The sequence below is a fragment of the Agelaius tricolor genome, unplaced genomic scaffold (genome assembly GCF_023055355.1).
Source record: "Agelaius tricolor isolate 1412-34295 unplaced genomic scaffold, bAgeTri1.0.p SCAF_1, whole genome shotgun sequence".
Lineage (NCBI taxonomy): Eukaryota > Metazoa > Chordata > Aves > Passeriformes > Icteridae > Agelaius > Agelaius tricolor.
In genome coordinates, this window is record NW_027269261.1 from 59,219,824 (window position 1) to 59,347,333 (window position 127,510).

The window sequence follows — 127,510 nt, forward strand, 5'->3', positions numbered from 1 at the left end:
AGAATATACTGAAATCCAAAGCTATAGCTCCCACAGCAGCTATAACTCAGTCACGGTATTTGGACATACATTGTGGGGTATAGACATAGCAATGCAAAACACTAAAGCTACCTCTGGTTATGGTTGGCTGGGGGAACCATAACTCTGAGTTTCCTGACTTTTGTGTTAAGATCTCAACCATAAATATTGCTTTAATGTAACTTTGTGCAGTGGGTTTACATTGGCATTGGGAGATGCTCATACGGAAACAGCAGAGAGTTAGTGTGGATGCTTATTAAATGAGTAATGCCTTTAGAATAATTGCTGGGGTGAAATCATGGTCCCAGTGAAGTCAAGAGACACAGGGTTTTAACTCAAAAACATCTTATTCAGGGAAGAAATCAGCAAATAAATGTCGCAGTGGTTTTGATCTTTATTAAAAAGGAAAGAATTTCAGAGCAGTTCCCTCTCTCCAAATCAGGGCTCTAAAGGAATAATCCGTTTATTCTAAAGAGCGATACGAGTCTCAAGTAGCATATGGCTGGGGGGCACATTGCCTCCATAGAAAAAAACTTAGAGGTTATTTGTTTTGTTTGGTTTTGTTTTCCACATTAAATATCCCAAAGTGACTATTTTTTCATAATTATTTGCCAGCTAAAAAGAATGTCTTACTTATTCTGACATTTATCAGTTTATGGCAGTAGAGTTAATGATCTCAGAGATTACCCAGCAGTTGAAAAAGGTCACAACTGAAAAATTTTCAGCAGAAAAGTTTCAGCTAATCTATGTAATTCAGTTGCTAATTTTTGAGTGCTTATTTTGAAGGAGAGCATGCAATACCATTATTTTGCCTGCTAGGATGCTAGAGAATATTTTTTCCTAGAGGATTGGTTTTTAGCTTATCATTAGTTACTTGAACGAACCAGCTTATTTCATTATGGGAAGAAAAAAAAAAAAAAGGAGAGACATGGGCTAGTCACAAGAGGAAAAAAAAAGTATCTTTTAGTGTGTAACCAGCCAGAGGAATTCTCCTTTTGTGCCAAACTGCCTTGTGTTTTCAGCTGGGAAAGACACTCCACAAACCGATAGCAGATGGTGGAGCTGAAAATAGGTGCTTTACATGTTTGATTCAGAGCCAGCATTTTGTTGTCTAGTTGTCTCACAATTTTGCTCTGTGTTATGTTGTGCAATCACATGTGACACACTGAAACCAGCCTTACTATCCCAGTGTTTTCTGAAACAGGATTCTTGATGCCATGGGCAAGAACTTGATGTGTTTACTGTTCTTGGAAAGGCTTCCTCCATTGGAAGCCACCCTTTGAGGAAAATTTCAGCCAACTTATCCTTATGGGAAGGGCCAGTGGTTCCACTAGAAGAAATCTCTGCTCAAAGACTCTCTGGGGAAGAAATCCAGATTCCTTGGCAAAGGCTGGTGTAGAGAGGGAGTCTGTGGAGAGAAAGAAAGGGTGGTCTCTGCAAAGTGGTTTTGAGCCATCCAAATACAATGCCACCAGCTTGCTTGCAAAATAATATTTTCCAGCTCCCTGCCAAAAAATGTCATGTGGCAGCACAGTATTTTTAGCTGCATGAGTTGAGTTCTCTCTCTCTTTACTGAAGCAAGGCTCTTAGATTGCTTTGCCATGAGCATGAAATGGTGTGTGTTGGTGAGGACTGAAGTCTGATTATTGAGTGACAAAATCTCAGACTTAGTGCCTAATAACCCTATTTAAGGATGAAGGGTTTTATTCATTAATTTCAAATCTACCCCCTTCCATGCTGGTCAGGCAATTGCTCAATTAGAATTCCTCATCTGAGGAAAGAAAAGGAAGTGGGGAAAAAAGGGCAGAAGAAAAAGATCACTGCATGTCGATCTGTGATAACCTTCTTCCATGAGACTGTTTCTATAATGCTGCAGTTGCCTCTTTCTCAATTTTTCAGAATGTTCCTTGCATGGAAAAAAAGCAAAACAAAAAATCCAAAACCATGATAGAGACAAAAACATGAAAACAGGCCTCCAAGATTTCCAGATAGAAGCTAATAAATACAGGTCATTAGCTTCATGTTTTTTTCCAATTTAGGCCTAGTGGCCTTGTCTTACCTAGGAGCCTCTTTCCTCAGTGACGTTTTACTGAAGCAGGATCTCTCCATATTCTGCTTTCCAAACTTTCTGCAGTCAGTGGATGCCATTCCCATAATTTCACATATAATGGCTCTACCAACCCACATTAAATATACCCCCCCTTTATTGTTGAAATCTGTGTTATAAATGTAAAAGTATGAAGTTGAGACCCTAACACAAGTCAGGATAACAAGCCTGACCACAGTGCTTCAAATGTCTTCCATGAGTTACTTTTGTAAGTACGCTTGTAACCTCTAATCTAAAAATCAGTGAGAAAAATATCCATCAGCTCCAATATTATCAAATGTTGGGACAACATGACACAAAAAAGTTCTTGTATTCAGTGCATCAGATTCAGTAATCAGTGCCACCACTAGCTCAGTCCTCATACAACTCGTGCTTCATTTTTCCTAGCTACTTAATACGACTAGTTAGAGGAGTAGCTGGCTGGCATGTCCCTTTTGTGCCACATGTACATTAAAAAATGTAAATATTTTGTTGTGATTAATATTTCCAGTGAAAATATTAACAAAAATATGTCAGGAAACTATGGCAACTCAAAGCAACTGTGGAGGTTCCCCCAAAACAGTTAGTAGGAGCACATGTGCACTGGCAAACATGCTTAAAAGGATAAGCAAAACATATTTCATGAATTTTGCTTTGAAGAACAAATATATTCATGGCCATTTTACTCCCAAAATAGGGGAAATGATGCCTGCTGCAATGCAATATAATATTCTCTAGAAACAAAGACCTGCTATGTTTTCTTAACTGCATATTAAAATAGCAAAGAAGTCTAAGCAACAAGATATGGTGATTTAAATTTCCCAACTGAAATTTTTTGCATGTGTATCTTTGGTACATGCTTTGGCTAATTAAAGAAATAGAACCAAATGAACCTTAACATAAACCCTTAAGAATATTACAATTGCAAAAATTGACAGGAAAGCAACCTTGTTTAAAACACTGAAGTATTCTGTGACATAGGCATTTATAAGAGGTTTTTACTTTGCATTTGACACAGCTTTGTGTTTGTAATTTGCTATACAGTTTTAATTCTGCGTTTTGTAGTACTTAAGGTCTGGGTATAGGTTTTGTTTAATTTTTAAAATGTTCTGCTTATTTTTTGATCTCTGATAGAATGTTTAAAAAAATTAGGGAAGTTTTAAAGACTTGTTTAAAATATTTGTCAGATTTTTTGCTTAGCAAATTACAAACTTCTTGCACAAATGTTAAAGAAAATGCATAACTTACCTACACACAAAAACATAAGTCCCTCTATATAGTTCCAAATGGATTTTCCTTGAGATTTGCATCCAAAGTGCCCATCAGCTTCAGAGACAACTGGAATCTTATGGCACTATCACCCCTTCCTGCTACCAGTTTCTTCCTGACATGCCCTAAATGAAGAAGCAGGACCAGCTCAGTCCCTTGGGGCCTCCTTGGAGGACCCCTTGGAGCTCCCAGGTAGCTCATCCTCCACTCCTGGAAAGGAGCTCAGAGTCCCTGTGTGAGAGGGGCCCTTTCTGGGGGCCTTCTTCAAAGAGCTCTTCAGGCCTAGTCTGTTGGGCTCCAAAGACTTAAAATCAAGAACCAAGATATGCAAATTATTGAATATGTTAAAAGCTAGGCCTTCCATGGCCATGTGAAAGCAGATCTTTCTCGCAGCATGAATCTTCTTGCAGTCACCAGCTTCACTTTAATGGGAGTGCATTTAGCAATTACAATTTAGTCCTTTTCTAATATTTGCATTGACATATTAATAATATGTCCAATACCTGTAGACAAAGAACTGATACAGGTCTGTGCAAACTACTGAAATCAATAGAGCTGCCTTAGACCTAGACAGGTTTATGTGGAAAAGAAATCTTGTCCGTACTTCATACAAGGAATCTTTGTTGCTGAAAACTGTGCCATAATTTCAGGTTTGTTTGGTTTTTCAGCTTTCTTACTGGGGCAAGTGCAACATCCTGACCTCTTTCTTTCTTTTGGAGGCTTTGTGCATGATAGAGAAGTATTTGGCAGAGGTCTGCTTTCTTTCTTTTTACTGTTTTAAGATCAATGATCTTTCTCTAGGGTACTTTTGGATGCTGAAGCAAATGTGATTTGTAAATGCAACTTTTTTTTTCTTTTTTAAGGATATTTACAAGTTCAATCACAGTTAGGTTTTTATTTAAGAGGATCATTATCAAATGCTGAGCCAGAATGGCAAATGCCATTTGGCTCAATTTACAGGATAGGAGGTACCCTATCCTGTAAAAAAAAGAGAATTTGCATTCTATAAAAATGCGGCATAAAACCCCCTGCTGCTTCAAGCAAAACAAAACATGCATCTGATGAAGGAAAAAAATACAGTTAACATATTGTCAAGAACAGTATTTTTCTCTTAGCACAGAGCTAGTAGTGTTCACAGACATGCCTTCTCTCCTGTTTGCTCCACTAGTAAAAAATGGGAAATTTCAATAATATCCCAGAGGTCATCCAAAATTTGAAAGCCAAACCATTGCTGTAAAGAAAAATGAGAGATATCATTGTTTTGGAGATGTGGTGGTTGAGCTATGGTTCATGATACAGTTCAGCTACACTGCACATGGAAAAAAACTTCAGATAATTTATTTTTATTTCTCTGCCATGCACAAGTTTGTAAATTCACAAGCTAGAGTTTGAGAAAAGTGTGAAAAGGATTCAGACTGTTTCCTACAGTGTGCAAATCAGGACCAAAAATTTTAATCCTTGCAAAATCCGAGGGAATGGTTTAACAGGCTTCAACAGCTCTCTAAGACAGGTGGTACCAACACTCCGAAAATGTAGCTCATTTTGGAGCAGTTTCTGGTGGATGCAATCAAAGTCCCAGGTATGCACAAAACCCTTTTTAATGGACAACATAGAAAGCTTGGCTTCTCTGCAAGCAACATCACTGCTTGAGTCTGAGTTGGGATCTCAGCTCAGGCTTATCCTGACTACGTGGTGGGTGGCCTTGGGCAAAACTCATGCACTTGAACAGCAAGAAGCACAGTACAAAGCAAATCAAGAACTGTTTCTTTTGTTCAAAATCACAAAAGAAAAATGTTAACAGTGCTAATCTGTCCCTAGAATTTTAAAGTATTTTAGAAACTATGATTTCAAGCACCCTTAGGTTCCAGTCAGCGCTCAGAATCAGTGGGCAATATCAGTCCAAGATAATCACTGGCAAAAAAGACCACAGGACACTCAGGGAGAAGAACTAGATCTCTACCTTCTGTTGCCTCCAGAAGAGTTTCAAAGCAAAAAGCATCCAAGACAGAGCAACAGGCAAGCTCAATGGGTGTCTGATCTTCCCCACCACAGGTACGGTGGATATTCCACCAGAAGGCTGGAAGCAACCTCCAGCAGGCAGCGCCAGTGGTGAGAATACCAGCAAATATGTAGCTGTGACAAGAAAATTCTAATTTTTATTTTCTAGTATTTGAGCTATCTCTTCAAAGAAACTTTCATACCCTCTGGTGTGAAGGAATGAAATGAAATTCTGGTAGGCAGATTCTAAACCCAGGAGGGAAGCATGGGGTGACTGTCAATTCAGACCTAAGGAGACAGTGATGAAGAAATTTTACAATCTTTTACAAAGATTCTCTTCATTGTTTTAAGGAGATTGCAGGAAAGTCAGAACCAGCTGAGCCAAATGCAATTCCCAAACTTGTTGAATTTCAACTGCTGCTGTTAATGACATCCAGGATAGAAAAAAAAAGTCTTATAACTCATTATGTACTTGTTTTCACCCTATTATCTTCCTCCAATATATGTGTTACTATAATTCATTATCTTCACATTTATATTTGTATTTTCATTTGCCTCCTCCACAGAGTACACCAAGAAACAGATCTATTTCTCCAAAATGTAAGGATATGAGAATGCAAAAGCATTGATTCAGACTAATACCTACCTTTCCACTCATATACAAAAGGAGGAAACTGAACATCTTGTTCTCCTGGTGCTTCCTGCGAGATCACATCATCCACGATGTCAAAGTCTGGAAACTTCATGTAATCAAACATTCATAATGTAACAGTTTCCTTTTACAGTAACACAAAAAAATTGGTGAAAGAGCAAAACACAGCTATGATGAGGTCTGGTTTTCAGCATTTAAACCGGTGTTCATGGCTCTTGGGAAAGAAGGAAAACTTTGCTTGTGACATTTTGCAAAGGTTGTAATATTAAATCAACTCTGCTAGTTTTGTCTGAGAGCTGGCATGGATTTACTCAGATAACTTCATCCAAGTTGCTTTTTGGCCAAGGAGATCTTAAAGTTAAAAACCAGATAATCTAGTAAAACAAAATAAAAGGCCTAATTAGTGATGGTAGCTCTGGCCTCATAAGAAAATAATGTGATGGATTTGGAACACAGATGAGAGCAATAGCTCCACAGAAGTGTTATTCCAGCCACAGAAGGTCTTAAATACACCTTTTAAAATGTATAATATAATGCCAGATGGTTGAGCCACATCTGAGATTTTCAGGGCATTCGGTATGCGATCAAAGTTAAGCAATCACTGAAAGAGAATAAAATTGCTAAGAACCTGCCATTACAGTTAATGTGTGCACTGAAAAAATTGATTCTTGATCTTGTTCAGTAAAACTCTTGGTGGGTGGCATTTCTGTGAAATAGGTGTTAACTGGATTTGCTCAGTTTCAGGTCATGTTTTTCAACTGAAAATGTAGTTCTTTCTAGTACTTTAACAAAATAAAATTAATATAAAGCAATAGTTTGTCTAACTAATAGCCAGACTTCTGTATTCTCTTGTTATAGTCAAAATTACATTCAGCCCCTAATCTGAGTGTGGATAATTTCACTCATGAACATGACTGGCTGGACCACTCTGCAGCATCTGATCAACTGGAAGGTCTCAGAACACATCTCAAGTTAGTCCCTGCACAGCACAGATAACCTGGTGCAGCTGCTGCCTCCCCTCTCATCACTTCTGGTTAAAAAGTATGTGGTATGAGAAAGTTGTTTTAGCTCTGTTTCTACCAGGCTCTATATTATCCAGGGTTATGGTCCTTCCTGTCTGCCCTCCTCAGGCTGCAGTTGACATTTTCATTGCACAAAGTAATTAATTGGCCATTATAAAAAGGGACCATCAGAGCCCTCGTTTCAAGGCCAGATGTTGGGACAAACAGTTAGGAAAGGGGAGACCTCTAGTGACTTGATCTGACTGATGAACACTATCACTAGTGGTGAAATTATTTCATTACAAACACAACAGCTTCAATGGGAGCAATTAAAAGTGATCCCAATCAAAATGCCATTGAGGTTTAGAATTTGGAGAATTTGTCAAGGTGAAGGGAAATTCATGTTTACATATACTCCACTGCCAGCTGAGGGCTAGGATGGAGGGGATTCTCCTTGCTTTTGCTGTCCTTAAGTCCCAGTGACCAGCTAACACCCTCAAGGCAGAGGGAGATATATGATCCACACACAGCAGAGGGGACAAAAGCCCTTGAGAAGAGAAGTCTCTTCAGAAAGACCACATTTCACTCATTCTTTCCTGGTGGAGCCCCAGCCCCACACACTGTGCAGTGAGGCTGCTCTCACCACACACCATCACTTTGCTTTGCCAGATCCAGCAGGTTTATCTACTGATAAACAATTCTCCTGCTTTTCACAACCTTCTGCAAGCAGGAGAGTGAACCAAGAGCACCATGCTGCAGCTCCTTCAGCCACACTCCTGACGGCTCTGGGTCTTGGTCCAGGCAGCTGTGTGCTGCCTTCTCTGCCCACCTTGAGATGCCCTTCTACAGTCCAGTGGTCCAAGGATGCAGGTCACTCTGCATCTATATAATTTGCAGATTTCCCTCGAGATTTTTCTTCCTTGGGGCATTGCAACATGTTTAATGAAGTCTGCAAACTTGCCAGCTTCCCAAGCCTCTCTAATTAGGAACTTGTGATATGACAAGTTTCTTAACAATAGTATTTACTTTTCCTGAGACATAGCAAGGGAAGATTATGTTTCTCTCCCTGCAGAAACAAGTAGCATGATGGGTGAAACTTCAGGAAATATTATACTGGCTGGTTGCTCAAGTTTTAATATAAAACTTACTTGCATCTGAACTGGACCTGACTTTTTCAGCAACCTGAATTCCTATGAGGATATTTTCATTTTTATCCTTTGATGAAATTAGGCTTTAAAATATTTCAACTCTTTTGTTATGCTAGTAGAAAAACATCAATCAAATTCACGCAGCTTCTTTTGACATCACACAAGATGTAAGAGGGGAACCCTCTCACCCACTGATGCCATTTCCTCCAACAGAACGAAAAAATCCAGATCAATTCAACTAGCTTGTCAGGCACAGAGGTAAATGTGCACACAAAGAGAAGAGGACAGGCACCAAGATGAGGAGAAAAGCACCCTCCAGGATGATACCAGAAATCCACCACTCCTTCTTCTGCCCCCAGCCAGAGCATGGTGCTGCCTTGGGGTGCTATGGCCTGCCTTGGTGGCCCTTCCCTCAGCAGCTGAAATTTGGGACAAAGTGATGTTTTCTTTGAACTGAGAGAAACAACTCTCTTTCCTTAAGAAAAGAAAAATGAAACCCAGCAGTGTTTGGGGATTTCCTGAGCTGGAACGAATCAATCTTCAGCATCCAGTCCCAGATATGGCAATAAACAGTCACTGCATCTGAACCACAGCTCTCCAGTGAAGTCTAGGAGTAACATAGAGCTGCTGCCTGCTTACCAAACTGGGAGTCTCCACCAGTACCTAGGCAATTAGCAATGCTCTGACAGTCACCTCTGCTATAGGACTTCAAGCATTTGAGTGTCGCCTTTACTGTACTACTAAGCTGCAGTATGACTAACAACACTTTACAACACTATTTTAAGCTCTATTTTAAGCTCTATCAAAGTAGTAACCCTAAAGGAATAAAACCCAACCAAGCAACAAACTTCACAAAGTTTGTCACATTTCTCAAACCTAAACAAAAACATATTCTTCAGATGATTTTATTTTACACCTTTTACACATTTTTAAAATCAGAAGGCACTGAGATGGTTTCTCTTACATTATTCTGGGGGTGAAGAAATATACCCCAAACAAGTTTTTAGATAGATAGATAGATAGATAGATAGATAGATAAATAGATAAGATAGGAATTGCAGAGCTCCTAACACTTTTCAATACACTATAATGAATCACCAGCCAAGCCAGTTTAGTCATGCAACAATACTTGGTTTCTCTCCTCTGCAGCACCTCATGTCAAGGAAGGATTATAGCAACAGCAATTTGTTTCAGATTTACTCTGTCAGATGAGCTGTTGATGGCTTCAGACCACCCTAATCTGGGAGAGAAAATGAAGCTCTCTGTTGACAGAAGAGCCACTGGAGATTTTCTTGAGGCACTTCATTGTTTATGTAAGACCATTAAGGAGGCTGGGGTGATATGAGTTCAAACTCTTTTTCAAAAACAAAACCGAAACAACTTTAGATTTATGATTCTGTCTCAGTTCTCCTCATGAGATATGATATTCTTCTTAACTCGGATTAAACACCAATTGTGACTACTACAAAATATTTGGTTTCTTCTCATAGAACACTAAACAGTAGCTTAGCTTTGGGAGCTGTAAATAAATGAACTGCATTTTGAAACAAACTCCAGAGTTTACATCATCTTAACTATAAATTGTAAATTAGGTGCAATGGAAGTTACAGTAGATCTTTATATGCTGCTTAGAGGTAAAACTTTCAAAGACATCTAAGGAATTTAAATATCCAGTTTCTATTAATTTGAGTAGAAAAGTATACTCAGCTCCCTCAGGTAGTTTCAAAACCTTCATCTTAAAAGACCATGTTGTAAACCCTAGACTATTAGATCCTTGGAGAGATTCCCACTGAATTTAGGAGAGTTAGATCATGCTCTTATTGCCTTTCCAGAACATGGTTCTCCTCCTTGGGCAGGCATCAGGGTCTGCAGCACTGTGACAGGGTCCCAAATGCCTCCCTTCAATCCCCTAATTGGTCACCGGAACTTTTTCTTCCTAGAAAGAGAGTGAAACAGGTTACTGTAGTGCACAAGCAAACTTAGAAAGACTCCAGCACCTACCTACAGGGTCTGTAAATTTCCAGATTTTCTGGATTGATGAAGCCAGCAGATACTGTAGTCTCTTCACATACCTGGAGAGTCAAAAACAGGAGATTTTGCCAGATACCTTCAATTCTGGAAGAGAGACCCAGGGGAGGGCATTACATTATTTTATACTGAGGTCAACAAGACTGCCAAACTGCTTACATCAATGGCAAAATTCCTATTGTCTGCCATGGTGCTGGATTGTCCCCAGGCAGCATATCTGAGTGCTGTGGGGAGCTGCAAACCCCCAGGCACCAAAGGCACCCTCTCATGGGGGCTGTGACCCCTCATAAACTCTGACCAGCGCAGGGAAGGCACCTCCCCACCCCGAGCTGTGCTGACACACTGTAGATGTGCCAACTCAGGACCTTCACTCCAGGAACAAGCCCGGGCTGAGAAATGTGTTCAATACCTACAGTGTCATTTGAGGGAACTTGTTAATTCTCCATCTTTGCAGGAATGGGCTCTTTTCCACAGTACTCATTGGAAGCAGAAGTTAAACTCAGGCTTCATTTGTACATGAGATTTAAGTTTGCTTTTTCTCCATAGGAACAATGCTATTTTAGAGTTCAGATGGCATAATGCTGAATATTGCAAAAATGAGAAAATAACCACAGGTAGTTTTAAACCAAACACAAAATTATATTAGTTGCACTTGAATTTAAAGCCAAATTTTTGATTAGGGCTCCATTTATTGGCAATTCTGGGAAAAGGTTTCAGTATAATCCCCAGTTAATGAAACCTTTGCTAGTGAATATCCTTTGTCAACACTGCATTTAATGTGAGAAGTGCTTATACCTGCTAGATCATCAAAACCTGAAAAGCTAATAGACTCAACTGGAATGTAAAAAACAGGGAGGATTTTCATAAAACTTTAATAAAGGGGTTTGGCCTAGAATGGTGTAGGGTGATTCCTTTAAAAACAACTCTACTATTATTATTATCCAGTTTCCAAATACTTTTTTGCCATGAAAATTGACAGACAGCTATGCTAAATATATATACATATATATATATATATATATATATATATATATATATATATATACACAGTAAAGTATTTCTTGGAAATGTTGCACAAGTAAAACAAAAAAATTCAGTTGTAAAATCCCTAGAAACCTAGCCAAGCTGGGCCTGCACTTTAGATCCTTTAGGTCTAGTTCATCACTTACAGAGCCACACAGTTTATTTGGATCTTGGGCCAAGATCCAAATAGACTGGCCCAAGAGAAATCAATCTTGACCACTGCTAGCAAGCAGCCAGGGGAGATGCTGGTTTAGTTCATTGAAGTGCTGGACTCATCTGCTGCAGGTTTCTTTCCATTTCAGTGCTGGAATCCATAAAGTTAGAGGGTTTTGAGAAAATGGTAAAAAAGCAGGCCCCAAAAAGCCAGCAAGGACAGAGAAATCCCAAGATAGCAGAAAGAGTTTTAGGCTGCAGCTTAGACATGAGAAATAGAACAATAAGCCTATGTGGTTTGTCCTTTTTGGTTGCAACAAATTTGCTTAATGTATATTTTAGAAGGCTAACATGAACAAGCCATTGTGTTAGAAAATAGGCCACTATTGTTTTAACCAAAGCTACGTGTGCTCCATGTAATTGGGTAGAAGTAATGTCAATATGCTTTTGCTCTATGTGTGATTGGCTGAAACTCGGAAAGATTTTGCTTTATGCTGTGTTGTAACATCACGTTTCTTTGGCATTCTGTTTAAATCAGTGAGCTGTTCACATCGACTGTCTCCATTGTTAAGTGTTGAGACTGATGTTGAAATAAAGCAGCTCAAGACACTGATTTTCGAATGTTCCGTCCTGTTCGAGTCTGTAAATAGTTGCCAGTGGTATTCAGGACATACAGTGACTGACAGGAGCATGACAGAGAGTTGATCTAATCTGCTCTCCATCCAGCATATCCACCCTCTTCTGCTGCAGGGGCAGTTGGGGTTTACCTGGGTGGGGATATCTGTTTCAGAGGCATTTTAGAAAAACTGTCTTTCATGAAAGAGCTGTAGGATGGTGTTTTCCTACATATTTTTAAGAGATTCCTGAGGACAAAGGTGAAGTTGTTGGTCCTGTTTTTATGTCATTCAGAAATGTTTAGGGGCTATCTCTTGCTGATAGTGTTAGAGGAAAGGTGTTTCCACTTTAAGAAATTTCACAACTGCTACATAGTTCTTCTTCCCACAACTTGAAAAACTGCAATTTTGTAGTCAGCCCCAACACTGCTTTGTTTCCTCTAGTCTGATGAAATTATTCTTGCACCACAGTGTCAGTGCTGCTGCTTATCCACCTGAAATTTAGGTACTCCCTTTTCCTGCATGAGTCTTGACATGAAGCCACAAGGTCCAGGAATCCAACAGTGAGAGAGACTTTTAAAGAATTTTTCCCACTGCATGTAGCATGTGCTGAGACAGGACTTTGGAAATTCACTTAATGCTTCCATGAACACAAGTAATGTGTGAACGTGCCTGTGGCTGTGTACTTCCCTATGAAACCTTAGAACTAGGATTAAAGTGACTTTCAGGTCAAGCTGGATGATTGCACTAAAAAAGAAGCACTTTATTTTTCCTTTAAAATTTTAAAATCTTCATTTCAACCATGTTGACTTTGTGTTCACAGAAATAGGAATGCTCATGGAAACAGTATTAAAAATATTTTTAGATACTCAGGAAAAGCAAATTTTGAAGGCCTACAAAAAATATTTGCAGTGGAAATCTCATTCCTCTCATTCAGTCAGGAAACAGAAATACACTATATGCATTGCAAAGCCATTACATCTGTTTGAAGTGTGCCAAGAACTACTCATAAATTAACTACAGACATAGAATACTGTAAATAAGTTTGATGACAAACTAATCAAAATATTCTCAATGGCAACTCAAATTTAAAAAAAAAGTAAAAGTGAAAACACTTGTTAGAAAACAAAGTATCACAGACTGCATCTCTAACTTGACTGCCCAGTTAGCAGAACAACTGTGGTACTTTCTGTCAAGCATATCCCTTGAAAAGCTGACTGGTAGGAAAAATTTTTGCTTTATGTTTCTTCCCTTTTGCTTGCCACATTTCTGCTTACTTGACTTTCTCATGATGATGCTGCCTGAGTCACATCTATGGGGCTGCACAGTGAAAATCCTAGGAAAACAAGGGAACTGCCCTTCACCAAGGACATATCCTGGGTACACTTCTACACCAGCGCATAGATTTTTTCCCGATTTCTTGCAAAAACCCCCTCTCAAATTTATGTTTGAAGTCCCCATTTTTAAAAACACCTATGGCCATGTGTAATTTTTTTCTTTGAAATGTGCCTTAATGTGGTGCAGACCTGTGACTGACATTAAGCATGCTGTAAGCTTGCTTTTCCATAGAAATTCTTTCCTGAATTTGAGCTTAAGCACCCCGTTACCAGACAGAAAAACAAATTCATAACCTCTTCTGTTCCTATTTTATTAAAGTTATAATCATCACAGTGCCATACTGTTTAATACCGTACAGCTAATCATATCCTAAAAAAAACATATTTGATTGGTATCAAATGTTAGGAGAGTAGAAGCCAAGGTTATGATACCTGCATTTGGGATTTGACATGAGTATAACATCACCCTTGTCTTCTTTCTTTCAGCAATGGGTAGAAGAAATGTGAGCAAAACAATGGATTTCAGTGACAGATGATGTGCTCATCAAACTTCATACACATTCCTTGAAATATGGGCTCATCCAAACCCACACCAAAGCCTGCTAAATGTCAGTGAATTAGGAGTTCGAATTCCTCTCCAGAAGCATCACTTTCTTGGTTGGTGAGGAGAAAGAACCATTGCATCAGCTAACAGACCTAAAAAGGAAAATCAGTATCTATCTAAATTGTTCTGGAATCGCAAAGTGCAAAATTTTTCTCAGTATCTATCTAAATTGTTCTGAAATCCCAAAGTGCAAAGTTTTTCTTTCTTTCCTATGTAAGAAAATTTTTCTGTGAAGCAATAGGGTTATTTAAAGTTAAGCAATAAAGCCTTAAAGTTTAGCAATAGTGTAAACCTCAATTTTAAGTTGTGTTCTGGTGAATAAACTGGTTACCAAACTAAAACCCAGAAGCTGTCTTAAAATAAGTTTACATTTCACAAATAGGGTTGATCAAACATAAAAAAATAGTTTTCAAAGTAAGGAATGCTGTAAGAAAAATTGTGAGGAAAACATAAAACCTGGAAGTGCTTCTTATAAATCATTTATTATATTATAAGGAAAAGGCCCAAGACTCTATTGTACAACCAAGGATGACAACAACAAGGCTTCAAATGCATTTTTGACCCCATAGCAAAGAGGAAAACCACAGAAATAGAGTCACAAGTAACAAGTCCAAGAGAGAGATACAAGAAGCCTTATACACTGAAGTTCAGAAAAGTGATAAAGCCAAAAATCTTCACCTGATTTGGCTAGCAATAAAAAACAAAACAAAACCAAAAAACCACAAAAAATCATAATAAGCACAAAAGCCAACATAATGTAGAATGAGATGACAGAGCTTAGAAAGCAAAATAAAGAATTTTCTTCCATATTTTAAAAAGATGTTATTCTTTCCAATGCAATTGTAAGTCTGAACACAACTCTGAGGGGTCCTTGGAGACACAGCATGAGGGTTCAGGCTGATTTTATAGCAAAAGGGGTGAATAAGGGGGTGAAGCACTATGATGGCAATTGAAAAATCAGTGAGAGTGTTAGTGAGCCACCAAGGCAAGAGCTACAAAGGAATAGGGAGCAGAAGACAGTGCCAAACTGTGACCGTGTCTCACCAGGACAACAGGCTAGTGTGGGCTTATGTGCTCATGTGCCCTCAGCACTGGAAATGTTTATGACATTTTGAAAATTAAGAAATATAATAGTCACGAGTATAACATAAATAAATTTAAATATAACAGACTCCTCCTGCTCCCAGCCAACACAAACTATGAAAAGAAAAACTCAGGGACAGTCTGCCTGTGGAAAAACAGATTATAAACACTTAGACAAAATAGAAGGTAAGGGATTTCGCCATTCTGGGGAGTATCTTGAGGCTTAACCCCTTACACCAGGAAAAGCTTTTTGCTATTGGTTCAAAGCAATCATTCTCTGGACTGTTGTTCAGAAGCCCATCACAGATGACCAAGTGAAGGAAAGCACCCCTGCAGACAACCCAGAAAACTGCTGCTCAATGCTTGACCCAGGAGGGCCTTTCCTAAGCCCTCAGTTTATAAGCCCTGAGAGCTGACCAGTATTCCTCCTGCTCTTGTGATATTCCCTCCATTAGCATCTGTCTCACCATTTTGTGCTCTGTGTGCAAAGTCTCCACAGACCTTGGTGTATGCTGGCATTGCACCAGTGCTTCAGGAGCACAACCTGTGACCACGGTCTCTGGATGCTGTCTTAAGATTGGAAAGTAAACTCTGCAGGTGTAGAATTGTTATCACCATGTTTAGCCAAGGAACATAAAGAACAAAATCAGTATAACTCAAATACTGGCTATTTCAGAGGAAAAGAAAACATAAATTATAAGAATTTAAAAGATCTGCCATGCCTGCAAAAGAAAGAAATTACATAAAAGATGCACAGCATTATACCATTGGATCAGAAAGTGAAACTCCAAGAGTTAAAACTGGAGAAAAAATACACCTTAAGAGGTTGAGATATTACTGTAAAAATTATTTTCTATGGAAATAAAATTGCCTTCAGTACTATGTTCAGTTTTCATTGGACAAAATTATTTCTACATACACAGTAACAAACAATGTTGTACTGTCAAAAAAAAAAACAGATGATGCTGAATTTTCCTCCTCAGGATTTCTTAAATGAAAACAGCTACATCTTTTTCCTTTTACATATAACATTATATGAACCTCACCCTCCTTTTAATGTACTAATTATTCAGAAATATTGTCTAAAGAGTCCAGATATATTTTCAGCATTTAAGTTGCCATGTTAATCACTCTCATTGATTATGAAAAAAGAAATTTCTTTGTCTCTACTTCTATTTGAGGGAAATATTTTGAATTTAGTTAAAAAAAACAAATAATATTTATTCTTTTATAAGAAATAATTATTCTTGGTTACCTAAACAGTCCACCACATCTTTTATCATTATATCCGGGAAACTTGCAAAAATCACTAACATTTATATTCATACTCTTAAGGCACAGTTTGGCCCAAGGAAAGGAGCAAAAGGCCTGTCTTAGGACATCATTCAGACATATGTTTATTTTAAGTTCTATTTTCTATAATCAGAATTGCTTTCATCACAGAGAAGTTAAAAGGAGACATCTCAATAACTGCAGTCACAACAGATCACAGAAAGCAGGGCACAGGAAAATACATTGAATCGTGTGTTTTCTGACTTGAATACCGACTTTTGATTCCTCTGAATTGCATTTGCATAGTGCACACCTCAAAGCATTTAAGCCATTATTAAGCTCTTTTTAAAATCTAGTTTTGTTGTTTCGTGTGAAAAATTTCCCCATTAGACTAGACAGTGTTAAGCTTGCTGGTGAGCACAGGACTAGCACAGGGCATAAATCCTTTCCAGGCTCTGAAACACTCTGAAAGGGCTACACATCTGCACTGCAAGCTGTGTATCTCAGAATTTCCTTGTATCTGAGCATTTTTAAATTTGCTGGCTTGTTAAAAAGAAAACAAATAAAAAACACAACAAAACTCCCCCAAAGCCCCACAAACAACAACCCTTTATTACTTTGAAAAAATGAAAGCTTTTACTAGTAAAATACCTTCTTGCAGTGCTCAAGTCCTTGAGTTCAAGTCCAACAACCTGAACTAACACTCAAAGCAAAGAATATTCTTGCAAATGCCCAAAGAAGAGGTTTGTGTCTGGCTGAAAAGAACCTATTTATTAGAGTGAAACCTTAGCCAGATTTGTTTTCTTCTCCAGCAAGGACAAGAAAAAATTAATTCTGACATTCCTTTTTCCCAGTGTATAAAAGTGTGTAAATAAGTTCTCATCTCTTTATTTTGCAGAAGCACAAATAATTCTTCATTGGTGAGTTTCCCATTTATGTTCAGAATTGTACAGAAGCCTGTACGCGTTCATGCCAGAAGAGGGATAATTTTATGCAGTCGGCAGGAGGGGACATGGCTGGCACTCAGAAGTTATTCTTTACTACTTCATGTCATTTTTTGGGGGCGGGAGAAGAGCTCTCTTCTGAGCTGGCATAGAATGGTGGAGGGAGCAGCCAGGTATTGTCAGGGGTTTCCTGTGTGAATCATTCTTCTCTTTCTTGTACCCTCTGTCATTAGTATTGTTGCTGCTACTGTTTGTTTGTTTTCTTATCTCATTGCTGTTTCCAGTAAATTGTTCTTATCCCAGCCAGTGATCTTCAGGTTTTGTTCCTCCAATTCTTCTCTCCATCCTGCTGCAGGAGAAGGAAAGAGCACATGGTTTGGGGAGAATCAGTGGGAGCACAGTACTGGGAGTACCATTCCCAAATCACAACATGGTTCCATTCTGTTTCATGCAGCTATTACAATATTACAATATTGAATCAGGTCACTGTTCACTAATTATCAGTTCAGAAACACCATGAAATACTGCTCAGTTCTTCTAAAATCAAACTATCTGGCCTGATAAAATTAAAATAAAAAAGAAACAGAAACAAACCCTGGAAAGTATCTTTGTGAAACTTGCAGGGTTTCAAGGAGACATCACAAGAAAATTATTTTCTTTCTATTGCAGATTTTTTGAAAATAAAAAACTGGAGAGCTTCTAATCTAGAAGTACATTTCAACAAAGATGACTCCACATTACAAAAATAAATCTATTAAAATATTGATCAAAAATATATAAATAATTGCTACATAAAATTTCATCTCTGTGAAGTAGGGATTTTCAAAAGAAAATAACTTGCATTCGAAATATTTTTTACCTAGCTGAAATAGAAGGTAAAAATGAAGACATGCTGCACTACAGCTGCTTGCTTGTTAGGAGCCAGACTCCCTGCACACTTTAGTCCCATCAGGTAGTACCTGAATTCCTTAAGTAATCCCACAGAATCCAATAGGAAACCTCAAGGAGTAAGGTACAACTCTTCTGATTAACAGTGGCAGAATCCGACCTTAAGGTCATTTTAATAAGCATACTGGTTACTTGCCATTTCCTAAGTATCCCTTTTCATAACACATTCCATAAAAATAAGTTCTAGAAAGATATGGTTTCTCCTGCTCCAGTATTCCAGATATTTGGAAACCCTGAAGAGAACAAAACATGGCCTGCTTGTAGCAGACACATAAGTGATAATGTCATAACCTGGATCAGGTACCCACAATGAAGGACACCCACAGGGAGTTAAAGTCCCTGTCCCACAAGTTAAAGACCCACAAGTCCCAAACACACCCATTCCCCTTCAGTATCTTTGTAGGTGTGTCTAAGCACAGATGTTGAAATGTGAAGTTGCTCCTGGTTATCAAACTCCTCTTTGCCCAGTGTTATGAGCAAGTTTATATTCTGAGAAAAAGACAGACAAAAATATCAAGCTGTTCCTTAAGTACCAATTTAAAGTTCTGCCATATCAACAAAAAGTATCTTCTAAAGTGCAGAAATATCTTATGCAAATTGAATTTGTTGGTAGTATTTGAAAAGTAGAAAATAAAAATGGGATTTTTTCTCCCTCTGCATTATCATCTAGTTATAGTCTTTGTACAATAAGAAAATAGCACATGGCTTATGCATAGACCTGTCTAGTATAGAAAAAATGGAAAATATGCAAACCAACTCATGCTGTCACAGAAAAAATACTTCAGGTCTTGAGTGCAAACTGCAATATCCTATAGAGATTAATATAAGCATGCCAGGTTTATGGTTATTCATTATTGCACTTCTGGGAAAATAGAACAATATATCTTGATAGTTTTAAATACATATTAGATCCTCTGAGTCTCTTCTGATTATTTAGCCCATATTTCTGTCACTGTATTTCAAAATGACCTTAGAGGGAGCATTCTGAATTTGTGAAGTTAGGAGAAAAATTGGCAAAAATAACTTTAAAAGGTTACTTAAATGCTGACTGAAGCAGTCTCTCATCAGGAGACCAGGCAGAAAAGGGAAAGCAGGAGCAGGAGACAGCAAGCAATAACTTTGAACTGACCCTCAAGCCTCAGCTACCAAATGATGCTCTCAGGATCTCAGAGACTGCATTTCCCATAATGGGAAATAAATGTCCATTGTATTCTGCTCAAATGAACAATTTGCTTTGGTCACAAGACTCAGAAGCTAAATATTTCTAGCAAACACAGGTACTTACAAAGTCTTCTTTTAAAGTCTGTTCTTATTTTGGCCTTGGGAGGGCAAAAGCAACTCGGCCCACCCCATTTAAAGTGTAAACAGATCTCTCAGTAGGTACAGAGGAAAGTGAAAATTAATTAGCCAGCTTTTCTTTTGTCTTACAAAGTTGGTGGGGAGGAGGAAAGGTCTGGAGAAACAAAACTCCCCTTGCATAAGATCCTTTAGGAATATACCTGAATAAGAAAAGATGCCAGATTACTTCAGAGATGTAGTCTGTGCACAAACACTGAACAGAATTAGAGAGCAATTCATGTTAACTAAGATAATTTTTAATGTATTTCAGAGGAGCATGTCATGGCCTGGCCTAAAACATGGAATAGGCATTATCCTGGTAGTCATGGAAACCATTGCTGAGGAGGTCAGAGTTTCAGCATGTGAGGAAGGAAATGAGTATATAAGATGAATTTTGCAATGAGAAATACAGTATTAGGTAGAACAGAGATTGGTGGTTCAGGGGATGATGAGGAATCCCCCACCAACACAGGTGGTTTCCCAGCACTTTGTCCTCTTGCACTGTTTGGGCACAATGGGGTGACTCAGGGTAGCCTAGAGTTGTTCCCTTCTACAGACCCTGTTCTCGTCACTGGTGAAACCCTCTGGCATGCAGTCACCTCTGAACACCTGAGCCTGGGATGCCTGCAGATGCACCTGTGGAGAAAAGTGAGGTACAGCCTGGTAACAGCAGCAGTGAAAAGCTAAACATTTCTTACCTATTGCCTTTTGAACTCACCCCAGCTAAATGATCTTCCCTGGATCTTGAGGAAGATTTATATGTGATAGCTAAAAAACTGATGATTATTTTGTTTACCACATGCAGCAGCTTGCAGGGTTATAACCAGCATCCCTGGACTCCAGTTCTCTGGGGATTTTTGCTGCTTTTACAGCCCTGGAGCTGTCCCCTTTCAGAAGGCAGGACTCCCAAGAACTGCATGTTTTATTCACAACATTGACATTGATAGAGCAGTCCACCATCAATTTCCTCCTTCATGTAAGCAAGCTCATTAACCACAACAGCTTTATTTTTGTAATTCAGAAACTCTACTGAAAAAAAACCAAAACACCCCCCCAACACAAGACCTATATTAAGTAGAAGTTCACACTTTGAACTCAGCTGGTTTTACATAGGTGTGTCCAAGGTGAAACTGTGACCCCAACATTACCATAAGCTTCAACAAAACCTTGAGGTGGGACCTGCCAGTAACAAGAGGGGGCTGAGAAGAATAGAACTCAGTGAGAGATCTGGTGAAAATCTCCCTGCAGCATCAACATCATCCTTGGTAGCTCCTACAGACAACCATGTGTTCAGGTCTCCATCAACAAACACTCCAATTTTCTGAACTCTTGGTGTGCTAGCCACCAAAAAAAAGAAGAGGAAGAAGAGGAAAAGAAAGAGGAACAAGGAGAAGAAGAAAGAAGAAGGAGAAGGAGAAGGAGAAGGAGAAGAAGAAGAAGAAGAAGAAGAAGAAGAAGAAGAAGAAGAAGAAGAAGAAGAAGAAGAAGAAGGGAAAAGGAAGAAAAGAAGGAAAGCAATGCTGGGTTTAAATTTCTTAGCATTTCAGCCTGGAAATTGCACAGAGACTAATGAATCGGCCCAGGCCCCCCTCCATCCTCAGCTAGATCTGCATCCAGCATTCCTCTCTATGTTTACAGTTGGGAAGAAATTGAATTAACTACATAGTATTATTTTAGCATAAACGAACAGGAAGACTGCACCAAAATTGATGACCCAGTGGGTGTTGCCCCTCCCTGACTGTACTGTATATGCAGAGCTTTCTAGACTCAAATTTATTGGTTTGTCAGAAACCTTAGTTATTTTCATCAAGTTGAGTTTTACATTAAACATTCCTCAACTTAATTGGAACCATGCGGACACATTTGGGCAGCATCCATACTCCTGTTCAAATAAAAGGGGTACTTTGTTACAAATTCAGCATACTTCGCTGTTAAATTATATTTTTCTAGCAATTACAATTAAATATGAAGTTCACACTTAATAGTAGACCTTGTAATCATGTGGGAGCTGTTCTCCTTCCATGATCATCATGCGTGAGTGGGAGAAGGGAGAGCCCTGTAGCCTAATTTTAATAATGAAATAAACAGTTGTGCTGGTGAGTAATTCAGGGATTTTAAGACAGAGCATAGGCAGGATGGAAATAGTTTAAGAAGCTTATTTAACCCTCTCACCTGCTACTTCTAGCTCACTCAGGAATTCCCACCAACCAATTTCAGACAGAGAGGAACAGCACCAAGAGATATGGGAAGGGGCCAGGGGGTAATATCATGCCTGGTTTTTCTTGCTTTTAGTCTCCTTGTGAAAGTTGTTGAGGACAGCAAAATGAAGTTTGCACAAAGATTTTAAGGTTCTCCTTTTTCAACCAATTGGTTTCTGAATTTAATAACAACAATTTTGTAAAAATGCTCTGCTTTTCTGGCATTTGTCTTGAAAAAGAGGTAATGTTGTTCAGAAAATTGAGACATTTTAAATTTCATTTGTGGTTTTATATTTTCATGTTTGTTCCTGTAAAAAACAGGGTCTTTCTATTATAAAAACAGAGTGTAAAATATTCCAACAATTACATGTTATGGTGGTATTTCTACTATCTTGAGACATGTTACTACTGACATCTCATGGAATTACAGAATACAAACAATAGTGAAAAATACAAAATATAAACCTTACAGGAAAACTTTCTCATTTCTAATTTTTTTTTCTGAAAACAAAGCTTTGAATTGGGATTGGTACATGAGGAAAACATGAAAGATAGAGGGGTCTAGGCTGAGAAGACACTAGGATGAAATCTGCTTTACTAAAACAAAAAAACCCTAAGATTAACCTAAAGAAATTATGTCTGCCCAGCTCAATCTAATTTCCTAGTCTTTGCCCTTAAAATCTCTTGCTGTCTTGCAAATTAACTTAATTTCCACCCTGTCCATTATAGGCAACTATAATGTCCTCCATGAGGTTGATTCTGCCTTGTCACCCATCAGTGACAAGCCAAGGCATTCCCTGCTTTCTCTCTGCTAAGCTAAGTTCAATATGTTTGAAAGAAATCTCCAGGTATGCCCAGCTCAGAAAAAAAGTAAATTATGAGACTGATGCTCTGTCAGCAGTTCAGACAAGCTGCCCAGCCAGTGATGGCAGCACCCTGCATTTGTGGACATACATTTGTGGCCAGTTGGGGATGTGCATTATCCTAGTTTTGTCTGGGAAAGAGTTAGCTTTTAAAATTAAAAATTAATTTTTTTAGATTTACTTTTTTTTGTAGCTGGCACAGGGATGTGTTATGGACTTAGCATGAGAATAATGTTGATAATACACTCATATTTTTATTTTTTTCTAAGTACTGTTTCTACTAAGTCAAGGATTTCCAGCTTCCTATGCTCTGTCAGTAAAAATGCTGGAGGGGCACAAGAAGGTGGCACAAGAGGTGGCACAAGACAGGACAGCTAACCCCGACTATCCAAAGGGGTATCCCATACCATATGGCCTCATGTTTGGCACATAAACTGAGAGGAAAGCTGGGTAGGGGCTGCTGCTCAGGGCCTGGCTGGGCATCTATTGGTGAGCAGTAAGAAACTGCACTGTGCATCACTTGCTTTGTATATTTTTTTAATTTTTTTTTATTATTTTCTTCATTTTTCTCTTATTAAACTGTCTTTATCTCAACCCACAAATTTTCTCACTGTTACTCTCCCCCATTCTGCTTGTGGGGGGCTGAGTGAGCAGCTGAGGGATGTCTAGCCGTCATCTGGGTTTAAACCACAAGATGCATATGTGACATGGGCCATGGAGACAGGATTTTTGTCCCCAGACATGTCTTCCACACTGAGCATGCTGCAGAAATCTGCACCAAGCATCTGCTGGCTGAGGCACAGAATTTAAAGGAGTGATTTCCTTCTTCATCCTGCACATGTATCCTGTTTGTGCCTGCCCACCATTGTTGTTCCTGCATAAAGCACACCTGGAGAAGCCAGTTCCAGGCAGGAATGTCTTGGTTGTCTAGTATGGGTAAATTAAATAACTCAGAGCTACTGAAAGCACTATCCTACAGTGCTATCACCCTATTTTTGATATTGCAGCAGGGAATTAAACCTACAGGAGCACACTGTTCTCACAGAGCCTGCCTTACTGCCTCCCTAGAGTGACCTGCTGAACTCTCCTGGTCAGACCCAGAGCTGCCATCCCTCTTGGTGGACTGGTCATCCACAGAATTGACATCTCTCCGGAGGGTCCTAGGGCATAGCAAACCACTTGCCCCATTCAACCTTTTCTGCTTTCACTTCTCCTCTTTGCTCATGCAGCCATCATAGTGGTAAATACTGGAGAGTTCATCTACTTCAATAATAGGGGAGTGCTGCTTGAAGCACTGAGGATCTCTTCAAATGCTTTGGGGGTTCCCAACATAGCTCCAAGCCAGAAACACTTTTACTTGGTACAACTTAGCTTCATGTTGGTCTCATGGCACTGCTTTCCACTGCAAGTTCATTTTAAGCTGGGAAATTTATTTTTTTTTTACACTGGGACTTTTCTACAAAAATGACAAAAATGACTGCACAAACCGCACATTGAACTTTGGAATCCATACTGTTTGACTATTTTTGAAATTTTACAAAATAATGATCCTTACAACATCCAAGGGCTGTCTCCACTCTGTTACAAAGTCCCAGTGGGTTCCAGACGACTTCCAAGGCCAGCACCTTGTGGTTTATTTCTCAAAGATTCTCACTGCCATGCTCCAGCTCATGCTTTCTCTGAGGGTGGCCAGATTTCACCACACATGGACAGCACAAGGAAAGTTCATATGAAAAGAAAAAACCAGAAATATTCTACTGAGCCTAAGTCACAACATTTCTTTCAGGACTTGAACCTAATTCCCCATCCTTCTGCAAATATGCCTGAAAAGGCATTGCATGGAAAACAAGACTGCATTGCAGCAAAAGATGCCTTCTGCTCTTTAAACAGTCCCTCTTCAACAACACATATTCTCATCTGTGCATTTTTAATAGAAGCATAATTTTTGTCATATGTTGTAATGAATAGCATACAGCTAAATGGTGCGTATAAGACTGTAATTCCATCTGGGAGTTTGTTGACATTGATAAACCGCTTGGGTTTTGCTTTTGTGGTTCATGCCATTACAGCAGCTCAACAGGATTACAATCCTGTTAGGTATAGCTGGTTATAGGCATTATACCATATGATAATGATTGTATGTTTCATTAAAGAAAGTATTTAAAAATTAAATTGAAAATTCTCATCAACAGTCTGATAATATGGTACTAAAAATTATATTTATGTTATTACCTGAGTTGCTGGTCTAGTTTTTTTTTTTTTAAGATTCCTCATTTCAGGCAATGAAAATACTTTAGTTGGATTTAATTATATCTATGCTGTGGGACCAAAGCATTTCCCTTGCAATTTTGTGGCATCACTACTTTTATAGGATATGAAAGCCAGAACATTGCATTGCCCATGAAGAAAAGTGAACCAGACAAGTGTAGTAATTTCATAGTCTAAACCAAGTCATACAGATACAAATAGGGAAAACTGCAGGTTTACATTTTTTCCTGTAATTCCCAGTCACTAGCAGTGATAGCAGTGGCAGTGCTAAGGGTGGTTTAAAAACCCTGCAAAAAGTAATATTTTCCTTCAATTCTATTGTAATTAATAGATCAGCCAATCCATGTATGCATTCCCCTGAGAATGAAACTTATGTTAAAACATATTTCCCTCTTGTCCTCAAGTAAAAGCATTAAAACCTCTGTGAAAAGGAGCTTTCATTCTTCTGCACTTTACTCCCAGTTTGTCTGGATCACCATGGTTTTTAAAAATTTCAGTCATGCAGCCCATTTCTAGCATGGCTTCACTCTGCTAATTGGCATTTAGTTCACAATGAAATAACTGCACTTAATGGCTTCAGCAAAGCCCAGATGCTCTAGGCTGGATGAAAGGGAAATATTTCTGATATGAACTCTTCTACTTATACAAACCACTGGAATGGCCAACACTGCCTGATAGTTGACTGGAGGCACTGTCACATCTGATGTCCTGTTGCTTCTGTCCATTGTTCTCTGTGGAAAGGTTATTATCTGTAATACCCCTGCACTAGATTTTCAGATTTCACTTTTTGCACCAAGCATCACCAGCAGGAAAATCTCAGGGGATGGATCACAGTAGCCCACAGGCACAGGGCACATGGAACAGAAAGCAGCTGCATTTATTGGACTGGATGAACTTTAAAAGTCCCTTCCAACACAAACTATTCTATAATTCTTCCCCTTCCTACTGCTGGCTTTACTGAGCTGCTGCTCACTCAGGACCCACAGGTCAGCCTCAGGTGCCTTGCTGCTGCTCCCAGACATCCACTCTGTTCACACACAGGAACTCTTGAACACTGCAAGAGAGTAGATACACACACACCATCTCCAGTCAGCAAAACTGGGGAAAGAAACTAGGGGATAAAACTGCCCAAAGAGTCAGTTGAAATTATTCTGCTGAAGCCTGCACTGGGTCATTGTCTGGAGGCTCCGCAGGTGATGAGAAATTTCCAGGCAGAGGAAGTATTTACAAAGCATCTGCTCTAAAGACAAGCTACCATGTAAAGTGTTAGGAGATATTGGGGTACATTTGCCTGTTATCCCCATTTCATGCAGTTTCAGGCTCCACTACAGACGAGGAAAACTGAAGTTTCAACGTAATGGCACTTCCACCCTGTGGCTAGAACCTTCTCCATAGTTCAAAATCTTTGCAGACATAGCTTCCACAACAAAATCTGTGGAGATGTGGTGCATACTGGCAAGAGATGTTTGCTAGCAGTGTTTAAACCAGCTACCCACATGACAGAAGGTAAACCTCTCAACAGAGCTTTTTGCTTCTATAAGAACAGAGACCAGAACTGATGGTTTAATTAGTGGCATGTTTCCTTTCTTCTCTTCTGATACTCTTAGCTGACAAGGCTGTATATGCAAAATGTTTGAATGCAAACAAACCTACTTATTTCTGAGAAAGCCACACAATGGCCAGAAAACAGTTCCAGCATTGATGGGGGAGTGAGGGGGCTGAAGCAATAGAGCTGTGACATGTGGTGAAGCAGTCTTCTCCTGGATCCCAGGCAACATCCAACAGCAACACACAAATCTCTGGGGTGGGATTTAGAGTTGCAGGTTTCTCATACAGAAATTCTCTGGAGATAAGGTGGAAGGAAACAGAAGGCAACCACCAACGAATCTAGTTTTGCAGTGATTGAAGATGCCTAAATCCTTTCACTCAACATGTGTACTAAATTCTCATTAGTCTTAAAATATAACAATGATCAGAAAAGATTAGTGTATGGTTCCTTCTCACCAGGGTCTGTCTTTCTCATCCAGATATATCTCTACATTTGGCCAAACAATACAGATTTTTCCTCTGTTAACAGTCTACAATTACAACAATTCCTGTGAGGACAAGATAGAAAGGGAGGAAGGCTTGAAGGCTTGATGAAGGCTAGTCTTCATCCCCTCTTGCACATCATTAATAACACTGTCAGTGAAATAATGAAGTCATCCACATTACAAATGCAACCGAGAAAAAACAAAATGTGATTCAAGGTGGGATCAGTGAATGACACCATCAGTTTTTTAAAATAATATTTAAAGTAGGCAAATTTGATCTGAAACCATTGAAAGAAAAATTTGGGAGACCATGAGGTCATTTTTGCAGTACCCCTTTCGTAAATGTAAAGGCACTTTGCTGTAGGTTAGGATAGGATGGAGTTAATTTTCTCCTCAGTAGCTGGAAGGGTGCTGCGTCTTGGTTTCAGGATGAGAACGATGTTGGTAACACACTGATGTTTGAGTTGCTGCTGAGCAGTGCTCACTCCAAGTCAGGGAAGCAGCTGTGGGGCAGCTGGAGTTAAACCACGACACACATTAATGGAAGTTACACTACATACACATGTAAAAGAGTCAAAATTAGTGTATATAAGTTATGATACTGTTTTCTGATGAGTACTGAAAAATTCCTGTAAAAACACTTGATAACTGTTTAATGGTTTATAATACTTTCAGCTGAGTGATTTCCTGCTCTAAGGGGAAACATGGCCCTGCAGTTAATTTCACTGTGTTTGGAGAAAAGGCCATAGAGAAGATTTTTGGTATTTGTTTTCGAAGCTTAGTTTTATCCTAGGATGAGGAACCCTAAGCATTTTTACAATGGCTGAACCAAGAATGTGCCAGACATTATTGGTCACAACACTATGGGTAATGCAGCTACTAATAATTTCTTTACTTCAGGAATCACAAATTAAATAATCCAGAAAAAATTAATCAGGGAACAGAAAGCTAAGACTGAGTAACTCAGATTCTAGGGCAGGCATAGTACATCTATCAGAATTTGTAGGCAATTTGCAGCTGGAGCTGCCAAGGACAACTAGAAGGTGGTGTCCTGTCCCGTGGAAGGGGTACAGCCATTCAGCAAACCCCCTTCAGCTCCTTCCTCCTTCTGTCCTTCACGATCAGAGAGCATCTTCCCCATACGGTGCTGATCTTGGCACTGATCTGGAGGGAAAAGAGTTTAGAGCTTATCTGTTTCACATTTTGTAGAGTCACTTTGTTTCCAACATTTTGTGAAAGCAAAATTTTGCGTCCTTCTTAGGGTTGGACACATTTGTGGCTTTGCCCACATGATATATTGTGATGGCTAGATACAATGCCAAGTCCCAGCAGCTGGTCTGTACAAGGGATGGGTATGTGATTCTGATTCCTTATTATGAAGGAGAGAAGAAATATGTGTCTCTATGTCTTTCAGAGTCATTTAGAGGGAAGAAAACACCTTAACAATGACTTTTTAAAATGTACTATTCTGAATAGACATGCTGTAGAGAAGATAGCAAGTATCTTCTCTTGTGTTAGATGTTTCTACTCCAAATAAAATTATTCCTAGGACTTCATAATCTTCAGACCTGATTTAACAGTTTCCACATCACCTTCCACTGAAGCCAATAAGAACAAAGGGCCCAAGTGTGTATTTGCTAATTCTTCCTTTAAAAGTAGGGGCAGCCACAGTGTGTTCACATTTACTGACATTTATTAAACTGACTTTCAGCATTACCAACTGGCCACATGGATTTTGCAGTCTCATGGACTGCAATTTGAGCTTTGGGATATATTCAACTTACACACTGAGAGCAGAACTGCAGCTTTGGTCAGTTTTTAGTGCTGTGCTCAGGGTAAAGCAGCCATTTGGTACTGTGTACACACTATTTTTAAGCACTGCCCTTGCCTTTGATTTCCTTTCAATGCCCTCCCCCGCATACAGCTCTCTAACCAAGCACAATCCACTTCTTTCTATGTGGTGATTCCTGAGGTTTTGTTGTTGGTTTGTTGGGTTTTTTTGGAAGGGAGATTCTCCCTATTCCTACCAAATTTGGAGAACAGATAAATACTAGTGGCTGCTACTCAGATTTCAGCAGACAAAACCATGAAATGAAGAAACAAAAGGTTGTTCAAGTCAGGCTTTTCCTGTAAAACATTAAGCCAGGCCTACTTAACTGGGGTACTCTGACTTATCACGGGCCTGAGGTGTCTTTTTTCACAGTACCATGAGGGTCCATGCACCAGAGGTATGCAGGCACCTGGACTAGTCTTCAAAAGCTCCCCTTGCAGTTCCGGAGGAGTAGATGCTTCATTTCACTCATCATTTAAATATCTGCTTTAAGATGAGATAAAGTGACCCCATTTGTGTCTTCCATTGGCCATAAGGAGAGTCAGGGGTGCTTACTGTACCTTGTAGGTACATAGGTTTTGTGTACCAGTTTTTAAGTCATAAAGAGAGACACCAAGGGAGAGATGAAGAACCTTACCAGAGCCTTCTTGGTATTCTGTCCCATGGACTGCTTCTGCATTTTACTTTAGAGTGTCATTCAAAAACAAATGCAAACAAAGACTCAAGAAATTACTGGGACATAAAGGACCAAACTTCTTTCTCCCCATTCCCAGTCCAGGATTGTACACACTAAACTACAGATCTCTGGGCCACCCCTCCTTCTTGCTTCAAGATTTCAACATTTACACTGCACAGGTCCTGCTTCAGCAGCACTGGGGAGACACAACCTACACATCTGGATAGAAAAGGCTGGATTTGTTCAGAAGATAAAGCAGTTAAAATCGCTTGCAGAAACTTTCTAACACAGGAAAAAATAAAAGAATGAATATTTATTTACTGGAATAAAAATATACCAAATTAAAGTAATGTACTACACATTTTAAAGTACTTAAGGATCTCATATTTTTAAGCACAAGAGAGTGTGAAACTCTGACATCATTTTATTAAAGTCAAGAAAGAAGTGGGTAGAGATAACATGAATGTTTGCAAGTACATTACCTTCTTGTGCAATAGAAACATGTATGCACATATGCACTTATATGTGTGCAAAACATGCAGTGGGGGAGTTAGGAAAGGAAACAATTTAATTTTTCTAGACTCACCAGAAAAAAATAAAAATAGATCATGGTGTATTTTTCCTGAAAAAAGCAAATTAAAAGCTGTAGAATAACAATGAAGAAATTTCTTCTTTGCATCAGCACAGATTTCTAAAGGCTAACTATAGGCTATAGTATATAATATGATGAATTTGTAAATGTTTTCATGAATAAAAAAAAGAATATTATCTTAATTAATTGGAAAAAAATTAAACTACAGCTAAAAGCAAATATTACCCGCTTGATGCAAATGGCAGCAGTTGTCATGACTTTATACATAGCTCATATTTAAAATTAGCTCATATTTAAAGCTTTAAGGATTTGTTTGTGTTTCTCATAGTCTTCCTGATTGCCTTAATGTTATTCTATCATATTCTTCTAAATATGGGAAGTTTACTTGGAAATGTTTATTTATTTTTTTTTCAGTTCACCACAATTTCTTGAGATAATTGTTTTAACATTGCCTTTATGGGTGGGCTGTTCCAAGGTCAATGTGGCACATCAAAATTTTCTTGAGAGAACCTGTTGAATTTCTTTGTGACTTTTCTCCCAGGGCTCAAAACCTTAAAAATTATGTTCTTTTCTTCCCTGAGGTAAGAAATGAGAGCAATGAAAGCTACTGGCCTTCTATGCAACCTAGTCAAAGCTTCTTCAAGGCATTTTCTTTCCCTGTGTTCTTTGTTTTATGAGTTTTCTCTTAGCTGCCCAAATAATTTTCAAAAAAATTCAGCACAATTTCACTAGTGACTGCTCAACAACTATCAGTGAGTGGACGTTAGGTTGTCCAGGCCTTTCAGATGGTACAAACTGCCTTCAGATCCAGGAACCGTTGCAGCCAGAAAAAACTTTCTCCTTGGAAATGGACGCTGTGAGAGACCACAGGGCTTCCTACAAGGACCAGGGAGATATTTCTTGGATAAACTTTTATCGGTCTGAAGAAAATTAATTCATAATTCAGTTATAAATTAGCTCACTATCCACATAAACCTGTTTAACGAAACCAGAGTTGGCACACACTGGCACTCTCCCAAACCCAGACACTGCAGTAGTCACATCACAATCATGAATCTCTTGTTGGCACATCCTATGACTGTCAAAGAAAAGGATGATGGCAAAGTTGTTTGGAGGTCAATTTATCAAATATTCTGATTGAATTAAATTAAACTTCTGCTCTATTATTAGCAGTAGATGGTGACTTTGTGTACAAATTTTTGATCCATGATACATAAATCTAACCCAACATAGTCTGTGTGCTAAAGGTATGTAGAAGAAACACACCACAGAAATAAAAAGCCACACTACCCTCACTCTTTGGAGCTGGTGATTTGAGGGACTGATTTGCTCTACACTTTATAGCAGTCACTGGCAAAGCTGGGAAATGATTCAAGACCTGTGTCCTAGCCATAAAACCATGCTTGCTCTCCTGACATGGAAAGAAACAGGAACATGCCAGAGATGCAAAGCAAATGCCAAGTAGAATGGGCCCCTGAAGTATTTTTCTCCCTAGAGAGAGATTAAAGCCTTGCAGTACTTATAAACACCTGCCTAATGATGACAGAATTGAATTTATTTCTTCTAGCAGCAAAAATGCCTCAGAAATAAGATACTAGATGCCCTGTTGAGATCATCCAAAACAGCATGTGTTGTAGTTATCACAAACTTCAGGTGATAGCCCGAGACATCTGCAGCACATGTACAATTTGGTGAACACTAAGGCGCAGCTTGTAGAAACTCTGCCTGGGACCCTCCAGAGACTGTAAAGTAGCTGAGACATGATAAGACTTGAAAGAACACCTCACTTCATGATCCTCCATCACTACCCCTGCACAGCAGCTCCAGTGGAAGCACTGCCAAATGCCTAAGCTGTGCACCTTCTCCTTCAGCTTATCACACTCTTAGGTTAGTGAAAACACATTTCTGAGGCTGGGATAATAAGTTGGAAGAGTGATCTTAACAAAGAGCTGCTGCACCTTTTCCTCTGGGAATCAACTGTCCTCCAAAAGCACTTATGCCACAAAGTATTTCTAAAAGAAGATTGGGCTTCAAAAATGTTAATCAAATGCAACATTTTAAACAAAACTTTCTAATTCCTCTTGACGGATCTACAAGGTCAAAAACCAAAGCTGTGCCATAACCAGCATCCATAAGAACAAGTAATATCACACCTATACAAAAAAACTTTCCATCTCTACCATGTGTAAAATTGGTATGAGTAAAGGCAATGTCCATTAAACTAAATTTGACAGTGATGTTAAAGGTGAGGGACTACAATTTATATATTGCCTGTAACACAGTCAAATTGCTGGTAGAAATGGCAAAGCAATCTAAACCACAGCCAGCCGATATTGTTGGATTTCTTTTCTCTTATTAGAAAAAAAAGTTTTCATGACTTTTTATTGATAGAAGACGTAATCAAAATGGTCCCTTTTGACTGGAGAGATTTAATCATGCAGGTTGAGGAGCAACCCTCTTTGCAGGTCATAAATTAGGTGAAAAAGATCCATGTTTATTTATTTTCATTTCTTCTCCTCTGGACAAAAATCCCTATTTTATTATCTGGAACAACTGGCAAATATTTTAAAATATGGTCCTTACAAATTTAGCTTCATTCCTCAGATGTCAGGCCAACAACAGCTAAAAGAAAAAAACCAAATAAATTCTTGCCCCGTTCACCCTTTCACCACCTTCACAATCCTGTTCCTCTCAGGAAAACTTAAGAGAACTGGTGAACATTGCAGTGTGCCAGAGAAGTCAGTGCACACAGGCTATTTTAGATCAAAGGGAGAAATGCCTTCTGAAGTGCCAAGAGCTTCCTTGCTATTATACCAAATAAAAGTGCCAGTTCATCTTTTCTAATGGATTAAATATTATGGAGAGAGAATGTATCTAATAAGGGCAGAGCTGGGTGACAAAAGACATTATGGGCTGGACAAATATAACTTTCAACTCCTTTTGGAAATAGCCCATCCTGGTCCACAAAGGTGACATACTTGGAGGGCAATAGAGAGAACATGCCAGCTTCAGCCCTGGATCAACTTCAGCCAGTAGAAGATAAGTAGATCCAAGAGCGATGTAATTCCCAGGATGACATTGTCACAGAAGGTGCGTCCACTGCAAAATCAGAGCAAGCTCAGAAAGAAAGAAGCTCAAGGACATTTTAATACAATTTCCCACAAGTAAAGATAGAAAGATAACTGCATAGGTATATTCATGGTTCTCATATTTTCAATTCAAATGTTAACAAAAAAGGTTTTTTTAATTCTTTCACTTCTGAGCCACCCTCAGTCTGCTAGACTGCACCTTTGAGCTGTCTTGCTAATCAACCAGATTCCTAAAAAAATCTTGCTCCCTGACTTCCAAAGGATTGTAGCAGCTACCTCCTCTTGACTTGCTTTCTCTGCAAGTACTGATTTATTTTGTACCTTTTCAAGTCTGTGGCCTTGAAACCAGAGGCTTTAGGCAGCAATTTGAGCTCTTTTAGCACTCCAAGGGCATGCCCATCTGATCTTTTTCTATCAGAAATGCCCCATGTGGTGAGACCAGTGTCCATCACCCAGGCTTCTGTCTCCCACAGTGGCTGTTGCAGAGGTGGCTTAAGGAGAGCACATGAAAAAGGCCACTATCTGAAATCTAACCCTCATGCTCCTTCTGCATCCTGCTGTTAGATTTCAGGTGTTAGAAATATCACTGCCTTCCCGATAGGATCTGGTTTGCACCTTTTATCCATTAATTTGTCTAATCTATTTTGAAACTCTTGATGTGTTCTGACTTCACACTTTCTTGCAGCAGCCAGTTTTAGGAGTTTGTTACAGGCTTTGAAGAAAGGCACTTTTAAAAACCTGTTTTAAATTACATCCGATCAGTTTCAATACATGTTCCCTGATCCAGTACTGTAGGATTTGGTAAACAAGTTTAGCACTCATCTTCTGCACTGCCTTCTTGCAGAATGCAGAGACAAAGTGTAAGTGATACTCAAGGTGTGGAGGCACAAAGATTTTCTACATTGGCAAAATGTACTCTTTGGTCTTGTTCTCAGTACCATTCCTGATATGGGCAATTTTAGCTGCAGGTACACACTGAGACAATGCTGTCAGAGAACTGCTAACTCAGCATGTCTTGGACTGTTCTAAAGCACCACAGAATTGTTTTGGAGACGCTTAAATTAACTCCAACCAAGAGGTTAGATCACAAAGCCAGACAGGATAATGCCATGCAGAGGTGCTTGCTTAAGCCCTGGAAGATTTACAACTACACAAAGGCAGTTGCAAACTCCTCCTAGATTTGGTAGCAGCTTGTCCATCTAGGATGCCTACAACCACAGCACATCAGGTAAAGCAGGCAGGCCAACAGCCCTCCTGAGCATTTGAAATGTCTTCAGAACAGTACCTCTCTTTTTGGGAGCCTTCTTCCCTCTCCCCAAGCTCTGTATCTAATGTGAACAACATCTGCCCTCCATGTACAACAGAGTTAATAATTACAAGAAAAAAAAATCACAGACTAGCAAATTCTCCACAATTTAAGACTTGTTTTCAGTCATCAAGAAACTTTACCAGTATCCCATCTGAAGGGCAAGGCATAGCTGTTATGTGTTAGTGGAGGATGGAAAGTATGAACAACTTCCTCTTCACCCAGTGCTGCATGTCTTCTCCCTCCCCATGTATGCCACTGATGCACCTCAGAAAATATTTATGAGTTTTCATTCAAATACTTCAGCTGATAAATTTAATATCATATTCCCTGGGGTAAGCAAAAAATAAAATATTGCATTGGCCTTCACACATGCGGATATTATATTACTTTACAATGAAACCCAGCAAGCTGCACGTTACAGTTTTTACCACAATCTCCTTGGTAGGAATGTTTCAAATACATTGCATATGTGTGAATACAATATAAGCATACTGAAACGCTTTGAACACTGTAATACATCAGACACTTGAGTCAGGGAGGGAAAAGAAAAAAAAAGAAAAAGCCTTCACCTATCTTGGCTCTTATCTCAAGTCTGTGCTGCTCCTTTATATGTTTGACAATGGTATTCTTTGGTCTGATGGATGGCGCTACTTACAAGGTATGAAGTGAACTTCCAAATAACTGGATCCTTGACCACATCACCCAAGCCTGCTAGCTTGTTCATCAAGTATCTCTGTGAAGGAAAGCAGACGAGAGTGCTTGCCCTGTGTAGTACATCTCCCACAAAAACGGATTAAAGGTGTCGCAGCTGTACAACAAAGTCCTTGGGTTTAGCAAACACATTTCCACACACCGTAAAAGCCCCAACACCTGACGTGCTGGGGTTTTACAGGGTTGCAAAGCTGGAAAGGAGGCATAGAAGCCGGCAGCATTCAAAGGCATTAAAGAGTCACATTCCACATTGGCTTCCTGCGCGGCGAGCCCGCCGCGATGAGCGCGGCCGGCACCTGCTCCCGCCGGCCCGGGCTGTCCCGGCCGGGGCTCGGCTGCCACCTCCTGCCCGGCCCGGGAAGCGCCGCCGGGCCCCGCCGATGTGCCCGACCCCAGCCGGCCCCAGCACGGGCACCCGGGACAAGCAGAACGGGGTCTGGGGTCCCCGTCCTCCCAAACGGGACTGCTTCCCCATTCTACACTTTGGGAAATGACAACTCATAAGCTACAGGCACACGTCCACGCAGACCTCCCAGTCTGAGACTCTTCTAAACTCTGTTTTTCTGGAATAAAGCGCTCCTGGTAGCTTTCTGTGCTTAAACCAAAATGTCTGTATGCGTGAGAATTATTCATTCCTAAAGAATAAAGCAAAACAGGCAAAGTTGGTGCATCCAAGGAATGAAAACACACAGTCAATGAACATTTCCAAATGGCTTACCAACCCCCACACAGGAGCTTAGCGGCACAAATATTCATCACTGTTTTTAACCGTAAAAAACCACAGTCTTCATTTGGGTTTGTTGGGCCTGGTTTTGAGCAGGGAGGTTGGTTTTTTGGTGGTATTTTTGGTTTTGTTGTTTGGTTTATTTTTATACACACTGCAGATTTCAACCCAACAGAACCTTGGATCATTCATAGGGGTCTGCTGGTTTGCCTTCAACCTTCCTGACACAACTGTAGAAAAAATAGCATGTGACTGCATGTTTAAATAGCACATACATGCCAAGAGACTTTAATCAGATGGCACACACAGCCTTTCTTTCCCACCTAATACCATCTTGAGCCTTGAAATCTACCTTTAAAATGGCACACCCATGCGTCTGCATGCATGCATCTTTGCTCTTCCACTCTTCTGTCCCTTGACAGTTGTTCTCCCTATGCTTTGCCACTCATTTTATGGATTTTTATTGGCAAGAAATCAAGGGTGGGAGAGAGAGGGTCACCTCGAGGCTCATGGCCAGATTGTCTCTGTCTCATTGACTTAGCCTCTTGCAATTGTTGCTCCACCTCCACCTGCTACTAACCATGCTGACCAGTCTGCCTCTTCTTTTTTTAATATAAGAAAAATTACTCAAAATATATGTCCAAACAGTAGCTTTAGGGGTGTTTTCACACAATTACAAGTAGAAGAGGCACATATATTTCCAATAACTTTCATCTGAAAAGGACATGAATATGGTCTTGAGGGTTAGATAGAATGATGATTACACAATGATCAAAATGATCATGCTGTTCACAATGATCAAAAAAGGAACAAGACATACTGATTTTAGAAGAAATTGTGTAAGCTGTCATGCTGAAAAACAAAGGGTAGATAACCATGAGGGAAGAGTCAGAACCAGCTAAGATTTTTATTTGGAGGGAGGGATGGAAGTCAGCCTCTGCAGAAACAGGATTTGAATTTACATGTTTTTTTCAAGTACAGTAGCTTGCTAAGTTTTGTGCTTGTAAAGGTACTTCTTGTACATGTGCTGACAAACATTCTATTTTGCTGCTCTGAAAACAGCATAGCTGAAGGTTCTTACTTGAATTTTGTCCATTCAAATACATGGATGAAAAGGAATATATACCATAGCTCTATTGACATATGAACATTTTTATATATATGGATATCTAAGGGTGTTTCATTTTTTTTTTGTGGAGGGGTTCTACAAAACATGACCTCAGTTCCTTAAACACATAGTCTTAAAACTAGAAATCTTTTATTTTTTTCACCCATTTGCCTTCCTAAACCTGTCCTAAGCATCTGTATTATGTTATCCAACACACTGGCTGCTAACAATACAATCAATACAAAAGGTTACTTAGGGGTCATGGATTTTTTTCTGCCCTCAAAATACAAAGCTTATTTTAACAGAGATCTGACCGCTTTCACTGCAGAAAATGTCTTAGAACCACTCAGGTGAGAAGGAAAAATAAAGCATACTCGAAGTATGATTTTTTTTTTTTTAATATGAAAAGAGGTAATCTAATAAACATTTTTCTGCACATCCACATAAAATATTTTTTAAGTTTCAAAATTTTATGATAAATTTCATAGGGCAGGAACCTAGCATGTCAGGAACTGACACAAATACCTTTTTCATCACTTTTGGAAAATAGTATCTGTCTGCTTACACATTAGTCTATTTTAGAACATCAACATACTAACTCTATTGTTCTGCTTCAAAGTGTAAAACTTACCTTACCTTAGACCTTAGTCAGACTACAGCAAAGATGAACAGATTCCTGACACTGACTGAACTATAGGACAAGCTAGGTTAATTTGTACCTAAACATTTACTCCCTCATAGATATATTTTTATATAACTCTGTTTTGTGCCTCTTAATCTTTCAGCAATAGGAAATACTAAATATCAATAAAAGAATTTTTTAAACAAACCCATCAGGTACAGTCCTGTTGCGGTTTACCAATACAATCCAAATTGTGTTTGTATTGTAAATTTAATTAATTTTTTTCAAAAGAATACTTGTTACTTTAAGTATCCCCATTTCATGTAATATTGTGTTGCTCAGAGGTCTCAATGAAAATATTTTAAATACTTTTACTTACAAACTATAAAAAAATCTCTCCTAACTGTTTTTGAATTAAAGAGGAGGGGAAAAGCTCCTTAAGAAAAAGTGATTTTCAGATTAGTTTCCCTTAGTTCATATAATATGACTTGGACGCTTCCAGAATGGAAAGAAGGAAGCATGGTAACAAATGGCTGAAAGTTTAGATATTTGTAGAGTGATTGACTTCTGTAAAAGATTGTATCATAATTTAGAGTAGATCAGGTACATGAAGCAGTTGATGTCCATGGTTTTTGTGGTGGACTTTCATACAAAAATATGCACCAAGAAATTCAGTGCACCAAGAAATTATGAATGCATGTGGGGTCATTACATACAACACATACTAACCACTCCATCTGCTCAATTTATTAAAGAGAATCTCAAAACAAACATTTGTTTATTGACCAATGGCTGAAAACATTTCTGTGTATTTACTTAAATGTCTAAAACCATTGAAAAAATAATTTGTCATTACTTCTGCTTTCCTTAAGGCTGAAAAATACAAACCACATCTGATTTTACCTAACATCTGCTATCTGGTTCAATGGTCTTGATGCCTAAGACTTTTAGCTGTTTGTATTTTTCATATATTTGTAGCTTTGTAGATTGCTAATGCATGGCTGTAGCTCCTAGTAATTTTCCTGTCCTCTTCCCCTACATTTAGGAACAATAAGCTAACTCCTAAACACATTACTAAAATATTTAGTCTTATTCCAAGAAGAGGACCAACTACAAGGATGTTCTGTTATACAACCGGAATCTGGACTAGAGATAACAGAATTGGGGCAAAGAAGCCCTTGGCTGAATCCAGTGAGGCAGTACCCTGGGAATTATTACCTAACCTTTTAATTGGACAATATGCGATAGGTATACTAATCAATTAACCTTATAAAAATTATAGAATAACTGTGCCATGTTCAGGTTTTGCCATATTGTGTACTTGAAAGCTTTCAAGTAAAGGTTTGCTTTTATGTTATCACTCTAAAGGTGTTAGGGAAGATTTGTTCTATTTTCCAGGCAACAGTCTAACACAAATTACAAATATTACTAAGGCTTCACATCCCAAACAGAGAGATCGTCAAAGCTGACAAATAGATATATGTTCAGAATTCCTTCACATCCTCGTATGAGAGACCTTTGTAAAGTCTTCAGGATAGGGAGCAGGTTTCAGGGACAATGCTTGCACCAGATTCAGGAATACAGACACCTGAGGAACACTGGCTTGCAGCTCTTTCAAAGCAAACAAGGAACAAAATCAGACAGAGGCAATTCTTAGCCAGAAGTGTTATTGAACAGAAGATATCGGGGCTTAATTTTTTAAAGGATATTTTGTGGCTTATTATTAAATATATTTTTTTCTATATGTGGGATTAATTCTCACCCTTCATGAAGTACTTAGTGCATTAAATAAGACAGGAACATCTCTTCTCTTGGCAAAGCAGGCAAAGTAAACAATGCTCTCCAAACTAATGGCTAAAGCCCACAAAAGTGCTTGTGCAGCAGCAATTTGCTGCTGACAAGCCCTGATGCCCCAACACTTGTGCTACTGCAAATCACACCAGCACATTACAACGGGACCCTGCTGTGAACAAGCTGTCCTAAAATGAAATTACCTTCAAGTGAGCTCTCAGGCCACAAGCACACACACATCCTTTTAACCAGAAGCAGCAGAATAGCTGTGCCACTATCCCAGACTCCAAGGGACTACAATAGTGAAAAATGCACTGTCATGGGAAACGGGAGGTCAGTATAACCAATTCTCCTACAGGAGCTGCAGTCAGGTCCATGACTCCATCAAAGCAGAAACTGTGCAAATGTGGTGCTGCTGCTGCTGTGCAGATACTCGAGCTTTTGTGACCTACAGCAAAACACACAGGCAGAAAACAGTAGTGGTCCAGATGACACACAGGTGGTTCTGAAAGAAAATTAGCCTAACTGGTTTCAAGACTTATTATCATGTAGGGTGTTCTCCAATGCTCTCTGGGGGTCTGTTGACACCTTCACAATGACTTACCAGATTTTCTTCAAAGGACTTCATTAGCTTTCTACTTCACGGTGAAATATATTTTAGGCCTGTAAACACCTACCCTTCCATACAAAACCACCCAAGCCCACTATTGTAGTTCAGAAAACAAAAATAATTCTGATGCTTTTGCCAGCCAAAAGCCACAAAATATACATCACTGAGAAAATCATTCTATGTTATTCGTTTCAAAAGGAAAACATGAGTGACATTAAATATGATGAGCAGAGGAAAAGTCAGGGTCAGTCCTGGAACCTAATTCTGAAGTCTTCATTTTCCAATCCCATGTTTAGTGCTGTTCAACCACATCCATTCTGGAGATCAGTAATGTACCCTGTTGGGCAGGAGGGCTGCCCCTGAATTCCTCAAGTAGAATCCCAAAGCCTACTCCTCCAAAATCTTATCTGAAATCCTGTAGTACATATAAAAATCAGTACATGTTCTACTACAGTAAACAAAAATTATCCTTTATCAAGAAAGCACGAAGATATTGGCTCTCTTTAGTCTACAAAGCAGAGGCCTCAGAGAAGTATTTAGTAAAATGATGCAGTATGAAGGAGTAGTAATCACTTCTTTGCCTCAGCCAGTTTAGAAAAATAAAATAAACCTTCACAAAATATCAAGGTGAATCAAAAGCCTTGGGTGGAATTTGGATCTCAGGAAATTTTTGAAAATAAACCAAACCCTAGGGGAAATTTTAAGCATGAAGCAAAACAAACCTAATCAGTTCTCCAATGCTTACTCTGAGTAAGCTCCAAGGTCACTTGGTAAAGCTTCATTTCCTGGAAAAGTCCTAATTTGAAACCTAAGCATTTTGATAAGAAAATTTATATTTCAACCTAAATCCTTCTTTCAAAAAACATTTAGGAAGTGTTGATTCTATTCCAATGAAAAAAACTTGGCATGAAACTATGCCATTCCCTAGTATTAGCATTCATTGCTATGTAAAACGGTACGGCAACACTAAAAAAATAACATTCCTGAATGTTCACTGAGGTGTCATTCCACTGCAGCAAAACATTGCCTAACAAACTTGCTTATAAACTACAGCTCCCCTTACTTGAATCCCTTCAAAGCAATTAAGAGGAAATCCAGTAATCCAGCTACCACTAATATTGCCATTACACTGGTATAAATCAAGCACAAAAAACATTTTGATGGTATTTTTTTCACACTAAGTTAAAACATGTTAATATTTTGAAAACCCAAATGGTTTGTCTAAGCTGGGCTTTTCTCAACTGCGTTGCAGGCTTAACACATATGAATTAAATAATAGAATAAATAATGTTGGAAATGATCATTGAGTCCAACTGCAAACCAAACACTGGCAAGCCCACCACTAAACCATGTTCTTAAGTGTCACATCTACAGGTCTTTTAACTGCATCCAAGACTGCTGATTCGACCATTTCCCTGGCATTTTCCAATGCCTGACTGTACTTCTTAATACCTCACCAGGCCATTTTCTCTTAACCTGTAACTTGCTACTTCAGGCATGAGACCCCCACCTCATTACAACCTTTCAGATGGCTGTAGAGAGTGGCATGGTGTCCCCCAAGTCTCCTCCAGGTTAAATAACCTGCTTCCCAACTGGCCCCAGACCCTTCACAAGATTTGCCAGCCTCCCTTGAACAAAATCAAGTACCTTAAGGTCTGTTTTCTGAGAACATGCATTAGTTTAGCAGAAGGATACAGACCTCACATATTTGAGCAGGTGACTTAATCAAGTACACCTGAAAATGTGACTACAGAAACCTTCTCAATAACCCACATCACCCAGATCTTGTTACTACAAAGTAGTAGATAGGGCCAACACTAAAGAGATCCTTTAAGAGCCAAAAGAGCTGTAAAAAAAGTGCATCTGAGCCCAGCTGGAGAAGATGCCTGCCTTCGCTCTCACACTTATGACCAGGGGTATCAAGAGGGGTTACAAACCATAGGAAAACTTTTAAGCTGAAGAGCCTGAAAACAGATAAACATTCTTATCTCCTCAGCCACAGGTGCTCAGTCCCAAATATTCACATTCATATCTTACACATCAGCATAATTAGCAATTCCTTATGACTCACTCCATTTACAAGCTACTCAGCAGAAAATTTAAGACACATGAAACAACTTGCAGGAGGGCAAATCACACCAGTCTGAATCCCTTGCTTCCAAAAAGCAGACAAAAACACAAGTTCCGAACAACTACAGAAACCAGAACACTGGGCAAGTTAGGAGTTTAACACTGCCTAATCTGAGCAAGTGAGAATTTAATTACTTGGCTACCCTACCTACTGAGAACTACAGAATCAGATCTAGAAGTGCATGACAATACTAGTTAGAAGATGCTATCACCCACAATTTGAGTAAAACACATATTGTGTCCATTAACTTCCCTGGATGAATTAAGAAAGGATTTATAGAAATCCTGCAACATCTCACAATTATTGGGAAACAGTTAAGGCTCTTATTTGTCTTGGCAGAAGGACCCAAATTATTATCACAGAGGCAGCAATACTTTAGATAAGTTACTCAAAATCCTAGAAATACAGACCAAAGCACCACCAAGCAAGGACAGTATTTAACTATCTGAATCATTGCAACTTGAATATGTGCCATGTTCTAGCTGGTAACTTCTGGGGTAGGAAGAGAAAACAAAATTACGCTAAAACAGGAATAGTGGCAGGGATCCCCATGATCTCTTTAGCAAAATTACTTAGTTAAAGACTAATAAACCCCATCAACAAATGCAAAGTTTTTTGCATCTTCTGATGCTACCCTTTGCAACTCAAAAGAACTGTTCCACAGACACCAAGTAATGAATCACACATACACTAAACTGGTTCAAAATTTATTTGCCATTCATTTCTTGCACTTGAAGTACTCTTCGATGACATCTTTGGCCTGAGATTCCTTGCCATAGTCCTGTAACACAAAACAACCCATTATTAACGTAAAGACAGACCCATCCTAAATTTCACAAACTGTTTTTCATAAGGACAAATGAGATTCTGACACTTTTTCACAAGAAATTCCCAAAATTCCACCCAAGTAGGCTCAAGCAATTTGCCATTTTCCCCCTGCTCCTTAATAAGACTATTCTAATAAAGTGCAGCTCTATTTCATGCAAATGAATGAATGAAATTTGACATTGACACCCATTGACAGGAATGCAAACAAAATCTTTTCTGCTTAAAGAAACTCAAAGCATGTGAAAAAGTAGCATAACTGTGAAAATGCATGCAGAAGGCACTAGTCTTTTAAGTGAAGATGTAGCCATCTCTTGGGACCTCAGAGACCACAAAGTCTTCAAGGCTCGTACTGTGGCTTTACTTTGCCAGTGTTATTGTGAATTAAGCTCCGCAAAACATTTTTAAGTTGAGCGGACACACTGAACTGGCTTTTGTGTCTAAAGCAAAGCTTCCTGTCTTCTAGGTAGGCTTTCCTTTTAATGATTACTAGCAGGTAGGCATAGATACTTTGAGGACACAACTAATAACTCACAAAATGTGCATGAGGAAATAAACATGACAGGGACTATGATACAGGAAAGCAGCTTCAATTCACTATCAACAAAAAATTTAGGAACTGTATTTAACAGTTCCTTATCTAAGGCAACCTTTGGTTTACTACTTATTTTCAGAAGTCAAGAAATAAAACATAATTAGTAATCTTACTTTGACAACCACACAACTGCAGCCCACCACTTTGCGAGGTTTTCCTTCTCTGTCGATCTTGCAGAGACCCACCCATTCGCCCAGCTTCTTGTTGTCATCAACCTGGGGAGAGCACCACACCACATTAGAGCTTGCCATTTCTGGCACGGCTGGCTCAGCCCAGAAGCTGCTGTACTGTCAGAAGCATTGGGTAACGGATGGCTGCTTTCCTCACAGGCATCAGCAGAGGGAGCCAAAGTATCATCATCGTACAGCTTGAGCCTCCCTGGAGCCGTTCCTCCCGCCCTCCACTCCCAGCAGTAATTTTATTTCTGATTATACAGGACACCAGAATTCACTTAAACTGTGCAAAATAACCAATCCACATCCCTTGCCACTTATTTCCACAGGTTTTCTACAGCGGAAAAATGGCAATCACACAGAACTAGAACAATCTGTTGCTAAGTTAAGTTCTGCCTTGGCAAGCCGAACACAGAATTACAATAGTGTTCTTAAGGTTCAGCTCCCAACATGCTGAAGCAAGTAGCATAACTGTTCCAAAATTTTGTTACAAGTTCACTCACCTTTATTAAGTTGATCTGATGTTCTGCACAGAGCGCTTCAACTAATTTTACATATGTGGGTTCATCACAGTTTGAAGCCAGAACACAGAGATGGGCTTGGCGTCTAAAAAAAAATGAGAACTGACAGATGTTACTATAAGCACTAATTAAAATTTCTTGATAATCAAAACCAAAACTAACTGCATTCAGCACATGCATTTCTAGAGAACCAGTTCCTAAATTTAAACTTACAGTTATGAGACACCATTAACTTTTGAAATACTAAATATACTTTTGCTGTGATTTGTCACTTTTAATGTTATTTATGGCTATTACAGGCTATTCATATATTGTTAGCTTTATCCTCAGATTCTATTCCTGTTTTGAAAGCTTCTAAAAATACTACTGAATTATATTCTCAGCCACTGGAAAAAAAGTCTGATGACTGGATAAACAGGTCCCCTACAGAACTGTTACAAAGTAACCAAGTTACAAGTCACTTTTTCTTATTTACTAAAGATTATAATAATGTAACATTAAAATTTTAATTACTTAAAGCTTGAATTTTCACACCAAGGTGTTTTTAAGTTCTTCAGAACAATCTTTTCTACTTACGTTCAGAGAAGCTGTAATGACAGGCCCCAATTCTAATTAGGATCTTTGTATACTGTGGTACAATGTTAAGATACCAAAGGGATACCTGACAACAGAGAGAGCTGAGTAGGTCTTCTATGCTTAACCTAATGAAATGTGACCTCTGAAAACAAGGTCAGTTTTCCCTAAAAACACCTTCTTTATTAGGAGTGTCACCAGAATGCCAGAAATATTTCCAAACAGGAACCATCGCACACAAATGCGTAGAAACCTCACACACATAATCTTAATATACAGCTTGTAAAGCAGGAGCTGAACTCAGAAGACCTCACACAAACCAGCTGTCAGTCACCTCAGCTGTATTTCTCTGCCCTTGCTCAGTGCCTTGTCCCAGAGGTTTCTGCATACAGGTTTGTCAGACAGCAGTTATCACTCACAGGACGAGTGAAGGGGTATCCGACTAACTGAGATGTCATCACCCAAACACTGTAGCTCTACATTTAAGCAGATTTTTCTTGCAAGCCAAGTATGGATTTGCAAATAAACACACACACAGGTGCGTATGCATACCTGTATATACAGCTATACTTTGCCCTACAAAAGACCATAACTGATTACCCAGTGACTGGCACAGAAGTTCAACACTGTTTTGATATTGCACCTTGACAATTTACTTACTGTTGAAATATTAAAAAAAAAACAAAAGAAAGTTTAAGAAATCTATGAATTTAAGGCTTTTTCATAAAAACGAACTCTTCCAGGAAAAGTCTGAAATACATATTAACCCGATTAAAATCATATAAAGTTTTGAGAATACTTTATTACTTCTTAAAATATAAAGTTCTTGAAACCTAGATTTTCATAGCCATTTACAGCAGGCACGATTAAATTTTCTTCACAAAACCCATACACTCATATGAACACTCGGTGGCACTGGGGCCACAAAATGACAGAAATTAATACACCAGATTCTGCTGCTCTTCAATAATTGAGTTTAGCTTTTGTATTTTAAGATTCCTCTTTAAGGCCCCAAACCAGAAGTTACAAAAGACAACAATAACTGTCAGAAAACTATAATCTTGCGTAAGTTTAAACTGAACACCTGAACAAAATGGCCACTGCAAGTGTTTAACACACCTCATCACAAGGTCTCACCCAGTTTTACTATTCACAGCAGAGAAACTGGTGACACCACACTTACTTGTCCAAGGCTTTGGCTGCTTCACGGATACCGCGAGCAAGGCCATCGTGGATAAGTGCGGTCTTCAGCACTTCTTGCAGAGCGGTGTTAACATCCATTACACCTCCAGCAGTAATGCTAAAGAAAAGACACACAATGTTCTGAGCATGCCAACAACTTTCAACTATAAGCAAAAGCTTCCCGTTCACCTGCAAGCATCTGGCCATTAAAAAAGTACAGAAAAAGCAAGTTAAAGCACTATGCCAAAGGAAAACCAGACGAAGGACGAACTTGAAAGAAGCTAAGGCATTAAATCCTCCTGGAGAGCCACCGGGCCATGCTGCCTCCACGCTCCTTTGGGGAGGAGAGGACGCCATGCGCACAGCGGCCCTGCCAGGCGGACCCCGCGCCCGTCTCCCGGCCTGCAGGAAGCACGCAGCAGCACCGCGCCGGGGCCTGCACACACGGCACAGCCAGAGCTCCCAAGCCTGACGCGCCACGGAGCGACCCGGCCCCTCCGCCCGCCGCCCCCGACGGCCCCGGCCCTGCTCACCCTTCCTCGGCCATGGCGCTCTCGGTGGGTGCGGTCCCCGCCTGGGTTCCTACTGCAAATACAGACACAGGCCGCCCCGGTGAGCGGCGCCGGCCGCCCCGGGGCCCCCGCCCGGCCCGCTCCCGCCGCGATGCCCCGAGGGCCGGGGGGATCCCACCCGGCCGGGCCCCGGCGCCATCGCGGACACTCACCCGGCACCGCCGCGCGCCGCTGCCTAGAGAGGAGGTGCTGCTTCCGCCGCGCGCTCTTATAGTGCCACAGGACCCCGGCCTGGGTGCGCGCGTGCGCGGGCCGGGGCTGCCCGCCGCGGTGCCTGATTTTGGGCTTGCCCGTCTCGTGTCCGCGGCAGCGGGAGCTTAGTGGAGGTTTGAAACCAAGAGCAGGGGAGTGGTTTGAAACTGAAATTAAAGGATGGGACTGAGTAGCTGTAAGCAACAACTGCAAGGTGGCTTTGTCAAATACTCTATGGGAGATACCGGGCAGGGGTCAGCTCGGGGTGGGTCACGAGCCAGGGCTCACCTGGGCTGCTTCCCTCAGGCAGGATGGGCACCCAGTGCTGCCAAAGCCCTCTGGCCTCACTGGCACCATCCCTCTGTCGCTGGTAGCCAAGAAATGGGGAATGTGGAGAAAACACCCTAATGCCCCTCTCTGCCAGCAGGCCACAACGCTGAGCTGTAAATTGGAAGCCTCGTAAGTGCGACTGCTCAGCCCTGTTCCTGTCACACATGCACAGGTGGTTTAGCTGATGGCGAGTGCAGCACAGCCACTGCACTGACACGTGTTCCTCGCTTGGGTGCTGTCAGTCTGACACGGGGTTTTGTCCATCCTAGCTGCTTCAAGATGGATGACTGGACTGTTTGGTACTCTACATGTCACTATCTTTGTAAAAGGCCATAGTGATAAAATATAAGAGAAATAGGTAACAAAAATTGATAGCCATGGTTTGTGGCTAGTGCAATCAAACATATTTGTCACCAGCGTTGTTAGCCACTCTTTCCACAATATGTTCTTCCTTGGTCTTCCTGGTGTTGCCAAGCAGCCGGATGTAGGCTAAATACAGCTAGGGAAGGGACACTGTGCACAAAGCAATTCACTGGAGCTGGTCAGGGCAGAGGAAGACAGAGAGGAAAAATGGAAACTGCTCGGTTGTCTTGGAGCTGCCCAGGTCAGCCTGCACAGCTTTTCAGAGCCTGCCTGGGGAAATGCCTGGCTGGAGGCTGCAGCACTTCCAGGCTCCAGCTGTGAGACACAGCTCATGCCAACTCTGAGGCAGTCACCTACATTTACACTACAGAGATCTAGAAAGGGCAGAAGCCAACCTCTGAGCAAGTCATGGAGAGGGAAGCACAGTATGGGGACTGTCCTCGCCCTGCAAGCTGAGTCCTACCAAGGACAAAGTGGATAGAAATGACACTGCCCACTGCTAACATGGCAGCCTCTGAGATGCATTTGGCACCTCCAATGCTGCCATATATTGCTTGAAACTCTGAACTGCAACTCCTGTTGCAATACCCCAATGTGTTGCAACCACTGCAGTCCCAACATAGATATTCTAATTTAGCAGCTCCTGTGAGACATGTGGTTCTGACTTCTTCCCTCCTTCCTCCACAAGAAGTAGAAACATGTAATTTCCTTTGCACTGCTCAGAAAGCATACAAGCACAGCACACACAAATAATACTGCTTGTTTTTTTCCCATACCTTCAGGGGAGAATATTTTTCCCTACATCCACCCATCACTTAATCATATTGTACCTTTGAAAAGCCTCAAAGGCACCTAATCTACAGAGTAGTTTTTGCACTGAGTGGAACAATATTCCATTATCTCCCCTAAAAGTCTTGAAAGGATAAGAAGTCTGTATGCAGCCTACGACACATCAGTATCTCCAGAAAGTGCTATATACATTCAGCCCAGGAGATGGAAGCATGCACATCTGAAAGCTTTGTATTACAGCAAAAATGATAATAACAGTATAGTCTAATATTCTAGCAGCCAACCACTAAAAAGCAGTTTTCCTAGAACAGTTGCAAGAAAACAAAGCTATGCTGAGATGAAAGTTATGTATTTGTAGAGAGGAGTTTTCATTGGCACTGAACTCTGTGTGGAAATGTTGGTATAGCCTAGTAGGAGTCTGTTATTTTTGTCTAATAACTAATGAAAGCATGTGATCCAGTTGGAAGGTCTGCTTCATTGCACAGCATGAGCTGAGCATTTATGTGGGTGCTCTGCATGCTGTTGGTACTACTCCACCTGCTCCACCTTTCTGTCTATATTCCTAGAAGCAGTAGCTAATTTCTTAAGCTCTGCAATTTCCCTTGGAGTTATGTTCATTGAGCACCCTGCAGTTCAAATACTGGCACACAGCCATGGGGAATGACCTGTTTAAACCAAGGACTGCAGTCCTGTGCTAGAAGTACTTCCAGTGCACTTGAGGCTGTGTGAGTGGTGTAATGTGAGTGCTAGAAAGTGAGGAGCTGCCAGATGCAGGGTTCTAAAGGGCTGAGGTAGTGTCAGTGCAGATGCTGACCTGCAGCTTCACTGAGCAGCCAGCTCCAGCAGACAAACTTTGTCCTCTCAAAATTTGGTTATATTACAAACAGCATAATGTGCTGCCTATAAATTTGGATTTGGGGAGAAGAAGATGAGCTGCTGTCACATGGCATTCAAGAATTCTTATTCTCTCCAGCCTGCTGTTCTGAGTGATCCATTTGGACTCACCATCTTGCTGCATGTATTTAAAAACCCTTTGGTTATAGCTACCAGCCTTTGAGCTTGCCATTCAGTTCCTTGACTCTCCCTGACTGTCTCCCTTTCCAGGCTGGCAGCCTTCCTTTCTTTTTCCACTCTGATCAAAATGGGAACTGAGCTTGGGACTTTTTCAGAAGAGCAGTACTGCAGTGAGACTATAATGGTTCACTCTTGTCTCAGCCATCCTCTTCCTGCTCCTTTTCCCCATTATCTCTCCTTGGCTCTTGCTCTGGTAACATTTATCTTCCCCTTGTATTCACCCTGGCAACCACAACCTGTCTTCTTCAAAATGTCAGACTACAGGGATGGTTTAAGTGCCATATTGTAAACTGGAGACTCAGGAACTGAGTAAGAGCAGTTTAGACAGTGGCACAGTGTGGTGAGGTAGCAACCTAGGCAGATGAAAGTATCAGGTATTGCAAACTCCCAAGAGAGGTCCATGACACTGCTAAACTCTGAACAGTAAGTTGTGAATTTGAGTTCTGAACAATCCTTGCAAAAACTTACTTTCATCTCACATCTGTCTCTGGAAATACAAAACACGGCCATATCCAATAAATAAATATGATAGGATAGAATTTTGACAGAATCTGATATGATAGAAAAATGATAGAATCTCATTTTTCTTGCAAAATAGAAATTATTTCTCAGTCCTATCAAGCTGGAAAATCAAGCTGGAAGCCTTCTTGTTTTATATCCACAGAAGTTCTGCTCACCAGCCCTGAGGGAGAAATGTGTATTGCTCCAGATGTAGAAAAGAACAGCCACCCACATGCAAGAGATCTCTGTGTCAAGTTTCAAGTACTTGGAGAAATTAAGAAGAGGTCATTCTGGAGTTTCAGAGAGAGGACAAGCTATGGTATTTCAATACCGATTTGAAATTAACTAAGGCCTTGATTCATGATAACAGAACAAAACAGTTTGCTAGTTTCTGTTGCCTTCTACAGATTTTGCATGAAACGCTAAAAGGATGTGGTTATCATGTGGTCACATTAGAGTAATTTTAAACTATTTCCCAATAGCATTGTGCAGCTGCTGACAAAAAAAAAATACTAATATGATGTAAATATGTACTAAGGACTTTCTTGATTGCAATGCAAGTCTTTCTAAGATCTCCACAACTATACAGAGCAATAATAAGGAATATGTATTTCCACATGTGCTGAGTATTTCATAATGTCCTGGACATCTATGAAGGAAGCTACTCTTAATGCAATTGTTCTTCATATGTTTTTACCGTGTGAACATAACCCATGAATTTGACTCTATAACTAATATTTATAGAGAACTAGTGCTCTAAACCTTGAATTCTACATCCAATTTGGGATCTGAAAGAAAAAATACACGTCATTAAAGTTGTTGCAGATGTGACATAAGCAAGAAAGGCTTGTATGCTTTGAAAATATATATATTTTTATTAGACTTGATAAACTGTTGTTATAGGCTGGTAACAGGTCTTGGTTCAAAGGTTAGCAAGTATTTGTAGCTCTACTGGTTTTGGCTGGGGTAGTGTTATTTGTCATCACAGTAACTAGCACGGGGCTGTGTTTTGGATTTGTGCTGTAAACAGTATTGATAACACTGGGATGTTTTAGTTTCTGCTCAGCAGTGCTTGCACAGAGCCAAGGCCTTTTCTGCTTCTCAGCCCACTGCAACAGTGAGGAAGCTGGGGATGCACAAGGAGCTGGGAGGGGATTCAGCCAGGACAGCTAACCCCAGCTGGCCACAGGGATATCCCATATTGTATGTCATTTTTACCATATACGGAGCTGGGGGAAGAAGAAGAAAGTGGGGGACATTTGGAGTGATGGCATTTGTCTTCCCAAATAATGGTTACATGTGATGGAGCCCTGCTTTCCTTGAGATTGCTGAACACCTGCCTGCCCATGGGAATTGGTGAAGAAATTCCTTTTGCTTTGCTTGCATGTGTGGCTCTTCCTTCACCAGTTAAACTGTCTGTATCTCAACACATAGGTTTTCTAACTTTCGCTCTTCTGATTCTTTGCCTGATCCCACTGAGGGAGTGAATGAGAGTTTGTGCGGGGCTGAGTTGCTGGCTGGTGTTAAACCACAATGAAAGCTTATTAAGAATATGTGAGGAATTAACCAACATGTTCTATTAACAAGTTTCTTTTGTCAATAATGAGCAGTGCATAAGCAAGGACCTTCGTAGCCATGTTTCACTATTGGAGTCATGTATCACTGCTACTTCTCACACTTCAGCCTTCTGTGCACACTGACTTTGTAGAAATCTGACTCTATAGGCTTTGTTGGGTTACTCATGTGTAATTAGTAATGAAAGGATGATTGGGGTTTGAAAATAGTTGGAAGCTGTGGAGTTAAGAGTCTAGGCTTGAAAGAGCAAGTAGTTGGAGTAAGAATTGTTTCATCTCCTGAAGATAATTGACTTCATCTCCAGCCACAAAAATGAATGCTTTATTCTCTTGCGACTTGCAAGTGCGCTTCCTTTTTTTTTTTTTCTTTTTTTTTCTTTTTTTTTTTTTTTTTCTTTTTTTTGTGGAGGGGAGTAAAGCTGCTGAAGAGGCAATATCTATGGAAAGGATTTATGGGTATGTCTTTTTCTGGAAGCAGACAGGGAAAGTTCAAGGTATTCTTAGGGACTTTTCAACAGCCATAATACATGCCACACAAAATATATTCTCAGACTGGGTTCCAGCAAAGGAAGATGTCGCTGCTTTTCTTTGTGGCTGCTAAATAGCTTTTAAGTTTTCTAATCTTGTGGTAAGAAAGTAGTTCTGCTTTTTCCTGTCATGTGCAGTGTGAGATTCTAAAGTTAGGTACATGGCAAAGTTTGCTCTGAAATGTCCTTTCTAAGCATGCTAATATTGTAACTGGTGACTAGATGGAATACTGATAGCTTAAAATAGTTCTTTTAAGATGTGATTACTGGTTTTCCTCTCCCAAGTAACAGGTGAACAACTGAACAACTATGTTTGGAAGTTATCCTCACACCTCATCTCCTTCCTCACTTTCTCACCCTGTGGATTGGACCTTGTGCCAAATGCAGTGATTCTACCACCTCTTCCTCATCTCCAGCTTGAATTTACTCCTGGCCAGTTTACAGCTATTAATTCTTGCGCCAACGCTGTCGTTAAGCCCTTGTATAATGAATCCTGCAACATGCCGGAGGCTGTGTAATAATCGGCGATCTCGCTCGGTCTACCAATCTAGCAATGTATCGTGGGTGCCCTGGGCCAGGTGTGCATGGCCTGGGCCAGGTGTGCGGCGTACCCCGGCGGCCGGCAGGTTGCCATGGGACCGCGGCGAGCCCGGCGCTCTCCCGGCCCGGGCGGGCAGTCCCGGCGGCGGCTCCGGGCGCGGCCGCTCCTCGGGCCGGGCATGCTCAGTGCCGGCGGCCGGGCTGGCGCTGGCCCCGGTGCTCGCGGAGCCCGCGGGTGCTGCCACACGTGCGGCGGAGGCGCCGCTGCGGCCCCATGGGCAGCCGGGCGGAGGGCGGCGAGGAGCCCCCAGGTGCGAGACGGAGGCTCCCCGCGTTCCTCCTCCAGCACGGCCCGGGCCGGGGAAGCGGCTCCCCCGCGGGCTGCGGTCGGGCCGGGCCGGGCCGGGCCGGGAGCAGGGAGCGGGACGGGTCTCTCGGCGGGGCCGGGCCGGGAGCGCGGCGGGAGCTCCGGCTGCAGCCCAGAGCCTCCGGGGCGGGCTGAGGGGCGGCTGCCGGCACCTGCACCGCGGCCAAGTCTGCGCTCTGCACGGGGTAAAAGGCAGCACCGCTCGACTTCGATCTCAGAGCCGGGAGGGCACAAGTTTCGTGTGGGTTTTAGTTTTCCAACCTGGTTTGTAAGTTGTTCCCCTCTGTCAGCTTATAATAATTTGTTATAATTTTTATTTGGTATTTTTAGATGATGGCGTGTCAGAAGCAGTTGGTGAGGAATCAAGACGGCTTACCAGAGAACAGCTTTATACAATAGTTGCAGCCGCTTCTATAAATTTCAGTTCAATGATGTGCTACTCAATCCTGGGACCCTTTTTCCCTTCAGAGGTAAACACACAACTTAGCTACTCTCTACATTACTTTTTTGCATGTTGAAACTGTTAGAAATATCTTGACCTCCATGGGACATTTATGGCTGACTGTGAGCTCTGAGTTAAGACTTCTCAGTTGTGGGAATTCAGTGATAGCATGATGCTGGTGTAGCTGCAGTGCATAAAATGGTGACCTGGATCTTGTCCATGGATTAATCTTCCCTATGACTGCACAGGAGACAGTAAACTAATGAGATGAGATGAGATAGAAGTCAAAGTGGATTCTTGAAGAAGTGAAATAATTTTTTGCTCAGTGTTGCATAGTAGTTTTGTAGAGCTGAGATTAAACTCTGCCAATGTCCTGACTTGCATTTCTGTGCCCTAGCTTCTCAATGACTTTTTATTTATAGCTTCCTCTGTTAACTCATTCTGGGCTGTTGTTAACTGTGCTAACTCCCTGACCTAGGAAGGGGGAAGAAATAAATTCTCTGCTTATGTTGAATGAATACAACAAAGAAAAAGATGGTTATGGTGCCTTTGCAGCAGAAGTCAATTTCTTTAATGACCAAATTGTTACCAAGTATTTACAAAGAAATATTCTTTTTGTCTCAAGTATTTACAAAGAAATATTCTTTTTCTCTAAATATGCCTGTGTACTGCTGGTGCCCAAGTATTTGGCCAGCTAAATAAGTAAAAAATTGTCTGGTACTAGTTATGGGGTAGCATATCACAGTGAAGATAACAGATCTCTCCATTTACTGCCCTCTCACTGTGCAAGGGATCAAAGTTTTGTAGCTAGTGCCCTTGCACACCAATTGAAGCCACCTTTATATAGTCTGGCTGCCTGTTCAGCAAATAACTCACTTTCATTCACTGACAAATTAACATTGCTTTTCCCTTGATGACATATTAGAAGTTCGACATGTCTTTTAAATGTGTTGTTCTGCCTTTGAGAAAAGAAATTGCTTTCTAACTGCACTAATAGACAATTAAATAGATTTAAATATGCAAGGCATGAATGTTGTTCACCAAGAATTTGACTGAGTCTTTACATGGTTGTGATCTTTTTTGCAGGCAGAAAAAAAAGGTGCCAGTAACACAATTGTTGGCCTGATTTTTGGATGTTTTGCTTTGGTCAATTTCTTGACTTCTTTAATATTGGGAAATTATGTAAGTATAATTGGAGCTCTAACTTTTTCTGTGGTGACACAGGTTGGTACATGAAGGCAGTTCTGCAAGGCTAAGAAAAGAGATGTCTTTTCAGTAGTGCTACTGCAATTTTCTGTCTGCAGTAACTGGAGTCTGACCAGTCAGTCTGAGTGTGATCTAAGTCTTGTCAGTACTTTTCTGTCGTTCCTGAGTAGCATAGGGCAACAGACATGTGACTGTTTTGTTTCTCTAGTTAACTTTTCTGTTTGCTTTAGAGTAATCAGATCAATTCTGCTTCCTATGACCTCCTTTCTCCTACCCCCCCTTTTTCTTTGTGGCACTTATATATTTGGTTTGCCTTTGGCGACATTAAGGTGTTTTGTTTTTGTTTTGTTTCTTTCTTTAGTTAGATGAACCTCTTCTTCTTTTCTGGTATGTTGTCTTTTTTTTAAAACATTTGCTCCTGTTATGATTTTCTGCTGCTTAACTCAGTTTAAACTTCATCCTATATTAATATGAGATAAATATTTCCAGTTCTTGTAACTTGAGCTTTCCCACAGATTCAGGATTTTTCTCATGTTGAAGAAATCACAAATAAGTTATATAAATGTTTGTTTATGTGCTGCAGCACTGCTGTCTATGCAGTGTTTGCTAGGGCTGCTCAGGATCATTCCCTAAGCTGGGGCTGCTGCTGAGCAGCAGTTCAGAATCCTCTCTTGTCTTTGACTGGGCACCCTATTTGTTGACCTTGTGGTGAGTGCTTTTCTCTGGTGCTGAGGTGGCTCATAAAGTGTCATTACTAAGTGCCATTACTAAGTCCAAGTCTTGGTGCCTGTAGTAGTATTCAGCTATGGCACAAGCCTCACCAAGTACTTTACAGGGGAGAGAGTGAATGTGCCATCCTCACTGCAGACAGCTGAAGTGCACATCAATAGACCTGGACAGTGCAGCAATCAGGGTTTCAGTTAGACTCAGCAAAATATAGGCTTTAGTAATAATGGCTGAAAGGCAGGGACTTTGTTCAGGCCTGAACAAAAAAAGGGCCTGAAACACCTACTGTCCTTAGGGAAAGTTGCAGTCTGGAATTAGAAGCTCAGCTGTACTTTGTTGCGGGATCGAGTTTGCTTTATGGCATGCCTCCTGTCATCCTTCACTCTGGTGAGAGAGTCTGAAATGAAAAAAGGTGGGGTCCTTTCCTGGTGGTGGATGGGGAGGCCTGAAAGTCCCATCCTTCCCATGCCAAAGCTTTGTGCTGTTAAGGGTTGTCTTAAATTTGCTTAAAAATCAGCTTGCATTGACTCTCAGTAGCCAGATACGTGATGGGTATTGCTGGCCTTGCCTCAGTCAGTGGTAGTGCTGCAGGGAGATTTGGAAACAAACTTTCTGCTTGTTTATTATGAGGAATGCTGCTGTAACCTGCTGCTCTGCAGAAGCTGCAGCATGCTGCTATGAAATAGTTAACTGCAGCATTGTCTTACCTTTCTAAAACTGGGTTAAGTCACTTAACCATTCAGAGTATTTTTAGGTTCATAATTGAATGAATGCACACCAGCAGAAGCAGTGTTTCCCAATCTTTAAGTTACAGGTGCTATAAAGTTCCCATAATTTTTTGATTTCTTAACAGTATGAGAAATTTTTGATCTTTCCTTGAAATACTAATATGTAAAAATGGTATTTAATTTACAGCTTTCACAAATTGGAGCAAAATTCATGTTTGTGTCAGGGATGTTTGTTTCAGGATGTGTGACCATTCTGTTTGGGTAAGTAATTTCTGTTGCTTGGTTTTGTTGCATTTATCTTCTGATCATTTTCATCCATATGAAAAGATGGACACAAAATTAGAAACTCTTGGGCATCTTTTCTGTGTTGGTTAGGTCATCTAACTTCTTGCATCTTTAATTTTTATTACCTCTTGCAAAGCAGAATAAACACTTCTCCCTTTCACTAGGTTTCAGAGTCTGTTTACTACTTTGAAATTAGAGGAGCTAGGTTCTGTCTATTTAAGTAGTAGTTTGCAGACAGCGAGAAGCCTGTCAAAGGTGCAGCAATAAGAAAACTATTTCTGCATAATGTTTTAATTATTATTTCCTTAAAAATATTGGGCTTAAACGGGAAGCTTTGCCTGTCAGGTGGAGATGCTAAGTCACTAATTTTAGCAAAATAAATGTTTTATTATCAATTAAAGAATCTCTTATTAGTTAATTCTAACACATTGCATCAGACTTCTTGCACAGGTGCTTGGAAAAGCTATGGAATGCAACAAAGGTGGCATTTGAGTTTTTCACAGGTTATGGTTTTCATGCTCTATTCACTGCCAAGTAAAGGGGAAAAGGAGAAAGCTGCCAGAAATAGTTTGGTAGAGTTTGAATAATTTCACTGATGTGGTTCAAAGATAAGTGGTAATAGAAAGCATTGTGTGTCTTGTAACTGTGTCTTTTAATGAGCAAGAAATGATGCTCTAGGGCCTTTAGTATATGGCTTCTTCCATCCTGAGAGAGATCCAATTTATTGTTGGGATTTTTCTTTTCCAGAATGCTCGACAAGGTGCCAAGTGGACCAATGTTCATCGGTTTCTGCTTTTTAGTAAGAGCAATGGATGCAATAAGCTTTGCAGCAGCAATTACAGCATCGTTCTCAATCCTTGCAAAGGCATTTCCCACTAATATAGCTACTGTCCTGGTAAGTTCAGAAAGCAATGTTACAGCTGAGTTCTAGCAATAAGACAAATTGCCAGTGGGCAGCCTAAAATCAGGAGAAAATTTGTTGTCTCGTATGCAGTCTTATTTGAAATCATCATGTAATGTTTTGTTTGTAATCTAGAATCACAATCCTATAACAAGTTCAGACCTTAGCATAACTCTGGTTAGATATAAATTAAGCAGTATATATTAGTTGCTTGTGCTTTGAAGACAGCTGACCATTAGTGGCAGTAGCTATCTCTTCAGTGAAAATCAAGACAAAATACTAATAAAATACTAGCACAGCTTTTAGTGACTACATCGTGACTACCTCTACCTAGTAGTAAGGATCCATGTGAATTGATTAAAAAACGATAAATTAATTCAAATGGTGTTGATTTAAATGACTGAAAGATGCAAAACTGAAACAATTTTGGTTTAATTTTTCTAATCTGTTGATAAAAGATATGTATGAAAAGATAAGAGCTGGAATTTCTTGAAATTTGGAGGGCAGTATTTCTGATCATCAACAATTCGTTTCAAACAGAGATACCCTTTTTCAGTTGGGGTTTTAAAGTGTTAAAGGAAAGTTTTGTGTTTAATAAATACTGTTTTCTCTGTCTATTCTTCAATACATTCTGGTTTTCAGTTCAAAAATATTCTGTCAGAAATAACTGGGTTAAATATTAATGAGTGAGCAAATGTTGAGAACTTATTTAAGAACATTAAATAAAATTAGAAAAGTTTCTACTTTTATTAATATTTTTGTTAAGCTGTTTAATTACTTCTATAAATATATATCTATAAGAATATGTCTATAACTCAAAAGAAACCTACTAAGTTGTATCAGCAGTGATTAGCTGACCTTTTCATTGGAGCAATTTATATATTGTAATCATGTTTTGGATTTATTCAGTCAATAAGGTTAAGGTTTCCTGTTTGCAAATTTGAAAACATAATTTAAATAGGTAAGTAAAGTAATGACTTTAAGGGACTTAGTTACCTATTTTATAATCAGAATTAAAAAGAAAAGAAATTGTGTTATGAGAGCACAGTAACCATAATGCATGGCTGAAAATGATATGTGGTGGTGAAGGACATCTCAAGACCAAAATCAGAAATGCTACCATGGCTGTGGCTTGGTACCTACCTTTGTTTAAAATCTAGAAAGGGTGCTACAAAAAGACAGATGACTTCTAAATGTTTGTCTTTTTACCATATTGTGAACTCCAGTGTCCTGCTCTGCTTGAGAATAAAAACTCTTCATATTTATTCATGAAGTAGATTTAGTGTCCTTAAATGAGCGCGATGGAGAGCTCTTGTTACTGTGAGCCCTGAGGCAGGAGGCAGAAGAAAGAGCTGATTGTTTAAGCAAGGTGCATCCTAGGGTAAAATTAAGGCCTGAAGGAGTGGATGAGGCTATTTTAGGCTTGCTCTCTGTTGTCCTTCTTGATAGTGCTAGATTGTGAAAAGCAGTTTTCACCTCCTTACCATTTTGGTACAAGTTTTCAGCCTTCCTTTTACTTGTTGGGTACCCTAGAGGGTATACAGGGAAGTTATTAAATATAGGCACATTAGCCTTGTTGGAGTGGGAAGTTGAGCATTTGAAAACGTGATCCCTCTGTGGAGGGAGGAGATGTGGACTTCAGAACATAAGCAATCTCACTTCTTTTACAGTATCAGGTTTATCTTATCCTCTGATCTGTACTACTGCAATGTCTCAGCTTCCCCCACCATGTCCTCCCCATTTCATTAACTTAAAAGGGCTAAATGATGGACTGCCCCAAATCATGTAAATTATTTGAACCAAAGTCTCACAAATCAAGTGTTTTTTATGGCTGGTGAGCAACAAAAGTGAAAGCATCATCTGGATACAGTGATGTTAATGGCCATACCAAGTTATTTTCTTTGCTAGGAAAGAAAAAGGTTGCAACCCTAGACTGACCTAGGATAAAGAACTTGGCTTTTGCTGACTCTGACTGTTTTCAGGGCATTTGACTACTCTGACTCGCATTGATAGTGGAGCCCTGGAAAATGTTAAAGATAGACTTTGAAAATGTTAGGCTTTGTGTTTTCTCAGATCACTGCACCTGCGTAAGCAGTATGATAAATGATATAATTGTTAGATGTGATGATTTTTTAGTAATTAAATATATATATAATCCTAAAAAGAATCATGAGAAACTATTTTGGAAATTTAAGGGGGGCTATGCTTAGCTGAAATCTATGTATACAATAGAACAATATAAGTTTAATAATTAACATGAAAGTTATATAACAATAGAATATAAAAACTTGATCATCTTGAATGTATGGTCAGAGTCAGATTTGGGTGGAAAACACCCCTGATTCCCAGAGCTCTTAATAAAAGCACCTGCATATAATCGCTTATGTGAATATGTGTTTCTGAAGGCTAACAGTATGAGTAAAACTAAAGATGAGAATTATTCCCTGGAGTTATCTTTCATGGTTCTGGAAGTTATCAAAACTTTTATCTGTAAGCAGTTATTACCATCAGCTGTTCCTGGTGATCTAAGCATTGATTAATCAATTGTTGAGGCAGATGTTGACAGTGGTGACTATGACATTGTAGCACAAGATGTATCTGTATTACTGTCCTTTTACAAATTAGCATCTTATAAAACATACCAGATTAATAAATTATATCCAAAACAATCTGAGTTGTCGCCATTGCAGTTTCATTATTTTTTCCTATCCCTAGGGAGTGAGTCCAAACAGTTGTTTATGGAGAGAAAGCTTTAACTTTGCACATATACTTCATCCCATGAGATAATGACCCATCTGAGTAGGTGTGTTTAGATCCTTTCCCTCAGGCTGGAGTGTAATGGCAGGTGGGAGAGGTGATCCCTTCAGCCTGAGGTGTCCTGTGAATGCTTTCTGCTACTGGAGCATTTGCCTTACATCAAGACTGGTATCTGTTAGGTGACAGCAGAGTTGTGAATGCTGTACAGGAACCAGTACAGGTGGTTCCCTGTAGAGAGGCAAAAGAGGTCATGGCTGTCAGACACATAACTGTGGAATTCTTTTTGCTATCCCACCCTGTGAAGGTCACTACTAGCTCTTGTCCTGGCAATGCATTGTCTTGTTTTTCACTACCCTGGATATGTTGTACTGCTCCTCAGACACATGGCTTGCTTTGCATTGCTGCATTGTATTTTCTCAACATAGTGACTTCATTTCTGCTTGCTTTTTCATGCTCTAGGGCAGCCTTGAGATTTTTTCAGGACTTGGACTGGTGCTGGGCCCACCTTTGGGTGGCTTTTTGTATCAATCATTTGGTTATGAGGTCCCTTTCATCACGCTGGGATGCATAGTGCTGGCTTTGGTGCCTGTGAATATGTGCATATTGCCAAGATATGGTAAGCATCCTTTTGCCTGCTTCCTTCGCTCACCTTAACTTCTCATGTGCTTAAGTGTCTTTAAAAAAGTGTTGGCTTCTGGAGTCTGATCCAAGTCAGAGGGCAAGACTCCACTTGAATTAGCTTATCATCTTGATCAGGTCCATGTTTAATGCTAACCTAAATTCATGAGATGGCCTGGAATTAACACAACTCATGCCAATTTCTGCAAATAGTAGGAACTTTGTGTGGAAGTGAACTGATATATTTTTGTTTTCTTTTGTCTTAGATTTAGGGCTTGTGAAGGATCAGTTGTGTCTGCTAGTTGAAGAAAAGCTGGAGACAGATTTTGCCTAAAACAGGAGAACTCAACATGTTTGAGTTAACAGTAGAGTGGAAAACTAATTATAGGGAGGAAAAGAAGTGTTTATTTGTACTGAACAATGCAGATCTGATTAACATGAAAGAATGTTAAAGTTAATAAGGGAGGGGTTTAATGAAGTGCTGGCGGTCATATAAATTTATTAAAGTTTAGATGATCCTGCTTGGACAGAAAACTAGCTTAGAGATAAGTCCTCATGCAAGACTATAATTGTAAGGTTACAGTTCTGTTATTCTTTTCTAGAGAAAAAAAAATGCTAGTAACTTTGAAATGCTTCTTTAATTTTGATTTTTTATCCTTTAATACGAAAACCATGGAAAATAACTTCAAGTATGTATATTGGCTTTTAGAAGAAACTTAAAATGATTAAACTTTGTGTGTTGCTACTGCTGACTTTCCTCCCTGACCTCCCCAAGCTCTGAAATTGTCATGATATCACTGCCAGTCTGGAAGTATGTTACATAAATGTTAGCTCTGAGCTGATGGATGATAATGCCTGAACTTTCAGTTCTTTGTACACTTGGAGACCACATTCAGGTATTATAGGAGAAACACCATCAGGAAGAGGGCCTGACTTAAAATTCCCACATAACCATGACATCTGAAAAAAGTTTCCTGGACTACAAATTGAACATGTTGGAGTTCAATTAGTTGTTTAAAAACTTGGATAGATCTCAACTGATAAATAGCAATCTTACTCTCAAAGCATGTTTCTTTTATTAGATATGAATTGTTTATATATGTGTTCAAGTATCAAGCTGAGACATATCCATGAAGATTTCATTGTATAACTGCTAGCAGAGAAGCAAATACTTTTTTCACATAATTGGAGTAATATATGCTTTAGTTCTTTTCAAGTTGGGGATTTGCAGTTCTGGAATCTAAATTGTATGCTTTTCTTTTTCATCTATTGAATTTTAGTTTTTACTATAAAAACTATAGTATAGCACATAATAATCAACTATTAACTTGCATCTGTTGTGCAACAGGAGTAAGAAGACTAAAAAAAGGGAAATACTATTTCTTTTCTAAAGCAAGAAGATCAATCATGAGCTTATGCCGCTGAAAATAATGCAGTTTCCCCCCCCTCTTCTATTGAAACAGATTCAACTCCTAGGAAGGAATCATTTTGGAAGCTCATTCTTCTGCCAAAAGTCCTAATACTCTGTCTCACTATATTTTCTCTAAGTGCATGCTTGGGTTTTTTTGATCCCACAATATCTCTATTTATCTTAAAGAAGGTAAGTCCTGCTAACATGCAGTGAAGTCTTGACTTAATAAATATTGAGTAACTAGCTTTAAATGTAAATATCCTAAACAAAATTGAGCTTAGTCCAATTAACACTGCTTTAGTTAACTGTTAGTTGTATGTATTCCAAATAACTTGATTTACACAGTACTGATAAGTCAATATCTATTGCATCATCTCTTCCTGCTGGGTCTTGGTAACTTTGAGAATGAGAAGTGTAAGGTCTTTTAAAATGGGCTTTCTCCACTTAAAGGTCTTTCAGCTGCAAAGTACTGTCTCTGAACAGGGCATAGAAACTGCTTTCGTAAAAAAGGTATTTTTTCTTCCTTCCTGAAATCAAATTCTTGAAAGCTGCTGCAGCCACTGGCAATGTTACATCTCTTGATGTGAAGCCCTTTAAGATTCTGTTCCTAGATAAAATTAAGCAATGGTCTTTGAGTGCTTTTTTTATGAGTTGTTTTTCCAAAGGGTAATGTTTCACAGATGGCTGTGCTACTTTTTGTCTGCCTAATCTGTACTTGGAGTACTTGTTCAGGGTGGTGGGGACTTGATGCTAAGTTCTTTGATCAGTGGAGATGTGAATGTACATCTTCCATCTCCCATGATGGGAGGGATCTGAAATTATCCCACTGTAGAGTCTGTGTGCTTCTATGGCTCTTCTGCTTTCCCTTTGCTCTGTGCTTACAGATACTTGCTGTGAAAGGGCTGTGGCCCTCTTGGCAGGTATTCTAACCACTAAATTAGAGTTATCATCACATATTTGCATATGGCAAGGAAATAGTGAATATTTATGTAGTCTATACCATATGAAACATCTTGGAATACCTTCTAACACTTAGTTAAGGCACTTATTTGAGAAACTAAGGTGCTTATGATTCATTACACATTTTGTTTCAATGCAGAAATATGTGTCTGGATTAGGAAAATGTGGGCCTCAGGGTGTCAGCAAAAACCTCTTATTCCTTCCCATAAAAGTCATCCTTTGGTTGAAAAGTTGGAATTGAGTTTTATGTCACTACTTACTTTTAAGATGTGCTGATTAACAATGGATGAATACAGTGCTTATTTTTTCTAATGCAAATAAAACTAAAGATTGGAGAGGTAGAGACTAAATCCATTGAAATTTCAGTATCTGCAGTGTCTGTTTCAAGTGTGTCAGACTGTAATGTTAGAATCCAGTGTGCTCATATAGGGGACATAGCATAATGTTTCCTCCTGACATTATTTAGGCTTTATATGTGTACAGTTGTGTCAGGTGTCTCCACCACTCCATCATGCTTAAAAAGTGCTGGTAAAAGCAATGAAACGGAAGCTCTGTGGATGATTTCAAATACATGAAAAACCTCTGTAGGGTATCAGTAAAATACTTAAAATTGCACATTTCAGTATTTTGATTTAATATATAATTCTTGGATGGTCCTTAATGAACGTAGCATATATGATTTGTCTTGGTTTTTGTTTTATTGATCTTTGTTTCCATAGTTCACGCTCCCAGCTGGTTATGTGGGCTTGGTGTTCCTTGGTTTGGCACTCTCGTACTCCCTGTCTTCTCCCCTCCTTGGACTCGTAAGCGACAAACTGCCGGTGAGTCCTACCCTGCTGTCTGTGCAGCGTGACTAAAGCATTCCGTGCTTTTGCTTAGAGGTGGGGAGCAGTGGATAAAACAAAGGATCTCGGCCCGGTCTTGTAAAGGGATCTGCCTTTCAAGACATTGCACATGCACCCATTACTGCCACGTGGGAGGTCTCTTTTGCAAGATCTAGGGTAGTTTAAGAATGTCCAAGTCAGTAAAGGAAATTGGACAAGGAGCTGAAGTGTGCTGAGCTTTTCTAGTGGACTAAGCACAATCTTTTTCAAAGCAATATGGAATTGAGAGTAGGAAAATATGTCCCAGTTATCCATGCTTTTAACCACATCTAATTCTATTAGCTTTTGAGAAAAGGAGTAAAGATGTTCTGGTTAGCTGTATTGACTTTATTTTATAAAAAGTGTAATATTCAAATTAGATCATCACCGTGGGCTGCCTATCCTTTAGCCTCGTCCTTTAGCTCTTAACAGCACCATAGAAAGAGACTTTGACAGTGATAGACCTAAAACTGCCTTTTTGACAGCCAACGCTAATTGATCAAGGAAACCTACACTTTGAATACTATGCCTGAAGGACAGTGACCATTTTCTGATGCTTTTTTCCTGACACAAACTAGTAATGCCTTTTGTACATGAGAATTACACAGAATCATAGAATGGCCTGGGTTGGAAGGAACTTAAAGATCATCATAAAATGATACAGGGTGTTTCTTATATTAAAGAAGACTAAGACCTAAAATACTTTGCTAACTGAAAAGGATCATTGCTCAGTGTCCCGAAATCTCTGTACTAAGCCACTGCTGCCAGTGATTGCATCTGGAGTGAGGAAACAAGAATTTGTTGGTTTTTGATGTACATGACAAATTCCCAATTTTAAATTGCATAGCTTTTCCTTTTCTTACACAGTACATCAGGAAGTGGCTGCTGATATTTGGAGACTTAATGACAGCAGTGTGCCTTTTCATGCTAGGACCTGCTCCTGTACTGCACATTGAAAGGTACTGCCTCTACCTGAGCCTGTCCCATTATGTGATGTTTTCAACCATAGTCATGTATGTCCATAAGTCTGTAATTAGCAGCTCTGACCATGAAACAGATTTGGTTTTTAACTTCCAATTTTGACCATGAAACATGGTTGTTTTTTGATGTTGTAGCATGAGACTGAAGCTGTGAAATCATCTGAAAACAGAGATTTTACAGCTTCATAAAATAGATCCTTTTCTTTTGCTTTTTAGTGTTACTTTGTTCATGGTAATGTGTATGGTAGGAAGAATGTTGCTTTTTATTTTCCTTCCCTCACAGTTTTGTGGCATTTCCTGTTCAGCAAAACAAAGTTCTCATTTTGTCTTATTTTCCGAATTTTTCTGTTTCATCAATATTTTTAAACTATAGGGTTTATTTGCATGGCTGTGCAGCAGTACTGATTTTACTTCTCTCTGTGTATAGCCTACTGAGAAAGGTGACAGGTTATAGCTTTGTTTTCACTAGCAAAGACAATGTTTGTTGTACCTGAATGCTGTAATGTCATATTTCTCAAGTTAATTCACAGCAAAACACTGCTACATTAACAAAACAACTACACAATCCTTCTGTCCTAGGTTAGATGCTGTGTTAACGTAATAGGCTTGTTAATGCATAGAACTCCTCCTAGGCTGCTAATTTTTAAATATCAAAAATTTTCAAAATCCTTCACTTCTGCAACAAACCAAGTCTGGTGCTTGCACACAGGCATTGCTCAGTTAATCTCATCTATATAACTCTTCCCTATATACATGTCATAAAATGAACTGCATTTGATAAGAAAATATATAATTTGAGCACAAGCTTTTCATATTCTTTTACAAAGTCTTTTTTCTAAAGTATAGAACTGGATTTTTCAAATATTAGTATTGGCTTCAAGACACATAGTTTGCTGATCAGTCAGGGAGAGCTGATACAACAGCCTTCAGTGAAATGGAGTCCTTACTGAAAAGAGTCTTCAGCAGCTAACTTCTTGTAAATGCCTCTCTTTCAGTCAGCTGTGGATGTTTGTGCTAGTGTTGGTTTTGATTGGCTTTTCCCTTGGCATGAGTGCTATCCCAGTGTTTCCAGAGATCCTGCAATGTGCGTAGTAAGTAACTCAGTCCAACATTTCTTTCATGTTACTGACACTAGGAATCTGCAATTGTCTTTCAGGGGTGAATATGAAGTGTGGATTTTTTCCCCCTTTTTGAGGCAAAGGCAAATAGTAACACTTAAATGTTTCCACTACTCTTACTGTCTTAGTTTTTTCTGACTGAGCACCCCAGTCATTATCCTCCCAATATAACTTTGTGAATGCATACTTCAGTAATGATGTAGAAGGGCCTTGATTTACTCTTACAAGTATGTTCCTTTTGGAACAAGTTCTTGCTTCTAAAAAGCCACCTGTCACAGTTTCACACTTGCCATATGAAACATGGGGAATTGGTGTGATGGTGTGATCTTAACTTGGGAGAAAACAGTGAAGAATGGCACTGCAATCCTTCAGAGGGGCAGTAAAGAAAGTACTGGGTAAACAGAAATTCTACTGTACACTTCTGCTTGTTGACTGTTTATGTGGTGTGCAAATTAAAAGGAGGGGAAAAAGTCTACAGGGAGTCTACTTGTGTCTCAGTCTACAAACTGAGACACAGTATGTATTGGAGTACCCCAGCTTGTCTGTCTTTCTGCAGTGAGAATGGATTTGAAGAAGGTCTGAGTCTTCTGGGACTGGTGTCTGGGCTCTTCAATGCCATGTGGTCCCTTGGGTAAGTTTACCCCTATTTTGTAAGCTAAGTGTTCAGCTGTTCCACACTGCTGCTGTTGTCATCTTATTGCAGGGGTTCCATACTGTTGTCTCCTTATCACAAAAGTTTCATACATTCTTGGTGTTTCTCATGGGCAACTCCTCCAAGTTGCCTTTTTCTTCTTCCCAAAATAGCCAACTGACTCCAGTTCCCTTCTCACCTAGCCACCCCACTCTTTTATAGCACTCTTCTTCTCATTGGTTACAGCTGTGGCCTGGTAAAGTCAGGCCTGTTCCTAATCTTTGCTAATTGGCCCAGCTGCAACTCCTTAGAGGTAAGATTACTTTCTACACTATCTTTATTTTCTTATTGGCTATCCCTCTACATACTGCCACACGGAAACCTGGCTGTTGCTGTGTTGATCTTGGTTCAAAAGTATCTTGCTTGACAGGTGTCTGGTAGGCACGTTAAAGCTTTTTACCCCCAAAAAGGTAAAACTTTTGACAATGCTCTGAAGTCATCTTTCTTGAAACATATTGCTCTGCATATCAAAAAACTGCAGTGATTAAAATGGATGTTTGCTTGCACTTTTGTGTGGTGATTTTTCCTTTCACTAAAATATCTAATGCTCAATACAGAGAGATGTGGACTTTAATTTTTTACAAAACCAAGTCCACCCAGTGAGTTAGATCTCTGCTCCTGACTAATTCTGTTTTCCTTTTTCCATTTTCCTGGGATAGCTTAAGGTAGAATCTTCTTTTTAAGCCACAGAAATTCTTTAAAATTTATGCTTGTATAGCTTAGCAGAGTGTGTCTGTAACTCTATATAGTCAGGGTCATCATCCCAGAAATAAGTGAAACATGCTACTGGCTGAGTGGCCCTTCAGAGCTGTCACTCAGTGGGAAGTGACAGAATGCCCCTATTGGTAGTCACTTACAGGATACTTTTATCTGTCCTTGTAATCCTCTGTGGCTGCAGGTATGTTTCAGTCGCACAAATTTGCACCATTTTTTTCCAAGATCTAGCTGTCTAGCAGTCTTGTTTATTTGGTGTAGGGTTTAGTACAGACACAGGTTTATGCTGCTATCAAGCCTGGTTTTATAACGTAACTTGCTTCCACAAAGTCTCTCTAGTTTTACACAGTTTTTTCCCTTTCTGTTGTGAGACCTTTCTAAAGAGACAGCAGCTACATAACCTTTATAACCTGCATTTTTAGACAGGCATAAAGGTGCAGGGCAGTTAAACACAGCTGAACCTTGCAGTGACCATGTCTGTCACATTGTGCCTCCCCACCTGCTTATATTTATCACACCCTTGTCTTGAAGTTTAGAAACTTTTTGTTTTAAGGGATGCGACTTTGAATTTCTCTTATGATAGAATTGATCAGCATAGATGTTTTCTTAGAGCATGTTCCTTAATTGGGCCTCTCTACTGAAAAAGACTGCATTCAGCTTTCTGGATGTGGATCCTGTTTCCAGATGAGGAGGTAATTAGATTTACTGGGGCCTTGGCAAACAACAAATTCATACTTATTGTGCATTTTAGGAAAGTTAGGTCTGTGGAAGAAAATCTCTTTGTTGTCAAAGGTAAGAGTCTTTGAAGGAAGGCCACAAAACCCACTAAAACAGTTCTCTGAGAATATGGTATGTTACTGTTACCCTTTATGTTTGGGATGCCAATACCTCATCTTGATTTGATGCAGGGCATTTGTAGGTCCAATTCTGGGAGGATTTCTAAATGAAGAACTAGGTTTTGAATGGGCTGCAGCCATCCAAGGAGGATGGCCACTGTTAAGTGTAAGTAATTACACATTTTTTAATATCTGTTGCAGTTATCAGCTATTGTATAAGTTTGTTATAATTACTACAATTGTAACTGGCTGTTTCCTCAAAGGGTCTTGCAACTGGAATATTTTATATCATTGAGGCAACAAGGAAAAGGTATGCTGAGATATTTATTCTTTATTTTGCTTGCAATCATATAAAGCAAACCTTTGAAATCTGTGCTTGCATTTTTTCCTCACTACCAACCTAATAATGAATGATAAGATGAGCAATAAAAACATTGCTTAAATAATTTGTCTGTATGGTTTCCTAAATCCCTACTGACCTAAACGAACAGCTAAACCAGGCAATGTCTATTCTATACCAGCAGCAAGACCGTGGCATTAATGAGCAAACCCTACTGATGGTTCCTCCATCAGGAAGGTGTCTGTGAGCTGGAATTGTTTGTATGGTCACATGCAGAGAGCAGTGGTCAATGGCTCAATGTCCAGACACAGACTAGTGACGAGTCGTGTCCCTCCGGGGTCTGCCTAGGGACCAGTACTGTTTAGTATCCTCACCAACAACTAAAAGAAGGTAGATTCAGACTAGATATAATGAAAAAATATTTACAATGAGGGTAGTGAAACACTGGACCAGGTTGCCCAGAGAGGTAGTGGATGCCTCATCCATGGAAACATTCAGGCCCAGGGTGGACATGGCTCTGAGCAACCTGGTCTAGTTTAACATGTTGCTACCCATGGCAGGGTATCTGGACTAGCTGACCTTTAAAGGTCCCTTTCAATCTGATCAACTGTATGATCATGGGAATGAACAGTACATGGTTCTGTGCGGTAGTAGGGAACCCAGTGATCCATGTAGTTCTTTGCATGTAATGTGCTTCTTTGCATATTATGTTGATATCACATAGCACTATCTAGAGAATATAAAAGCTGTATTATCTGTTCTTCTCTTTTCCTTATGCGAACAGTTCCAGTTCCAGCCTGCAAAATCCTCCTGGTGATAATGAAGAAAGGACTCGTCTAATGGGCAATGAAACATAGCCAGGCATCCTTTCAATTCTCTGTTTGCTGTTGTTGTTTAACCTAGTATTGAGGTGACTGGCCTTAACAGTGCTTCATTATTCTGGAGCTGGGACATGATCCCTTAGTGAACAACCAGTTGTGGTTTAATTGTAGAGGCATTACTGTTTTGAAACACTAAACACTGACTGCCTTTCTTTTGGAAGTTCTCCTAAATGATGAGTAACACTCAGCTGTCAGCCTATTTAATTGTGTTCCATGTACAGTGCACCACTGTATGTGAAAAGTTGTGTTCTCAAATGTCTTGTTTCCACGCTTGTGTGTGCTGTGCATTATTCTTGGGTAAAGCTACTATTTTGCTACCATGATTTTCTGTACTTTTTTAAAGGAAATTCATTATCTTGTAAAAACAGAATTTGAAATTATAAAGGACCAAGCACAATATTGTTTTCAATAAATCAACTTTTTCCCTAAGTTTTGTACATTTTCTTAGACAACGAGAGTGTAAGATACTTCTTGTCTACCAGCACTTGTGTTATCTTGCAAGTGCCTGAAAATGAGATGCAAAAATAATTAAAATTTGCCATATCTACACAATAAAAACTGATCTTCAGTCCTGGGGGAGACTTGGCATCTGGTGTATACATTTATATACATGCACAAAAGATAAATGGATGTTTGTATTATATATGAAGACTCAGCTTGGTGATTGTGAGATTTATTGTGCTAATAAATGCCAGCCAGAATGTTTGTACTTATTGCTTCTGCAACAGCAAATCTCTAAGGATTCTAGGGCTACTATGGAGAAGAAAACCCAACATTACCTCACCTCTTCCAGATGCTCAGCTAAAGACATTCAAAGGGAACTGGGACAAGGACACTCCTGACAAACTCACAGTAGATTTCTTGACCTTGGTTGTGGCAAAAGTCTTTTAATTTATCATGGAGCCCATAACTGGCTTCTAGAAGGGCTTCTTTGTGATGGCTTTTTTACCATAAATAAGAAAAGTGGCCTGTCCTAGCAACTTCCAGTCAGTTTCTTCTGTGAATAGTTCCTGGATTTTACATAAGAAATACTTCTTTCTCTGTCAGAGCTCTTTTGGCCTAGAAAGAACAACTGCTGTGGTAGCCAAATGAGCTGTGAGACTTCAGGGTACCAAAGGGCAGACTTCTCCACGGAACATCTTGTTAATAGCTTCCTTTCCATTTTGTATCAGACATTAGACTATACTGAAACCAGGAATGTACACCTCAATTTATTGGGAAATGCTGACCATGCCAATGCTGATGATAAGCCAAGTGAGAAGGAGCTGAGAGGACTGGAGGTGGATGCAAGATATTTTCTAATATTTTATTTTCTCCTTTTTTTTTTTTCTTTTCCATGAGCAATGCAACCTTTCTGTGACAGAGAAACCATTTAATTACCCCAAGAATCCAGGATTTGTGACTTTCAATACATCCTTTGGCTACGTTGGTATTTTCACTTGTGCAGAGTTACTCTGCTGTGACCCAGCTGTGGTCTTGGCAAGCAGATTTCAGATTGACACCATTCTGTTCACTGCTTGGGTGAACCGCTTCCACAGTTGTCAGCTGTCCAGTTTCACTCAGCGTGGGCCTTGGCAATGAGGGTCAACTTCCTTTCAGCAAATACACACAACTCCACTTTAGATATGACAGGTGATGTGACAGTGCTCCGATTGATCCTCGTTCTCATGGGCAACATTTCTATCTGTGTAGTGCAGCTGACCTGAACAGAAATTCCCATCAGCTTTAAGCATGCATGCACGTCAACAGGCCTAGGACATGAGAACTTGTAAAGTTCTTGATAAAAACGAAATAAAAATGTGCTATGTAAGAATTTGGAAATTCCTAAGTTGACTACTACACCCCTAGTCTTTGTTAAATAATCAGTCCTGGGAGTTTATGAGTATTATTCTTCATCTTCTGACCCTGGTGTTTTACTGGTATTTTGGCCATATAAAGACCCAAACTTCATTTTCTCCACTAGATGGAACCCTAACTATGAGAAATGTTCTCATGAGTTCTGCAAATAGTACTTGTGGGCTGGAGACATTGAGTGTCACATTTTCTTTGTAGGCTTTGTTTTCACTGTATATTTTGCTGAGCAGATGCTACAAGTCAAGCAGCAATTTTGTGTGCATGTGTTTGCAGAATTGAGAGTTCGAGGTAATGGGACACTGTTGTGATTTGTCAGACATCAGTGGTCAAAAAGCCACTACAAGAGCAACTTAGTTGTTACCAGAGTCCTCTGTCCTCTGCCTTGAGCATAAGGCAGCTTTATTTCTGCCTGATTTTCCTGGTTGTATTCAAACAGTAAGTCCACCTTGCCAATTCTCTTCTGCCCTGTTCCCCCAAATCCTCTAGAACCAGATCTCCCTCAAGACAGAAATGTAATTTTTCTCAGCCTTCCTGCTAGCTCCAATTGAGATTGGAGCTCTTTTGACTAGATCAACATTACTGAATATATGATTGTGTGTTTGCCATACGATAGTACTGCTTTGATGATGCTCCTGCTTATTTTGCTTTTCATAACCAGGTGCTGGCTGATGGACGTCTGATAAATCGGAATACTACATCAAAGCCAGTTTTGAGTGTAACACTCTTTGGGAGGTGGTATGAAAAGGACCCTCCATCCACAGATCAAGCTTCAGCATGATTTCCCTGCAGATCCTTCTAGCTTTCATCTGCTCGTTTCTGTAACACTAATTAAACACAAATAATGGTAATTAAAAGTAATATTAATAATTAAGATGGCATTCTATTTTTCTAGTTGCCTTATCTAATGGCATAGTTACTGCACTTTGATTTATTGACTCGATTTTGCAGCAAAAACCAATACTCTGCAGGACCGTTATGTATTTTTATATGAGAGCTTTGGTTGGCATAGGCTTGGCCTGGGAACAATAGAAACACTGGGAACAACAGAAAATAAATTCTTCTGACTTTACTGGTGTAGGATTCAGTGGGTTGTGCCCCAATAAAGAAGAGTTTTGAATTATTTGAAATTTTTGTTGGACTATTCAAAGCCATTTCCACAACACTGCTCCCACCACATTTCTGAACAGCCACTTTTGTAAACAAGAGAAAACAGAACCTTTGAAAATTTTAACTTCCTTTGAAAAGGAAAAATAGTCCCAAAAATATGTTCCTTCAAAAAAAACAGTTATTCAGCTCAGCACACTGCAGTGTGTTATCATACCATGGCCCAACTCACAGTTGAAGGACTCTAATCTTTCTGGCCACATTTTTAGGATGTGGGAAATCTCCCTAGCACAGAATTGTCAACTGTTTGTGTCACAAAGGCTCAAAAGAAGCAATTTCTCAGGAGCATGTCTGTATTCCCATGGAATGGTTGCTCCTACAGGTGAAAGGGAGAGCCGGGACTGCAGCAGCAGGTGTTGGGTAAGGGGAGGGAACAGCTGGAGCCGGTGGGACAGGCTGGCACGTGTGAGGATGTGGGCCCTGCAGAATGTGCTTTAGGCAAGTGGACTGGATTGCTTTGTGTCTGCCAGCTAAAATTTCTATGTGTGCCCAATTCTGTTGTTTGTTCTGCAGGCTTGCTTTGAAGCACAAACATTGTTTATACTTAATCTGACCAAGATCATTGAAAAAATATAGACTTGTAGGAGGCAAAATACATTGGTGTTTTTTGACAAGGGAATGTCTTAAGAATGAGATTATATTCTGTGAAAGTATCGAACTGGATCCCTCTACAATTCATGTAGTGGAAGTAATGGGAAAGATCCTACTGTTTGGGGAGGAAAAGCACTGTATCTTTAAATTTCTCCCCGCGCCCTAGGGGAAGCTGTCCTGTTAGGGCACAAGTAACAAAACTACGCGGCTGTTGGCAGAAGTGAGCGCCTCCTGACTTCCTGACCCCTGCTCACATGTGCTCAGGGCTCGGCAGGGATTGCGTGGCTGCCGAGTGCCCTTTCACACAGCCTCCTCCAGGCAGGGTTAACCCTTGGAATGCTCAGTAGTCTTCCTCACGCTCTCCTCTCGCTAAGCTCAAGAAAAGAAGCCGGCGCACAGTCTGACGACAGACTCCCTCTACAGCTAAGCTGATTTAGCACCACATTGCATCCTGCTTCATAAAGTAAATCCTCAGGTAGCCTCCACCATCAGGCGGTGGCAGCGGTGGGGACGGTGCCGTACAGGGGCGGGAAGGGTGCATTGGGAGGAGAGAGGTGTGGAAAGTAGGCGGACCTCTAGATAAGTTTCCCCTTCCATTGTTCACAGCCGCGGAGAGCCCGGATCGCTGCAGTTTTCTTCAGTTTAGTCGGTGGATTTGTTTGTTTACCTGGTGTCAGTTCCTTGCTCCTGGGCGAGCTCCCAGCCCCGCAGGAAATAGGGAGCGGTGCCTGCTGGTTCCGAGGCAAACAGGGAGAACTCCACTGCACCTTGTGCCGGCAGTGGGACTGGAATTCTGCGGGGCATTCCCCTGGCACTGCACTTGTAAATATTTCTGCTCAGCCCTGGCAGGGCAGTCACCTTCTGGCTGATGTCCTCACTATTGCCAAACAAGGGAGCATTTGCTACTTCCTCTTTCTCACTGATGTCTGATTGTGCTTAATGTGACTCAGCCTATATTTCGTTTGGTAAAAAAGTGAGGCAGAGAGGGAGGAAGGCATCCAAGCTACATTAGTTCAAGTATCACGGAGATCTCTCCTGCAGCCTTTAAAAGGCTTGTATTTCAGGCTCCTGAATGAGCATGCTGGATCTAGGAATGTGTAAAGAGAAGTACTTGGGGACGAAAATCACCAGATAAATATCAAAGTTCCTAATGATTGAAACCCTCAGTCAGCACTACTCTGTGAGAGGACTCTGTGGTATCTGCATTCATCAGCCTGTCTGTATTTTCTGAACCAGCTCGACAGTGACAGTCCGCTGTAGCTGAAAGCAGACAGCCTGTTCTGATTCCCACTGTTCAGACAGCCTTTTTCAAATGAGAATACTGCAAATACTAGATGTCAAAAAATGGAAAATGTCATAGGAACAAATGGATTTGAAGTGAGTTGAAGATTAAAAGTGAAGGCCTCTCAATGCACAGCAGGTTCAAGGGAGCAGAAAGATGTGCAGAGGAGCAGGCATGCTACTGCACCTGGTGAACTAGCCTGCTCTTTTGCTTCAGGCTAGCGAGAGACAGGCAATGAGTTACATGCCTTGTTTCATATTTTTCTATCCAGATTAATATTTTCTGGTGGAATGCTGTTGGAAAGTGATGTTCAGCTAAACAGAAGTGACTGGGAGAGACACTGGCAAAAACTCAAGGGACAGTTCTGTTGCTGGCCTGTTGGCTGCATGACATCTAAATACAGCGAGATGCTAATGCAATTTCTGTGGTCTAGAGAAACTCAGAAGCAAGCTGGACGTACTGAGACATAGCATAGGAATTGAGGAATAACAAGATACTAGAATAAAGAAATTTTTATTACCCTGAGTTTTGCCACTCAAAATTCACAGAAGACTAGCTCCACTGGTGGCAATATCCACCTGGGTAGCAGCTGAGCCCACACAGAAAAAGTCTTGCTGTAATCAGTGATAGAGAAGAGTAAAACAACAAAAATTGGCCTGTGCTTTCTAGATATGATTTTAATGACTTATTTTTTTACTGGCCCCATTAGTCTTGGCATTGCCCAGCATTTTTAATTTGTTCAGTCGTGTCATCCTTACCGTGTACTGCAATACTTTCTTATATCTCACATTCGGTTCCAAGGTAATGCTTTAACAGACCTGCAGTTCGTTCCTCCCTCTTGCAAAGTAAACTTTGTCCCCCTTCTCTTTTCTGTGCATGTTGATTTTGCACTGTTTGTCCAGAGCACTCTAGGAGCTGGGAGACTGCAGCCATGCTCCCTTCCCAGGCTCTCCTGCCCGCTGTGGTGTTTGCACTCGCAGCCCTTCAGGCCCTTGCCTCTGACACCTTCATGGCAGCCGTCTATGAGCACGCCGTCATCCTGCCACATCCCACCCAGGAGCCCGTCCCTGCCAGCGATGCTTTGGCCCTGATGAACAAAAACATGGATGTCTTGGAAGGGGCCATCAAGGAAGCTGCCCAGCAGGTACGAGGGCTGCCATGAGGGCTGTCCATCAATGTTTCCTGGTCCTGCTGACCCTCCTGGTTGTCTGTTGATGGGTGCCCTTTAAACGGAACCTGTTGCGACAGGGTGCCCACATCATTGTGACTCCTGAAGATGGCATCTATGGCTGGCAATTCACAAGAGAATCCATCTACCCCTACCTGGAGGATATCCCTGATCCAGCGGTGAATTGGATTCCCTGCACTGACCCCTCAAGGTGATTCCTTCTGCAGTGGTTTAGGTGATTTCAACCTGTTATCTTTCTCACGGAGTCTTGAGCAGCAGACACTAAATTACTAAGAACTGCTAACAACTCTAACCTAAGTTTTAATTAAAATTTAGTATGAAGGTATTTAAATGGTTAAATATATACCATGTCCATGACTAATTGATAAGGGAAACATTTGGTTTGTTTTTTTTTTTTAATTAGACACTTTAAAGAGAAATTCAAACAACATACAGAATTTAGGTTACTAAAAGTTGAGGAAATCTCTTTTTTTGATGCCAGAATATATCCTGCTTCTTTTTCTGCTTTCAGTTTTTCCACACTATTTTGAATAGAACTGACTGTAAATTATTAACAGTAGTATTTCTTTGATTTTTTGGTTTGTTTGTCTTTTACAAATGGCATGTTGAAACAAAAGCACACAAATCATTTTTGTGGACAGCCAGGAAGTAGTCTCTGAGCAGATAATAAGAGATGATGAAGTCAGTAATTAAAGTCCAAACTTCTAAATGATAAAATCCCAGGAATTTTTAATCTTGGTTTTCCACAGTTAAGGTAAGATAAAGTCTGAATTGCTAGAGTCTCTGTGCTGTAGAACATGATCTGTCATTCAAGCAGCATGTTTCAGCAGTGACAAACTAAGCTACATCTGAGGACTGGACTTTAGACTCCTACAGCATGTAATATGTGTTCAGCTATGGAATTACAGCCGTGGTCTGCCCTTTTCATCATGGCTTTCTGCACTTCCTTGATGAGAGCAGGTTATTGTGTCACTGGGGATATACTAACTCAGTGCTTCCAAGAAGAAGAGTCACAGTTGCAGGGATGTGCAAGTTTTTGCTGAGATATAAGTAGCTAAAGTATACAGTCTTTCATTGAAGGTGGAGTGTGGGGTGGCAGTGTGTCTAAGCAGGTCTTTATTCTACGGCATCACACAGGTTTAGCAGAGGTGATCTTAGTGCCTCCTCACTGTTCCAAATCAGGGGTTTCCCTAGCAGCTTTTGGGAATATAACACTTGCCATCAGTGTCTGGCATGCCTTATTCCTGGTGCTGTGTGTGTATCTTGCATGGAGGTCCTCCTTGTGTGGCCCACACACACCTTGCAAAGCTGTAGGCATTGCCACACTGCAAAGGGGAATGAATGGCTGCTCTCTTTATGGCCTGGTACGGACGCTTCAGAGGTGCTGCCAGCTTCTGGCACATGGACACTGTCATGTCTCGAAATTAATAGCCCACTGCTCTTCAGGCCATGGTTACAGGTTTGTGTGCGCCTGTCTATGGGAGGAAATGAATGCTGAATTGCCTTTACCATATCATCTGCATTATCCCACTCAACCTTGCTTAGCATGCTAAGGGCCCAGAGCTGCAGCCCTCAGGTGTCAGTATGCCTGATGTTAAAATATTTGCCTGTGTGACACCAAGCTAGTGTCTTCCTCTGCCCAAAGATTGCTCTCCTGCCCTTTCCCAGCCCGAGAATTATCTGTTTACTGCAGAGCATGTTCCAGATGCTGAAGGAGACTGGCTGGCATGTCTCTGCAGAGGCCAATGGGAGGTCTCCAGGGCCTACCCCAAGGTGCAGGAAGCAATCTGAGGAAGCACTGCAGCAACTCTGTGTATCTGCCTACCCTGCCATGGCTGCAGGGTTGGAGATGCTGCTGGTGTGACCCCAGGTACTGTGGAAATGGACACCACTGACGGCACAGGTTTTGTTAATTTTGTTTTTCTCCTTCCCTAAAATACGTTAGATTTGGTCCAGCACCAGTGCAGGAACGACTCAGCTGCATGGCCAGAAATAACTCCATCTATGTGGTTGCAAATATTGGGGACAAGAAGCTGTGTAACTCCAGTGATCCCAGCTGCCCCAGGGACGGTCAGTACCACTACAACACGGATGTCGTCTTTGACACACAGGGGAAACTGGTGGCTCGCTACCATAAGGTAAAGTGGTCTTAGAAAGACAAAAATTAATTTTCCCCTACTTCCAAAATATCTAGGTTTGGGAAGAGAATTAGATACCAGTCATTGTCCACTGTCAGGGTTTTGTTTTTCTTTATAATTTAAAAGAATATCTCTCTTGCTATGAAGTGTCGATGCCAAATTTGCATTTGCTGTCATGTTTCTCAAAACAGACTGGAATGAAAAATGATTGTTCTGGTGCAATTTAGTGGCATATGGTTTTGGTTGACTTCCTCAGTTCATTAGCTCGCTACTACTGTAAATTCTGCTGCTTGAGCAGCTTCAGTTTTCAGTGCCAGCTTTTCACCAGACTACCACTTCATGTTCCAGGATTTCAATGTTCACATCCATTTCATCATAGATGAGCAGTCTGACTTCAGAGAGGCAGGACCTTTATTTCTGATTCTGTTTTGGCACAGTTTTTGCCCAATGGAAATTGTTTGGACTCCCAAAGCAAGTGAAAATGCCAGATGGATGTAAAAAGAGATAAGGATATTGGGTCGTTTGCACCAAATGGAAGTTCCACTTTCAGTATTATGTGCCTACCTGCAAGTTCCATCAAAGTTGTTTATGAATTATGTGCCAGATGTCCTGCCAGTGTGGGTAGAGTGAAGTCAGTTTATTTAATGCACTTTGGGCCCAGTATTTCATCTGGTTGTTTAGAGAAAAGATGCCAAGATATCTATTTGTGAGCAAACTGGGTGAATGAAACACTGATAAAGCAAGTCTGTTCCCCAGCCTGCTATGGCCCAGGTGCTGAATTACAAGTTAAGTAAACTTGAACTTCTTTTCTAGCTTGGTATCCATATTTACATTCAGACCACCTGGACATTTATAAAAGGCTCTTAATATGTATGTGAAGGAGGAAGGAAAATGTTGGAAAGCTGAGGATGTCAAAAACTTCAGTTTTTCTGTTGGCTGAGATCATCTGCCTTTCCCCCATCAGCACAGCCTTTGTTTTTTACTCTGCAGTGTCCCAAATACTGTCCTGTTCTTCATGCTGGTGCTCTGTACTTCAGTGCTTCTGGGCATCTCCACACCAAAGTCACCAATTTTGTCTCTTGGCACCAGATCCTCCATACTTCTCTTACATTACTATTTCTCTTCTGGTTGCATTTGGGTTGCCAGAAATATGAACTAGATGGGGAGAGTGGAGAGATTATTGTTATGCAGATGACACCAACAGACCTGAAGGCAGCTGGCTGCTTTCCTAGCTAGATGCCAGGGCAGTATGCAATATGTGTTCCGTATTATGGGTATGATGATCATGTAATTTGAGCCTGATTTCCTACCTGTGAGGGCTTCCAACACAGGTCAAAATTTTTCTCTAGTCATTCTGAGCAGCTTTAGGGAATGAATCCAAGACACATGGTTAGTGTGCCTCTAACTGGTTTCTCTATTTCCCTTCCCCTACAGTATAATCTCTTTCTAGGAGAAAATCAGTTTAATTATCCGAAAGAGCCAGAAGCTGTCACCTTTGAGACTCCTTTTGGGAAGTTTGGCATTTTCACTTGCTTTGACATCCTTTTCTATGAGCCTGCCGTGGTCCTGGTGAGCAAGATGCAGGTGGACACTGTGCTCTTCCCAACAGCTTGGATGAATGTCCTGCCCTTTCTGACTGCAATTGAGTTTCACTCTGCCTGGGCTATGGGCATGGGTGTCAATGTCTTAGCTGCCAATACTCACAACACCAGCATGGAAATGACAGGTAAGTTAATTTTCACTCTGTGCAAGTATCTTGGTAACCATGAATCTCTTATTCCCCCTTCTACAAAGTGATTTTGCAGAAGAATATATTTTATTTCTCTGGAAGGTGAAGAGTCTAGTCACCAGATTTTAAAGCTGATGAATCCTGTTCCTATTGGTTTCATAAAGACACAACAAAACTTATAGTGTTTTATTTTCCCTAGCTTCTTAGGATTATCTTTTCTTTTAATGGCTCTAAATAAGTAGTAGGTCACTGCCCTTATGCCTGAACAGAAATTTTTGTGGTTTTTAAGGCTCTTTTCATCTCCACTTATAAGTCTATGATTGAATGCCAAACTGTAAATATACTCGTAAACCATAAATGTGGCTACATTTATTCTGCCAAATGAGATATTTATTTTTATAGTTGTATGTAACACTGTTACAGAAAACCATTAAAAACACATGTTCAGGCCTGTTGTAGTAACACTGCTAAGATATCCACATCTTCATTTTAGAATGTAGCATTGATTGTTTTTACAGCTAAGCTTATGGAATAGCGTATTTCAATTAGACCAGTATCTTCACTGACCTGTGCAACCACAGCATTGTTTTGGGACTGTTCATTTGAAATGCCTGACAGGCTTCTGCAGTGATGGGTATGACTGACCTTTGATTTCCCTCTGTTGCTTGGTGCTGGTCAGATGTGAATCACTCATGAGGGGAGGAGTTCTCAGCCAGTGTAAAGGGGGCTGGAAAGTTGCTGTCTCCTTCTGTTCATGGACAGGCCTGTGATACTTGCCTGTGTTGTTGTGTTTTGGATTGTCTCAGTCAGTAGCTGGTCCTTTCACACCAATCAGCCAAGAAAAAAGGAATTATCAACTCTACTGCACACAGGAGAAAAGAGAACTGAGTAGGCCATAAATATATAACATAACATAAAAACCCAAACATCCTCTGGCTACACTAAGCAGACCTCATCTAAGGGAATAAATGGTATTCTTCGCCAAAGCATGAGCTCTGTGTACCGGGTTGCTAACTGTCACCTTTGGTGAGACTAAAATTACTGTGATCTGTGTAGAATTGTGGATAAGCTATCAGTAGAGACAACTAGAAGGACAACAGGATTTTTAAAATTTTTCTTGGGCTGACTGTTGTGCTCTCCTCAGGGAGTGGAATTTATGCACCAACTGGAGCCAGAACATACTCCTACAACATGAAAACTGAAGATGGTCACCTCCTCATTGCTGAACTAGATGCACACCCTCGTCTTTCTCCTGCCTGCCCACCTGCTGTCAGCTGGAACTCATATGCTTTGAGTGTTGAAAGATTCTCACAGAATGGTCATGAATTCACAGGAATCATCTTTGAAGATCCCTTTACTTTCACAGAGCTCACTAAGCCTGGGGGGAATTTCACTGTCTGCCAAAAAGACCTCTGCTGTCACTTGAGCTACAAGATGGCAGAGAAAAGAGACGATGAAGTTTATGTGCTGGGTGCTTTTGATGGCCTTCATGTTTTTGAAGGACAGTACTATCTGCAGGTAATTCTTTGGAGGGGATTATTTAGGAAGCTTATTTACAGGGAGAAACCTTCAGCTCTGTGGTGGAAAAAGAGAAGACAATGACTCTCTTCTATTCTGGAGTACTACGGCACCTTTTGTTAGTAACGGAAAGAAGTTGCTAAATCTTCCAAGCCTATTTACCTTCAAATCCAACAAATGCAGTAGAGAGGTCTCTAAACGTCCTCTAAATGCCCAGAGTGCAATCACTATTTTGTGGGTGTGCAATACTGGCTAAATTTAGGTTCTCTTCTGTGAATGTCTGCAGTAAGTGTTCTGAATCTCCTCTGAATCACAGAAGAGTTAGGATTGAAAGGGACATCTGAAGATCACATAGTCCAATCCCTCTGCCAAGGCAAAGTCACCTAGAGTAGATTACACAGAAACGCATCTGGGTGGCTTTTGAGTGTCTCCAGAAAGGGAGCATCCAGGACCTCCCTTGTTGTCATCTTATTGCAAAAGTTCCATACCTTCTTGGTGATTTCTCACAGGCAGCTCCTTACAGCACAACCAACAAACTCCAACTCCCTTCTCAAGGGCCTAACCCACTCTTTTGTAGCGCTCTTCTACTTATTGGACACAGCTGTAGCCTATTAAGGGCAGGCCTGTTCCTAATCTTTGGTGATTAGCACAGCTGCAACTCCTCAGGGGTGAGATTGCCTTCTGCACTATTTTCTTACATTCTATGCCCCCACACTCCCTGGGCAGCCTGTCCTGATGCTCTGCCACCCTAAATATAAAAAAGTTGTTCTTCCTCATGTTGAGGTGAAACTTCTTGTGTTTTTATGGCCATTGCTCCTTGTCCTGTTGCTGGGCACCAGTGAAAAGAGCCTGGCACCATCTTCTTGGCACACACCTTTGAGATATTTATATGTATTTATGAGACACCTCTCAGTCTTCTCTAGACTTAACAGACCCAGCACTCACAGTCTCTCCTCATAAGAGAGAAGCTCCGCATTCCTAATCATCTTTGTGGCCTCAGCTGGACACTCTGCAGTAGCTCCTTTTCTTTCTTGTGCTGGAAAGAAAGAGGAGCCTGGGCACAGTACTCCAGATGTGGTCTCACTGTATTTTCATCAAAGAGATGCTGTTAAAAATCAGTTGATCATAGCTATCTTTATGAGATGCTCTGATAAGTTAGGGTCACAGAGATGTTAATTTTTTTGTCATTATCCAAATCATAGCAATGAAGCCTACTTAAATGGCTTATGACTTTTAGTGGAAATATCCTCTCTTCCTCTCTTTTAATCAAATATTTGGAAAGACAGTGAGCTGCATCCTGGTTGAATTTGCTTAAAGCCCTATTTGAAAACATCCTTTGCCTTCATAATTAAGTTATTGTGCCAGCAGATTATACTTTTTTTTAGTTACTTCTGTCTGTCAGCATCACTATTTTGTACCAGCTGGTACAGACTCTGGGATATGAGGGGAGGTGTTATCCAGCAAACAGCTCATCTAATACCAGGAAGGTAACTTGAATAAATTCAGTTCTTGGTGAGCTTGGTTGTAAAATTTATTTCAGTGGTTGTGAAAGTTGCCAGATACTCTCTGCCAGAAATGAAAGTTCTAGAGAATACAGGAATTTCTACTCTTCATTTTTCCCCTCAATATTTTTTTCATTTCCTCAGAACATATTCCTTATTTCTCTTATTTGCATTTCAACACAAAACCATATTTGCTGATGAATAATACTTCTGATTTTTTTGCAAATGTGCTTCTATCCCCCAATACCAGACATGTAGAAAAACTCCATCACCTATCAGCAAAACCAGGCAACATCCTTCAAATCATTCCTGAATCAGAGGAGTGCTAGCCCTGTTTCATATTTCCTCATGAAGACTATAAACACTTATCAGCTGGATAATAAACTCTCATGACAAAAGGGAAACACTGTGATTCCTACTTTATCTGCTGCAACTATTAACAGAAAACTGTAACAAAAGATGCTAACTTCATCTCCTTGGCCTATATTAACTAGGATCTGGAAAGGGAACATCAAATTCAGAATTCCTATGGACTACCAGGCCATCTAAATACCTTTAGCAACACGTATAATTAGCAGTAAGAGGATCTGGATGTGCACTTGTACAATGTACTTATGTGGAAGACTTTGTTTTGTTTGCCTAAAATTTCCATTCACAAACTCATCTTACTAAGACATGTGGGAAAGAAACCTTCAAATAAGACAATTGGTGATTGAAAGAATTAGTGAAAGGGACAGAATCGGGCTTCAGAGATGAAAAAAGGTGCTTTGGCTGCACTTATGTCAAAACCAATTTATTTATAAAATTATAAGACTAAGACAGTTTATTTATAAAATTATAAGACTAAGGTCTGGAATACACCCAGTCAGATCAAGGGGTAAAAAATAAGCTACAACTGAAAAGGAGTCAGCCAAGAATAATGAAGAAGATCCTGTGACTATCACCTGCTCTGACGCACATTAGCTTTGATGACACAAGGCACCAGTGTAACCATCTTGCTAAATACATTGTTGTTTCCTCCTCCCCACAGATCTGCACTCTGCTCAAGTGTCCCAGCACAAACCTGAGCACATGTGGGCAGCCCGTGGAGACGGCTCAGACCAAGTTTGAGATGTTCTCCCTCAGTGGCACATTTGGCACCAGCTACATCTTCCCAGAAATGCTGTACAGCGGGGTGCAGCTGGCCCCTGGGGAGTTCGAGGTAATGGGACACTCTTGTGATTTGTCAGACATCAGTGGTCAAAAAGCCACTACAAGAGCAACTTAGTTGTTGCCAGAGTCCTCTGTCCTCTGCCTTGAGCATAAGGCAGCTTTATTTCTGCCTGATTTTCCTGGTTGTATTCAAACAGTAAGTCCACCTTGCCAATTCTCTTCTGCCCTGTGTCCCCAAATCCTCTAGAACCAGATCTCCCTCAAGACAGAAATGTAATTTTTCTCAGCCTTCCTGCTAGCTCCAATTGAGATTGGAGCTCTTTTGACTAGATCAACATTACTGAATATATGATTGTGTGTTTGCCATACAATAGTACTGCTTTGATGATGCTCCTGCTTATTTTGCTTTTCATAACCAGGTGCTGGCTGATGGACGTCTGATAAATCGGAATACTACATCGAAGCCAGTTTTGAGTGTAACACTCTTTGGGAGGTGGTATGAAAAGGACCCTCCATCCACAGATCAAGCTTCAGCATGATTTCCCTGCAGATCCTTCTAGCTTTCATCTGCTCGTTTCTGTAACACTAATTAAACACAAATAATGGTAATTAAAAGTAATATTAATAATTAAGATGGCATTCTATTTTTCTAGTTGCCTTATCTAATGGCATAGTTACTGCACTTTGATTTATTGACTCGATTTTGCAGCAAAAGCCAATACTCTGCAGGACTGTTATGTATGAATTTTTATATGGTGGCTTTGGTTGGCATAGGCTTGGCCTGGGAACAATAGAAACACTGGGAACAACAGAAAATAAATTCTTCTGACTTTACTGGTGTAGGATTCAGTGGGTTGTGCCCCAATAAAGAAGAGTTTTGAATTATTTGAAATTTTTGTTGGACTATTCAAAGCCATTTCCACAACACTGCTCCCACCACATTTCTGAACAGCCACTTTTGTAAACAAGAGAAAACAGAACCTTTGAAAATTTTAACTTCCTTTGAAAAGGAAAAATAGTCCCAAAAATATGTTCCTTCAAAAAAAACAGTTATTCAGCTCAGCACACTGCAGTGTGTTATCATACCATGGCCCAACTCACAGTTGAAGGACTCTAATCTTTCTGGCCACATTTTTAGGATGTGGGAAATCTCCCTAGCACAGAATTGTCAACTGTTTGTGTCACAAAGGCTCAAAAGAAGCAATTTCTCAGGAGCATGTCTGTGTTCCCATGGAATGGTTGCTCCTACAGGTGAAAGGGAGAGCCGGGACTGCAGCAGCAGGTGTTGGGTAAGGGGAGGGAACAGCTGGAGCCGGTGGGACAGGCTGGCACGTGTGAGGATGTGGGCCCTGCAGAATGTGCTTTAGGCAAGTGGACTGGATTGCTTTGTGTCTGCCAGCTAAAATTTCTATGTGTGCCCAATTCTGTTGTTTGTTCTGCAGGCTTGCTTTGAAGCACAAACATTGTTTATACTTAATCTGACCAAGATCATTGAAAAAATATAGACTTGTAGGAGGCAAAATACATTGGTGTTTTTTGACAAGGGAATGTCTTAAGAATGAGATTATATTCTGTGAAAGTATCGAACTGGATCCCTCTACAATTCATGTAGTGGAAGTAATGGGAAAGATCCTACTGTTTGGGGAGGAAAAGCACTGTATCTTTAAATTTCTCCCCGCGCCCTAGGGGAAGCTGTCCTGTTAGGGCACAAGTAACAAAACTACGCGGCTGTTGGCAGAAGTGAGCGCCTCCTGACTTCCTGACCCCTGCTCACATGTGCTCAGGGCTCGGCAGGGATTGCGTGGCTGCCGAGTGCCCTTTCACACAGCCTCCTCCAGGCAGGGTTAACCCTTGGAATGCTCAGTAGTCTTCCTCACGCTCTCCTCTCGCTAAGCTCAAGAAAAGAAGCCGGCGCACAGTCTGACGACAGACTCCCTCTACAGCTAAGCTGATTTAGCACCACATTGCATCCTGCTTCGCAAAGTAAATCCTCAGGTAGCCCCCACCATCAGGCGGTGGCAGCGGTGGGGACGGTGCTGTACAGGGGCTCAACCACCTCCCTGCACAATCTATTCCAATGCCTGACCATCTCTACAGTGAAAATTTTTTTTTCTAATATCTAACCTGAATCTCCTCTGTCCCACTTTAAGGCCATTACCTCTAGTCCTCTCATTGCAGGCACAGCAGGAGAGACTGGCCTTCACCTCATAGCAAATTCCTTTCAGGAAGTTGTAGAGAGTGATGAGGTCTCCTGTGAGCTTCCTCTTCTCTGGACTAAACAAATCCAACTCCCTCAGCTGGTCCTCATAATGCATGTTTTCTAGACCTTTCAGGAGCCTTGTTGCCCTTCTCTGGACAGGCTCCATCACTCCAATGCCCTTGTTAAAGTGAGAGTTCCAGAACGAAACAGAGCACCAAAGTGCAGCCTCACTAGTGCTAAGTACAGTGGATGATCACTTCCCTGCTCCTGCTGGCCACACTGTTATTGATACAGGCCCAGATGCCATTGACCTTCTTGGCCACCTGGGCACACTGCTGGCTCCTACTGAGCCAGCTGTCAGCCAGCATTCCCAAGTCCATTTCTGCCAAACAGCTCTCAAGCCACTCCTCTCCCAGCCTGTAGCACTGCCTGGGGTTGCTGTGCCCCAAGCGTAGGATCTGGCACTTCACCTTCTTGAACAATTGTCCTTAGTCCATTGGTCAAGTCTGTCCAGCTCTCACTGTAGACCCTTCCTACCCTCACACAGATCAACATTTCCACCCAAGTTAGTGCCATCTAGCCGGTTTTTTTACCCATCCAAGATTTTTACCATGATGCTCTCAAGGTCCTCAATCCCATGTTCTGGAGCTGGTGAGACACTGGGAGTGCAAATATTCTCCAAACTCCAGCACTGATTACCGCTGCTGTGTGCCATATGACCATTTTTGTTTCCAAATGTAAATAGATAGTCACACGGGACATAACAGTGACATGTCTCATATAATCACATGTTTATCAAAAGCCCCAGACAACGTGCTCTGACTCATGGAAGCTCAACATTATTGCTGCTAAAGCCACACTGTCTTAAAACATTGTTCACTATTCGAGTCAGTTACTGTGTGACCACAGACTGATCTCAGTCCAGCAATGGTTTATCCAGTGTGGTCCTCTTCCCATGGGTACAAACTCAGTGCATTCACTGTACTTGTCCCCAGGGAAACTGGTGGGTGATACCACAACTCTCTCCCAGGGAAAGGATCTGGATTTAAGTTATGGCACCTGGGAAGGTCTCATCTTGCAGAAAGGATTCAGCAGGAGTGTGTGGCCAGTCTCAAAGCTGAGAGGTGACTTCTTCAGGTTTGTTCACTGCTGATGCCAGTCCTCTGGATAATGGAATGTGTGTGCAGGTAGGTGTAGGATCTCAGCCCTGAATGTGGTGAGTATCTTGAATCCAGGATTTTGTTCAAGCCATTGTAGTTTGCTTAAGGTGTGTTGAGCATTTTCCTACAGAAGACTGGCAGAAGCCATAATGACACTGAATTCTTTTTGCTACAGAGATTGCATAACACTGATCATTGTGAAATCTGTTATTGTGAGAAGTGAGTCAAGCATACAGAAAGTAATCCTGTGCAAGTCCACCCATCACCCACATACCAGCTCCCTCTGTATAAAAACAAGGCTGCGTGTAACCACCAATAACAATAAACACTTCTTCGAGAGTAGTGCAGAAAAAACCTTTTTGTTACCTGACTGCTGAGTCAGAACCAAAGAAGGTAAGAAACTTGGGTGCCAGATACAAGTGATTTTTGTGCACATGCAGTTTTAGCTTCAAGATTTCTGCCAGAGTGATCTGTGGATATAAGAAAGCACATTGCAATAGGCAAAATTTAGAAATTGTGTGTCTTATTCATGACGGTCTTCCTACAGAGATCTTTGGGGACCAGAGATGTTTGGGGTTTGGTTATTGAGTGGTGGGTGTGCTGATGGTTCTGCTCAGACAACCAGCCTTCCTTGCAGCTCCCCCTAGGATATGCAGCAGCCCTCAAAGCCCCTGCTACTCCAGCCTGTGCTGTGCTGAGCTGGGGTGGCCCATGCTGGGGCCTACCTCTCCCAGCACCTCATGCTCTTGAGTTTGGGGAGGAATGTGTCCATGCTGGTCTCTGCTGAGATTTCCCAAAGTTGTTTTCCTTCTGGGACTCAGGCTTGCTTGAACTGTGTTACTGCAGCAATACTATGCCTGATTTTTTGGTACATCTGGTAAGTAACATGTTTTTTCAGCTGCAGCACAGTGGTGGCTTCTCAGTGACTTCCCTGTGTTGTGTGAGGCAGAATTGCTCAATGCTGGCAGCTCCCTTGCCTTTGATGCTGAGTCTTTCCCGAAAGGGTGATTACATGGGTGTCATCTTTTAGCTACCCTGGGGAATTCCCAGCTTTTGTGCAAGACTTCCTCTGTTTAAAGCCCACTGCCTTTGTCTGCCTGCCACCTCCTCTTGGGTGACTTCCAGGCTCCAGACACAGGGCTTCCTAAAACTTGTGCCTCTGCTGTGCTTTTGGTGCTATCTGCTCTGGAGCCCTGCTATCTGCTCTGGAGCCCTGTGCCCTGAACACAGATGTTGCAGCCAGCTGTGAGCACAATGACATTTTAGAATCATAGACTTGATGAAGTGTTGGCTTCTCCTGAGGAGGCCTTGGTGCTGATAAAGAAGAATCATTCTTTTGGTTGACACTACATAGGGAATAGGAAGATTTTTCAAGGAGGAAGAAGGTTTTGGTTTTTTTTAATTTCTTCTAAGTGGTACATGACAAGTCAGGTTATGCTCCTTTACCCTCACTAAAGTGCCAGAGGCCCTAACTAAGATTTTTCTAGGGATGATCTAAAACTATTGTAGCAATATTCTACTTACAAAATACTATGCTAAAAATTTATTTCCATGAGAAAAAATGGTGCTTTCCATGAGTAATTTCAAGTTGCTTATTGTACAAAATCTTCCTTTTCATAGTAAAGAAAAAAATGTGTTGTCAAATTCTTTCTCACAAAACAAGCAAGTCTGTTAGCTCTAGGCAGAGAGGTCAGCACAATTCAAGGGATAGTTTATACTGCAGTGTGAGCCCAGTGGAGAGGACACTCTCAAGGCACCCACATGAACTGTAACAAGCCATTGGACAAAAGCAGGAGGTATGGCAGGACCACATGTCTCATAAACGTCGCTGAATTGTCTGCGCTCGGGAGCAAGAGGGCTGCACCCCACACAGGTGGTCTGTCTTCAGCTGTGGCTGAAGTTTCCACTGATGGCACCCATGTGCAGCAAGGTTATTTGGAGTAGTGTATCCTAACCAAGGGAGTCTGGGCTTTCCCCGAGATGGGTTCAAAAGCATGGAGAGAGATGCGCAAAGGAAATGTGCAAATGCTCCTTCCAATGAACCCCTTGTACATTAACATGGCTTCTGACAAGCTCTCTTAGCCTTTTGTTCTACTTCTATTTAAAACCTTTCATATTGGCAACAAGATCAGATTCCGAGAAATGCTTCTTTGACTTTTTGGGAGAAATCTCTCAGATTACTTAACAGAAGATTATTGCCAAAGCAAACATATTAATCTTTACTCCTCCTCTTTCTCTCCAGTTTATATTCCCCATGCTGACCCAGGAGCTGGGAGACTGCAGCCATGCTCCCTTCCCAGGCTCTCCTGCCCGCTGTGGTGTTTGCACTCGCAGCCCTTCAGGCCCTTGCCTCCGACACCTTCATGGCAGCCGTCTATGAGCACGCCGTCATCCTGCCACATCCCACCCAGGAGCCCGTCCCTGCCAGCGATGCTTTGGCCCTGATGAACAAAAACATGGATGTCTTGGAAGGGGCCATCAAGGAAGCTGCCCAGCAGGTACGAGGGCTGCCGTGAGGGTTGTCCATTAATGTTTCCTGGTCCTGCTGACCCTCCTGGTTGTCTGTTGATGGGTGCCCTTTAAACGGAGCCTGTTGCGACAGGGTGCCCACATCATTGTGACTCCTGAAAATGGCATCTATGGCTGGCAATTCACAAGAGAATCCATCTACCCCTACCTGGAGGATATCCCTGATCCAGCGGTGAATTGGATTCCCTGCACTGACCCCTCAAGGTGATTCCTTCTGCAGTGGTTTAGGTGATTTCAGCCTGTTATCTCATGGAGTCTTAAGCAGCTCACATTAAATTACTAAGATCTGCTAATTCTTTAATCTATAAAAATTCACAAGTACTGTAGAAATGAGATGCATCAAAAAGAGTTCTTAATTAAATGGTAATGGGAATATGTCAGGTAAGAGCATTGAGACAGTTTTACTTGCAAAAGGACAAAAATGAGGATGTTTTAGGCAAAATAATTATTTTAAAAACATGCGCAAATTTATTGATTCAGATCACTTGTGAAAACCTTCTGTAAGTGGAAGCTATTTTATTATCATGTAGCTGCATAGATCAGACAAGCTGATTCAGTCCTCAGTTCAGGTGGCTGAGTGATTTCTAAACGAAATTGCACAAAATATTAATCTAGATCTGAAAGAAAAATCTTTTGGAAATCCAGCCACTTGCACATCTGCTGTGTTACACATAGAGGTGGTCCCAACGTGTGTCAGCTTGGGACACTGAAAAGACTGAGTTCATGTCTAAGCTAACCTTTTATGTTCTCTTTTGAGGCTTTATGAAGCTAGATTTCAGGAGTCCTCAGCTCTGTAAATGCTGTGCCCACTTTTTACTAAAGGCATACAGACAACAATTATTAAAAAAGGCTAAAATTTTCTTCTGAATCAGGGCTTACAGCTGCTTGATAATTTGCTTTTTAAGCTATTTAAGATTTGTGTCTCTGTACTGATTTATTCTTGTCTTTGCTTTGTGAAGCTCTTCACATCTTTGTATAAATGTTAGCTGGAAACTGTTAGCTGTTATTTTCTATCCACACAGAAAATAACATTGTAAAGGATACAGGAAAGAAGAACACAGGGAGGACATTTTTTAAAGATAAAAGAGACTGGCAATTTAAAATGATGCTATGAACAGAGATGAAAATGAACAAAACCTATGATTTGATCTATTGCTTTTTCAGCATCTGGGGGTGTGCAGTTAATGGTGTAGTAATTCTGAATGCATTACTTTTACATGGGGCACTTAAAATTCTATAAGACTTTTTTTTTCCTTCACTAAAAATGCAATAGATTTGGTCCAGCACCAGTGCAGGAACGACTCAGCTGCATGGCCAGAAATAACTCCATCTATGTGGTTGCAAATATCGGGGACAAGAAGCTGTGTAACTCCAGTGATCCCAGCTGCCCCAGGGACGGTCGGTACCAGTACAATACGGATGTTGTCTTTGACACACAGGGCAAACTGGTGGCTCGCTACCATAAGGTAAGGAAATACTCCAGCATCAACCTCTAATTTATTATCAAAAAATTTTTCAGCTCTCTGGCACCAATTTCAGATGGTTTTATACAGTAATTTTACATTATTATAAAGTGACAACCAATCTAGGATGATTTGATGATCTTATGGACAGAAGGAAAACTAAGTAATTGCTTGACCAGTCAGGCAAATTATTCCCAGGAGCACTGTAGCTGCAGAGTGCGTGCCAGCTGCCAAGCACTTGAGGGCTACATTTATGACAGTAAATGGTAAGAAAACAGTGACAGAATTTTCCATACTCACTAAAGATTAGCTTTTCCTTGATACATTCGTAGCCAACCTAGACAGTGCTTTCTCAGGGGACATCTTGGCCCTTGGTCTTGGAGTATAGCTAATACTGGATGGGCATTAGTGTCAGGAGGTAGATGGGGCACAGCCACCCCATTTTTAGGAGGGAGGGTCAGCTGATTGGATACAAACAAGCTATGCTAGCCAGCTCAGTTACTTCAACTCCCAGTTGTGCATTAAAGCCTGTCTCAGATGCAAAAGCTGTTCATAATCTTACCTTATTTTCAGTTTCTAATACGCCATTTTCTTCACCTGCAGTACAATCTGTTTAGAAGTGAAACTCAGTTTGATTATCCAAAAGAGCCAGAAGCTGTCACCTTTGAGACTCCTTTTGGGAAGTTTGGCATTTTCACTTGCTTTGACATCCTTTTCTATGAGCCTGCCGTGGTCCTGGTGAGCAAGATGCAGGTGGACACTGTGCTCTTCCCTACAGCTTGGATGAATGTCCTGCCCTTTCTGACTGCAATTGAGTTTCACTCTGCCTGGGCTATGGGCATGGGTGTCAATTTACTTTCTGCAAATACTCACAACACCGCCAAGGCAATGACAGGTGAGTTGCATTCAGGAACAGAGAAATCGTTCCCAGATTCAGAAGCAGACAGAAATGTTTTAGTCATAGTGAAGTCTCTGAAAAACAGTGTTTTAATTGGACTAAAGATCTTTGTGATTTGGTACTGAATGCAACAAACAACTTCAGGTAAAGGAATGTTGAATGTTCTGAAAAAGGTAAAAATAGAAAAAAATAGACATTAAGACACTAGACATTTCTAAAAGTAGAAAAATAGACATTGAGTTTTGATAACTTAAAAGTGAAATTTTATTTCATAAAATAGCAAAAAGTTTCACTTAAATTTTCAGTCTCCCATCTAGAGACAGCATTTCCTATTTAAAATTCAATCAACAGCTAAATGGAGAAAAAAATGTTTTTATCAGAACCTAGTAGAGTAAAACCAACAGGAGAATTCCACTTGTATACTGAATAAAACGTTCTCTTTTTTCTTGTGGCTGCTAAGGGCTTTGAGATACTATGTTTTTCTTTGCTCTGAAAATATATTTACTGCTGTGGAGGAACAGAATGTAAGAGAATAGTGCAGAAGGCAATCTCAGCCCTGAGGAGTTGCAGCTGTGCTAATCACCAAAGATTAGGAACAGGCCTGCCCTTAATAGGCCACAGCTGTGTCCAATAAGAAGATGAGTGCTACAAAAGTGTGGGTTAGCTGCTTGAGAAGGGAGTTGGAGTTTGTTGGTTGTGCTGTGAAGAAGAATGAGTCAGTGCTGTGTGAGGAGATGCCTGTGAGAAATCACCAAGAAGGTGTGGGACTTTTGCAATAAGGTGACAACATACTGCCTTTTTTTTTTTTCTTTACTGAGAAAAGGATGTAGCTGCATCTGTTACTCTTCCCTGAATCAAAGCGAAAACTAAAAAGGAGCATTTTTGCCTGCCCTAAATAGATTGAGTTTAGGCCACAGCCCTGTGTGTATTTCAGTGAAACATAACTACCCCCATGATTGTCTCCTTTGTCCAATATGCCACTCTGAGAGCTATGATTTATTTTTAAATGAACCTAAGCTTTAGCACTAGGATGGGTATTTCAGCTTTTAAGTGCTTTAAAGTTATTCCAAAACCTCTCAGTACTGTATTGAATGAAAAGAGTATCACTGAAAAGCAATGCTGGTGTGATGTGGGGGGTGACTGGCACCCCTGCCAAGCCATGCTGTGTGGTGCTGGCTAAGGGGGGGCTGGTGGTGTCCTTGGCAGGCAGTGGGCTGTTCACACCAGAGGGACCTGCTGCCTACCACTACGACAGTGCCACCGAGGAGGGACGTCTCCTGCTGGCAGAGTTGAGTGCACACCCTCGTCTTTCCCCCACCTACCCCCCTGCCATCAACTGGAGTTTGCATGCCACGAGCATTGACAAGTTTCCTGGAGAAAACGACACTTTCTCAGGAACTGTCCGGAAGGATATATTCACTTTCAGAGAACTCGGGCACAAGGATGGAAATTACACTGTTTGCCAAGGAGACCTTTGCTGTCATCTGGTCTACCAGATGTCAAACAAGAGGAGAGATGAAGTTTATGTCCTGGGTGCATTTGATGGGCTTCATGGTTCTCTCATAAAATACCATTGGCAGGTAATTGCATGTTTAGAGGTGAGTGTGGCCACGTGCCAGCTATCTAAAAACATTTGTCCATTACTGCATCCTGGGAACTTTGTTTGCTACCAAATCCAGCTCATGGTTGCTGAAAGCTCAGTGGTGTTTTGCCTTTCTGTCTCCTCCTCCCCACAGATCTGCACTCTGCTCAAGTGTCCCAGCACAAACCTGAGCACGTGTGGGCAGCCCGTGGAGACGGCTCAGACCAAGTTTGAGATGTTCTCCCTCAGTGGCACGTTTAGCACCAGCTACATCTTCCCAGAAGTGCTGTACAGCGGGGTGCAGCTGGCCCCTGGGGAGTTCGAGGTAATGGGACACCCTGGAGCTGCTTGTTGCAAGGTTTCTCACACTGTGGCGCTGAAAATTGATCTGGCAGCAAAGTCCAATCCAAGAACTGCTTTCTTTGGTTCTGCTGTCTGGAACCCAAGGGGACAGATTTAAATGGAGGGTTGAATCAATCTAGCAAATCTGCCTCCCCACTTCAGATCATAAATGAAGAAACCACAACTTTCAATGAGCTGTTTTCTACAGGTTTCCCATAATGGTCATTTTAGGAGAAAAAGAAATAAAATACTCTGAGAAATTGTCCAAACAAAAAAAAAATTACTTAGAAGTATCGTGTGTAAGAGCAGAGATTCTATGCAGTTAAGAATGTTAAAAGTGATTTTTTGAGGGGTTTATGGGGTTTATTTTTTTTTTATGTGGCAGTTCATATTTTATTTTTGGCAAAAGATATTTTCATTCATAAACCTTAGATTAGTTTTATGCAATAGGCTAGATGAAATCCTAATTGATTTGGAAGAAGTATTTAACAGCTTACAAGAGACAATGAAGACAGTGAGAAAGACCTGAAAAATTTTAGGGGAAACAAGGGTGATTTTTTTACGATGTAGGAAATTGAAAAGCATTGTTCACCCTTCATTCTTGTTTTTGAATGAGATTTCTGTAAAAATAGGCACATCAAAGAATTTATTGATATCCTAAAGATATGATTGTGGTCTAATTTTAAAACAATAGGCTGTATTTTCTTAACAAATACATGCTTACCTTTTGTCACAGGGCAAAACAAGTTCTTACAGTGATTGTGGTCTAATTTTAAAACAATAGGCTGTATTTTCTTAACAAATACATGCTTACCTTTTGTCACAGGGCAAAACAAGTTCTTACAGGTGATCACAGTTGGCGTACAGTGATTTCAAATTGATACATAAAAAGGAACTAGGAAAAGCTATATGTGGCCAGTAGCTTGAAATTCTCAATTTCCATCTGAAAATTGTTCTGGGGTCCACAAATCAAAAAATGTTTGAAGTATGTACTAGATGTGCATATGACCTTTGTTTCCTTATATGAGTTACTAAGGGGAATCTAACAAAATAGTTAGTCTCACTCTCACCTTCTTATGAGGTGCAGAAAATGGGCTTTATTTCTAAAGAGAGAGGAAAGCTTAAGGATTTCTGGGTCCAAGAAAGTGTAGGAAGGCTATAATGGGGAGGCTGTGGCAGACCCAGAGAGAATTCTGTTTTCTTTCACTACCATGACTGTTTTTAATAGTGTTGCATCAAAATATTCAGCATCTAAGAACCTATTCTTTCTGTACAATGCAGTATTGCTACTCTGTTAGTCGACTATTAGTGCCATTTTTCCCTTTCCCACCAGGTGCTACGTGACGGGCGTTTGAAAAGCAAGCATGGCACGTCGAAACCGCTTGTAACAGCGACACTTTTTGGAAGGCTTTATGAGAAGGACCAGCCACATCCTCTGCGAATTTCCCTGTAAAATGTCTCCTTAGGAGTAACACACTCACCAGAGACAGGAAGGGAATTTCCTCCTGAAATAGCAGTTACCTTGTATGATTCCTGTTCTACAATATTACACTTCTGCTCAGCACCTGTGGCACTTGGGCTTATTTGGGAGAAAGTGATGTGTTCACCCTGCTGTGTGTGCCTTTTTAACAGGGCTTGAGCCAGTGCAGTTATTTTTTAGTATGCATGATCTGTCACATGAACCTTTTAGTCATAAATTTTGTTTCCCCTGAGATTTCATATAGCTTGATAGGATTACAGTAGAAAGAAGACTGATAACAAAATCTATGAAATGTAGTTTGTCATTTTACTGGAGAATAAATTCTCTCCAAGAAAGCCTTTCTGTCCCTTTTGGCCCTTCCTGTTTTTCAGATTGTATAATCATTAAGTTTCTGCCTTTTTCAGCCTTACAGCCCAATCAACAGTGCCTACTTAACACTCAATGAGCTTTGGCCCCATTCTGACCAAGTACAATAAAGAGAAAACAAAAAAGATTTGAAATTATCTTTAGTGTAATCTTAAAGAGAGAAAGTGGTCCTCAACAACCCACCCAGGTGTTGGGTCTGGCTAAGATAAAGCACATCCAATTCTGCAGTCCCTCTGATCTTGCACCTCTTTGTACATGGCAGATGAGTGTCGGGTCCAGGGCACTTCACATCCAGCTTAGCATACACAACACAGTACTCCAACACCTTCTCCTGCGTATATGGATAATTTCTTCAAAACTGTTAAGATATATGAAATTGGCAATCTTTTAATACCTGAAACACATTTCACCCTGTAGCGTGAGCAATGGGCCTTATTTTGGATTTCTAGCAATGATATATCAAACTTGGCAGTCCTGGGCCTCATTTCTGCCTATCGTATGGAGCAAATGATCTTTGTTTGTATCCACTATGCCTTGGAGTGGTTCCTGTCTCCACACTTATCCCATAGCATTTTACATCTACTGCCATTCTTAGAGCCTGCACCAAAGTTAGCACTGAGCTGTGCTAAATGTGGCATGTAAGAAACACTCTGTGACTTCCCACTCCATGCACATCTATGTATGTTATCCAGAAGTAGTTGAAATCACATGATTTCTGGTTTGCCCCATGCTGCAGAATCTCAGTGTGCAACTTTAGGGGCTCTTTCTGGGAGTGTTTTCACCCTGGAAATAAAACACTTGAGCTTTCACTCAATGGGGGAACTGTACCACTTGGGAGCAGTTACTCAAAACAGACAGGGACTCTAAGTTGTGCTTGCTGGTTCCTTGTTCAGCACCTCGCAAGTGAACACAAAACTCTCTCACATATCGCTTGCTGGCATTTCTGAAGTTCTGGGTACTTCCCAGGTGCACGCAGAGCTGACTGTCTTGGGTTGTCAGAGCTTGACACAAGGTAGGATAAAATAAATATTGCTAGTTAAATACAGGATATCAGGAAAGGACTCTTGTATCTCATCCACTGGCAGTGCAGAAGTCCAGGATTCCTTGAAAATTACACTAAAAGCAATTTTCAAGAATGGCTCACCTGCAGTTTTTGAGATATCCTGCACAACTTTCCTCTCCTGAGAGGGTTCCAAGGGTGCCATACAATGAACCACTGAGGAGTTTATTAAACTCTTTCCCATTTCTGATGACAAAGCAAGAATTTGGACAACCAGAGGATGAAGTTGCATGGACTGTTGCAGCAGCCTCAGAATAGCTCCACCATTTCAATACAGAAGAACAATGAACCCTGCTTTTGGGGGAGGATTCCCTGAAGGGGTTGCAAAAGCCAACCAGATCTTCACCTCAGTGACTGGTGGCCACAACTGTCTAGACAAAGTTCAGGTAACAAAATATGAGGTTTTGTAATAAAAGGAAATTTCAAATGATGCAAATTACAGAAACATTCAGAACAGAGAAACAGAGAGGTCATAAATGCCCAATGCAACAAATGACATTTATCTTTAACAGCAGCATTATTTACTGACTCTGGGACAGATCTGCCAGAGTAGAAAAGTCAAATTAGTTTATAAGTAATTCATGTCAATGACCCCACCCCAAAAGCTACTACAGATGATATCTTAATGAGACCTATCCCTCTCTGAGATGGAAAAGCATGCTCTTCATATATCAATATTTCTTCCTTACACCTTGATGCTGGCCAGAGCAAACAAGACCCACCTGTCCACAGTGTTCTAACCACACAGAAAGAAAAACAAGTTCATAATAAATTTTATTGATGCAAGGCTTCAGATGAAGGTAGAAAAGTACTCAATTTAAACAAATATGATCCAAACCTTGCAGCTACCTTAAGTAAAACTAGTAACAATTTTGGGGAAACTTTGAGTAAAATCTAATGTACTTATTTTGCATATTGAATTAAAGTAAGGAGGCCTTGGGAAAAAATAGAGAAACAAAATCTTAATAAGGAGTTTTAAAGAGAGTAGGACATGACTCTTCAGCCATGTCCTTACACATATATTTAAGTCATCATGACCTCAAGTTATGCATTAAATAATGTGGTACACTGAGGCACAATCAGAGGTCGTGTGATTTTTTAGACCAAGTAATTCAAAGCTAAACATTTATGAACAACTTACATTATCATGGGTGAATTACTGACAGTATGGGACACCATTCCTGAATGGCGCAGTTACAGTGAGTGACAGACAGAATGACAATGACCTGAATTTGAACTGCAGAATTTCTAATTAACCAACAATTGAATTATAACCTGACTTCATCCAGATGGTGTTTGCAATGCCCATGTCCACCACCAGGGCAACAAAGTTGAAAAAGAGAAATCATTTGCATAGGTCAATAAAGAGAGCAGCAGTTATTATAAGGTTTACCACAGCTAATACAGGAATTCTTCTCTGTGGCTTGTGATGGACCATGAAATGTCATGGAGCCCCAACAGATAAATAATTATAGTACACCTTCCAAAAATTAACCTTTTAACACTGTAGACAAACACCACCTCCTACTGAAGCCACAGATGAGCATGACAACATTGCCAAGTGTTGTTTGTCTGTGAATCAGACACAGCTGATAGATGAAAGAGAAACTTTGCATACTGACAACACTATGTTATCTTCCCTTTCAGTCTGGAAAAAAAAACCAGTAGCTGTGAAAGTAATAAAATATTTATTGTAGCCACTCATTACTATAAAGCTTTAAGGGAAATAATCCACCTTCTGTTCAGATATTCTCATGGTAACAGGGAATTTCTACTACAAATATGTACAATATAGGAAATGCATTGTAGCTGCATGATTTTAACTTTGTCTATCAATCTTCATTTGCTGCTACTAATGTTAAAGTTTATTGATAACCTCATAGCCTGGGAGCTGCAATGGTGTCAGGATGCAAAATTAACAAGGAGTATACAAAGCAGGGATAGATTTTAATGTCAAACATACAGTCAATCTTTAGGAAATCCCCTTTCAGAAAAATGGGAGAATAAATATTTGCATACAGTTGGTCACCCAGCTTATGTACTGCAAAACATAATAACATAAAACTAAAAAAACATAATTTGAATACATTTGAAATAGTCTTCAAGATCAAGTGTTGACTTTTGTAACAGCAATTTTGAACATTTATTTCTAAATGAGCATAGGAGTATGAGACACGCTTGAACTTATCAAAGTTAAATACATGGAAACATCAAGGTCAGTTTTTTATAAGATGATTATTTTTCTATTTTGCAATTCACCTTGATGTGTTTTCCAGCCATCTGAGATTGAGTTTTGTAAACTGAAAAAGGTCTATTCAGTTATAGTTTTAGGGCTCTCAGGGGAAAATTCATTGCAGGCAGGAGAGAGGGGCAGTTCAGGCATGACTTTCTTGTCAAACTTATGGATGAGTTTGGAAAAAGCTAATCTTTATTCTGCAACATTTATGAAATTCTTAGACAAAATATAGTACTGACAGACAGTTGCAGTTAAGTTGAACTAAGAAAGTACAGTGAACTCTAGGCCAATGCCATTGCCATGTTACTTACAGACTATTTAGGATACACTCTCCCATGCTTTTTAGAGACCTTTCTAAGTTTTCCATATAGCATTTCTTCCTGTGCTGGCTAAGTGGTGCTATGTAACACCTAAAGCTCTCTTTTCCTTTCATTTTGTCTCTACTAGTAGCCAGAAATCTTGACTTAATGCTCTTTTCATTGAGATCCAATAAAGTCAAATGGGGGCAGTGAGTTTGCTATACTATCACTAAAATCAGTGGTGGTTACATTTAGTTTGCATCTGCTGATTGTGCATGTGCAGAAACAGAGCTGTTCTACATTTAGCTTTGAACTCAGTCATAATCTGTGGGTTTTTCAGTTTCCTCTGCATGGAGACTCTCACACAACTTGACTGGGTTTGGTTATGGTTGGAAGTCATCAACTCTGCCCCAAAGAGTTCAGAGATAGTGACTGATATAGCACCGATCCTGACAAAAGTTAGGTGCACTGATCCTGTGACATTCCCAGTACCTTAGTTTATCACCCAGTTTACAAAGTGTACAAAAATAGATCAAAAAAAACGTACAAACCTTTATTTTCTTCCCATCCCCTTCTTGTTAAGTGGTTGTCTTCTCCAGTTTTCTCAGAGACATTCTTATGCCAAGTTGGCTGCAATAATTACCATAAACAAATGGTGAAAACACATTGTAATTCATTCATGGGAACATTAAAAAAAAAAAGAATTATTCTTGTCTAAGAAGAAATCAAATATATCTGACACTGATTTAACTGATTTACAGGTGGGAAGAGTAAACTGTAAAAACATGGCCATTAATAAATAATGAGATACTTCCTGGTAGCTAGGCTGAAAGACAGAAAGCTTTTGGCAGGTGTGAGTAAAAAAATATGTGTGGTCTTTTCATAACTAGTGTAAATTAAGCGTATCAGATGGCTGTATGTGTGAGGATTGTGTATATATAAAAGCTTAAGTTTAATCAATCATCATTACCTAGAAACAGACTTAGACATTTATTTTGTTGAAGAGTTTATGAGACTATCTTCAGTGTTACACTACACTTTTTAGTTGTTTATTCATGTTAACATTAGCCTCTGTTTGCAGGAATTCGTCCAAGCTCAGCATTAGACTAATCAAGAACAGAAACCTCTTGCACTTTAGGGTTGTGCAACACTTAATGTAACCACTCCTCTATTTTGCCAAGGAAGTCTTACAAAGCCAGTTGTTTTCTTCTGAGCCTTTTCTTATAGATTGTTGTCCCTTCTGTTGCTAAGGATGTGACCTGTATTCCTCCTTGATTTACCAAGGCTCATCATTAGATCTTCATGACTTACAAACATTTGCAAGTAGAGGGGAGAATTGCAGATAAGAACAAAATGCAAAATGGACTACAGGGGGTAAAAAAGGGAGGGAGGAGAAGACAGAGATGCTTTCTCTTCACCAGTCCTTACCTGTATGAACAAAAATGTATGCCAGATGGTAGAGGAACATTTAAACAGCTGAACCTCCTGTTGCCATCTGTTCCCTCTAAGTGTCTTGTGTATTGTCAGGAGCTAGCTAGTCAGTAAGAATTTGATAACAACTCATAAATCAAGTTCAAATCGACTTCAGTACACCCTTACCTCTTCTTCAGTGACCTGGTATTCAACTGATATACAGCACCTACTGAAAAGATAAATAAAGCTTTTCTGGTGAAAAATGTGGGCTGCCCAGGCATGTCTTCCTGAGCAGAGGGTCAGCAAGAAAGGGTACAGCCTCTGGCACTGGTAATTTCTGCACTAGTTGTGTTGCTGTTTCTGCAGTGCCATGATACTGCTGATGTTCATGCACAGCATCACTGCTTCCTACAGCAAGAAATGGCTGCAGAAGGGAAAGATGGCCCTGGAATATTGCCCCCTTAAAAATGGCCCATAGCGCATTAGCACTGGCATCTGCAGCCTGTTGGGCTTGCAAATGCACTACTAGAAACAGTCAGAGTCAATATTTCTAGGAAAATAGCATGTGTTTACTGTAGTCAAATCCAGCATTTGTGAAAGGAACAGAGAACAGTCCATGAGAAGGCAAGATAGAGGACATAATTTATTGGCATATAGGTCTTTATTAGCAATTTTATCTCTCAGTGGCTTCCAGTAGAGTAGACACACTTCCAGACCAGAATGTGACATTTCAAAACTTTCATTTCACCATCAGTTGTCCTTCTTGTTCAGCCTTACATCCTTTGTGCCCCCTTGCCAGTGCCATACTTTCCTAAGTCCAAAGCTTATTTCAACCCCAAATGTCCAGGGGAGAAGTTGCAGTCCAATGCCCACATGTCCTGCTAAAGGCTCAGAGAAACCTCTGGGGAGCAGGAGCTGAAAGGCCTGGCTCTCCATCAAAGCAGCCCATCAAACGACACACACAAACTGACCCAAAGTGGGTCATTCTTTTCTCTGGGGTTGCTTTTTTTTCCTGTAAGGATGCTCCTTCTTGGGTTCCACAGCAATACTAAAACTATTGTTTGAGGATGGGGGATGCTGTCATTGAGCTGCAGGTATAGTTCTCTGTTATGGTAGAAGTATGTAAATAGGAAACCAGCAGCTCTTAAGTTCCTGCTACAAAGTATATAATATAAACACCTGAGCATCATAAATAAACAGCTAGCAAAATTTTTCATTAGAAGGAAACGATGTCATTTAATCAGTTTTGTTGTCAGACACTGTCAAAGTATTGTGCTTAGAGCTTTTGGGTAATATCCACTCTGGGATAGGCAATTCGAATTTTTAAAGATAACTGAAAGTGTTAAAGTTTGTCAGCATCACACAAAACTGAAAGGAGGAAGTGAAATATTGGGTAATCTTAAAAACTGTTCAGTGCTATTAGCTCCATCTAATGTGTGTTCCTTGACCACAATAAACATTTCCTTCACTTTGCATGCTTCTTTTAATGAAAGAAGCCTGGCTTTAGCTTGCTTCAAATTGATTCATCTTTGCATATGCTAGTGGCACAAGCCACTATTACATGCTTATCTTTTCTGGATATTTAAGATTTACGTCATCCTGTTGATGAGATTTTTCCAGCAGGCTCTGAACCAGTCAGACCAAGCATGCAGCCACTTAGTTGGGAGAATTGGTGTGGGATGAGTCAGTTCCACGCTGTATCTGCAGCCTGTGCTGGTTGGTGATGAGGAAGTGACTCCTGTGCTGTATCATCTCCGAGGCATGCTGTCCGGAATACGGTGAGCTGCTGATTTGCTAGTCTGGGATGTAATTTTCTTTCAAAGATGAATCTCCTACGATTAGCACTGAAGATAATGGTTGTTATTCTGCAGAGCTCTTTCTGTAGTGAACAGCAATAGCACCAACAGCAGTAAGTATGATTTAAAAGTATGATTTTAAAAGCCATTCATTCCCAATGGCTGAAAGAAAAACATAGGTGGGGGCAAAGCTCTTTTCACACACAGCTATGAATTCAGAGTAAGGCTCTTTCCTTTCTATGAAGTTATTAGAGGGGCAGAAAGATGCAGAATGGGATTGTACCTTTTCACTGTTCAGTGCTTCCTTCCTCTGTCTTCTTGGAAGTGGTGTTCAGAGGCCAGCAAATACCAACAAAGCAGTTACAGCCAGTAGCTGCAGTTTGTTCCTGTTGGATTGATGGGTGCAGAGAAGCACTGGCAACGCACAAGGGACCTGCCCCACTGTGCCTCTGCTCTGTGCAGCAGCTGCAAGGATTCACTTGCCCTGCTGGAGTGAGGGGAAAGGGGCTGCTCCTGCCCTCAGGAGCCCTGAGAGAAGCTTTTGCTGCAGAGTGAAGGCAATGGACCACGTTATGGCATTACTTACTAAGACTACCAAATATGTAGAATCCCTCACCCTGTGCAGAGATAGTTTCTTGGTTTTGGATGGATGTGTTTTGCTTTGCTATTAAAACATTATTTTCTTGGAATCTCTTACTCCTCTGTGCATTTCAGAGGTTTGCATTTATGTTGGAGTTTGGATTTATAGTCCTTAGCCTAAGCACTACTTGCAGAAAGAGCACAAACATTGCTTTACTCTGTATAAACAGCTGGCTTTACTTGGCAAGGAAAAATGATGTTTTCTACTGAAAACTAGGAATAGGAACCGTGGGAAAATGTTTACAGCTCAATCATCTCATCTATTGTCCAAATTCCTCTGGTACAAATCTGGGCTAATTTCAGACTGTCTTCAGTGGAACTGCACCAGGTTTGCACAAGAAGCATTCAGATTAGTAGTTGCAAGACCTTCTTGTTTAACCCCTATAAAGAAATAATTATTTTGTACTACTAGCTTATTGGGAATTTGAGAATTTCCTCCCAGATTTCAAGCATGTAAATGGAAACTTAGGAAGATTTTTTTTATATTGTGCTCTTCTTTTTTTTCTTTTCCCCTAAGAAATGCATACAAGATGAGTGGAGTTATACACTTTCAAAACTCCTCTTCAGCCATAGGGCCATCTTACAGCCTCCGTGGTTCCCCTAACAGAGAAACAGTTTTTAAAATGAACTGTGTGAAAATGAGAAACTTTCTGCTGATGGACCACAGAAATGCAAGCTAAAAGAATCACAGTAGAAACCAGTGCTTTCCTGACTTTTTTTTCACAGTAACAGTTCTCATTCTCAGGTCCTTTTCTGTTCTTTCCCACTTCCAGTGTTCCTTCCACAGTTTTGTGTAAGAAGGACAAGATAACTTTTCAACACATTTTTCAAATGTTTTGGTTTTAATGTCTGAAAAAAGTGCTATCTCCATTCCCTTCTGTGCTGTTTTCCATTTTAATTACTTTATGTTTTAAAGACAAACAAACAAGGAGAGTAGATCACCCACAGTATTCTAGACGTTGTGGCATCTCTCTTTCTTGTTTTTCCAGAATTCTGAAAGCTACTTATTGCAGAAATGTAACTTTTCTTTAGAAAAAAAAAAAGCCACAGCAACAATTTCGCAGAAAAGTTTTTGCTTTGAATTTTGATGTATAACTGCTTTACTATACTACAGATTCAAAAGACTGCTAAACACTGGCAATTTGTAAGTGCTTTGAGTTCTCACAAAAACAGTTTGGCATGTTTCTCTTTGATATTTTAAGGAGCAAGTCTGAGAATATTTTCGTGACATAAATATTTGGAATATTTTTTCCACATCAGCTTTAAGGCACAAGAAAATGCCTGTTTGAAGCGTCTGCACCAACAGAGTGAAAGCTTGTTACCACAGTGTTCCTTCTCACTCCAAATTAGTTGACAATTTGGCCTGCTTAATTACCTAATTAAGGTTTTGATATATCAAAACTTTCTGCTTTATGTTCCTTTCAGTCAACATACCATTAAATATCACCGTTCCCATGCTCACATCTCCCCCTAGATCTGTGGTTCACTCCTTTCCATGCGTGTGTGTCTTGCAGTGCAATTTTGCTGCAAGCCAGGAGATGGAGGGAAGGGCTCCCTGACCAGACACACAGCCTGGGCACAGGAGGAGGCAAAGCAAAACCCACCCTCTGTTGGGGTATCACTCACCTGGGGTCACCAATTGTTATGATGTTTTGAGGGTCCCCAGGACGAGGTGAGAGATGAGAATCGACTCCAAGTTCTCAGAAGGCTGATTTATTATTTTATGGTATTATATTATATGAAAAAAAATGGTATACTAAAACTATACTACAGAAAGAGAAAGGAGACATCAGAAGGCTGGACAAGAATGAATAATAAAAACCTGTGACTCACCAGAGAGTCTGACACAGCTGGACTGGGATTGGTCATTAAGTAAAAACAATTCACATGGAACCAATCAAAGATGCACCTGTTGGTAAGCAACCTCCAGACCGCATTCCAAGCAATCAGATACTGTTTACATTTCTTTTCTGAGGCTTCTCAGCTTCTCAGGAGAAAAATCCTGGTGAAGGGATTTTTCAAAAAATATCATGGTGGCAACCGTCCATGGCTGGCTGCTGCCTGCCCCTCTGCAGCAGGGCACGCCTGCTCAGGGCAGGAGAAGGCTCCCCAGCCCCAGGAGTTCCCCCAGAGGTTTGCAGGTTGCTGCCGGGGAGATGCCTCTGGAACAAGCACTTGAAGCAGAGCTGCCATTCCAAAAAATGCCCTTGAGTTTTGTCCCTGTGTTACTCAAGGCACAGAGCGTGGAGGGTGGTGGGAGAGCCCTGTGTGCATGCATGGATGGTCTTGGACTGAGTGCCCATAATGAGCTGGCTGCCAGACTTCTTTAGAATAACGACTTGTACAGAGTCATGTAAAATGGGTTTGTTCCTCTAAATTTTACCTTCCTATAAAATGCGTATGTGGCAAGACAGTAGTAACCAAGGCCCAAACCTTCACTCCTCAAAGAGAAGTGCCTGGCTCTGAGGCAGCACAGAGCATCTCAGAAGGATGAAGGCCTCTTTCACAGACCAGTATTTGGGACCTAATATGTCTTTTTCACTTTTCCCCAGCTGTCACCATGATATTTTCTGAAAAATCCTCTTTGCCCAGGATTTTCTCCTGGGAAGCTAAGAAGCCTCAGAGAGGAATGAAAACAATAATTATCGGATTGCTGCTCCTCTGTTTGCTGCTTTGGAATGTGGCTTGGACATTGTTTACCAACAGGTGAATGTTTGATTGGTTCCATGTGAATTGTTTTTTCTTAATGACCAATCATGGTCCAGCTGTGTTGAGGCTCTGAAGAGTCACGGGTTTTTCTTTACCATTCTTGTGAAGCCTTCTGATATATCCTTTATCTTTCTTTAGTATAGTTTTAATATAGCATTCTTTAGTATAATATAATATAATAAAATAATAATCTGACTCACTTAGAGTCAGATTCTCATCTCTCACCGTGTCCTGGGGACCTCACAAACACCACACCCAGCTCTGAAGAATTGGACCTGACTCCTCTCCTCAACATATCCTCTCAACACTCTCCAGTGATTTCTCTCTCAGCCTGATCGTTGTTTCTGCACTTTTTTTAGTTGTCAAACTCTCTTTTTATAGCAAAGAGAACCTTGTAGTGCAAAACCTCAGTCTATATACGAGAGCAGCCTCAAAAAAAAAAAAGACAAAAGAAAGAACTGAGTTGTATGTACCCATTTTGATTTTTGTGCACATAACATAATAAGGTAGCTGTTATGTTTGCCCAATTATCCCATCATAAAAAAATCAAACAATATTTGAGATAGCAGCAATTTTAATTGAATAGTTTAGAAAATATATATTGACAATATAATTTTATTAAAAATAAGGGATAATTTGGTTCCAATAATAGCACATAAGCAAAAGATAACCGCGGGGTACGGAGTGCAGGGTTCTGGACCCTTGTCACCTCATGAACAAGCTTGCCAAGTGAAGATTCCCCCCTTATATGCCATGTGTCAATGCCATCTCCTCCCATTTTCGATTCATCACACTTCTACCTCTGCCCTCATCACCACCTTTACTGCACATGCTCCACTACTCGTTTTGGTGGTCGCACAAGTCTTTGGGGGTCATCACTGATGAAGACCTCTACTCTTCCTCTTTGTCCTTTAATTCACCTTTTGGTTACGCATGCGCACCAAGCCACTACAATGTAAGCCAAAACGAACATATTACTGCATTTAAGCATCAAATCAATAAATCTCTTATAGCTGGCATTTTCCTGGGACCCAACCAGATTTTCCCCTCTTTTTGTTAATTTTTAGTAACTGTTATCTCTTGCTTTTTCCTCCTGTCCTTGAACATCTGCAGGGAGGGAGGGGTGGAGCCCCTCCTCTCCCTTTCTTTCTCGGCATTACAACTTTTAACTGTCTTATTATTCCCAAATATTAATTACTGTATCAATATTGATTACTGTTTCAATTTTGTCAGCACGAATCATACCTATTTACCACATAGCTAACCCAGGTCATCAAAAGAATTTGCAAGTAGTATCTTAACCCACCTTGTTGTATATGCCCTCGAGGCACCCAGCTTAGCTGGGCATTAGCAGATGGTCATCTCAATAACACTTTTTTACATTCAGCAGTATCACTGTTTTAAAAGGCTGCATGATCCTTTGTGGAGCAAACAATTGATGCTTCTCATCCGTGACTCTGGTACAGCCAATAGAAGGTGTTTACTTAAAACACTTTTTCAATAGCCGTATCTTGCAAATAGCTGTTAGCTGGTGATCTGATAGATGAAACCTGTTTGTTCAGTAATCATAGCTAGGCTGGTAGATACACAATGTGTCACTCTGTCTACATTATACCTTTTCAAGGAAATCTTACATACTTATGTAACCAACCTGTACTTATGTATTTTGCTATATTTTAAAAGCTTACAGGAGGTAGACTACATAGTGTCTTTTGTTCTTTGCTTAGATAATTCTGGGCCGCTCACAATATGACTGTAACATTTAATCAAACATGTAAACATACTTCAAATAAATTCAATTTACCCATAAATAAGGCCCATTAAACCAGTATGAGAGCTACAGCCACAATTTTGTTCTCTATGTGGGTGACAAAATAAACAGTTTGAGCTACTGTTCACATCAACAGCTGCTACTGAGTCAAATGGCTCAGAATGCTGCTCATCACACCAGCATGCCCCAGTAACACACGGGGGTTTCTGGAGGCTCCTCCAGCTGTGGATTAAAAGCCTGTTCTCTCAAAATTTGTGTTACCCAGAACTGTAATGGTGGTGAAGAGGATCAGCTGCCTTCTGAGACGGTCTTTAAAAGGAAGAAGTGCCACTCAACCAGCAGAAAACAAATGAGTGTCAAGAGCAGACTTCTACCCAGCATGAAGTGACAAAGGTAAGAGAAGAGGTTTTTAAGAGCATGTTTCTTTGTATTTCCATTTTATTGCATTTTAACCTTTGTGACTATAGATGGAAGGAAAGCATTCTGCTTTCTTCTTGAAAACTTCTTCAGAGTTCAACTCACTTGAACAGTTTGCGACACATTTAGATTTAATTAGTTTCTGTGTAATGCAAAGCCACACACTTGATCTCAGTTTTCTCCATCCTTTGGCTGGAATTTCTACTTTCATTTATTAAAAAAAGAAATTTAAAAAAATCCCTCTTTTGTTTTTTTTTGGTTTAAGAAAACCTGTTTTCAGGGCAGATAATATTTCTTTAGGCTAAAAAGTTTATCTATCAGAGAACACGGAGAAATTACCAATCTTGTAAATCTTAAAGGAAAACTAGAGAAAATATGTTAATTATTTTTGATTGGGTTCATAGAGTGTTTTACTGCAATCATTTAATTTAATTTATTTATATTTTTATACAGAACAAACGAAGTTCAAAATCTGTGTGACATATTTACAATCTTATTGGGCTTAAAGCCTTTATAATGATGCCCAGTAGATACAGTTAAATTGGTATTTAATTCTTTCTACTGTGAAAATTGAAAATTTGAGTTAATGAATATTCATCTGGCCTTGGGTGTAAACATGCTGAAAAAAGGAATGACAGGCAGGAAAAGAAACATGAAGAGACTGACAAAAATGGAAGGAAAAGGTATATGAAGTGATAATTAAATTGAGGTGAAAAAGAACAGAGATGGTGTTAAATATTAGTGGGCAGAATAAAGGGGAAATGAAAAGCACCCCAAACAGTACATAAATATACTTGCATTCCATATGTTCCCCATTCCTGAGAGTGACTTTGGGTGAACCTTATCCCTGGCACTTGAGTGCCACTGCCTGGCCCTACTTGCAAAATCCCTCTGTATAACACAGGCTGTTTAGCTGTAGCTGTCAAGTTCTTGCTAGCTATATTTTTTTGCCTATGTTAATTCACTTTCCAGTGCCATGGTGTGCTTGTAATAACATTTGGTTTAATATGGGAAAGAATTTTTTTTTTAATATTCTATCCAGAATAACTGGGGGCAACTAAATCCCAAAGCAAGTGGGTTAAATCAGTACTGGCTGAATTGCCATGCAGTATTTTTCTGACAACGATTTTTTACCGTAATGATAGTGCTACTGAACAACATATGCTAATGATCTCTGTTTTTCACAATAGCACTAGCTTTCTATTATTTAAAAGAAAACCAGATTTTTTTCAGACATAAATATTGCTTGCAAAGTGCTTAAGTACTTCCATTAAAAGTTTTTGTACAAGGAGCAACTTTTAATAGGGGCATGCTACTACCTATACAAGAGGACAGTGATATTTGTGTCCTTGGATGCAAACTATACCTATGTTCTAAAAATGCTTCTCTCCATGTTTGTGCCTTAGCTAAAAAATAGATTAATAAAGTCAATACTCATAGTAATGCTAAACTCCTAGCACTGAAAAAAACTAGAGCTCAACAGAAAAAAACCCCATTTGCTTATACAGCAGATAATGTTTTAGATTAGTCAGATTCTTCCGTTTTATTTTGTCAGCAAAAGAGTAGAAAAGTTTTTTCTTCTCTTAGATCTTTTCCTTGCATCTCTATTTACAGCTAGAGCCTGCAAAGATTTTCCAGTAAAACTTGATCTGTTTTCCAGTAAAACTTGATCATCACTATCAGAGCAGGGCTGGAGGAGAGGTCATGCATGGTTTCCTCAGCTTTAGCCTTCTGTTTTAGACCTGTAGGTTTCAGACCTCTGTATCCAAAAAGAAGTTGAGAGAGCTTCAGAATTTAAAATTACTGATTTTCAAGAGCAAAATGGAGATACAGTACTCCAGCTAATATTGATGAAGAAGACTAGGACTGAAAACAGAAACAGGAAATATTGAAAAGGGCTTCTCATCTGCCCACTGGACAAGGCATTGCCCAGTGCAGGCCTCTCAGAGTCACTGCTGTCCTGGTGTGAGGACAAGCCATTATGCAGGAGATTCCCATTTCCAGGAAAGTCAGATGATAAAAGTGTCATTCTGCTAAATGTAATTACAAAATATTTTTATCCTTCATAACTAATGAAATGTGAATCTTCTACACATCCAACCAAATGAAGATGTTTAGAATGCCCTTTTTTTTCCTCTCTGCAGCTCTTCCCATCTAGAAAGTGGAATAACAGTTGTAAAAGTACCTTAGAATTGGGAAAAACAGTACCTGTGCTACATAGCTACATTGATTTGAGACCCCAGTAAGGATGCAATTGTGCTGTGAATCTGTAAATGGCTCTTGCATAAGGAGCAGCTGGTCAAACAGCATCCGTATTTCCATGTACATCTTCATGGTTTGCATTATTCTGGCCACCGTGGTTGGAAATCTGACAGTTATCATCTCAATATCACATTTCAAGCAGCTCCACACGCCTACAAATTTCCTGATACTTTCAATGGCTACGGTGGACTTCCTGCTGGGATTCATCGTCATGCCTTGCAGCATGGTGCGCTCTGTTGAGCACTGCTGGTATTTTGGGGAGTTCTTCTGCAAGATCCACTCCAGCACGGACATTATGCTGAGCACAGCTTCTATCTTCCATCTTTCCTTCATCGCCATCGACCGTTACTATGCTGTGTGTGACCCTTTAAGATACAAATCAAAGATAAATACTTTTGTCATTGTGGTCATGGTGTGTATAAGCTGGATGGTCCCTGCTGCTTTTGCTTTTGGGATGATCTTTCTAGACCTAAACTTGAGAGGGGCAGAAAAGATTCATAATCATGTCCACTGTGCAGGAGGATGCTTTCTCCTTTTTAGTGAAACTTCAGGTATTGTGGCCTCCATAGTGTCTTTTTACATCCCTGGATTTGTTATGCTGTGCATCTATAGGAAAATATACTCTATAGCCAAGAAGCAGGCAAGATCCATCAATGCAATTAGCAGAAAAAAAGTGCAATTTGAAATTAAGCACCACATTTCATTCTGCAGAGAAAGGAAAGCTGCTAAGACTTTAGGCATCATAATGGGAGTGTTTCTCATCTGCTGGACTCCATTCTTCTTCTTTACAGCTACCAATCCATTTATGGATTACATGATTCCTCCTGTTCTCATGGATGCTTTGGTTTGGTTTGGCTATTTAAATTCTACACTTAACCCAGTTGTTTATGCATTTTTTTACTTGTGGTTTCGCAAGGCATTGAAGATTATTCTGTTAGGAAAAGTTTTTCAACAGGACTCTTCCAGGACTCATTTGTTCTCAGACTAACATGTTTTAAATGGTTGGATTCATGGCTTTGAAGTTTTGCCTGGAGGCTGAACTCCTGGATGTAAGAGCTATGAAGGAAGGAAATTCCTTCCAAAATTTGTTTGCCTATTTACCAAATATAGTTCAAGCAGATAAGTAACCATTGTGCTTTACATATTCTTTCATTACAGATTGGGGTTTTTTGTGGTGTTTTGATTATATCTATTTATTTGCAATGCACAGAACAACAGTTCAATTTAAAAAACTTATAGCAGTTTATATCCCTGATCTTCATAATTAAAAAAATTGTCTGACACAACAGATTAATTTCTTGAACAAGGTATGTTTATATTACAATATTTGTGTTCATTTGTGTTCTCCTCTAGAAAGAGCAGAGAAACCTTTTCCTTTGGATTTCTTGGCATCTTTGGCTAATAACCCAAAGCTCGCTAAGTTTTGTCCTTCCCCTTCCATATGTGTGCAGAGCTCAAAACAGGTCAATAACCAGCCATACCCGCACACTCCATGGAGGGAAGGTGAGACAGAGAAAGGTTGTGCTGCTCTTTCTGTTTCCATTTCAACTAGTACTTGTCACTTATGAGTTTGCCACTTAAAGGCTTTGCTGCTTAATGAGATCAAAGCATATTTAACAAGATCAAAGACAAGAAAAAATATGAAGTTTGAAGTGAAAAGCCATTGCAAAAAAGTTGCATTGCACCCAAGAATACCAGAAAATGATGTCTATCTAGTGATTGTTTAGATGTAAAACATTACTTGCTATGTTGCATCTTAGAGAAGTTTTTTTTAGCTTGGTCATGTTATTTTGTCTCATGGCAATGCCGTAAGAGCTTTCGAGGAAAGCATATAGAGAATCGTGAAGATTTCCTGTGGTTGAACTCAGCTGAATCATGAAGAAACAGCACTGGGAGTGGGCAGGAAATTATCAGTATCTGAGAAAAGACCATGGAGAAAAATTGATGACTGTACTAAAGTAAGAGCTATACTCAGCAGTATGTCCTCCATTTGTGTTCCTTGTGAAAGTGCATCATATCTGTATCTTGTCTTTGTTTTGTGTGTTTTATGGAGTACTGAAGCACTCTATGCTGAAAAGATTGAAAGTTGAATGATGATACATTTCAGCAGGGCAAAGTATCAAGATCTGAAATTGTGTATATTACTGTTTCATTGCCATCTTGTAAAGTTTCCCCTCCTAAAAATGACATAAAAAAGAACAATGAAATGTACACCACATCAGCACTTCTACTATGGATCCTTACTGATGATAATAGGACTACTTTAATACCTAATCTCACAAAAATAAAGCAAGATATTTTTTTAAAAAATCTTTTTCTGATAAATAATGGGTAATTATTTTCTTCCTTCATCTCCAATGAGTGGCCCTGCTGTAGTTAACGTTCTCACCCTCACAGTATTACTTTCTGAAATAAAATATGTGATCACTTGGACACTTTGATCTCTCTTGAAGTAACAATTTCAGAAGTGCTGCCAGGTGATACCTCCTTTTGTCTGGTCATAATTTAGATTGAAGGAAAGATAGATCCTCTATGACAAATGCAATCTAAGGAATTTTAAAGTATATTTAGTAAGATCACCACAAGTTAATGCAGTCCCTTCAGGAAGTTAATGAAGCTGTTTCTTTCCCTTTCTTCCTTATAACCCTATCTCCTTGAAAATCTGGAAATATTACTGTGTTTCCAGACAATTCCAGCTGTACCAGAGCTTAGAGTTGGTAATTTTCTTTTCATAACTTGTTGTGGTATCTCTCAGACATTGTTTTCTGGTTGCAGGAGGAGTTTATGAATGAGTAAGATCCCAACTTGCTTGTCGGACAGACTGTGATTCAAATAGAGCATGTGCCTGAAGACAGTGCCTGGACCCTACTGCAAAGCTATTTCTTAATAAACCCACAGAAACCAGAGTCACATTTCTGAAGTGAGAAAAATTGCTGATAAAGACAGTCTAATAGGTAGAGCAAAAGCCATGCATGCAAGTAAAGCAAATTAAGGAATTTATCACTACTTCCCACCCACAAAGCAGATCTTCAGTCATTTCGAGGAAAGCACAGCTCCACCTCGTGTAATGGTTATTTGGGGAGAAAACGCTGTAACTCCCAACACCCCAGTTCCTCCTTCTTCCCCCAAGGTTTTTATTGCTGAGCACATCATATGGTGTGGAGTATCTCTCTGGTCAGCTGGGGTCAGATGTCCCCTCCCAAACTGTTGTGCACCCCCAGGCTACTCTAAGAGAAGGCCTTAATATTGTGTAAGCACTGCTCAGTCTTAGCTCAAATGGGGATTGTTTGTGTGTTATCAACGCTGCTTTCATCACAAATCCAAAACACAACACCACATAAACTACTAAAAAGAAAATTAACCCTTTCTCAGCCAGAACCAGTAGAGAGGGCATCAAAACATTGTGGCTGCATAAGACCACCATAATCTATTTAGTGTAAAGATAAATAGTAAAAGATATTTTCAGTGTACAGATGAAAAACTGTCTGGGCAAGGCAGTCTAGCCAAGGTGTCACCAGTATTTATTCTCTGCAGAAGAAGGTGTTTCCACATACAGATTGCTGGTATGCTTCACCTACCCCTAGAAGGCTGTCTTCTTTGTTCTTAATAAACTAAAATATAAGCCAGCTTTGTGCATGGGCCAACTCAGAAAATTTCAGAAATACCTTTTTCCTCTGGTGTCCTCTTACCTAAAGGTGGCACTTTCCCAAAGAGCCTCCTTGTCTTCTGTTTACAGAGAGCCTTGTCTGGCACAGTGACTGTAATGAAGTCCCAGGTTGCTTTCTCTCATTAGTTCTAATCACAGACTGGGTAAGGCTATTTCCCAGTGGGAGGGTGATGTGCAAATTAGATGTGTTAATGAGGCTACAGGGACTCTATTTGAACCCAAGACATGAATAAATTAGGAAAGCATAAGAAAAATGCCTGATGCTGTTGTCCAATCAGATTATGAGTTAGGTCTGGTGGAGCAGAATATACCTTACTGCAATATCTAAGAAATCATAATGCAAATGAAGTGCAAAGGGTATTGTCAAATTTCCTATCAACACATTTAATTAGTGACCTTGTTAAACACTTTCCAGATGGCTACCTTTTGCAAAACAAATTATTCCCCTGTGAATGATTTCAAATATTTAAACTTCCTCAAAAACTTGTGAAAAGCAATTATTCCAGAAAGGCTCTGTACAAAACTGACAGCAATTTTCAGAGTCCTGAACTGCTGCCTGTATCCTGCCTTACTGCCTCAAGTTTTGATGTAGCACCTCATGCATGGTGGTGCCTCCTGTGTCAAAATCTCATGGTCCCTCAGATAACAGAGGCAGGAGGATGGGAAAGGAGGATGGAAAAAGAGAAGCACCAACTGTCCAAGCAGGACCCTTCCAGAAACTTCAGAAAGGAAAGAGTCACTCCAAAATGGAGTATTTTAAACTCCTAGATAAAAAATATGTTAGTGCAGTCTTCAAACAGAAAAAATGAGCTGTCAAAATGTGTAAATATTGCTAAGTGTATGGCTTTTCTTAAATCATTAACTCATCTAGGCAGTGCACACTGTGCATTCTCTGTCCACTACAATGCATTAATATCCATTCAACAAGGGAGAAAATACTGGATGTAGTCAAACATTAGACACAATATTCTGTGAAATTCTATTCCTGCAGATTTTCTGATTATCTTCATTATCTGTGATGCTACTTCCACACATTGCACTTGAAGACCTAATTCAGAAAAAAACTATGTCTGCCTGTAAGCACTTTTTGACTAATCTGTTTTCATTAGATAAAGACTAAAGTTTATTAACTTTTATGATGAAATGACTGGTCTGGTTGACAAAGAAAGAGTCATTGTTATTATCTAAAATTATTATCCCTTCTGTTAGTTGCATGTGCTACATAAATTTTAGGTGTCTAAGTCTCTAAAGAAACATTTAGGTATTTCTGAAAGCTCTTGTAAGTATTAAATGTCTAGCTGGTGACACACAATGCAATTGGAGACATTTAAGTAATGATAAAATTACTTCATTAACATACAGCATAAATAATTTAGAGTCAACCCTGTACATTACATTTCCTACAGTGACAACTTTTGTCCCAGACAGCACATCTTCAGGGAATAATATTGACCTGTCTGTGAAGTTTCAGTGTGTCATGTCCTTCTGTGTGTTCAATGTATGCCTTTGTATGTTAAAGGAGCATTAGCTAGTTTTGCTAAACTACTTGCAGCCTCTCAGTAAGTCTTTAGTACTTCTTCTGGCCAAGGGTTCTTACAGATCTATCAGATGGTGTAATTTGGCTCTAGAGTGAGTTTGTGGCATGCCATGTTGTTCTCCCTGCTGTTAAGCTTAATGCTGGTGCTAAACTTGCTGCTAAAAAATACCCCACTGCTTGGCACAAAACCTAATGCATCAGAATAAAAGAGATTTTTTATCCTGTGGACCACACCTGCTGGTACACAGGGGAACAAAAGTGTCTGTGTCATTTTTTTTGTTTTGTTTTGTTGGGTTTTTTAGGGGGGTGTGGGGTTTTTTTTCCTTAAAAAACATTATCATACATTAATCTATTTTTCCACATTACACAGTGGACTGTTTCAGCATGAATTCTGGTCTATATCAAATACAGACAGTGTTCCTATTCCTCAGGGAATCAGCCAGAATTCTTAGGATGTCTTGATTCCAGCAGGAGTTGACATTGCCCTCAGAGGAAGGACAATTCTGGTTTCAGGAGGAAGTTCAAGCTTCCACATCCAGGCGAGGGCCTCAGTCTAGGAGCACTTCCATGGCACTTTTCTTTTCTGGTATGTCCAAGTTTGAACATACAGGACAGCTACATGTGGTTAAGAGTATCCCACCCAGGAAATCTGCGCTCAGCCTCCCTGTTGCAATGCCTCAAACAGCAACATTCAGAGTTCTCTTCAAAGACAGTGATTTTTGTTCAGAAAAGTGCTATATTTTTACCCTCAAATGATTTGCAGATCAGGAACTCACTCCCAGGTATTTCTGCAGTGCCTGCTTGTGGTCAGAGTAGTTAAACTCTATTTTACTCTTTTAATCTTTTCTGTCACAGTCTAAACATCGAGGAAGGATTTCCTACCCTCTTGTGGAGTCCACAAGCAAAAACAGCTTTAACAAAATGTCAGCAACACATTATATGAAGACAGGGGTAAAAAAAAACAAACCAAAAAAACCCAGCTAAATCCTTGAGTTGCAAAAACACCATCTAAAAACTTTGAGAAATAGATTGGTTTCAGTTTTGCAAGCTCTGTGTTGATCTTTCAGCATAAAGTTTCAAAATTAATTCTTCAAAATTTAAATTAAAAATTTTGTTTACAGGCATTATTTTTTCTACTCAAAACTAAAATATACCAAAGAAGTCAGATAAGTTCAGGTAAATTAGTGCTAAATAGCATCCATTTTTCAGCTACAATGTTTTTTAACAAAAAAACCCTACAACATTTTAATCAGCTTTAGTGAGAATTAGGGAAATGAGAGTACCTGTTTCAAGAAATTCCTGACAAATGGGCATATACAGCTATAACAGTAATATATTACAGTAATTTATTTGTTGTTCTGTTTACAGAACCTAATCAAATTGTCTTGCTTCCGGATCAGTTGTGTGTCAGCCTTAATGGCTGCATCAGCAACAGAGCTGAAGCATTACAGCAAACACTGACGTTAGAAAGGATGTGCTGTTTCTCAAAAGACAGCCATGAATCTTTTTAGCTGTATATAAACCAAGAACTTCCCAGTTTTTCCTGTAAGAAAGGAGGAATGTTTTCACCTTTATTTTTAATTACCCATTTTATTTTTAATTACTCATTTCCACCAAAATGCAGGATGGAGAAAAAAGATTCAAAGAAGGGATTGTGTACTAAAGGACATCTTTTCCCTAGAACACTTTCCCCAACAGATCTTTTTCTTCAATGTATAAGTATTTTTTTAATCTGTTTTTTTTCCCTCAGGACTGACTGTGTTGCAATACTTTGTTGAATATCTCAAGTTGCCAAATCATGACTTCATCCAGGCTATGGAGCTCACAGCTGGTGTAGTATTTGTCTGACTTATTTCAGGACCTAGAAATGCAAAGTGTGGGCTTTGCCCTGTGCTACGTGCATGTACAGGTGTGGAACCATCCTGTCCAAAATGGTGGGAAATATATCTGTGAGTGCTTCCATCCATCATCTCTAGAAATTCACTCTCCCAGCAAGAGAGTGAATTCTGGTCTGTTCCATGGCCAAAACTGACATTTTCCCAGTGTTATGCTGTGGCCCACAGCGCAGCCAGCTCCATGAAATCATGCCAGTACCTTGGGGCTCCCTCCTACAAACCTTGCACATCTTGTGATGCAGTTGTGTGTAGCACCTCGCCTTCCTCTTGGATTTCTCTCTCTTGACTCTATACCATCTTTCACCCATTTCCTTAGATCACCAGAACCACCATCCCTGTGAAAGAAGCCATTTTCTTAGGTAGCTTTTCAATTTTATTCTTGTTCGCCTTTAGCTTGGTTTTCTCAGGATTAAATACTAGCGGGCTTATACAATTTTGGTTTGGCTTTTTTGCTGTTGTTGTTAGTTCACTGTTTTTTGTTTGTTTTTTGTTGTTTTTCTTGACTACTTTTCTCCAATAGTTGATATTTTTGCTAACTTGTCAGCACTTAAGGACTTGTGCAATGACACCTTCTGGATGGATTATTTCAGCTCTGCCTGCTGGTCTATAATTTATGCTTTATCATTTGATTAAAAAACACTTTGAAAATGGTCACTTCAGTTGCAATCCTCAGACTACCATTTTCAGCGTACTCTACTGCCTTCCTGTCCTGTCCTATTCTTTACAAATTAATTAGCAGCTCCTGGAATTCCTTTCAGAAATTTATCTAGGTTCCTTTATCTTTCCGGTATTTGCATTTACTGTTACACATAGTAACAGGTAACCTATGAGTGCACTTAGATCCAGCAAGACAATACAATAACCTAAGAAATGCTGTGCCAGATTCTGGGAAATGACCCAGCACACTGAAGCATGTACAGGATACATTATCCAGCTTCTCTGCTGTGTGTACACTGTCACAAGTTACACAGCCAAGACACTGGAGAACCTTTGTATCCATGAGTCAGTGGAAGCACTCATGCTTAAGTCACAGGAGTTAGTTATTTAGATATCATTGTCTGAAAATTACCACCCTAGTTACACCAATCTTTGCAAATGAGCTAGGGGATGAGAACAGAGCTAAAACTTTTTCCAACTGAAAACACTCTCATCATTTTTACCTAGTCATAGGACTGCAGACATGGTAAACCAATCTCAGCGTGATTTTATAAAAGTAATTTTTCATTCTGTAGCTGAAAAATATTTTAATGTGGGTTTATTTACAGCATGATGGCCTGCTTTTAGAAAAACTGCCTGCCTTTCCATGTGCTACACTGCATTCCTTATGAAAATAAGTTATCATTTAGGAAGGTGGGTACATTCCCTCAGAGAAATTAAAGGTTAGATTTTTCAGCAAGGAAATATATGTGAAATATTAATTATAATTATATAATTATTAATTAAATGAATAATAATAATTATATGAATTAATTATAATTCATATAATTATTAATTATATGAAATATAAATAAAAAACGTATAATATTTGTCAAAGATTGCATGGGCAGAGCTTCAGCTATGTCTTCCCAGTGGTCCCTGCACTGCACCCCTTTCCCACAGATAGGATGGGATGGGTGCTGCTATGCAGCTTAGTGTGTGAGTACAGATGGAAGATGACACTATTTGGTGATGTAAGACATTCTCGTGCATCTGTTTTTTCTAATTTTATGGGCGGATAATTTTTTTATCAGCCCATAATAATAGTGATAGTGATTTTTATTTCTTGCTGTCACAATTTAGCAGAAATCAGTATCTCATTCAAGCAACATGAGTTGTAACAGTGCAACATGGTCCACTCAGAAAGGAGGAAAATGTGTTTCTACAGACTTTGAAAATTATCTTAAAAGTCTACGGAGCCGACCTGGACCAGAACATCACCTCTAATCCTGCAAATTCACCACTGGACAAGCAAGGAAGGAATTGTAGGCAATTATATTGGCCATTTCTGCTTCCTTTGGTGGAAATTGCAGGTAGGGAGTGGTATCTGCACAGCCTGGGAGCAGCAGTCTGGCTGCAGGTCAGAGTGGTGCCTGGAACCAGCAGACTATGGGGGTCATGGAGGTCTGCTTTGACCTGCCTTCCTCTCCCCTACTCCTTGCCTAGGCCAGTTCAGCCACCTTCACACTTTTTCTACCACTAAAATATTGCTCAGTGTGAAAAGGCAGCTTTGGATTGGCCATTTCCAGGTGGTTGAAGGTCACTTGGTGCTTTCCACATGCTGGACTAATTGGTGGCTTGTATTTCAGTATGTTAATTCTTCATTTATTTTGTTCTGCCTGTGCTGTGAAGCACACCACCCTCCCTCTCCCTTCCTTTTCTATCAGCTTAAAATAGCCTAAGTTTCTAATTTTTCTTCTGAAATGTGAATTAACAAGTCCTGGTAACACCTTGCTTATTTTGGTTAGATAATTCCCAGACGACTTGTGTTTTGCTCACTGCAAACAACAGCAAAGGGAATTGGAAACTCTGGAGAAGGGCTGTATTGGTTGTACCTGCAGAACCCTTGTGCAGTTTAGGGATTACTTTTAACACCTGTTATTAATTAATTGTTCTGCAGGGAACTGCAGAAAGTCTTCTGCATTGACCTAAAGACTAACATTCAAGTTTTCAGCTCTTTTCTATGTGTATTTTGACACTTACTGTCAATATTTTTCAATTCCTCTAATTCATCAATAATCACTAAAACTGTACTTTGGGATCAAAATCAGAAAAAAAGTTTGGACAGAAAAAACTTATGAAATATAATGTTTTGAATATGATGAACTATTGGTATTTTTCACTTTATTATGAGATTAATATCTGCAAATTTTTCATAAATGAAAAAAAGGAAACAAAGACCAATAAATTGAAAGAAAGAACATTTTCTTTTGTATTAAGACAATCCTAGAATGAAGTAAATATACAAGTTGTTCATTTCAAAGATAAGAGACAAATATCTTCTTTTTATTGACTTTCTGAACTAAATTATCCTTCTTTTAAATCTTTCTCTAGAGCTGACTAATTTGGACAAAGATGATACAGTTGGAGAAAGCAGTGATTTTTTTTCTCTTCATATTCACTTTTAACATGGTTTAAGTTGCTTACAGAGGTACTTCTTCTAAAGCTGATCATATAGGTGTGTCCTACATGAGCAGTCCAATAGATAGAAAACAGATCAATATAACTAAAAGCAGGAAAACATAAAAGCAAAAGTTACATAGAAATAGGATGCAGTAAGTGGAGGAATTTATTGCAAGTGCTTTATACCAGAATTCTCCAGCTGCAAAGCTTAAGGTCAAATCTTTACATTTGTACAAGAAATACAAAATTACATACCATATCCTATGGGCACCCCCTGTCTGGGAAATTTGATGTGCTACACCTAGCAGGATCTTAAAAGGAACTGAGGGAGTATTTACTCTACACACATTCCCACCACTCTGCATTAATGATAAAACACTCAACCAACTTCTTCAGAGGTGGTCACTACTCACTACTAAGAGAGAGCAAAAGCCAGCACTATGGGCTGTTATACACATGATGGAAGATTTGAGATATGAGTGTTCTAGCTCTGAGTAGGTCATTTTAGTAAGCTCATAGCTTTCTCAGACTGTTATATTCAATTTAAAGATCCCAGATTGGCTCTTTTGGTAGCTGTAAGGAAAAAAATTCACAGCAAAGGGGCACTGATTATGGCCCTTTTAGAAAATCAATAATCCTCTGACATTGTCTTCTTCTATTTTAAGAAACTGAGATTCAGACATTACTTGGAGGTATTTAGATTTTAGAGGTTATGTGCAGCAGTTTCAATAAAAAAAAAGACATTGGCTATGCATGACTTCACTGCAGATTGAACCATATCAGACAGCTCACTCATTCTATTTTTTTGGGTTATCCTGTGGATTGCTGGGTTGCATAGCTGTCATGGTTTGACACTGGCACAATGCCAGTGCCTCCATGAAGACACCTTCTCCCTGGTTTCTGCTGTGAGATGTGACCAGGAATAAGCAAAGCAGGCTCCTACTTAGGAAAGAAAGAAAACAAAACTTTATTAACTACACTACAGCTACAGATAAAAAGGAACACACAGGGAAAATGAAAACCTTACAAATACATTTCCTCCTCCCCCCACCAAATTTCCAACACAATACATCTATTCCTCAAATCACCAACTCTTAGTCCAGCACCACTCTTCAAACAATCAATCCTCAGTTCATCAAGAGGAGAGAAGTCCTTCTCGTACCATGGGCTTCCCCTGGAAACACAGCTGAAGCCTCGTGTGTTTCCACGTCACTCGTGGCACCACCCGGAGTACATCTGCCATTGTGACCTCTTCCTTTCATGTCCAGTGCTCTCACCACTGAACATGGACCAGAGCTGCTTCTAGGGTTGTCTTTTTAAGGATGCACTATCCCGATCCAAAAAAAGGCACAGTCTCTCCTTTGGGACACCTGTCCCCCCCATATTTTTTCACCCCCTGGGGCCGAGGGGCATCAACACTGAACCCTCTTGGTTCTGTGGCCATTGCCTCCCCCTAGATGCAGTCTCTGTATCACAAGGAACATGGTTCTGTCCATGGCTGTACAAAAAGAGTCCAGCAAAAGCCACTCCATCATCTCTTCCCACTAGGATTCTTCTCTACTCTTCCACTATTTCTCACTCGCCCAGACCTCTCTCACACTTGCACATTTCCTTCCTCATCTTCCACTCTATCTTCTAGGAAAGGTCAATGTTCTGTAAAGTTCTCATTCTCCAAAAAGGGGTTAAAAGCTCCTACAAGTGGCCGGCTGAACCCCCCCCCTTCTTCTCCGTCCCAGCCGTGCTGCCGGCACAGGCCCATGTTTATCAAGTCTCAAGGTTACAGTCCCAGGCAGCGGCTCTTTCTCTCTCTCTCTCTCTGTGTGTCTCTCAGGGGGGGCTGCCTGATGGCTCCCAGTTTCTCTCTCTCTCTCTTCCACCCCCGGGCTCAGGCCTACCTCTCTCGGCCACATGGCTTTTCCCCTCCCCCTGCCCAGCCAGCAGCTGGGCCGGGGGAGAGACCCGAACTCTTTCCCGCCAGAAACCCAAAAGAGGAGGCTCCCAGGGGAGAGCCCTGCTTTTAACCCCGTGTTCTCAGAGGCATGTCCAATGTCCTAATGGCCAGGTTAAATGCCAATATTAAAGTCTGAATATCCATTGGCCAAAACACAGCATCCCAAAAAACACATTTCCTGTCAAACCACCACAATAGCACATTCAACAAAAGTTCAGTTTGAGACCAAACTCAGAAATTTTATCTGAAGAAGGAAAAGAAGGAACAGTATGATAGGCATTTTTAAATTTTGTGATAGCATTCTCAACATTGTAAGTTAATATGTGATAAAAATCTCTACTTGTTCCTAATTAGAAAGCTGTGAATTGTCATTATTTGACTCTTCTCTTAATTGTGAACTGGTCTCTTTTTCCATGATCAGATGAGAAGAGAGGGGGGGGAAAGTACAAACACTAGAAGAAAAAGACAGCTGTAGGAAGCATGCAGCTAACAGCAAGACACCAGCAGATGCCTGACAGCCTGTTAAAAAGTGAGAAGTTTTTCACAACATGCAGCAGGCAATTGAATCAGGCCCGACATATGTAAGAACTAGAAAAATAAATGGCACAGTAGATATTCCATAGGACATCAGTGCAATACAGTGATCGCTGTAGCTGCTATGTTTTGTAGTTATATTGCAAGGGTTCCATATTGCTAGAGTTTCATACCTCCTTGATTTTTCTTATAGGCAGCTCCTCTAAGCACTGACTCTTCCCTTATCCTCACAGAAGCCAACTGACACCAGTTTCCCCTCAATCGATCAATCCACTCTTTTATAACACTGTTCTTATTGGCTACAGCTGTAGCCTGTTAAAATCAGGCCTGCTCCTAATCTTTAATAATTGGCTCAGCTGCAACTCTTTAGGGGGTAAGATTACATTCTATACTACTTTCATTTACTTATATTCTATTTCCCTGCACTACGTATTTTAATATGTGCAATAAAATAAATGGTAAATTTTTTTTCCCTCTGTTTTATCTAATCATTTTTATTTTTTTAATGTCAAGAACAGTTTCCTTTCTTAGTACGAGTTAGTTACAACTTTGAGATGATGTAATCTGTTCTGACACCTGTTTATTTCAAATCCTTTTTGGTATTGTCCATAAAGTTAAGAATCTGGTCAGATAAAAAATATTGGTATTCAACACATCTGAAATTATAGCAAATATCTGGAGGAAGGAGATGAGAAGGAGGGCCTATGTGATATTTTTGGGAATCCCTGAATAGAGAGTAATCATAAAATTTTGGTGGTTTTAAACTGTGACTTTTAGGAGGCCTTGTGCTTAGAGTTGGAGTGTAATTCCATCTTATTTCATTCTCCCAGTGTCTGATGTCCCCCCCGTTTTGTCAGATTAATATTCATTGTTTCTTAGAATAGAAGCCAAAGCTGCTTTTACTGTTCCTCTGTCTATTCAGGCTGCAGCAGAAAGTAAAAACCCGTCCCATACTGCCTGTAGTTGCAGATTTTCTATAATAAGGTTACCAAACCCACAGGAAAAGGCTGATGAGTGAAGGGCAGAATAGAATTCTTATAAAAGTTCTGGTGCCAAATTGCCACAGAAATACACAGGAAAGCTGTGGTACACACTGGAAGACCTAGACTGTGGGATGAGTTTGAGACTAAGACTCTGAAGTTTATAAGTAGGTGTTTCTAATTCTGGTAAGTGTCTGAAGTCCTGATTATAGCCACAGTTGGAATGGCTGTTTAAGTTCCAGTTCTAGTGGTCAGTGGCTATTCAGAAATTATGAATAATTTGCCAAATGTCACATAAGGTGTAATAGGGAACCTGAGATGCCTATACAGTAGCTGAGAGCAAAGTGAGACACATCTGGGCATCTGAAATGGCACAAGATGCTTCTCTGTGGGGCATTAGGCTTAAGCAAGGCACATAACAGAGTTTTGACATTTAGCTGTGCAGAAATCCGCAAGCCTCAAAATGAGTCGTGTCCTGGGGGCAACTTAACAACATTGACACCTTTAATAACTTTATTAACTACCTGTAATAACATACATGGACTTCTTTTGCTCTGAACTCACTGCAGCCAAGGCTATAGAGAAAGGGAGTGTTCATAAAGTTGCTAATCAGTTTTTGAGATATTTTCTACCAGTCCTCAACAGATTAGAGAGGGTTTATGTCATGAATGCAGTCAATTAGTCACTCTGTTTGGTTTTTTTTGTTTTTTATTTTGTTGTTGTTGTTGGTTGGTTGGTTTGGTTTGGTTTGGGGTTTTTTGTTTTTTTTTTTTTTTTTTTTTTTTAGTCCCTTTGCATAATTTGCTTTTACAGTTTTCTTTTGTGGAAGTGGATGAGATTTAGTCCCTTGGTGGGTGACCACCATCTATGCTGCTATGTGAGAATTGTGCCATAATATCTTGTGATTGTTGCTAGATCTCATTGATGGAGAAGGGGAAAAGCAGAACCCAGAGTACTGATATGTACAGTAGCAATGGCAGAGCAGGTAAGTAAGGAGAAAATACTGCTCAAATTCTGGGGAAGCCAAGATTTCTTGGTTTTCTGACACTGCGCTTTGGAAATATCATTAAACAACATTTTCCTAACCTTTATAGCCCTGCTGTGTGTACCCTTACCTTTGATATCTGTTTGGTTTACCAAGTTCTGTCAAGATTACTTTGTGTTTCTTCTTTTATTTTGCATGGTTCCTGAAAGCAATTAAGGTAATTATGAATTGAAAATGAAGAGGAGGACAAAGATGATGATGAGCTGTAAAATAATGAATATTGGTTGCTTAACAGTGACCTAATTTTCCAAATGAAGATCTATCAGATTCTATCAGAGGTAGTTGTTGAACTTGCAGTCCATAGATTCTTTAATTTTTAATATTTTTTCTTATGTAGGGTTGTATTTCTCTATCTGAACAAAGCAATGCTGTTTCATTTTATGCCTTTTATAAATGTTAATTGTTTCAAAATGGTCTGTCTGAAGTTAGAGAAATTATGTATTTTCAGGTACTACTTAATTAAACATTGGGATTTGAAATATTAATGTCAGCTCATTTCACTACTGCAGATGAAAGTATAACATGTCTTTGAAAATTAAACTGTTAGGCAAAGAAAGATTTGAAAATAAGTTGGTAGTGATTCTTTTCTTTTTTTTAAGGAAACATTATCAATATTGGGAATAGAATTCTCTGTTTATTTAAAACATATGCTACTATGTTAATTACTGTTGATGGAGAGCAAGTGCCAGCCTAAATAACATGCAAATGGTCAATGCTTTTTTTTTTTTTTTTTTTTTTTTTTTTTTAATAAAGAGGTTTTACAGGTCATTTTGCAGTACAATTAACCCATAAATCTGTTCAAGCTGGAAACCATCATCCATCATAATTCTGTTTAGGCCTGGGTATAATAGGAACTTAATCTCATTTCAGGTTCTGGAGTGGATATTTTGATTAAACTAGCAAACAGAGATGACAATGATAATAAAAGGAATTCTTGCTGATGGTGGAATGCATCAGTAATAACTGTCTGGGAAGCTCTGCCAGACTTTTTGCCAAATACTGAAAACATTACTCTTCCTATGTAAAGCTAGAGGTGTGCAAGTGAGATGTGATAGAAGAGAATGAAGTTGGCCTGTGCAGTAAATTATGCACTGCTCAGGCACTGCTCATGCCTTGGAAAGAGGACACTCATCAGGAACATAAGGCCAGGGCTGGGCTGCTCCCCTTCATTTCATCATGCATTGTGTTGGCCCTGGGAGCTGCATGGAAATGAGTGCCTCATCTCTGTGTCACTAGTGGCCCTGGAACTTGTGCCACCCACACTGCCGGGCCTGTGTGCCTGCTCATTAGGGACCAGGACAGGAGCAGGAGGTGGGAGGCAGAAATACAGTCAGGAAGGTGAGTTCTAATTTGGATACTGGGCTAGGAAGAAGCTGTGTTTTTCCCAAATCACACCATGGTGCTGTGGCTTAACTTTCATCTCTTTCAGACATTATACTGGGCATGGATCCCCAAAGAGGACATCCTTTCATTTTCGTTTTACACACATGACAAGAATATAAATAGCAAACACTCTGACCTTCAGTCAGTAAATATCCAGAGCATCTTCCATGGTATGCAGTGACTGTGCATAGCAGGGGCTCAACATTTCCCCATTTAATTCAGTCATTTGAAATCTGATTTTGTATCACAAGAAACAGGAAAGGTAGGTGAATGATGATTCTTAATTCAATCCCAAGGTAATGCTGGTGTGAGAGCCCTAGAGACAAGCCAATGAAATGCATTTAGAGGCACAAATGCATCAGCATCTCTGATAACACTTAGGCATGGCTTCTTTACAGCCCCTGTCTGTGCAGCATTGCTAGAATAGGAAAGTGAGGGAATCTTCTTGTTTTATTTAAAAGGGTGAAACAGGACATGTTCTCCCAGTCAATGGCTTTTCTATAGGAGTTAACAAAAATATTCAGAGGGCATACCATGCTCTTAGCAGTTCTGATCAATAAACATGATCAATAGTCTAGTAACTGTACATTCATAATTATTTTATGGTTCTATTGCGAAGGCTATTTAGGTATTTTTATATACCGACATTTCATTGAAAAGCTTATTTTATAATCCATTTTTTCCCCTCTCAGGCTTTTATATTATTCTTCAACTGGTTATTTAAATAATAATGACTTTGAGATATTTAACAGTAAAATGTGGATGCTCATGATGTGAGCTAACAGCAGGTGAGGAGCAGGATTTTCTTCATAAAGCACACAGCTTCACTAGGAAAGCATTTGGATACTTGTTTCTGTAGGATGAGAATGAACATTGATCAGCAATGACTAGGTCTTACCTCTAAGCCTAAAAAAAAAGTACCTGAATGGTGACCTGCAGGCAAAGTATTCTCACTGATGTAGCGTCACATTTTAAGGGGAAATGCATTTTTGAAATCATAAAGTAAAAGATGTACTGTTTTCTGGAGGAAAACTGACAGTGATCTCTGCTGAAGTTTTATAAAGCAGGAGTGACTGGGTCAATCAATGGAGTTTATATGACAGAAATAATAATCGAGGCAGGCCCTTAATTTGGAAAGAATGTGCATTATACCCTCATTAGTGCACCATCTAGTGGGATTTTGGAGGAAACACCCACACATGTAGCAAAGCTAAAATCATCATTAATAAAATAGCCAGGTAAAAATAGATTGGCTATGTATAGCCAATATTCCTGCAGCAAAAAGGCATATCAGAATGGCTTTTTTCCTTAGTAACTTCAATTCATGAAAGGGATAAAATGACACTTCCAACCATCAATTAACGTCAGAACTCTGTATAGGTATGCAAGTCTTGGAGACTATATTGTCTCTCCTTTCAGCATGCTTTGAGACCCAGCAAGCACCAGCCATG

The 127,510-nt window shown here is 40.1% G+C and overlaps 5 protein-coding genes and 3 non-coding genes across 11 annotated transcripts; 4 read left to right on the forward strand and 4 right to left on the reverse strand.

Annotated features, from left to right (window-relative positions):
* Window positions 1-42,758: 42,758 nt before the first annotated feature.
* RPS12 (ribosomal protein S12) lies at window positions 42,759-46,764 on the reverse strand. 2 transcript variants are annotated; one of them, XM_071436353.1, is made up of 6 exons: window positions 46,666-46,764; window positions 46,475-46,526; window positions 45,943-46,059; window positions 44,169-44,271; window positions 43,606-43,707; window positions 42,759-42,853 (listed from the first exon to the last, which is right to left on the reverse strand). In XM_071436353.1, exons 2-6 carry the CDS (start codon window positions 46,486-46,488, stop codon window positions 42,791-42,793), a joined length of 399 nt encoding a protein of 132 aa, XP_071292454.1. In that variant the 5' UTR covers window positions 46,489-46,526; window positions 46,666-46,764; the 3' UTR covers window positions 42,759-42,790. The 2 variants fall into 2 exon arrangements, with proteins under 2 accessions (XP_071292454.1, XP_071292462.1); XM_071436361.1 differs by lacking the exon at window positions 46,475-46,526 and having other exon boundaries at window positions 46,666-46,684.
* On the reverse strand, window positions 43,197-43,331 carry LOC139600357 (small nucleolar RNA SNORA33). The gene has a single exon (XR_011682498.1). It is a non-coding gene; the product is annotated as a small nucleolar RNA SNORA33 (small nucleolar RNA).
* On the reverse strand, window positions 43,774-43,860 carry LOC139600359 (small nucleolar RNA SNORD100). Its single transcript, XR_011682500.1, has one exon. It is a non-coding gene; the product is annotated as a small nucleolar RNA SNORD100 (small nucleolar RNA).
* On the reverse strand, window positions 45,152-45,226 carry LOC139600364 (small nucleolar RNA SNORD101). Its single transcript, XR_011682501.1, has one exon. It is a non-coding gene; the product is annotated as a small nucleolar RNA SNORD101 (small nucleolar RNA).
* Window positions 46,765-52,342: 5,578 nt separating the features above from the next.
* SLC18B1 (solute carrier family 18 member B1) lies at window positions 52,343-69,656 on the forward strand. Of its 3 annotated transcripts, none has more exons than XM_071436382.1 (14): window positions 52,343-52,441; window positions 53,101-53,240; window positions 54,299-54,394; window positions 56,060-56,133; window positions 56,905-57,052; window positions 60,275-60,431; window positions 61,897-62,033; window positions 63,524-63,625; window positions 64,535-64,626; window positions 65,643-65,738; window positions 66,322-66,396; window positions 68,079-68,172; window positions 68,270-68,316; window positions 69,131-69,656. In XM_071436382.1, exons 1-14 carry the CDS (start codon window positions 52,417-52,419, stop codon window positions 69,201-69,203), a joined length of 1,356 nt encoding a protein of 451 aa, XP_071292483.1. In that variant the 5' UTR covers window positions 52,343-52,416; the 3' UTR covers window positions 69,204-69,656. The 3 variants fall into 3 exon arrangements, with proteins under 3 accessions (XP_071292483.1, XP_071292474.1, XP_071292492.1); XM_071436373.1 differs by lacking the exon at window positions 52,343-52,441 and adding an exon at window positions 52,542-52,714; XM_071436391.1 differs by lacking the exon at window positions 52,343-52,441 and adding an exon at window positions 52,901-53,011.
* A 3,371-nt stretch (window positions 69,657-73,027) lies between these two features.
* Window positions 73,028-83,978, forward strand: LOC139594388 (pantetheinase-like). Its single transcript, XM_071436419.1, has 8 exons — window positions 73,028-73,311; window positions 75,021-75,262; window positions 75,367-75,497; window positions 77,253-77,445; window positions 78,880-79,171; window positions 80,319-80,692; window positions 83,225-83,395; window positions 83,766-83,978. Exons 2-8 carry the CDS (start codon window positions 75,050-75,052, stop codon window positions 83,883-83,885), a joined length of 1,494 nt encoding a protein of 497 aa, XP_071292520.1. The 5' UTR covers window positions 73,028-73,311; window positions 75,021-75,049; the 3' UTR covers window positions 83,886-83,978.
* A 2,436-nt stretch (window positions 83,979-86,414) lies between these two features.
* LOC139594383 (pantetheine hydrolase VNN2-like) lies at window positions 86,415-95,493 on the forward strand. The gene is made up of 8 exons (XM_071436405.1): window positions 86,415-87,099; window positions 88,949-89,204; window positions 89,309-89,439; window positions 90,509-90,701; window positions 91,302-91,593; window positions 92,803-93,176; window positions 93,333-93,503; window positions 94,854-95,493. Exons 2-8 carry the CDS (start codon window positions 88,992-88,994, stop codon window positions 94,971-94,973), a joined length of 1,494 nt encoding a protein of 497 aa, XP_071292506.1. The 5' UTR covers window positions 86,415-87,099; window positions 88,949-88,991; the 3' UTR covers window positions 94,974-95,493.
* A 14,367-nt stretch (window positions 95,494-109,860) lies between these two features.
* Window positions 109,861-110,956, forward strand: TAAR1 (trace amine associated receptor 1). The gene has a single exon (XM_071428642.1). The coding sequence runs from the start codon at window positions 109,955-109,957 to the stop codon at window positions 110,954-110,956; it is 1,002 nt and encodes a 333-aa protein (XP_071284743.1). The 5' UTR covers window positions 109,861-109,954.
* Window positions 110,957-127,510: the final 16,554 nt, after the last annotated feature.

Bases quoted from the DNA above. Each gene is read 5' to 3' on its own strand.
- RPS12 (XM_071436353.1), bottom strand. The intron at 44,272-45,942 runs GTAAGTGTGGTG...ATTTTTTTTTAG, and splicing joins GCAGCCAAAGCCTTGGACAA to ACGCCAAGCCCATCTCTGTG. The intron at 42,854-43,605 runs GTAAGATTACTA...TTTGTGTTACAG, and splicing joins GCAGTTGTGTGGTTGTCAAA to GACTATGGCAAGGAATCTCA.
- SLC18B1 (XM_071436373.1), top strand. From the start codon at position 52,678: ATGGGCAGCCGGGCGGAGGGCGGCGAGGAGCCCCCAG. The intron at 63,626-64,534 runs GTGAGTCCTACC...TTTCTTACACAG, and splicing joins TCGTAAGCGACAAACTGCCG to TACATCAGGAAGTGGCTGCT. The intron at 68,173-68,269 runs GTAAGTAATTAC...GTTTCCTCAAAG, and splicing joins GAGGATGGCCACTGTTAAGT to GGTCTTGCAACTGGAATATT.
- LOC139594388 (XM_071436419.1), top strand. From the start codon at position 75,050: ATGCTCCCTTCCCAGGCTCTCCTGCCCGCTGTGGTGTTTGCACTCGCA. The intron at 75,498-77,252 runs GTGATTCCTTCT...AAAATACGTTAG, and splicing joins CCCTGCACTGACCCCTCAAG to ATTTGGTCCAGCACCAGTGC. The intron at 77,446-78,879 runs GTAAAGTGGTCT...CTTCCCCTACAG, and splicing joins TGGTGGCTCGCTACCATAAG to TATAATCTCTTTCTAGGAGA.
- LOC139594383 (XM_071436405.1), top strand. From the start codon at position 88,992: ATGCTCCCTTCCCAGGCTCTCCTGCCCGCTGTGGTGTTTGCACTCGCA. The intron at 89,440-90,508 runs GTGATTCCTTCT...AAAATGCAATAG, and splicing joins CCCTGCACTGACCCCTCAAG to ATTTGGTCCAGCACCAGTGC. The intron at 93,177-93,332 runs GTAATTGCATGT...TCCTCCCCACAG, and splicing joins TCATAAAATACCATTGGCAG to ATCTGCACTCTGCTCAAGTG.
- TAAR1 (XM_071428642.1), top strand. From the start codon at position 109,955: ATGCAATTGTGCTGTGAATCTGTAAATGGCTCTTGCATAAGGAGCAGC.